A 141,720-nucleotide genomic window follows, 5' to 3' on the forward strand; every position below is an offset into this window, starting at 1 on the left:
TGAGACTTTTTCCAATTTTTTGGCGCCAAAAACAGTAAATTGTGCTGAATTGAACCGCCCTTCGTAATAATGGTAGTTTTAGATCATTTTCGGCATTTTCTGTCGCCCAAAATTAAAAAAAAAATGATAAAATCACCTATTTTTCATTAATAATCGCAAAATCTGAGACTTTTTCCAATTTTTTGGCGCCAAAAACAGTAAATTGTGCTGAATTGAACCGCCCATCGTAATAATGGTAGTTTTAGATCATTTTCGGCATTTTCTGTCGCCCAAAATTAAAAAAAAATGATGAAATCACCTATTTTTCACTAATAATCGCAAAATCTGAGACTTTTTCCAATTTTTTGGCGCCCAAAAGTTGTAAATTGACCCAAAAATAATCGTATTCAACAATACCCACCACCCCCTATAAAAAAAATACGTTTTTAATAAAAAGATATTTAATAATAATAATACTCGATACATTTTTAACATAAAAATTAATTTTAATATACGGGGTGATCCGAATGCGACTAAACTAATTGTCAATTTTTTTTTATTTACCTCGCACTCGGAACGCCCTGTATACGCACATTAAAAACTGTTGGAACGAAACTAAGAAAAGTCTTTAAATAATGTCGATAATAAAAAACGTCGGGCATAAGAAAAAAATTGAGAAAAGAAAAGTTTTTAGTGCAAAACTTTTTTTTCCTAAACAAATTTGAGCTGTATACATATTTTACCAAATTTTTACTTATTTATCTTTTCTTTGCACCCTCTTTTCCAATTCGTCAGTCCCTATCTCTAGTCTCATCCTCCCCACAAGGTTCATTTCCAATCGAACCCCATTTACTCCTCCATCTAATTACCAATTTTTCCAATCATTCTTCTATTTTGTTAATTTCTGCCTTTTACTCCCTTCCTTCTGTCATTCTCCCTTTTTGCCCTCTTCTTCCTGCCTTTTACCCTCTTTCTTCCGTCATTCTCCCTTTTCGCCCCCTTCTTTCTGTCTTTTACTCCCTTCCTTCTGTCACTCCCCCCTTTTTTGCCCTCCTCTCTCTTCCTTTTACTCTCATTCTTCACTTTGCCCTCTTTTTTTCTGCCTTTTATCTCTTTCTTCTGTCATTCTATCTTTTGTCCCTTTCTTTCTGGCGTTCTTCTTTTCTTTTTCTTCCACTTTAAACTCATTCCAACTTTTCACTCACCCCCACTCACCCCTCGTTGTCTCGATTTCGTTTTTTCGCTTTGAATATCCACCGAATCTTTTCGTTTATCAATCACCCCCCGTATTTTCAATTTCCAACACTTCTACTCCCCTCTGACCACCAAACTTCATCAAACGATCATTTTCTGTTACTTTTTCACGACAATTTTCCTCTTTCTTCACCTTTCCACCATTTTTTTTCTATTTTGAACTCATTCCAACTTTTCACTCACCCCTCGTTGTCTCGATTTCGTTTTTTCGCTTTGAATATCCACCGAATCTTTTTGTTTATCAATCACCCCCCGTATTTTCAATTTCCAACACTTCTACTCCCCTCTGACCATTAAACTTCATCAAACGATCATTTTCTTTTACTTTTCCATGACAATTTTCCTTTTTCTTCACCTTTCCACCATTTTTTTTCTATTTTGAACTCATTCCAACTTTTCACTCACCCCTCGTTGTCTCGATTTCGTTTTTTCGCTTTGAATATCCACCGAATCTTCTTGTTTATCAATCACCCCCCGTATTTTCAATTTCCAACACTTCTACTCCCCTCTGACCATTAAACTTCATCAAACGATCATTTTCTTTTACTTTTCCATGACAATTTTCCTTTTTCTTCACCTTTCCACCATTTTTTTTCTATTTTGAACTCATTCCAACTTTTCACTCACCCCTCGTTGTCTCGATTTCGTTTTTTCGCTTTGAATATCCACCGAATCTTTTCGTTTATCAATCACCCCCCGTATTTTCAATTTCCAATACTTCTACTCCCCTCTGACCACCAAACTTCATCAAACGATCATTTTCTTTTACTTTTCCATGACAATTTTCCTTTTTCTTCACCTTTCCACCATTTTTTTTCTATTTTGAACTCATTCCAACTTTTCACTCACCCCTCGTTGTCTCGATTTCGTTTTTTCGCTTTGAATATCCACCGAATCTTCTTGTTTATCAATCACCCCCCGTATTTTCAATTTCCAACACTTCTACTCCCCTCTGACCATTAAACTTCATCAAACGATCATTTTCTTTTACTTTTCCATGACAATTTTCCTTTTTCTTCACCTTTCCACCATTTTTTTTCTATTTTGAACTCATTCCAACTTTTCACTCACCCCTCGTTGTCTCGATTTCGTTTTTTCGCTTTTAATATCCATCGAATCTTTTTGTTTATCAATCACCCCCCGTATTTTCAATTTCCAACACTTCTACTCCCCTCTAACTATATTTTCCATTTCCTTCCAGTAGTTTTCATTAAATTTTGTGTTCCCCCTGTATATAACCATCTTTTATCTCTCTTTATACCGTTTAGAATCGAGGAAACGACGAAATGAATAAAAGGAATTCAAAAAAGAGATTTTTTTATCGATATTTTTTTCCCAAAATTATTATATAAGATAAAAACGAAAAAAATCTACAAAATCGCTTTGAAATTATCTAAAATGACCATTTAGAATTAAAAATAAAAACATTGATACAATCACCACGAACTTAATAGAAAAATAATCAACAACATTCGACATCACCCTCGTATCATCTTTTTCGCGCCATTTACCCCAAACACCGCCATATTGAATATCGTAAATCTCGTTTGACTGCAGACTTTTCTCGTTTTTATTTTTAAATACAAGTTTTATCTTATCACACTAGTTTACGCGTTATTATTTTTTTTTGTTTGATTATTTCTTTTTTGTCATCATTTTAAAGCCCTAAAAGATACTGCGTATTTAAATTTCCTATATCAGTGACAATGTTCCGTTACATCGACGACGACCGATTTCTTCCAACCGAACAGAAAATAGCCGACGCCCGCACCGAATACCACCGATATGCACAACCACGTGTTGTACGTCATGAATATCAGCATCAGAAAATAAGATATGACCATTTGGACCATGTGCAGGAACGTCTGCAGGAAATGCATCTTGCTCAACATCGAAGGACTGTAAATTATAAATAAATAAATGAATAAACAATTTTTTTTTCAAATATTATTTAATTATAATACGAAATAATAATCGTTTAGATAAGTCCGTGGAATAAACATCGATTATATTAGTTACGATAGTTTTAAATATTTTAATCGTACTTAATAATACTTTTTAAAATATTAATGGTTTCTAAGAAGATATTAAAATACCTACAACATAATGGCAAAAAAAATAGCTAAACATTTATCATGAATTAACGATTTTCGTTTTTTTCTAATCAATATTATGGTGCAAATGACATAAAAATATTTCACTTATAAATATTAATAGTTTCGTAATAAATACTTCAAATTTTTTTACTTTTTAGACTTTTTTATGTTTTTCGTAATTTAGATACGTGCAATATAAATATACAGGATGTACCGCAAAAAAACCGACAAATAACGGATGCGTATAGGGGCGCGAATTACAGTTATAGGATCAAAAATTTCGAAAAAAAAAATAAGTACTGGTAAGTTATATCATTCAAGTAGGGGTGGGGGGTTAATTAAGTGTAACTTAACTTTAAAATTTCAGATTTTGATTTTAAAAGTCACAGAATAAACGTGATTGAAGTGATTGTAAATAGTGAAACATCAGATTAAGTAAGTATAATAACGTCAAACCATTTTCGTTCTTTTGGAATCATTATTATGGTACAAACGACATAAAAATAACACGTAATAATGTTAAAAACTTTTCTGTTTTTTTAAATAGTTATAATGGTGCAAATGACATAAAAATAACACGTAAAAAAAGTGAAGATCTAAATTATTTTTCAACAAGTCTACGATTCCACGGTCATTACGAAGGTTATTTTCAAAGTTTGAAGTTTCTTTTTATATTTTTTTTGTAAATATTAATTTCCAAAATTGCTTTTTCGCTGTGAAACACCAAAAAAATTTCATTCTATTCTAACAATTGATTCAGAGACGACAAATTTCAATATCATTTAATTTAATCAAATACAGTCACAATATCGTTGGTGTTTCAACTGGCGCGTTGTAATAAACATCAGACAATCGCGACGTTGCCAGATAATGTATCCGTATATAAGAGCTATAAAACACAATCTATTATGAAAATATTTTTTGTTTAGAGTTTATAATTCGAGGAAAACATTATTTTTATCATATAGACGGTTATTGATATACGTTATTACTGATTATTAAGTATATCAACACTCAATATAGATAAATAAATATTGATAAACAAACTTTTTTTTTTAAATACTTACTGCACTATTTGGGGTTCTTCGTGTGATTGGTTCTTTTCTGGAATCGCAACCGCTCTATATTGTAACGAATTGTACGTTTTCCAAAATAGATATTCTCTACAATGTGAGAAAAAAAATCTTTTTGAAAAACGTTATTTCGACGATTAAAAATAAATATACCAAGATGAAGAGTCGTATTTATGAGATACAGAACAACAAAATTGAAATATAAAATTTTGAAGACGTGAAAATTAATTTACGTTTTATACGTCATACATTTTTTTTTACCTAAAATATTTGAGTCCCTCGTATAAAGCCGCCATTATAAATATTCCTATCATAGACCCAATCAGACCTCCGGTCGTAGTAAATTTCCAATCGGAAAATAGTACGGTGGCAGACGAAGAAAAATAAAACTGTAAGGAAAATACGTAAAATACAATTTACATCCTCATATGCAGGTGCTACGTTGCCAGATTCATTACCACAAATAATTTTGTACATCGAACAAAAAAATGTTGTACTTGGCTTCTACTAAACGAATCATCCTCGTATAAAATTTAAATAGCATTCACTTGCAACAATTTAAACGATAAAAACATCTTGATATAGATCTGACCTCGTTTAATATACTTTCGATATTTAAACTCATTAAATAATATTTTTTGTTGTAGTATCCAGGGATCCACATTATTCAAATTAATTCTAATTTTCTCAGGATGTCAGTAAAATTAGAACGACTCTCTTATACGTTTTGTTATAACGATATATATACAAGGTACGTTTCATAATTAATATAAAGAAATGTAGAACTTCTAGAAATGATTTAATTTTTGGAACTATTGTAGTTTTACTAATAAATTTCGTATACGAGGGGAATATACGAGGTGGGTTCCATAATTTATATAACGAAATTAAAAAATTATTTTTCAAAAAATTGTTATTTCAAATATATCAAAATCTCGAAAACAAATTCATTTTTCGAAATATTGTTTACTAGAATTTTGGCAAAACTGGAACAAATCTCGTATACGAGGCGGGTTCGATAATTAATATAAAGAAATATTTTTAAAAACTCGAAAGAAATATTAATTTTTCAAAATTTTGTAACTTTGTGAGGATTTCGATGAAATTTGATATAAATTTCGTATACGTGGGATATATACGAAGTAAGTTTGATAATTAGTATATCGAAATTTTTAAAAACTCAAAAAACAAATTAATTGTTTGAAAAATTATAGTTTCGATAGGATTTTGAAAAAATTTCGTATACGAGGGATATATACGAGGTGGGTTCGATAATTCATATCACGAAATTTATTATAAAACTCGAAAGAAGTATTAATTTTTCAAAATTTTGTGATTTTGTGAGGATTTCGATCAAATTTGGTACAAATTTTTTATACGAGGCATATATACGAGGTTGGTTCGATAATTTATGTAACAAAAATATTTAAAACTCGAAAAAAAAATCAATTTTTCGAAATATTGTAGTTTTGCTAAGAAATTTCGTTTACGAGGGATATATACGAGGTTGGTTCGATAATTTATGTAACAAAAAATATTGAAAACTCGAAAACAAAAATCAATTTTTCGAAATATTGTAGTTTTGCTAAGACATTTCGTTTACGAGGGATATATACGAGGTTGGTTCGATAATTTATGTAACAAAAAATATTGAAAACTCGAAAAAAAAAATCAATTTTTCGAAATATTGTAGTTTTGCTAAAAAATTCCGTTTACGAATGATATATACGAGGTTGGTTCGATAATTGATGTAACAATAAATAGTGAAAACTCGAAAAAAAAAATCAATTTTTCGAAATATTGTAGTTTTGCTAAGAAATTTCGTTTACGAGGGATATATACGAGGTTGGTTTGATAATTTATGTAACAAAAATATTTAAAACTCGAAAAAAAAATCAATTTTTCGAAATATTGTAGTTTTGCTAAGAAATTTCGTTTACGAGGTAAATATACGAGGTTGGTTCGATAATTTATGTAACAAAAAATATTGAAAACTCGAAAAAAAAAATCAATTTTTCGAAATATTGTAGTTTTGCTAAAAAATTCCGTTTACGAAGGATATATACGAGGTTGGTTCGATAATTAATGTAACAATAAATAGTGAAAACTCGAAAAAAAAAATCAATTTCTCGAAATATTGTAGTTTTGCTAAGAAATTTCGTTTACGAGGGATATATACGAGGTTGGTTTGATAATTTATGTAACAAAAATATTGAAAACTCGAAAAAAAAATCAATTTTTCGAAATATTGTAGTTTTGCTAAGAAATTTCGTTTACGAGGGATATATACGAGGTTGGTTTGATAATTTATGTAAAAAAATATTGAAATCTCGAAAAAAAAATCAATTTTTCGAAATATTGTAGTTTTGCTAAGACATTTCGTTTACGAGGGATATATACGAGGTTGGTTTGATAATTGATGTAACAAAAATATTTAAAACTCGAAAAAAAAATCAATTTTTCGAAATATTGTAGTTTTGCTAAGAAATTTCGTTTACGAGGTAAATATACGAGGTTGGTTCGATAATTTATGTAACAAAAAATATTGAAAACTCGAAAACAAAAATCAATTTTTCGAAATATTGTGGTTTTGCTAAGACATTTCGTTTACGAGGGATATATACGAGGTTGGTTCGATAATTTATGTAACAAAAAATATTGAAAACTCGAAAAAAAAAATCAATTTTTCTAAATATTGTAGTTTTGCTAAGAAATTTCGTTTACGAGGGATATATACGAGGTTGGTTTGATAATTTATGTAACAAAAATATTGAAAACTCGAAAAAAAAAATCAATTTTTCGAAATATTGTAGTTTTGCTAAGAAATTTCGTTTACGAGGGATATATACGAGGTTGGTTCGATAATTTATGTAACAAAAAATATTGAAAACTCGAAAAAAAAAATCAATTTTTCGAAATATTGTAGTTTTGCTAAGAAATTTCGTTTACGAGGGATATATACGAGGTTGGTTTGATAATTTATGTAACAAAAATATTGAAAACTCGAAAAAAAAAATCAATTTTTCTAAATATTGTAGTTTTGCTAAGAAATTTCGTTTACGAGGGATATATACGAGGTTGGTTTGATAATTTATGTAACAAAAATATTGAAAACTCGAAAAAAAAAATCAATTTTTCGAAATATTGTAGTTTTGCTAAGAAATTTCGTTTACGAGGGATATATACGAGGTTGGTTCGATAATTTATGTAACAAAAAATATTGAAAACTCGAAAACAAAAATCAATTTTTCGAAATATTGTAGTTTTGCTAAGAAATTTCGTTTACGAGGGATATATACGAGGTTGGTTTGATAATTTATGTAACAAAAATATTTAAAACTCGAAAAAAAAATCAATTTTTCGAAATATTGTAGTTTTGCTAAGAAATTTCGTTTACGAGGTAAATATACGAGGTTGGTTCGATAATTTATGTAACAAAAAATATTGAAAACTCGAAAAAAAAAATCAATTTTTCGAAATATTGTAGTTTTGCTAAAAAATTCCGTTTACGAAGGATATATACGAGGTTGGTTCGATAATTAATGTAACAATAAATAGTGAAAACTCGAAAAAAAAAATCAATTTCTCGAAATATTGTAGTTTTGCTAAGAAATTTCGTTTACGAGGGATATATACGAGGTTGGTTTGATAATTTATGTAACAAAAATATTGAAAACTCGAAAAAAAAATCAATTTTTCGAAATATTGTAGTTTTGCTAAGAAATTTCGTTTACGAGGGATATATACGAGGTTGGTTTGATAATTTATGTAAAAAAATATTGAAATCTCGAAAAAAAAATCAATTTTTCGAAATATTGTAGTTTTGCTAAGACATTTCGTTTACGAGGGATATATACGAGGTTGGTTTGATAATTGATGTAACAAAAATATTTAAAACTCGAAAAAAAAATCAATTTTTCGAAATATTGTAGTTTTGCTAAGAAATTTCGTTTACGAGGTAAATATACGAGGTTGGTTCGATAATTTATGTAACAAAAAATATTGAAAACTCGAAAACAAAAATCAATTTTTCGAAATATTGTGGTTTTGCTAAGACATTTCGTTTACGAGGGATATATACGAGGTTGGTTCGATAATTTATGTAACAAAAAATATTGAAAACTCGAAAAAAAAAATCAATTTTTCTAAATATTGTAGTTTTGCTAAGAAATTTCGTTTACGAGGGATATATACGAGGTTGGTTTGATAATTTATGTAACAAAAATATTGAAAACTCGAAAAAAAAAATCAATTTTTCGAAATATTGTAGTTTTGCTAAGAAATTTCGTTTACGAGGGATATATACGAGGTTGGTTCGATAATTTATGTAACAAAAAATATTGAAAACTCGAAAAAAAAAATCAATTTTTCGAAATATTGTAGTTTTGCTAAGAAATTTCGTTTACGAGGGATATATACGAGGTTGGTTTGATAATTTATGTAACAAAAATATTGAAAACTCGAAAAAAAAAATCAATTTTTCGAAATATTGTAGTTTTGCTAAGAAATTTCGTTTACGAGGGATATATACGAGGTTGGTTTGATAATTTATGTAACAAAAATATTGAAAACTCGAAAAAAAAATCAATTTTTCGAAATATTGTAGTTTTGCTAAGAAATTTCGTTTACGAGGTAAATATACGAGGTTGGTTCGATAATTTATGTAACAAAAATATTTAAAACTCGAAAAAAAAATCAATTTTTCGAAATATTGTAGTTTTGCTAAGAAATTTCGTTTACGAGGGATATATACGAGGTTGGTTCGATAATTTATGTAACAAAAAATATTGAAAACTCGAAAACAAAAATCAATTTTTCGAAATATTGTAGTTTTGCTAAGACATTTCGTTTACGAGGGATATATACGAGGTTGGTTTGATAATTTATGTAACAAAAATATTGAAAACTCGAAAAAAAAAATCAATTTTTCGAAATATTGTAGTTTTGCTAAAAAATTCCGTTTACGAAGGATATATACGAGGTTGGTTCGATAATTGATGTAACAATAAATAGTGAAAACTCGAAAAAAAAAAATCAATTTCTCGAAATATTGTAGTTTTGCTAAGAAATTTCGTTTACGAGGGATATATACGAGGTTGGTTTGATAATTTATGTAACAAAAATATTGAAAACTCGAAAAAAAAAATCAATTTTTCGAAATATTGTAGTTTCGTTTACGAGGGATATATACGAGGTGGGTTCGATAATTGAAATAACGAAATACATTAAAAAATTGCTGTTTCGGTAAGATTTTTAGTAAAATTAGAACGTAGATCGTATACGAGGGATATTTACGAGGTAAGTTCGATAATTATTATAACGAAACAAATTTATAAAAAAAAATGGATTTACTTACATACATCTGCATCATACTATGTCCGACGTCGCCGTGCATATGTTTCGTATGGTCCATATGCATATGGTCGTGATTCATGGTTTCATGACCTTCGTGTAAAGTATGTTGTGAATGGTCCATTATTCTAAAAAGTTATACACGGATTTCAACCACGAACATTTTTTTTACAAAATAAATCAAACTTTTACGAAAAAATCTGAATAGAGGAAACATACACTCAACGCCAAAAAAAATTAGGACACGGTAGCTACGAAAGGAGGCAGTAGACGATATTTAAAGGCTCCTGAGGGTCGGGAAAGACTTGAAGTGGCTCGAAATACACGTGTAAATGGAGACCCGCGACAGGGCCCCAAATCCTGGAAAGGAATCGAACAGATAGGCGATTATTTACCGATCATTGGATTCTGGAGCAACGGGGAACTGTTTTATTAATGAATTAGTCGCCTTTTGATAGGAGATCAGTTATGATTTGGGGTAGAATCAATTTCCAAGCTCCAAATGACCAAAAATGACTTTCAAACGGCCCCGAATCAAGTCGTTAAACGAAATCTAAAATTTTTAAGTGATAAATCGAAATATCTGGCACGTTTTCTTTCGATTTTAGTGGAATTTAAAAAATAAAAGCGATTACAAGATTCCAAAGCTCATATGCGTGAATAACAGATACGTAACGTGGTTAAAATGTCTTTGTTTTTGTAAACACGTGTGGCAAAGTCACGCTAGAAATACCTAAATTAATTTTTTATCAGCAGTTTTGAACAAACAAAAAATTCTTTTTTATAAAATAAAACTTTGACAAAAATTCGCCGTTATAACGAAATATAGCAGATGTTTACGTCGATATGTGACACTTGGACACGTGTAAATAAAAAAATCAGTCATTCGAATGAAGTAAACCGAAAAATTTTACTTTTTGATTGCACACGGTATATTTTTGTATTGAAAAAACACGAAAAACAACATCAAATTGCTTTTCTACACAACATATACTCCAGATTCGAACCACAAAGATTAGTAATGTGAAAGTCATTACGAAATTTATAGTTTTCTGTTTACTTCTAATACACTTTGATTAGATTTGTCCATGGTGAAATAAAGATTTACTGATAACCCATTATCAATACTAAACCGAGGGTTTTTATCAAACACCAACACCCAAATTTTGAATTCTTTAATTATTAAGACATTTCCGTACATAAAACATTCAATTAAATTAGAATTTGTTATACAACATCGTCGTTTTGTCTTTAGTATGAAGATATTAAAAAAAATTGAGGTAAAAATGAAACTGAAATCGTATTTTTTAAAAATAATGATAAATAACAATATTTTGATGGTAAATAAAAAAAAATACATGTATTTAAATAAACAATTCTTGGAAGGAGAGGTTATTTCAAAATAAAAAAAAATAAACAAAACGATTCTTTATAATTTCTCAACAAACTGGTTTAAAAGGTACTTTTGTAGAATGGAATTTCCAAATTAATTTCTACATCACATTTATAATACGAATTATGTTCGACTTGAAACTTAATTTCACAAGAAAGCGTTTCATTCTTCAAAATTATGTAATAGACCTCGTAATACTATCTTTTAGCATATGGAAATAGTTAAAAAATGAATTAAATTAATTGAATTACATATTAAAAACAAAACAAAAATTCTTCATAATAATTGTTAAAATCAATAAGGGATTTTGTAAAAAGTAATTAAATGTTTTAACTTTGTTTATTACATTTAAAATTTTCGTTAATGATTCAAATATATTTAAAACTTTCGAAATTATATTAAAGCAGCCATTTCATATTCTGTTTTGGTTATTCTTAAGGTTATGTTTCAGTTATTTCACAAATAATTTATATCAGATAAAGAATTATCAAGTGAGAATATATTTAAATATTACCTTTGAATATTTATTCACTTTTTAAAAAAATGCACAACCACTCACCAAACTGACATTTTTCATACTAACACATTTTTGAAGTAGATCGCGACTGTCACCTTCCATTTCAAAATGTCAATAGCTTATGTCACATTTTATTCAAGGTCATTATGTAAAAGAGAGTTATAATAGAATAATTATTTAAATTTTATTATTTGATTTAATTTTTATTTAAAAAAAAACTATTTTGTGTTACAAAATATTTCTTATAATCGATTAAGCTCACATTTTTTTAAATTGGTCTCGTGCTGCGCGATTCACAGCTACTTATTTTTAACATTGTTATATCAAGTAAATAAAAACAGAAGAATTAAATATTACGTCGATGTTTTGTTACATGTTTTGGTACGATTTTTCGTTTTTGTAAATAAAATGGCTAAAAGAAATTACGATAACGCTTTTATGGAAACTAAAATTAAAGCAAATGATACCGGGCGTCAAACTAATAAAAAACACACGTTAGATAGCGATGAAGAAGACGATGAAATCGATGAAGACAACGTTTTACAAGCTGATGACATTGAAGGTAATAAATTATCAAAATTTCGTTTTAAATATGTTATTAATTGTATTTATTTTTTTGTTTTAGGTGAAGAAGAAGGTATAGCAAGATTAGATGGAGAACAAAAACTAACCGCATTCAATATGAATGAAGAAATGGAAGAAGGACATTTCGATAGAGACGGTCACTTTATTTGGAACAACGAAAAAGAAATAAGAGATAGTTGGTTGGACAATATAGATTGGGAAAAAATAAAAGCTAATGCTGGTAGTGATAAAAAATATAACCTCTACGAAAAAGGTTTAGGTTCGGAAAGTGATACGGAAAGCGAAGACGACCAATTCGACGAAATAAAAGCATACAAAAAAATGTTGAAATACATGAAACCAAAAGAAACCGTGAATAAATCTCTAAAAAGATTAGGAGGTGCCGATATGAAATTATCGAGCGTGGAAAGGCTGAAACGTAAAAAAGCGGGTACTTTAATCGATTCCAAAGACGTGACTGATTTAACAGAAATAGCAAACGAAATATTGACGAAACAAGGTAACATGGACGTGTACCAAGAAACCTACGAGCAGATCCACTCCAAAATCGCTCGAAGCGAAAAGAAACCCACCAAAGAACCAGAATTGGACATGTATGCGGACGATTTCGACGAAAAAGAAAAAGCGAAAATAGAGGAGGAAACTACGAGTAGTAAAAGTAACGAATTGACGTGGGAGTTTAAATGGAAAATAGAAGACGAAGAAACCCACGGTCCGTTTACCACTTCGCAAATGGTAAAATGGAACCAAGAAAATTATTTTAAAAGCGGGGTGATGGTTAGAAAGTGCGGGGAAAACACTAATTTTTATTCATTAGAAAGAATAGATTTCGAATTGTATGAATAATTTTGTTATTATTTGATAAATTTGAAAATTTATTTAATTGGATTTCAATTTTCATTATAACAATTGTTTTGTAATATATTTTACTTTTTGCGGTGTCTTAAAATCTTATTTTTCATAATTACTGACGTTCTCTACAAGAAATATATAATACAGGGTGACACAATTACATGGCTAACCTAAAAGAAATTGTACAAGTTTTCTTTGTGTAAATTGCAATAAAATGTATTACCAATAACTGTAAACGATCAATTTTTAATCTCAAATTAGGAAAATCGAAAAATATCTAAATATTTCACTTAAACTTTCCTAAAATTATAGCATGAGAAAATTTTTTTTAGTATAACGAGCTTGTTCCACAGATCACCTATATTTAGATCATTCATAACACGTCATTTGTTCTAACAAAATTAGCGCTTTCTAAAGGATTAAATATGAACTACTAATTAGACATACCGATACTTTATTATTTGAAAACGAGCTAGAGTTCATATTTTTTTATAGAATCACAGATTAATTATATTAAGATTGTTGGCGATTAGTTTGAAATTATCTAAGGTCGAAACTACCAATTTTGATATACCTCACGGAATCCTTAAGTACGTTCGCGAAGCAATGCCTTGAGTGTAATAATTATAAATCGGTGGATATTGAGCGTTCACGAAACTTTACCCGTTCACAAACGCGTCACTAGCGTAGTTCTATGGTTTAGAGTTAGTTATTAATGTAAAATAATAAACAGAATTTCAATGACGATCATTAAATTTTGACAACGTAGAATTATAAATCGCTATATCCTCTTTGGTATTAGAGAAGAATACTGATAAGGATATTACAGGGTGATGTAATTACGGTACAAAATTGTAAAAAAAAGTATTATATTCATACATTTTCAAACACTATTTATTTGATCTAATTTAACTTGTATCTTTTCCAAATTATTATATAATTGTAGAAGTTCGGTTCGATCGAATTCCATTACGATTCTTTCTTTTTTCTCGTTATCCGATTTTGTTAATTGCAATTGAACTCTGGCAATCGGTACACTTTGTTTATTGTTAATTTGATCCGCACCCTGTATATTTATTTCCCATGATAAATTTTCGAGTTTCATTTTATTGTTAAAGTTATCGAAATCTTCGTTTGTTTGTTTACACCATATCCTCACGAATTCTTCAGATTTCTCCTCGGTTATATTGAGTTGTTCAGTTAATTGTTTGTATAAAGATGTTGGTTTTAATATTACTTTGGTAGATTGACGGAATATGTGAGAAATGCATTGAATAAGAAGCTGAAGAGAATCGTCATCTAATTTTAGGGATTCTTTCAATTTCTTTAATTCATCCTCTGTAAAGATAGCCTCACTTTTGGCACTCACTATATGAATAAGCAACAATTTGAATTTTTTTGTAGATACAGAATTTATTAGTTCTATTCCTTTTATTAATCTAAAATTAGTTTTTTTTAATAAATATAACAGTATTTAATAGATATTACCTTTCATTTACATGAATCCACTTTAAACTCATATTTATATTTCGACAAGGTAAACAAGGAAAATGTCACCTCCCTCTTCTTATTTTATAAATTTATAGGCTTAACCGGTTTATATATCCATTCAATTTTTTGTTTATTTTCGCAAAAAGGTACGTTTTAACAATGTTGAACACATTGAAACAAAAGTTTAGCAAGTTTAATTAATAAACGAAATCAATTTCCAAAATAATAGTTTTTGTTGGTTGGTTTACTTATTTTTCGTTGTCAAATGAACGAAGGTTAATAAAATAGAAGATATTTGTAGGTTAAGTTAATCAAAACACATTTCTCTTATTAATGTCATGTTAAGTACTAAAGATGCCTGCATTTAAGAAATTGAACACTAAAATTTATCAAAAAAGTGGACCGTTAATCACACCAGATTACATCTATTGGAAAAAGTCAGGTGTAAGTTATTCAAACTATTTAAAAACATTGTTTTATAGTTAAAAAATGTCGTAGGTACCCGTATTAGTGAAAGAATTTGGCCCCATAGATTACATAGATTTTTCACCAATTGAACCGCACTATTTCGCCGTTACTTGTTCCGTTCGAGTTCAAGTTTATAACCCAGTAACTAAATTAGTTGTAAAAAATATATCTAGGTTTAGAGAAAATGCTTACGGAGCGGTATTTCGTTCAGACGGTAAACTTCTTCTTGCAGGAGGCGAAGAAACGAACGTAAAACTATTCGATGTTTCCTCAAAAAGTTTATTGAGGTATTTATATAATAAATTTGTAATTACTGATTGTGCTTATCAATTTTTTTAGGTTATTCAAAGGGCATACAGCGCCTGTACACAGAACACATTTTTTACATAACGCAGCTCAAATAAGCACATTCTCAGACGATAAAACTGTTAAAATATGGGACATTCCAACAGAAAAAAATCTGTTAACTTTCACGGGTCATAATGATTACATCAGAGCAGGTACGACTTGTCCGGCTGTACCAGACGTGGTACTATCCGGTAGCTACGATCATAAAGTTAAAATGTTTGATATTAGAACAGAAAATGAAGTTTTAACAGTCGACCATGGTAGTCCAGTGGAATCTTTACTTTTTCTACCAGCCGGAGGTATATTTTTATCAGCTGGAGGTACGGAAATAAAAATATGGGACAGTTTAGCTGGTGGTAGATTAATTGGAAGTATATCTCAGCATCATAAAACAATAACTTGTCTCCGACTGGCTTCTGATAATAAAAGATTGTTATCAGGAAGTCTCGATAGGCACGTGAAGATATACGATATTTCTACTTTTAAAACTGTACACACTCTAGATTTTCCTAACGCCATTTTAAGTTTGGGGGTTTCTAAAAATGACGATACTCTAGTAGCTGGACTAGTAGACGGATTGGTGTCTATAAGTAGAAGAGAAGAGGATAAAGAAGAGAAGAAATTGGATAAAAAATTATCATCTTATCAATTTATCAGTAGCACTCATCAAGTATCCGTAGATACTGTAGTTCCTGTACTTACTCACGAGAAAGAAACCAAACACGATCGTCATTTGAGAAAATTTGAATATTCTAAAGCTTTGGACAGCGTTCTACTACCATACGTCGCTAATAAAAACCCTCAAGTTACCGTTTCATTGATACAGGAATTAATTCGTCGTAAGGCTTTGGGTAAAGCACTAAAAGCGAAAGATAAGAAATCATTACTGCAAATTTTGAGATTTCTTATAAGAAACATAACAGATTGTCGTTTTACTAGAATTCTCATTGACGCGGCGAATATTTTCTTGGATACTTACGAAGATAGTGTGTCATCTTTACCTCCTGAAGTTGGTAAATTGTTTATCGAATTAACGAATGTGCTGAAAAGGGAGAGCGAATTGTCGAATAATTTGGCGGTTTTACAAGGTATGATGAGTATGTTGCTCGCTAGCCAAGTGACGAATGCTGCGGAAACTAATTTGAGTGATAGGAAAGGACATAATTTAGTACCCAGCAATGATGCACAAAAAAATTTTGTTCTTACTGTAACGTGATGATTATGACAATAATTATAAATAAAATTTGTTTTTATTACAAAATGTTTTTTCTTACCTTAAAAACTACAAATAGAATTATTCGTGTAAAATTTTAATACATATCTATATGTTCACATTGTTGAATCAAATTGAAAATAAAACAGGAAACTACTGTTTATATGAACTACTATTTCTATATATAAATTTTGGAGCTAAGATTTATATGAACTACTATTGGCATGAAATCAATATAATAGATAATCATTTTTAAAGAATTATTTAAGTGCAGGTAAAAATATGAGTAATTCATTTACACGTGCTCTAGTGAGAGAAAATTTTTGTTATACTTAATGAAAAATTTCGATTTAGAAAATTAGAACAATAGTGCCAACTTTATTAGGTCTCTTATGATCAATAATATATTTTTCAGTAATATTCTTAACTTTAGAAGATATATCAGACATAGTAATTAGTAGATTTAGAAATGTTTTGTTTCATAATCCGATAATTATATTAAGGCTCTTTATTTAAATCTCACAAAATAATTAATTTATCATAAACGAATTTTCGTTGTTGTTGTTGAACCTGTTATTGACAGATGACATTTGATTGTCAGTTCTACATTGTCATATTTGTTGATATTGTAAGTAAAGTCAACAATATCATTCATGGACGATGAAAAGACACGCAAAGGATGACTAGGAAAAAATAGGATAAAGTGCATAAATTATTTAAAAATGTCTAGAACGCATATGCGTCCTGTGTTCGGACGTGCCCCGTCTTGTTCTCTGGAACAAAGATTAGAAGAGAGAAGAGCCAGATTGAAGGCTTTAAAGTTAGAACAGAGTAGAAAATCTGAGAAACCCGAAGATTTTATTACTTACGAAGATAGTGATAGCGACGAGGAACCACTATCGGTGCAGAAAGATATATTGAATACGTCTTTCAATTTCGTCGACTATGTTAGAAATAGAGAAATGCAGTGCACCAAATCGAGTTCTGTAACGCCGGATTACGGCAGTAGGCATATGTTAACTCACGAAATGTTTAAAGAGACTCCAATAAATTTAGGTAATATGAATAAAGTGTTTTGTTCGCAGTGGTTAAGTGATAGACAAGTTGTTTTCGGGACGAAGTGTAATAAGGTAAGAATTCGTTAATTTATAAAAATATTTGAGTCGTTTTATATCATTTTTTTGGTAGTTAATGGTATATGATGTTGTGACGCATAAAATAGACCAAATACCATCATTGTTAAGTAAAAGGGATCTCCTTGGTACTGAACAACAGCAAAGTGGTATTCATTCAGTACAAATTAACCCCTCAAAAACCCTTCTGGCGACGGGAGCTAGAAATACTTGTGATATCGCGATTTATAGATTGCCTACTTTAGATCCAGTTTGTGTGGGAGAAAATGCCCATAAAGATTGGGTAAGTTATTTATATTAAATGCTAAAACACCCATCAATTTCGCACAAACCCATTTAAGGTATTTGATATGTGTTGGTTGGACGATGAGTTTTTAGTCTCCGGTTCGAGGGATACGAAAATGGCTTTGTGGAGAATTACCCCGGAATTATTGGAAAGTACTGAAGAAATACCGAGGCATCGACATATCCAAGCCATATCCGTGAAAGATTGTAGGGGGGCTCAAAAGGTAATCACCAAACCAAGTATTTGATATTAAAAACTGTCATTTTGTTATCAACAGCTCTAGTTTTTTCTTGAAAAAGTGCATATGAACTAATATTAATATCTGTGTGCAATGGTAAACTACTCTTCATATGAACTACTAATATGTGTTTTCAAAAGACTTAAGTTTTTAATAAATTATTTATCATTCAAATGAACTACTGTTGTGATTTTAGTATAGGAACATTAAAAAAAAACTGAAAAATGTTCATATGAACCACTTTTATTGGTTTTTTAGATGCTACAAAGGGAACATTAAAAATAATTAACGTTCATTTGAACAACTTTAGGAGTTTATTGCATTATGGATAGAAAAACAAACAAAAAAAATGTTTATATTATCTAATTTTGTGGTTATTTAAAGTTATGAAGAGAACAAAGGGTTCATTTGAACTATTACTACGATTTTTATTGGGCAAACAATAAAAAAAAGAATTAACATTCATTCGAACTACTTTTTGGGTTTATTGTGTTACAGACAGATCAAAACATTCATTTGAACTAGTTTTGTGGTTATTTAAAGATCTAAAGATAATAAAACGTTCATATGAACTACTATGATTTTTATTAGACAAATAAAAAAAATAACGTTCATATGAACTACTGATACGTTATTATCTATTAAAGTGACGAAACAAATCGATTATTACTCAAATAATAATTGTTCTTTTCCATGATTAGGTTCGCGCTTTGACTTTCAATAAGAAATACGACGAAATAGCAGCTCTAAGTTTAAACGGATACATACACATTTGGAACGCGGAAAATTTCAAACAGAAATTATCTAGAAAATTACCATCTGCTCAAGAAAACGTCTGTCTAGCTGTACAAGACACCGGACTGTACGCAATAGGTTGTAGATCTTATACGTTGCTGTTGGATTGTCGAACGTTGCAGGTATTTTCGTGTTGTCGATGCTCTTTCTCATTACAGGGTGAACCTTATTGAAAATTGACAATTTTCAGGCTGTTAAAAAGGTGAATTCAAGATATTCAGGTTGCGGTATCAGATCTGCTAGTTTCCAAGGGAATGTACTCACAGTTGGGACCGGTTTGGGTATGCTCATGTTCTATGATCTCAAAGCTGGTAAATACCTCGATTCTAGTATCAATTCTTCTCGAACGGTCGTACTCAAAGCCAGCAAAGGTTACGTGGTGAGTAATGAAAATTTAATTTGTTTTCGCAATTTTTTTTCTGCAAAATTTGATTTTGAAAACTGTCATTTTGTTACCAGAAACTCTCATTTTTTTTATGAAAAGGTGCATATGAACTATTTGTTATGTTCTGTGTGAAATGATGAACTACTGTTCATATGAACTACTACTAGCCTTTTTTTTTCAAAAAAACTAAGGTGCAAAGGAATTATTTACCCTTCAAATGAACTACTATCGTGATTTCATATTAAAACATTGCTGAATTGAAAAAAAAGGTCTTCTGAACTACAATTATGGTTATTTTTCAAACAATCAATCTTCCAAAGAAATGATTCACCATTCATATGAACTACTATTGTGATTTCAATTTATAAGCATCAATAGACTGAAAAAATGTTTATTTGGACTACTACTGGCTTATTTCTTCAAAAAACTAAAGTGTAAAGAAATTATTTCTCGTTCGAATGAACTATGAACATTAAAAAAAACTAAAAAAATGTGCGTCTCAGGATAAGAACATGCAACATACAGTATTATCGTTCATATGAACTACTTTAGCGGTTTTTTTGGATTACAAACATAACGAAACGTTCATATGAACTACTAACACATTTTTTAAAGTACAAACATTAAAAAATAACAAAATTGAGATTTATTTGAATTATTTTTATGATTTTCTGGTTATAAACAAAACAAACCGTTCATTTGAACTACTACTACGATTTTTATGACATAAAATTGATAGAAAAAATATATATGAATATTGGTTCATTTGAACTACTTTTGTGGGTTACAAACAGAACAAAATGACATGTTCATATGAACTACTTAAGCGGTTTTTCGAGTTAGGAACAGAACGAAACGTTCGTTCGAACTACTGTTATTTTATTATCTATTCCACGTACTGAATAATTGATTTTTTTTTTCTATTGTTTTACAGTTTCCCGACGACGAATTCATCGATAACATACAAAACGTCAAATACGTACCAGCCATCTATACGCATTGCTACGATACCACCGGTACGAGATTATTTACGGCGGGCGGTCCGTTACCGGCCACCTTAACCGGAAATTACGCCGGCCTGTGGCAATAAACGTAAAATATTTATTCGAATGATCAGAATTTCTATCACAAAAACAAAATACATTTAAACGTCCCCTCGTTTATATACGTATTCACTTATATTTGCGACTTTACCTCGTATACTGTATCTATTATAGTGAACGAGGCGTTATGACAGTTGACAGATAACTTCACATAACCTAAAATTTCAGTTGACAGATAACTTCATATAACGTATAATTGACATAACTTTATATAACCTATAATTATGGTTGACAGATTGAGTGACAGTTGACAGATAACTTCACATAACCTAAAATTTCAGTTGACAGATAACTTCATATAACGTATAATTGACATAACTTTATATAACCTATAATTATGGTTGACAGATTGAGTGACAGTTGACAGATAACTTCACATAACCTAAAATTTCAGTTGACAGATAACTTCATATAACGTATATTTGACAGATAACTTTATATAACCTATAATTATGGTTGACAGATTCAGTGACAGTTGACAGATATAAATTTTTGTGATTAGTGTTCTGTTATTTTAAGTGAAGAATTATTATTTTTTGTTTCTGAAGTATATATAGGGTGATTTATTTTTTCAAGAAAATAGTTGTTTTAAATTTGGATATAATTTTTTTTATACATATTAAATGGATCACACTGTATAAAGATAGAAAAATTGTTTTATTTTCTTGTATATAAACTAGTCGAGGTTATTTATTTTATATTTTAGCTCATTTTTTTTTATAGGAATGACTCTTTATGAATTTGGTGATGTACGAGGTGTAATTAAAAAATACCATGATTTATTTTATGAATAGATTTTTATGTATTCCAACGTTTCTGGATTTTTAGGAAAATTTAAATGTGATGGAAATTGACAGATTTTTATTGACAATAAGGGGGGGCATTTTTAAATTTTTTTTATTCGTACATCATTTCCAATATCTCCTCGTAGTTCACAATGGAATTTTTTAGGTTTTTCCGTATAAATAGACAAATTTTGAAATATTTTGTTCTCATTTTTCCTTTTGCCATTTCTATAGCACCGTTTTTGAAAATACTAATTCATTTTACTTTTTAAACGTACCTCGTAACTTTTTTAGCATTTAATTGAAGGAAAAAAATATTTTCGTACAATATGATGAAGTTAAAAAAAATTTTCGTTTACAAATTACGAATTTTAATTCTATATTTTGTTTACCAGGGGCGGATGATATTTAGGTTATGCAGTTTCGAAATCAAATTAATAGAAATTATCTTTTTTTGTGATTTATTTTGTTTTGAGGGCGGCACTACTTGTATACAGCATGGAAATTTTTACAATAAACTACTGCCAAATTTTTTTTATGGAATTTTTCTCCCATCCACCGTTTCGATTAAAAAAAAGTAAAAAATTATAAAGGAATTGAGGTTAAAACGAAATAAATTCAAAAATCGAATAAATAATATATAATGAAGCTATTTTTTTTTCAATTATAATATACAATTCCATAATTATTATTTACAAAACAATTTAAACGGACTAGCAATTTTATAAACACTATATATAAATATATAGGACATGCTAAAAAATTTAAATCAATAATAAGGTCGACGTGGATTATTCTGGAACAAAAAATAACCAACGATTAAAAAAAACCTATATACGAGGTTCGTACTAAAAGTATTTTCGCCTTAACAAGTTATTCCGGAAGAATTTTCAATCCGGTTAACAGGAAATTAGGTCAGAATTATGAGAAAACCGTTACGTCATCATCCTGATTAAAAAAACCAATCACCAAGTAACATTATGAGATTGTTTTGACTTATTGTTAACGTTTATGTCACATAGAGTTCGTTCGAAAGTTTTGGAACGGATATATCAAGGTAGATACGATATTTTTCGGACGAACCTCGTATTATAATGATTGCGGATTCAAATGTACACATTCAAATTTTCAAATGTCGATGAAGACGTCATTTTTTGGGTTTTTGTACTATAAATTTAATTCGAAATAATATCAAAACAAAAAACAATGAAAATGTCAATTAAAGCTTATTTTTTGCCAAAATGGTAGTTGGAAAAACAAAAAGTTAAGCAAAATCTAAAGCGCATTTCAAAAAACAAAAAATTATTAGCAACAAAAATGAAACAAACGAATGAAATAAAAAATTGACAGTCACAAACGAAAGCAAAAATAATAAAACAAATGAACGAAACAAAAAATTAACAACGAATAAACAAACAGAAATTTAAAACAAAATAAATAAAAATAGAAATAATTATATTGGTTTTGGTGGAACAGGAAATCAATCAATTTCCTTCAAAAATTGAAACATAAACAACAAAAATAAAAAAAAATGCAAAAAAAAACCAAAATATAAAAAATAAATAGCCAACAAACAAAAGCAAAAGTAATAAAAACAAAATAAAGCAAAAGAAAAACAAAATCAAAATATATAAATTTGCAACTCCATTTTGTCTTCTATTGTAAGCAAAAGGTGGCCATATTGTTGCCAAAAAAACAAAAAAATTCGTAAAAAATAAAATAAATACAAAATTAAAAAAAAAATTTGAATTTCTATTTTTTTTCTATTTTCTAACAAAATACTGAACAAAACAATAAAAAAAATGAATCAAAAATATATTTAAATTTGGAAATTATGTTTTTTTTCTATTGGAAACGAAAATTGACCATGTTTTTGTATAAAAAAATATATTTTAAAAAAACAAACAAAAAATTCGTAAAAAATAAAATAAATACAAAATTAAACAAAAAAATTTGAATTTCTATATTTTTTCTATTGTAAGCGAAATTTTGATGGATTATATAAAAAATTCAAAATTAATTAAAAAAAAACAAAAAACTGAACAAAACCACTAAAAAAATTAAACAAAAATATATTTAAATTTGGAAATTTGTTTTTTTTTTCTATTGGAAACGAAAATTGACCATGTTTTTGTATAAAAAAATATATTTTAAAAAAACAAACAAAAAATTCGTAAAAAATAAAATAAAAACAAAATTAAACAAAAAAATTTGAATTTCTATATTTTTTCTATTGTAAGCGAAATTTTGATGGATTATATAAAAAATTCAAAATTAATTAAAAAAAACAAAAAACTGAACAAAACAACCAAAAAAATTAAACAAAAATATATTTAAATTTGGAAATTTGTTTTTTTTTCTATTGGAAACGAAAATTGACCATGTTTTTGTATAAAAAATATATTTTAAAAAAACAAACAAAAAATTCGTAAAAAATAAAATAAATACAAAATTAAACAAAAAAATTTGGTAAAAAAATTTGAATTTCTATATTTTTTCTATTGTAAGCGAAATTTTGATGGATTATATAAAAAATTCAAAATTAATTAAAAAAAAAACAAAAAACTGAACAAAACAACCAAAAAAAATTAAACAAAAATATATTTAAATTTGGAAATTTGTTTTTTTTTCTATTGGGAACAGAAATTGGCCATATTGTTTAAAAAATAAACAAAAAAAATATTCAAAACAAAATAAATAAAAATTAGAAAAATATTTATATAAACATTAAATCGAAATATTTTTTAATAATAAAAAAAAAGCAAACGACTTACCAAAGGATTCGGTCTGAACCTATAAGCCAACATCATCCTTTTCCTGTACGATTGATATTCGTCCTCATCTTCTTCGGATTCGTTCAAACCCAAACCTTGGGTATGCTCCCTAGGCGGCCCCCTACGAAACAAAAAAAAATTACAAAAAACAACAACAACAACAACAATTCAAACGAATTACTTATTAATCGGCTCGACGATACCCATTCCGCTGGATCCCAAACCTTCCCCTTCCGACCACCCCAATTTCTGCAACATCTTAAACCCGATATTATCCTCCCTAATTTGGAATTCCTTGTAATCGGAAACGTGCGTTTCCTTCGCCGATTTCTCCATGAATTTCTTCAATTCCTCCGCCGGTAAAAAATCACCGATGTGGTGTTTACCTTCGGCCTGTTTGGTCAATTCGTTAGCCCACAATTGGGTATTCATCATTTCCTTTTCTCTGGCTTTGTGTTCCCAAGTACCGCCCTCGGTGTCCTCGTCCGAATCGTACTCGTATTTATTTTTACCGGCCAATTTCAATCGTTCCGCCTCTTCTTTTTTCTTCACCATATCCAGATACAACAGGTTCACCTTGTAATTGTCTTCCGCTTTCTTCCAATCTTCCTCGGATAGGTTGGAGGTGCCGTAGGTGTTGATGGCGTATTGGATCAGTCCGGGATCGTTGCGGGTTATTTTCGATAGTACCACCGGATCTGCAAGGGGGGGAAATTTGTTTGAAAAAAAAAAAAAAAAAAGAAAAATTATCGTTTGGAAATCGACTTACTCGATTGGGGGGGTTGTATCGGCATCATTGGTAGGGTGGCGATCGGGGGTGTGTACGCGACTGCGGGCGGGGGTACGTTAGGATCTTTATTGCCCCATCTGCTTTTTCGCTTTCGTTTCCTTTCGGAATTTTCGTCGCTCTGAAAATGGAGATTTTTCTAGGAAATATAGTGTGTAACCTAACCTCAATTTTTTCAAGAATATCAAAATAACTATTTTTTATATTTTCCGAAATTCTCGTTAGTTTTTCAAAAAATGAAAAATATTTTAAAAATTGTAAATTTTTTTGTAAAATTCGAAAATAATTCGTATATGACTTTTTTCAATTATTTATGAATTTATGAAGATTTTTTTTTAAAATCGAAAAAAAAATTTATAAATTTAAATAATTTTCTACGTTTTTTCCAAACATCTTTTGATTGGATTTAAATGAAAAAATAATAATAAAATTAGTTCTAAAGGAAATTGTCGTTTTTTATGAAAAAATCGCATATTTTAAAATTTTTTTTAAATACGAAATATTATAAACTAGAAATTTATTTATAGGTAACAAAATAACGAAAAATTTGAATAATAACAAAAAATAATAAAAAACCAAGAACATTATTATCGCGTTACCCCCCTTACCTTAATACGTTCTTTTCCAAAAAAAAAAAAAATTACATTTGAACCGATTTTCAAAAATATCGAAACTTTTCAAAATGCTGAAAAATAAAATTTGCGTTTTTTTATTTTCAAAAATGTTAATTTTTCAAAAAATTATCAAAATCAAAATTTGGATAAATATACTACCAATTTTTAATAAAAAATCTCCAAAATTAAAAACCTACTCTTTTGAAAAAATCAAAATTGTTTTTTGCAGTTTTTTCCAGAAAATAGCAATTTTTTGAAAATCGAAAAATTTACAGCATTTTTGAAAAACTAAAAAAAAATGGAAAGATTATAAAAAAGGTCTTAATTTAGAAAAAATCAGTGTTTTAACCTTTTTTTTTTTTGAAATTTGAGGATTTTCAGTGACAAAAGTTTTTTTTCACGAAAAAAATAATTCTCTGAATATGGTCGAAAAATACACGTTTTAATGAATTTTTGATAAAATTATTATAAAATAACACAAAAATTTGGGCATTTATTTATAAATAAAAATTTATTAAAAAAAAATTAAAAAACAAAAAAAATTAAACAAAAATTTTGAAAAAAATTGAAAAAAAAAGCAAAAAAATTGAAGAAAAGAAAAAAATTAAGAAAAAAGTTGAAAAAAAAGAATAAAATGCAAAAAAACTGAAAAAAAAAAGAAAAAAAGAAAAAAATGCAAAAAAATTGAAAAAAAATTAAGAAAAAATTTAAAAAAAGAAAAAAATGCAAAAAAATTGAAAAAAAAATTAAAAAAAAGAAAAAATGCAAAAAAAAGAAAAAAAGAAAAAATGCAAAAAAAATAAAAAAAAAATTGAAAAAAAAGAATTAAGGAAAAAATACAAAAAAATTGAAAAAAAATCAAAAAATTGAAAAAAAAAAATTAAAAAAAAGAAAAAATGCAAAAAAAATAAAAAAAAATTGAAAAAAAAAGAATTAAGGAAAAAATACATAAAAAATGCAAAAAAATGAAAAAAAAATTAAGAAAAAAATGGAAAAAAATTAAGAAAAAAAATTCGCCCCCCTTAGACACATTTCCCAATAAAAAATCACCGCACAATTCCACACTAACCTGATCCCCCGAACTTTTATTCTGCTCCTCTTTACTATTCTCGATATCTTCCAATACCATTTCCGGTTCGTATTTATCTTCCGGTTTGACTGTTTCCGATTCCTTCGTCGTCCTTTTAACCCGATCTACGAACTCCCTGTACTGCTTGTAAGCCTCCGAATCCTTATCAAACAAGAACCTATAAACATTCCAAAAAACAAAAAAAAAAAATTTCCATAGATAAAATTCAACCGTAAACGACAACGCGATGGATCAAGCCCGATTATTAATTATTATTAAATAAAAAAAAATCGTCGTAAACCGAAAACCAAAAATCCGTATTAATCGCACTAAAATTACAATAAACAAAAATTGTAATAATCGAACTCGAACCACCAAGATCTAATTTTTTTTTTTTTTATTTTTATTATTATTTTGTGTAGTTCTGCCACGCATACCACAATCTGGGATCTTGTTCTTTTCGTTGTCTGACGACGTCCTCGAACGTGTCTCCGCATTCGGCCACCATGCGCCCCAGAGACGCCATCGCCTCGTATTCCGGCGTACCTGAGGGGAAAACTTCACAACACGTCACTAAAAATCGCCCCGACAAAGATACAGGGATGACTTCGACATTTAATCAACACCGAAAGAAAAATAATGATAAATTTTCGCATCGACCCCGTATAATTTCGACAAAAACCTCGAAAATATAAAAACAAAACAGTTCGCATTAACGATTCACCCCGTATTATAAGAATTGGATTCGACAGAATTTTCTAAAAAAAAAAGAAAAAACCAATAAAATGTATTTAATTTATCGATTCACCCTGTATATTACCGATTCGCGGATCCGTTTATTTATTAACCGATGGATCTAAATGTCGACCGACTAATCCATTTATCGTCCATTCTTCTATTCGACCGTGGATCCATCAAATTCATCATTACATCCAATAATTTATCAAAAGATCCATCAAATTAATTAATTATCGAAAGATCCATCAGTTAATTAGTTATTCTATTAACTGATCCAGCCATTAGTTATTTTTGATACATTCGACACAAGATCCATATAATGGTAGATGGAATCGTTTATTAATTATTAAATAATTGGATCCGTTAATTTATAATTAAAAAAAAAAATCCATTAATTTTTTGAAAAAATAATAATTTCTAATCCATCGATCCATCAATTTATACGATTAACAAAAAATCCAACGTTTTAACGATATTTTAATTTATATAACACGTGATCCAACCATCTATTTATCTAGTTAACCATCGATCCATTTTACCAACAAAATTATTTCTTAATCAATTATTTACCTACTGATCCATAAATTTATACAATTAACAAAAACTCCAACGTTTTATCAATACTTCAATAGGTTTAACACAAGATCCGTCAATTATTTGTGTAATGATCCATTAATTTATCCAATTGACACAAAACCCAACGGTTCATTAGTATTTTAATTGATTTAACACGAGATCCAACCATCCATTCATCTAGTTAACCATCGATCCAACCATTCATCATTAAATCCGTCAAATTTACCGACAAAATTAATTCTTAATCAATTTCAAATCGATTTATCAATAAACCGATACGTTTACCAAAAGATGCATCGATTAATCAATTATTTGTCAATTGATCCATTGAATTAACGAAAGATCCAATGACTTGTCAATATTTCAATGGATTTAATACGAGATCCAACCATCTATTTAACTAGTTATCCATCGATCCATCCATTTATCAATCATTTTATAAGATTAATCAAAGATCCAACGAGTTATCAATTTATTAATGGATTTAACGCACGATCCATCAATTCAATGATCTAAAGATCTATCAAACCATCGAATTTGCACAAAAATAAATAATAAATAAATAAATGTATCACAACAACCATCCATTTATAGATAGATCCAATTATTCATCACCAAATCCGTTAATTTAACAACACATCCAACCATTCACCATTAAATCCATTAATTTAACAACAGATCCAATTATTTATCGTTGAATCCATTAATTTAACAGCAGATCCAACCATTCGCCATTAAATCCATTAATTTAACAACAGATCCAATTATTTATCGTTGATTTCATTAATTTAACAACAGATCCAATTATTTATCGTTGAATCCATTAAATCATTATTAGATCCGATACATTTTCGACAATACACTCATTCCCGGTTCAATTAATGAGTAAAAGAATTTTTTTTTCCAAATTTTCCCGGTATTAATTATTTTTTATGGATAATTTTAAGTCATCCCTGTTTAAAAAAAGACTATTACAGAATAATCGGGCGTCTAATCGTACTTTGAGCAATTTTGAGCTGCAAAATCCAAATATTTTAAAAAAATGATCAATTGGTGTCGGATCCGGCGACTTGGATGGCAGGAAAACCATAAAATCGAGAAAAAAAATTGATAAAAAAGTCAAAATGGCCCAAAGACAATCAAACGCCACAAGTACCACGTTCAAGTGTGAATAAAGAGGAAAATATCGAAAAAAACCTTGAAATTTACATATAAAAAACAAAATTTCCAAAAAAAAAATTACCTGTATTCACATCATTCGACTCTGGCGCCTGTGCCGGTGGAGGAAACCCAACAGGTGGCGGTCGATTGACGAAATTCTGTAGAGACAAAGGCGGCGGGCAACTGACGTTAACATTAACAATCCCCGGAGGCGGTAGAATTGGTTGAGCCATTAGAGACGGTATATTATTAGTAACCTGTCCCACGACCACCGGTAAAGCGACCGTCACCGACGAAAAACCTGTCGGTACCGTATCAGTGGAAGGTATACCGTGAATCAGAACGTTCTGGGTAGATGGTACCGTAATGGTTTGAGATTGCGGTAACAGAATTCGATTTTCTTGTATCAACGACGGAGGCGGTATAGTTTTATTAGGAGGCGGTATATTCCTAATGAAATCCGTATTGGATAAACCGTCTTCGCATGGAGTCGGTATAGATAACAAATCCAACGGTTTGGGGGTTGGTATTTTGCTTAATTGAATGGTAGTCGGGGTCGGGATGTTGTGGACTTGTAAAGGAGCCGGTTGGGGTATATTTAGGGTATTTAGAGGTTCCGGTTGGGGGATGTTGTGGATTTGTATGGGATTCGGCGGCGGTATACTAGATAATTCGACTGTAGATAAACAAGGAGGTGGTACAGGTGCTATATTACTCGGTAAATTAACCGTGGTTATAATGGGATTGGAAACCTGACTGAGAACCAATTGAGGAGGCGGTACGTTTAAAAGTACCGGAGATGCAGTTATAACGGTTTCCGGAATGGGTGGATCTGGTATATTTTGAAATGTTACTGTTTGTTGTGGCAGTACGTTCTTTAATAAAGGTGGACCCGTTACGTTTTGGGTGTTTATATTAACGGATTGTATTTGGGGGGGTTCGGGAGGCGGTTGTGATTGAGTTTGTATCAAAGATGAACTGAACGAAGTGTTTATCGTTATTTTGGGTTCAAAATTTGTTGTTTTGTCGAAACGAGTCGATCTTTTTGGTTGTTGACGGTCTTTAGGCGAAAGGGAACGCTGTCGAGTTGGCCTTCTATCCAACTTGTGTCTATCATCACTAAAATAACAGTAAATACTTGATAGAAACGATACTGAAACTTATAAATACGAAAAATTCATTTAACTAGGTCTAAAAGACTGAAATTGATCTTCTATCAACTAAATTTGAAGTTAAAAGTCATATAAATAGAGAAAATTGCAAATAAATGAGAAATTTGGTATAAAATCGTCAAAAAATTGAATCAAATAGATCTGAAAGACTGAAATTGAGCGTGTATCAACCAAATTTGCAGCTAAAAGTGATAAAAATAGCAAATAAATTAGGTAAAAACTCGAAAATACAACGTTACATCAATAAATTATAATTTAAAGTGCAGTTCAATATTGTTTAAATACTTTTTGAAGCTTCCCAAATTCGTACAATATCAAAAATAAAAGAAATATATTTCTATTAGATAGGAATTCATATAAATCCATTATTCATCTTTTATTACAAACAAATCATAAAATACTATAGAAGAAATTGTCCAAAAGGTTATTACATGAACTAATTTTACGTAATTAAAAATTTATTTAGAAAAAAAATTAATTCACTTACCTTGAGAGTTTATCATGTCTTCCTTTGGATCTATTAAATCCTTTAAATTTCGAATCTAGTTTTTTGGTTTCTTTTAACTGTTTGAATTGATTAAGGAACGATCCGTCATTAGAAAATATATTTTTAACTTCTTTATTGCCACAATTTGATTCGGAATTACTAAATTAATAATATGTTAATACCTTTAGTTTGTAAAATATCTCATGTTACCTTTTGTTGATTTGTTTGTTGGTATTTTCGGCGTTTGGTTTATCAACTTTATTACTTTTTTCTTTGGCGTCGAGCTTCGCTAGTATTTCCCTTTTCTTTTGTTCGATTAATTTTTCCTGTTGAGACATTTGCGCGAAACGATCGTTTCTACTTATCTTCGATTGAAAATTGACGTCGACTTTTTTAGCCATTTTCAAATTATATATTTAATTTAATCACAACATAACGTTTAATTATTTACTGCAACCATGTAATAACACATTACATGAAAACTTTATTGAAAGAAACTTCATTTGTCATATGTCAATTAGAACACGAATCACAAACGTTCAACATTTGTATCGTGTAATCAAAGCAATCACGTCCGGATTGAATATAATCAGTTGTCAAAAGCGGGGTGCGGGAAATTCAAATGAAAAGTCTCTAAATTATATTTTCTATTCACCATTTACGTATTTATAAAAAACTAGTTTATTTAGTTCGTATATGAATAAGATAATAAAATAAATTATGTCTTATTTTGTTAGATACAACATATTTACAATTTAATAAATATGTTTAAAGTACAAGTTATGAAAAATTTTGAAATAAAAATATATTTCAAGTCCTTTTATTTTTATTGATACAATTTATATAGGAAAAGAATAGAAGAACAATTATAAAAATACAGTCAATTGACAACAAAAAGCTTTTTTTCAATCTCTATGACGTACAGGGTGATATTAGTATTATAAGAAAAGTGCGATAGATACTTTTAACTATACCCTGTACACATAATTAAACTAAATCGTATAAAAGCCCTGTATATATTGAGTGCACTTATAAAAAGTTATTTTTTGAACACGTGATGGAAAAATCTAACGAATTTTCATTCAAATATACAGGGATAGAAAATACTTCCGAAATAAGTATATTTGATACACACCTCGTAGATATGAATGAACTTTTGAATTTTAGATAAATTTCGACATTTTTTTAATATAAATTACATATTTTATGCAGATTTCGACATTTTTTGAATCAATGATGGAAAACACGTACCTATACAGGGTGATTTCACTACAATAAGATAAAAAATGGTTTTGAAAAAAGTATATTTGATATACACCTCGTAGATATGGACGCAATTTTTGATTTTAGATAAATTTCGATATATTTTAAATCAATGATGGAAAACTGATAATCATACAGGGTGATTTCACTAAAATAAAATAGAAAATACTCTCGAAACAAGTATATTTCATATTTTTAATCACACCCCGTAGCTATGATGCAATTTTGGATATATTTCGACATTTTTCGTTTGCAAATTACACATTTTAAGCAGATTTCGACATTTTTTGAATCAATGATGGAAAACACGTACCTATACAGGGTGATTTCACTACAATAAGATAGAAAATGGTTTTGAAAAAACTATATTTGATATCCACCTCGTAGATATGGATGCAATTTTGGATTTCAGATAAATTTCGATATATTTTGAATCAATGATCGAAAACAGATAATCATACAGGGTGATTTCACTAAAATAAGATAGAAAATACTATCGAAATAAATATATTTGATACACACCTCGTAGATATAAATGCTATTTTGGATTTTAGATAGATTACGACATTTTTTTTAATAAATGATGGAAAACACGTACTCATACAGGGTGATTTCGCTAAAAAAAGATAGAAAATACTCTCGAAATAATTTTATTTCATATACACCTCGTAGATATGAATGCAATTTTGGATTTTAGATAAATTTTGACATTTCTTTAATGTAAATTACATATTTTATGCAGATTTCGACATTTTTTGAATCAATGATGGAAAACACGTACCTATACAGGGCGATTTCACTAAAATAAGATAGAAAATGGTTTTCGAAAAGAATAGATTTCATCCACACCCCGTACATACGAACGTAACCTACGAATTTCATACGGATTTCGATATTTTTGCGTCCAAATGACACGTACATCTACTACGGGGTAATCATCGCGAAAGAAAAAAACAAAACAACCCCCCCGTCGAAACACTATACCGGACACATATAAAGATTGTCCCCGAACTTAGACAACCTTATAACGCGCTTTATTGAAAGTATGATGGCCGGCGGTTTGTAATTTAAGCAATTCCTCTTTAATCAGCCTCGTTATTTCCGCTTTAGCCTTCGATACCGCCATATCCGACGTACTCTCGATGGCCAAATACAATTTCCTTTCCCCTTCCGGCGGACTCTTCCCCGTCGGTACGTACGTACCCCTGACGGTGATGCCCGCCTCGGAATATTCGGAAATTTGCGCCAACGCCTCCTTGGAAGTCACCCTCCATCTGGCCTGTTGCGGGAAATCGTTTATTTCCAATTCTTCTTCGTATTTCCGGAAAGTTTGTTCGTCGTCGGTGTTTCTGTCGTCGTCGTCGTCGTCGTCTTTCGGCTGGTAATTTAATTTCGTATTCAATTTGGCCGCCAATTGTTCCGCTACGGTTTTGGCGGTTATCGCCGGTTGGGGACCGCTGCCTTTCAATATCGATTCGGCGGCTTGCCGCGTCGCGAATTTCGTATCCAAACTCGCATTCTTCGATAAATTTATCTTGGACGCCAACTTTTTGGCCAATTCCAATTTATCCACCGCCGTCGTTAGGGTGGCGTTCAACGCCGCCTGATTTATGATACCCAAAGGGGCTTTGATCTCTTTGACCGTCCTTTTCGTAGCGAACATACTTTCGATCTGTTGATCGATGTCCTGTTCCAAATCCTCGTCGTCGCTGTCCGCCAATCCCAAAGCGGCTTTTTGGAATTTCTTTTTTTCGTTAACGGCCGCCGCTTCGGATTCGTCGAATTTGAAACCTTTACCGCTAAAACCGCCTCCGGTGTGTACTTTCTTCCCTTCGGCTTCTTGTTTATTCTTGTAGCTCTCCCACAGATTCCTCAACGGTTCCGGTACTTGCACCGCGGCTAATTCGTAAGCTTTGATCAAATCGCCGGCGTATTTGCCTTGATCGGGCGTTATGAACGTATAAGCGAATCCTTTATTGCCCGCTCGGCCCGTTCTACCGCACCTGTGGACGTAATCTTCGTAATGGTTCGGGCAATCGTAATTGACGACCAATATTAATTGTTTGACGTCCAAACCGCGCGCCGCCACCGACGTAGCTATCAACAATTTAACTTTGCCGTTTTTGAAATCGACTATGGTCGAATCGCGATCGAATTGATCGATGCCGCCGTGCAAACTCATGCAATTGTAAGCGGCCCTCATCAATTCCTTCAATAATATATCGGCGTTTTCCTGTTTATCCACGAAAACTATTATGCTGCCCGATTCCTGATACACACCCAACAATTCCAACAATTTCAAAAATTTCTGATCCTCCTCCAATATGACGACGTGCTGTTCGACGTCCTTGCACACGACCGATCTACCGCCGACTTGAACCTCGATCGGTTTCTGCAATATCCTCCTGGCGAGAGCTTCCATTTGTCGGGGAAAGGTGGCGCTGAACATGACGGTTTGTCGATCGGGTCGGACGTTGTCGATGATACGCATAACTTGCGGTTCGAATCCCATATCGAACATCCTATCGGCCTCGTCGAGAACTATATAAGTGACTCGCCGTAGGTTGGTGACTTTGCCGCTGTTCGCGGCGAGCATATCGATCATTCTACCGGGGGTGCACACTATTATTTCGGCGCCGCGTTTCAATTCGGCTATTTGTTCGGATATGCCGGTGCCGCCGTAGACGCACGCCGCGTGCAAATTTAAACTTTTCGTGAATTTTTTTATGTCTTTGCCGATTTGCATGCACAATTCGCGAGTGGGGGTCATTATGATGGCGATGGGGCCGTCGGTGTCTTCTAACGGCGGTTGGTCCAATATGTGTCGGAACATCGGTAGGAGGAACGCCAAAGTTTTGCCGCTGCCGGTTTTCGCGATACCGATCAAATCTCTGCCGGACATTATGGCCGGCACGGCTTGGGCTTGTATCGGAGTCGGTTTGTCGAAATTTAATTTTTTTAATATGTTTAATTCTTTGGTGGAAACGCCGCATTGCGCCCAGGTTTTTATCGGTTTCGGACAGCCTTTGCCTTTGACTCGGATGCCTTCTAATTCTTCTTTGTAGGCGTCGACTTCGTCGTTTTTCATTTTCGCTATTTCCGGTACTTCGACGTAGAAATTCTTCCTGAACGGTATGTAAACGATGTTGTTGTGATCTATGCGGGCCAATTCCTTTTTTTGTTTGTTGGCTATATTGGCGGCGGTGTCTTTCAGATCTTCTTGTTCTTCTTCGGAAGAATATTCCAAACCGTCTTGATTCTGTTCGATCAATTCGCCTTTTTTCACGTTGCTCTTAGATTTGGCAACGCCGGTTACTATTACCAGCGAACCTTTTTTTTGTACGGCGTCGCCGGGTTTTTTCGTCACTTCGAATTTGTTGATTTTTCTAACTTCCGCTTGGACGCCTTTCATGTATTCGTCTAGCGGATCAACGTCTTCCTCTTCTTCTTTTTCTTTTTCTTCTTCTTCTTCTTCTTCTTCTTCTTCTTCTTTGGTTTCGGTTTTTATGGGGGATTTTTCTTTTAAAGTTTCCGCTAAAGTGATGGCGACTTGTTTGGCTTCTTCGGAAACGTCTTTTCGTTCCTCTTTAACGTCGAGCTAACAAAAATTTATAAAACGCAATCATTTTCTTGTTAATCTATACGGAAAAACGAACATTTTCAAAAAAAAAAAATTACCTAAAAATGTTCGTTTTTACAAATTTTTTAAAACTTTCTCAATTTTTGGTGGAATTTCGCTAAAATAATAATTTAAATTATCATTTAGTTCCCAATTTTTGGTGGAATGTCACTGAAATTACGAAAATTAATTGAATATTTCATTATTTTACGATTTTTTTTGGAAAATTTCATTTTAATAACAATTTGAATTATGCTTTGCTCCTAAATTTTTGGTGGAATATCACAAAAACGATAAAAATGAATTTAATTTTCAATAATTTATCAATTTTCGGTGGAATTTCACTATAAAAAGAATAAGATAATTTAAATTATTATTTACTACTTAAGTTTTGGTGGAATGTCACTGAAATTACGAAAATTAATTGAATATTTCATTATTTTACGATTTTTTTTGGAAAATTTCATTTTAATAACAATTTGAATTATGCTTTGCTCCTAAATTTTTGGTGGAATATCACAAAAACGATAAAAATGAATTTAATTTTCAATAATTTATCAATTTTCGGTGGAATTTCACTATAAAAAGAATAAGATAATTTAAATTATTATTTACTACTTAAGTTTTGGTGGAATGTCACTGAAATTACGAAAATTAATTGAATATTTCATTATTTTACGATTTTTTTTGGAAAATTTCATTTTAATAACAATTTGAATTATGCTTTGTTTCTAAATTTTTGGTGGAATATCACAAAAAACTATAAAAATGAATTTTTTTTCCTTAATTTTCCAATTTTCGGTGGAATTTCACTTGATTTTTGATGAAACGTCACTAAAACTACGATATTAAGTTGAATATTTTTTAAATTTTTCAATTTTTCATAGAATTTCCCTCCAATAACAATAAAGACAATTTGAATTATCGTTTACTTCTCAATTTTTGGTGGAATGTTATTAAAACGACGAATTTTTTCCTAAATTTTCAATTTTTGGTAGCATTTAACCATAAAAAAAATAAGATAATTAAAATTATTATTTACTACTTAAGTTTTGGTGGAATGTCACTGAAATTACGAAAATTAATTGAATATTTCATTATTTTACGATTTTTTTGGAAATTTCATTTTAATAACAATTTTAATTATGCTTTGCTTCTAAATTTTTGGTGGAATATCACAAAAAACTATAAAAATGAATTTAATTTTCAATAATTTTTCAATTTTCAATGGAATTTCACTTAATTTTTGGTGAAACATCACTAAAACTATGAAAATAAGTTAAATATTTTTATCATTTTCCAATTTTTGGTGGAACTTAACTTTAATAACAAAAAAATTTGAATTATAACTTTACTACTTAAGTTTTGGTGGAATATCATTAAAACTACTAAAATAAGTTGAATTTTTAATAGTTTTTCGACTTTTAGCGAAATATTAAAATCTCACGAACAAGATTTAAAAAAATTAATTGAAATAGGATGGTTTTTGATTTCCTAAAACCAAAACAACGAGGTTAAGGCAATATTTATAAAATTACCCAATATACAACAATCCACCATCATTGTTTAAAGACAGAGAATTATTGAATTACGCCACACCACACCTTTTCATAGTTTTTATATAAACAGATGCTGTGACATATGAAACATTTTGGCGCGAATTTAGAATACACCATAGATTTTAAAAATCATTGCTATAACATGATTCATCCTCTATAAAATCACTTATTGTGTTTCAACATTAAATTTTATATATAATAATTTATTTACCTTTTCGTTCTTATCTTCATCTTCAGAATCATCCTCAAGCGACCATTTCTTTGCGGTAAGTTCAGTAGCAGGCTCAGTTTTGACTTTACTCACGTCTTTCTTCAAAGCCTCTTGTTCTTTCTTTTTTCTCTCTGCTCTCCATCTCTCGATCCTCTCCCTTCTTTTCATCATTTCCATTTCGAGTTTTTTCTGTTCTTCCTCTTTATCGAGATTAGCCGGATCGAACGACAACCCACTATCGTCTATTTTAGTTTTTTCTTTTGATCTGGATCTAGTTCTTCTACGGGATGATTTGCTATTTTCGTTTCTACGGTCTTTGTCTCTGTGATCTCTGTCACGATCTCTTTCCCTACTATACGACCTTCGTTCCCTATTTCTATCTCTACGTTCTTTAGAACGTGATCTACTTCGTCGTCTGGAATCTTTAGATTCCCTTGATCTACTTCTTCTGTATCTGGAAGATTTTGATCTCTCTTTGCTTTTTGAACGAGATCGTCTACGTTTTCTTTCTGGTGTCCTACTTCGATCTCTACTACGTCTAACCATTTTCTTGGAAATTAACTCACGTTTTTCGTTTATAAACGTTCAATTCACTTAACCTTAAAATTTTAACATCAACAATCTTTCAAATTGATATTGACATGATATAAAAATGGTTGCCACTATAAGGTTTTAAAAGTTACTAACGATATTTATATAAATAGTTTTTTTATTTATTAGGTTTTAATTGACAATATTTTGGATTATTAAGCGTTTTTTTCGTTATTTAACGGTTTATTAAGGATTGGAATAGTTTTTTTTCATGGATGGATATGCGCTTATATCAAGTATATTAAAGAATAGAACTAGAAGAAGAAGTGGGTATTTAGGATATCACATTTTCGTTGTAAGTGTAAACATGTCTGTTTGGAAAAAAGCAGCGAAAGCTCACCAAAAAACCCACAAAGAACGGCATCAGCCAGAAGATCGCGCTCATTTAGGACTACTTGAGAAAAAAAAAGACTATGTGTTACGCGCGAAAGATTTCAACGAAAAAAAGAATACGTTAAAGATACTCCGCAAGAGAGCCTTGAACAAAAATCCAGATGAATTTTATCACCACATGATTAATGCTAAAACCGAAGACGGAGCACATTATGAAAAGGAAAAAAACGACGATTGTACGCCACAACAATTATTGTTGATGAGAACACAAGATTTGAAATATATAACCACGAAAAAAACTCAAGAACTCAAAAAAATAGAAAAAATACAATCACTACTTCATTTATCGAGTTTAGAACTTCCAAAACGCAATACACATATATACTTCGACAAAGAAAAGAAAAAAGAAGCGAAAGAAAGAACACTGAAGATGTTGATGGAAAAAGAATTACCGGACGTGAGTGAAAAAGATTTAATGAAATCGGCGAGATCTAGACAGAATTTATACAAAGAATTAGCCAAGAGAATTGAAAGAGAACGAGAATTAGCAGTTGTACAACAAAAGATAGAAGTTAAACGAAGTTTGGAAAATAAAAAAACCGTTTTACCTCCGAAAAAAGTGAAGAAAGGATCTAAAGATAGCGCTCCTGTGTACGTATGGAAATATGAAAGGAAGAAATAGTATTTAATAAAGAAACACGTTGATTTTGGTACGTTTTTATTTTATTTCACTCTAAATGATTAAACAATATCGATTCGTCTTCTAAAACGTCGATTAACAATTTTTTCCCGATAATTTTCGCCATTTCTGCGCCGTCTATACCTTTAGGTTCGGCTACTTTGACGTTTATGTCTCCGTTTTCGAGCTTATGACCACTTTTTAACCGTTTTGTGTAAACTAAAGTTTTTCCTAATTTTTCGTAACAAGGTTTTTCCGAAATTTGAAACTCCTTAATTGGCCTACCCATTGCTGCTTCCACGTTTCTAATATTTGTAACTAAACTTCGAAATTCAACAGGATCTAGAGAACAAGCATGATCAGATCCTTTTTGATTTTTATTTAAAGTTAAATGTCTTTCAATAACCTGAAATTAACGTATTCGAATTCTTTATAAACGAATTGTTACAAATAGGGAAAAAAGGGAGTTTAGGCTGAAAATAACATTGAATGCTTTTTCTAAGTGGATAAATTGTTTATAAAGCAAGTATTACAAATAGTGAAAAATGGGGGGTTAAGACTGAAACAGATTGAAAAAATTTGATGAATCAATTTGTGAGGAGGGGCTTTGAATGGAAAATGGTGAGTAAATTAGTTTTAGAACGAGAAAATTAAATGTAGAAAAAATGTGTGAATTGGATATTTTTCATATCACTGAACTGTTGAAAATAAATAAAATTTTGATTAAATTTGGTGGAATTTCACTAAAATCATTATAGACACAATTTAAAGTATCATTTACTTCTCAAGTTTTGGTGAAACGTCTCGAAAATAATGAAAATGATTTTAATTTGTGATAATTTCTCAGGTTTTGGTGGAATTTCACTAAAATGAATTGAATTTTTAATATATCTTCAATTTTTGGCGGAATTTCACTATAATAATAATTAATACAATTTGAATGTGCATTTAATACCCAGGTAGATGAAAAAAATCACATAAATCAAATTGCGGAGGGGTTTTGGGTGGTAAAAATATATAAAAACTGGTAAATAAATCGGTTTTCGGACGTAATTACGTATTTTCCTACCTTTGCACCTAAAGCTACAGCCGCCACACTGATATGAGTACCCAATTCATGCCCAGAATACCCTATCAATATATCTGGAAATGTTGACTTGAACAAATTTATAACATTTAAATTGATATCTTCTATTGGTGTCGGATAAGCGGAAACGCAATGTAAAAAAACGAAATTTTTATGGTATTTTGACACCAAATGATAAACTTGTTTCACCGTTACAAAATTTTGCATTCCTAAAAATCACACCTCCCGAATCGGTTCCAAGCCTTAATCTATATTCAACTACTTGACCTTACCTGTAGATATAACTAAGGGAATGGCAGTTTTCGCAGCTTTTTCAATCAAAATAAAATTATTAGCGTCTCCGGAACCAATTTTTATAAAAGGTACTTCGAGATCAATTAAAAATTCCAGCGATTTTACATCCATCGCTGAAGCTGTGACCAATATCCCGACTTTATTTGCGAAATATTTTAATTCTCTATAATCATCTTTACTGAACTCTAAAAATTGTTTATGTTCTCCGTAAGTTTTTCCGAAAGAATGAGGTGAATTGTATGGTCTAAGTAAGGCTTTGTTGTTAAATTTTTCCTTCAGATCAGTTTTTTGAAATTTAACACAATCAGCTCCGCAATCCTGTAATTGTTTTTCAATATTTTCGGAATATCAAATTAATGTTACTTACCTTTGCTATTTTTATTAATTTTTTCGCTATTTCTATATTACCTTGATGATTCTGACCGATTTCGGCTATAATAAAAGTATTTTTCGACGTCTTTAAACAATTAATAAAATCCATAATGGACTGATATTTAAACAAACTATTCTAATTGATATAACCTTCATATTAATTTTATTGTTTTTAAATATCCGATATTCGTAAAATAGACACTACTTTTAACAAAAGTCAAATTAAACGAACTCTATGGTTTCTGAATAGAAATAAACATAATTTTAAATTTCTATACATCCTTTTTAATAACGCGCTTTTGCTTATGTTCCGAAAGTTACACCAGTAACATGGAGGATACTCAACGTTTACACGCCACTGCACCAACACTCAGAACTACATGACGAGCGTTTCGATAACCAATTATCATCCTCAGATACTTAAGGTGAATTAAGTGTTGGTCTAGTGGGAGTGTAGATAAAATGCTCAGTATGACAAATTCCAAATAAGCATGATGTCAAATTATGTATGGTCGAACAGTTCTTTTAGACAAAAAAAAATAACACGATTGTCACTTGTCATATTTCTAATCATTTGGAATCGATTTATAGTTTTTAACGGTCCTTTGAAACTAATTTTCTATCAAAAGAGATCTAAAAACAAGACGATTTATCAAGAATAGCATAAAAAGATGAATGTGATTAGTTCCTATTTTAATTAATCGGAATTAACTCCGTGAACAAAGCTATGGCCTTTTGCTAGTTACAGCCAGTTAATGTGTATACACTTCTTCTCGTAAAAATGTACATTTGAACTATTCCGTTTTTTATACATATTGGATTCCCTCGTCTTGTTAGGAATTTTGGGGCTGTCAAATATAAGGTGATTTTGAAATAATTTTTTATATTTTTCGGTTTTATGTTAGTATTTTTTGTGAACTAAAAAAGTGCTAATTAAAATTCATTAAAAGGATGTGAATTTATTAATAAAATAAAACACATCTTTTTTTTATTTGTCTGTGGATTACTTTCGTAATTTTTTCACGATAAAAAAACCGACTTGTTGAAGCTTTTTTTTCTTTCGAAAATGGAGTTGGAACCTCAAGTTATGACAAATAATAATTTAGATATGTTAACAGAGACAATGTTTTATGATATTCTCACACATACTTCGTATCCAGTAAATAATTATAAGAATACCGAAAAAGATGAATTCGAAAATTTGACGAATAAAGGTAAGCCTTGATTTTTATTATTACTAATGTATTATTCTAAGAATTATTTATTAGAAACAAAAATGTTGAAACAAAACGTGACGCTGGTAGGTTTTCCAGTAAGTGTAATGCCACCGCCACCTCACAAAATAGTTAATTACGCAAATAGTAAAGTAAAAAGGTATCACCCTAGAGATTCGTCGAGACAGAGGGATACTTACCGACCCATATCGCCTAAAGGGTACGATAGCGACGAGAGTTGTACATCATATTCTTCAAGAGAAACCCCACCGCATAACAGTAAGTACATTATTTATTATATTTTCGAGGATTTTAGCTAGTTTCTTCACGTTCCTTCTTTTCTTTTTCAAGGAAATAAATATAACAACTCGAGATTGGAAGATAATAATGTAGTTTTCGACAAATATAATCAAAATTCTAATATTTACCACAATTCTCACGTTCAATATCATTCTAATATTCAACAAAATTATAATACCAATACAAACGGGTATTTCAACAAATATAGGTAACATTTAATTTTAGGTGATATATCCAATGATTTAGTTGAGAATTTTAGTCAAGGAATGTTTTAAAATTAATTTTTATTAGATTCCTGTTTCCTTAACTACTATTTTAACTCTTTAGTTCATTATTTCAATGTAACTAGTGTTTTATGTCGATTTCTGGTGATTTTTCTAAAACGGTACAAAGTAAAATATTTAAATCACGCATTGTAGATGTATTTTTCCGAAAGAACAACATTTTTTTATAATAAATGAAAATATATCCAACAATTTTGTTCACTAATACATTATTAGGTAATTGAAGCTATGTATACCCTCCTATTATATTAAAAGACAAAGTTATTTTCATTATTTAGCAGCTCTGGAGCCTCTGGTACATTTGAACTATTTTCTAATAAAATTGTGAAGCGTTATTAGTTTTTTTATTATAATTTATCAAAAATTGCAGTTATTTTCAAGTATCACTGATTCTTATAGATAAACGTTTGAAAATTTATATAAAATTAATTAAAATAATTCAACAATAAATGTCTTTCAATGATACAGTAATTATAGTCCTCTATAAATTACAGTTCAGATTGTACCTACAAATAAATGAAGCAACAATCAATCTGATCCTTCAAATCTTCTATAAATCGTTTATACCCGGCTCGAAGAACCAGATAGTGTAATTATTAATTCAAACTGCCTGTTCTGGATGATTTATATGGAATTTCGGTATAATACCATTAAAATGCAGTAGTTTTAGGGCAAAATTAGAGTCAAATTATGATAGCTGATTGTAAATCTGTAAATTTATGGTTAAAAATTTGTTTTTCTACAAAACCATTTGAGATCACTGCAGATTTAGTTTGATGCAAATAATTTTATTAAAAGTATGCTTTTTAACTAAATCATTGGGTATTTATTATGTGTTTGGTTTTTATTTTTGCATGTAAAAAGCTGAAATTGAGGATGTATTTTTTATTTTGTGGTCGTTTTTTTTTTATTTTTGCATGTATTTTGTGATCTAATTCGTCCTGAGGCAAATATTAATCAAATTAATTGTATAGAAAATCTGAAATACTTTAAAAAAACAAATATTCAAATGAAATATTACGCAATCAGCCAAGTACCATAAGTTTAAGACATCTTTTTGTATTGCCCATAATTTTGTTATTTTTAGCCCCCTTTTAAGCAGAACTTTCTAGTTGAGTGGTTTCTTTAATAGTTTCACTCATCATTTTCTATTTTACATATTTTTGCACCATAAAATGTTTATTTCTACACATATTTCCCATAATTTTGTTACTTCTAGCTCCTTTTTATGTAGAATTTCCTATTCAAGCGTTTTCTTCAATTAGTTTCACTACTACACTCTATCAAAGTTTTTGAAATCGTTTTGATCGAAATTTTCTAAATATTTAATAAAAATCCTTTAAAACACATATTTTTAACAATCTTCTGCATTTTATTGAATGTATAAATCAAATTTTGCTTATAAAACGATAATAAATTATAATAATACAATAATTTAGAAAAAAATTTACATTTTACAATTCTTTTTCGACATCTGCTAACTTGGATTGATGTTCGGTAATTTCTAAAGCTTCCCATTCGGCTTTAAAAGGTACTTTTGGATCTGCGGGCATTCCAGATGCGGCTCCGGTCATCTGCATCTGTTCTTGCATCTGTTTACTTTGATCTGCGGCGTTATTTTCCCCTAATACTAATGTATAAATACTTCTCAAACCGAAAACATTTAGGAAATACCAAGAAGCCGACGATACCCAACTGGCGTCTAAATGTGACAGTTCTATTCCTCTTTGTAACATCGATTTGAATCTCAGAGTTAAAGGAAACGGTACTTTAGTTGTTATAAAACCAGAAAACATCCAATTTATCCAACCTCCTATCACTATCATGGGTAAAACGTTGGTTAAATTACCTTTTAACATGTCAGTCATCATAGAAGGATCCGTCATCATGTTTTGATTAACCGCTGGTCGTTTTTGCATGAGATAACCATCTTCTTTGTTAAAAGCTTGTTTTCTAATCAGGAACGAATTTTTCGGGATGTATCCGCAATTTTCTCGTAACGCTCTGGCTCTAAGCAATAATTGAGAATCGGCTAATTGCTGTAATTCTATTTTCTTCTGACTCGATAATAAGATCGATGCGTAATGTCTTAATATCCCCGTTAAAAAAGTAATAACCACAATCGGTAAAAAAACCCAGAAACGAATTTGGGGGTCTACTATTAAATCTGCACTCATTTTTATTTAATTTGACTTAAAAAAAATTGTTTAACCTCGAAAATAAGATCGATATCAAATGTCAAATCTTCTTTAACGTAATAACATATAGACTTGAACGCTTTGGGTATATAGTTATTTTAAATTAGCCTCTTATTTGGGTACGTTTTCAGATATACAAACAATAATAATAATAATAACAATAATGGGAATAATACAAATGGTCGTCAAAAACATGGTAATTATAAACATAGTATGGATAATATGATAAAAAGGGCGCACGGCTTAGTGGAAAGGTTTAAATCGAGATCGAACGTAATGAAAATAGAACCGAACCCTCCTACATTATCCACGGGAACAATGTGGGACCAACTTAACCAAGAAATATGGAACGTTTTCAGTAGTAGGGCTCAAAAAGAGAAAACTTACGATAGCAAAATCGATTTATGGAAAAATCTATTTTTATATATAAGGGTTAGTAACGAAAAAGGGTTTTTTTAAATCTAATATATTCATTCGTAGAAATGTTTAAATAGTTACGGTTTATTTATGGTCGGTTCAACGATGTCTGGTTTCGGTTTGGAAAGTAGTGACATCGACATGTGTCTATTGACTAAACCGGTTTCTAGTGATCCTCGAGCCGATTCCCTACACCATTTAAATGCCATCAAGCATTTATTGGCGAAACACGGTGGGTATTTGGTTAAATTGTATCTACGGCATCGATAGAATTTTTGTTTTTTTAAAGATTCCGCCGGGGATGCCGAATTGATATTGGCCAAAGTGCCGATTTTGAAATTCAAAGATAAAGAAACCGGTTTCGAAATTGATCTGAATTGCAATAATTCCGTCGGTATAAGAAATACGCACTTATTGTACAGTTACGCCCGATTGGATTGGAGAGTTCGCCCTTTGGTGATCGTGGTGAAGATTTGGGCGCAAGCGAATTGTATAAATGACGCTAAAAATATGACAGTTTCCAGTTATTCGTGGGCGTTGATGGTCATCCATTATTTACAATGTAAGTAATTGATTTTAATAATTTATCTAGCACAGTGGCGTCCGTAAATCTATTTTTTTTTATTAGAAAAAATTTAAATATTCGTTGTTTTATTAAGAGGATTCGTTATGGAAATTTATCACTTTTTGAAAATTTATTTAATTCACAGTAATTTTTGAAATTATCGGAACAGTGACGTGCTCATCTATTCTTCTAAGGGGTACTTTTTTATAACGGTTATTTTTAAGAGGATTCGTAAAAAAATTATTCTTTCTGAAAAATTTTCAATATTTTTTAAATTATATGAACAGTGGCGTGCGTGTATCTTTTTCTGTGGGGGTTTGTTAGTAAATTTTCATTGTTTAAGAGGATTCGTCAAGAATTGATCGACTTTTTGAAAAAAATATTACGAATAGTGAGAAACATAAAAGGAATCTTGATAATTATACGAACAATGGCGTGCTTTTTTATTTTTCTAAGGGGTACGGTTTTTTATTTTAGTAATTATGAAAAATTCTCGGTATTTTGAGTAGTTTTAAGAGGATTCGTTTTAAAAAATTCAGTCTTCCAGAAATTATATCAATATTTGAAAATTTCGCGGGCATTTTTGTCAATAATATGAACAGTGGCGTGCGCAAATCTTTTTCTTTGGGGGTTTGTTAGTAAATTTTCATTGTTTAAGAGGATTCGTCAAGAATTGATCGACTTTTTGAAAAAATATTACGAATAGTGAGAAACATAAAAGGAATCTTGATAATTATACGAACAATGGCGTGCTTTTTTATTTTTCTAGGGGGTGCTGTTTTTTTATTTTAGTAATTATGAAAAATTCTCGGTATTTTGAGTAGTTTTAAGAGGATTCGTTTTAAAAAATGCAGTCTTCCAGAAATTATATCAATATTTGAAAATTTCGCGGGCATTTTTGTCAATAATATGAACAGTGGCGTGCGCAAATCTTTTTCTTTGGGGGTTTGTTAGTAAATTTTCATTGTTTAAGAGGATTCGTCAAGAATTGATCGACTTTTTGAAAAAAATATTACGAATAGTGAGAAACATAAAAGGAATCTTGATAATTATACGAACAATGGCGTGCTTTTTTATTTTTCTAAGGGGTACTGTTTTTTATTTTAGTAATTATGAAAAATTCTCGGTATTTTGAGTAGTTTTAAGAGGATTCGTTAAAAAAATTCAGTCTTCCAGAAATTATATCAATATTTGAAAATTTCGCGGGCACTTTTAGCAATTTTATGAACAGTGGCGTGCGCAAATCTTTTTCTTTGGGGGTTTGTTAGTAAATTTTCATTGTTTAAGAGGATTCGTCAAGAATTGATCGACTTTTTGAAAAAATATTACGAATAGTGAGAAACATAAAAGGAATCTTGATAATTATACGAACAATGGCGTGCTTTTTTATTTTTCTAAGGGGTACTGTTTTTTATTTTAGTAATTATGAAAAATTCTCGGTATTTTGAGTAGTTTTAAGAGGATTCGTTTTAAAAAATGCAGTCTTCCAGAAATTATATCAATATTTGAAAATTTCGCGGGCATTTTTGTCAATAATATGAACAGTGGCGTGCGCAAATCTTTTTCTTTGAGGGTTTGTTAGTAAATTTTCATTGTTTAAGAGGATTCGTCAAGAATTGATCGACTTTTTGAAAAAATATTACGAATAGTGAGAAACATAAAAGGAATCTTGATAATTATACGAACAATGGCGTGCTTTTTTATTTTTCTAGGGGGTGCTGTTTTTTTATTTTAGTAATTATGAAAAATTCTCGGTATTTTGAGTAGTTTTAAGAGGATTCGTTTTAAAAAATGCAGTCTTCCAGAAATTATATCAATATTTGAAAATTTCGCGGGCATTTTTGTCAATAATATGAACAGTGGCGTGCGCAAATCTTTTTCTTTGAGGGTTTGTTAGTAAATTTTCATTGTTTAAGAGGATTCGTCAAGAATTGATCGACTTTTTGAAAAAATATTACGAATAGTGAGAAACATAAAAGGAATCTTGATAATTATACGAACAATGGCGTGCTTTTTTATTTTTCTAGGGGGTGCTGTTTTTTTATTTTAGTAATTATGAAAAATTCTCGGTATTTTGAGTAGTTTTAAGAGGATTCGTTAAAAAAATGCAGTCTTCCAGAAATTATATCAATATTTGAAAATTTCGCGGGCACTTTTATCAATAATATGAACAGTGGCGTGCGTGTATCTTTTTCTCTGTGGGTTTGTTAGTAAATTTTCAGCTTTTATCTTATTTAAGAGGATTCGTTGAAGAAATTTACTTATTCTCTTCAAAATAATCAATTTCAAATATATTTGCAGGAATTTTTAGAAATTATATCGTCAGTGGCGTGCGTATATATTTTTCTATGGGGTTTTGTTTGGAATTTTTCAAATTTTCATTACGTTTAAGAAGATTAATAACAAAATTCACTCCAAATTGTTAAAAAATTATTTATATCAACAAATTTTTCGGAATTTTTAATTTTATGATCAGTGGCGTGCGCTTATTTGTCCCCGAAGGTGATTCGTCAAAAGATTTTCATTAATTAAGAAGATTCGTTAAAACATTTATCTATTTTTTCAAAAATTTTGAATGTCAAAAAAGTTTTCAAAATTTTTTAACAATTACATGACGTGTGTATAGTAGTTTTTGTAGGGGTTTATTTGAAAATTTTCACTCTTTTAGAGGATTGGTTGATAAATTTACTTACCTAAATACGTAAAAGCATTAGAATTGAACATTTGAAACACAACCGTCCAAAATTTACGTTATACGACCGTCTAACTTCATTACCATCTTACATAACCTCCAAATCCTAAAAATTTGACATTCCACATAACCTAAAACGAAATGCAGTATGGCGTCGTGCGTTTCCGTCAATTTACGCGCGATAATTCTAAAATACAAACTTCAGAATAAGTTTCTTCTTTTTTATTTTTTTTTTATTTTCGTTAAAGCGTAAAACGGAAACGTGCGTAAATTTAAATATGAAAAAAATCATCAATTTTTGTACGAACGCCTCTTTTATATTGATAAATTGGGAGATTTCGATTATGAATATTTCAGGTGGGGTGGTACCGCCGGTGTTGCCGTGTCTCCACGGCCTCCTACCGGAAAAATTCAATCACCTCAACGAAAATCACACGATGGACGTCCAAGAAGACCTGCCGACGATAAAAGATTTCCGTTCGGATAATTTGTTGGGTCTTTCTCAACTTTTGATCGGTTTTTTTCAATATTACGCCAATTACGATTTCAATAATTACGCCATATCGGTTAGAGCGGGTTCCAGTTTACCTATAGACGAATGTCGATTCGCGAAAGCGCCCAAAAACGATCCGCATCAATGGAAATTTATGTGTATAGAGGAGCCGTTCGATTATACGAATACCGCTCGGTCGGTATTCGATTTGGAATCGTTCAAACATATCAAAAATATAATAACGGCTTCCTACGAGGTACTCTCGACGACTAAATCGTTGAATAGTATATTGCCATTGAATTCCAAGTACGAAATAAGATGATGCTGATCGTATAACGAACCTAAATAATATTGAAAATCTATTCGGTTTTGCGTGGATCTATTTTTTTGTTTTTTTTTATTTGTAGAAAGAATCTTTAGGTCGTCATCGATAGTTTTGGTTAATTTGTGGTATTTATACATCGTTTGATGATTTTTAGTTGCGTTCGGGAATTTCTGTTGAACTTTCGATAGTTTTTGTTCTATTTCTCACAGTTTTTCAACAATTTCTATTAATTTTCAAACAGTTTTTGTCAATTTCCCACCTTTATACATTATTTAACGATTTTTAGTAACTATTGTTAAACTTTTAACAATTTTTGTTGCAATTAAACAGTTTTTGTTCTATTTCTCACAGTTTTTCAACAGTTTCTATTAATTTTCAAACAGTTTTTGTCAATTTCCCACCTTTATACATCATTTAACGATTTTTAGTAACTATTGTTAAACTTTAACAATTTTTGTTGCAATTAAACAGTTTTTGTTCTATTTCTCACAGTTTTTCAACAGTTTCTATTAATTTTCAAACAGTTTTTGTCAATTTCCCACCTTTATACATCATTTAACGATTTTTAGTAACTATTGTTAAACTTTTAACAATTTTTGTTGCAATTAAACAGTTTTTGTTCTATTTCTCACAGTTTTTCAACAGTTTCTATTAATTTTCAAACAGTTTTTGTCAATTTCCCACCTTTATACAGCATTTAACGATTTTTAGTAACTTTTGTTGAACTTTCAACAATTTTTGTTGACATTAATCAGTTTTTGATAAATTTTTAACAGTTTTTGAACAGTTTCGATTAACTTTCAAACGGTTTTTGTTAGGTTATATTAAGCGTTAAAATTTTCGATTAAATTTCAACTTTTTCAGACCACTTTTTGCCTGAGTAACTAGTTAGGCTAGTTTCCCACAGTGTTGATCCATTATCAATAATTTTGATTAATATTTCTCTATTTTACAACAGTTTTTGTTCAACTCCCTACAGTTTTCACCGTCACCAATAATTTTTGATCAATTCCCTACAATGTTTTCCAGATTTCAACACTTTTTGATCAATTTCCCACATTTTTTTCTATTTTCTAACAGTTTTTATCTATTAACCACAGTTTTTGATCATGCCCTACAGTTTTCACCGCCACCAACAATTTTTTATCAATACCCCACAATTTTTTTCAGTTTCGAACACTTTTTGATCAGTTTCCTACAGTTCTTTCTATTTTCCAACAGTTTTTGTATATTAACCACAGTTTTTGATCAATCTCTACGCATTTTAATCAATTTTCTACAGTTTATGCCTGATAATTACAATTTTTGACCAATTTCCTGCAGTTTTTTCTATGTCCCAACAGTTTTTGCCCGATTTTCAACAGTTTCGTATAATAACCAACAGTTTTGATCAACATTCAAGAGTGTACATCCAATTATCAACATATTCCGACCATTTTTCAACAGTCTTTGATTACTTTCCAAAAATATTTCTTGAAATTTCAATTTTAACCACCGTCGGTGATTTTCCGTTCAATTTTCTTATCTCTATGGTTTTTTTTTTACTTTCAAATGCGCCTATCGGTTTAATTTTCTAGTAAAAGTTCGAAAACAGCTTGAAAAAATTGTATTTTCCCGGAAAACCGAGTACGTTTTCATATATACCGCTTGAAACATTCCAAGATGTATTTTACCGAAAACGTGAGAATGAGGTTATGTACGTATGTATGTATGTGTGTGTGTGTGCGTGTCAATGTAATTGTTCGTTATTCTTTTCCTTTGTTTTTTGTTATTGAATTGACCATGTTCTAAAAAATCCGCAAATTTGGTGATTTTTACAAGACGTGGCAACGCGTCAATCTCGAAAATTCTTCTTTTTTACACTCACTTTCAATTGAACCTGGTCAATATTTTCGTGTTGTAATAAATATTAAGTAAAATTTAAAAAAATCAAATAAAACAAAATGCTCGTCGTGAAATTTTTCAAATCCGTGGCGAGTCAAAAAAAAACACGTGAATGTTTTTAGTTTAAAAAAAAATATCTATACGCTTAGATTTTGCGCGCCAAAAAGGTCGCAAAACGCTGTAAATGATACATATCAAACAACGGGTGCATTTATAACACACCCTAGCTGCCACCCTTAATATAAAAAAACAGAAAAAAATAAGCAAACTTATATATAATATACACCTACGTTTTTTTAGTAGTTTTTTTCTGGGTGTACATTGAAATTTTTTGTTTTCAGATGTTTATACATAGGTGTAAATTTACTTATTAAAAAAATATTAAAAACCTCGACTATTTTGTTATACTTGACAACAACGCCTTATATATTCGAAATTCACTAGATTTTTTTCACATTTTCTCGTTTTAATCATTCCCGAAATCAAATTTCCCGCTTTTTAATCTAATTCATAATTTACACTTATCGATTCGTTCCGTCTAATTCTTCTTTTTCTTGATATTTTCACGATATTAAATTCGTGTTTATGTAGCTGCGTAAACTAATGAAAAAAGTCCGGTGATTAGAGAAGTAGTTGATGCGTCGTTGTCAAGTTTCGGTTTGTTTAATAGAATTTTATGATCGAGGTGAATAAAAAAAAATAAAAAAAGTTTAACTAAAAAAAAAAAATTAAATATTTGTGATTGAACCTATTTTGATCTCTGAAATGGTGATTTAGGTATTAAGTATATTCGTTTAAATGAAAAATGTTGTACATCTTCTGGAATTTAAAAGATCTGGCAACGACTTAATAAATACGAAAAAGAATCCTAATTAGTACATTCAATTTTAAATTTCAGAATATTCAACTACGTAAATTTAAAGCAAAAAGTTGTTACATGAAAATAAAAATAGTCACTACGTGCCAAATGCGTATAATACGAAGGAAATAAAACTAATAGTGTGGAAATTTCAATTTGTGGTAAAATCAAATTTCGAGGTTAATAATTTGACTACAAATTGATGTTTCCTGAATACGAGGTGCGTTTGTAAAATATTTTTTTTATACCACTTTTACTTTCGAAAAACAGTGATACCAAATCGGACGATAATTTTCCAGATTGTGTTAGATCAGGTAAATAAAAAGTAAGTTCTTTCAGCATGTTAATTAATCCGGCGAAAAAACAATCTGATGTGTGAATTTAAGGTGGTGACATTGGTTTTTTGTTCATTTTGATGCTAAACTGACGTAAATTCGTATAATATGTCACACGGTGCTAAATCCGGCGATTAAAATGGATACTATTCTGAAATTATGTCCAGGAAATGAATTTTTCATAATTTTTTCTAGTGTTTCCATTTATTTTGACGTTTAATGTACGCCGAATAGTGTATTATGTCACACGGTGCTAAATCTGGCGATTAAAATGGATACTATCGTGAATTTTCGTTTGGAAAGGAATTTTTCATGATTTTTTTAACGTTTCCATTTATTATAACGTCAAATGTACGCCGATACGTTCATTATGTCACACGGTGCTAAATCCGGCGATTGAAATGGATACTATTCTGAAATTATGTCCAGGGAAGAAATTTTTCATAATTTTTTTTATTGCTTCCACTTATTTTGACGTCAAATGTACGCCGAAACGTTTATTATGTCACACGGTTCCAAATCTGGCGATTAAAATGGATACTATCGTGAATTTTCGTTCTAAAAGGAATTTTTTATGATTTTTTTCAACGTTTCCATTTATTATGACGTCAAATGTTCGCCGATACGTTCATTATGTCACACGGTGCTAAATCCGGTGATTGAAATGGATTCTATTCTGAAATTATGTCCAGGGAAGAAATTTTTGATGATTTTTTTCCAATATTTCGATTCATTTTGAAATCGAATGTACACCGGTATGTTTATTATGTCACACGGTGCTAAATCCGGCGATTAAAATGGATACTATCGTGAATTTACGCCCCTAAAGGATTTTTTACTAATTTTTCCATTTTTTGACACGGTTATGATTATATCTGATTATTTCGTCGCGCGGTGCTAGATCGGGTGAAAAAGGCGGTCGGTTTAATATATATTTGGTAATTATCTATTGAACGCCCCTCGTATTTTTTCACTTTCCGATTTCTGGTGTTTAGAATAAAATTTATTAGACAATATGTAAATGTCGAATACAATAATTGATAAACAATAAATTTGTAGAACAAAAAAAAATATATATTGTCATTTTTCTTCTTCTTGTCGCGTTTTTTTTTGGATTACGAAAAAATCTTTTCGATTATTGCGTCTTGTAGGACGCGTTAGTTGGAAATATTCAATTTTTTCACGTAGGAAAATATTATTATCAAATTTGAATTGTAAAGCTCGACAAGTTTTATTTTTTTCATATAATCTTGTCGGGCTATTTTTTTTCGAACATTCTGTATGGTTTATTCAAATAAAGTCTAATAAAAAATTGCATTTTTTCTTAAATTGCCTTTAATTTCAACCCCCTCCCCCCAAAAATCAACGATTAGTGTCTACAATTAATTGAATCGACTTGTATACTCAAAACTACTGGTAGTATTTGAGAAAAAAATTGATATTCGTCAATTTTCTGATGAAATTGTTTCATTTCAAATATATTTAGTTACCTACTACCCCCGATTATACCAGAAAATCAGAAAGTTACAGAAGTCGTAGCTAGGCTCGCTTTGTAATCAAAATAAAAAGCTATAGCTGTCAAATTTTCAAAAAAAGCGAAATAACTGCAAAATTCAACCCCTTTAGACATATGATGGTCTGAATTGAAGTTTTATTGGGATTCATGGTAGCTTTCCAAGTATTTAATAAAAAAGTTTGTATCACTTCCGGTATAACCGGAAGTCCAAGAAACCTGAAAATATTTTAAATGCATTTATCTCAACTGGAAAGTCACTTTAATAAATTATCAAAAAAATATCATCAATAGTTTAGGATATACATGTCTGGTTCGTTTTTTTTTAACGAAATGTTGTTTTAGTTGATTGTAGTCATCCGAAAACTATTTTGAATGGCACAAAAGTATAATTTCAAATTTCCACTTGATTGTAGCCTTTCAAATACGGAATTTCTCCTTCCAATTACATCGAAAGTCTATTGTAGCCGTTCAAATATCAACTCAACCCACTTCTTACTTGATAGTAACCTTCCAACACCCATTTCCCCTAATCTATACTTTTTTAAATGCATTATTGATTCAATTGATTGTATGTAGCCATTCAACAGTTGTAACCCATCATTTTTTTTCAAGCTATTGTAGTTTTTCATCCATTATTTCAACCTTCCAAAAACAAATCATTATAACCGTAGCCGTTCAAATATGAATGCTTTAATCGATTGTAGCCATTCGAAAAATGTTTTAAATTTTCAAGGAATAATGGTAGGGGGTAGTTTCGAAAACGGGTGTCAAATAAATGGTAGGGTGTCAAATAAAAACACAAATTACAATAGTAACAATTTTTTTTTTGTTATTTTAGTTCGTTCGAAAAAGTTACGATTCACAAGTAAAGTTCTCGTTTCGATTGTGATTTTTTATCAAAATTCAAGCAGGAAAAAGTAAAAGCGACAGATGTATTTTCTTTTTTTTATTATTATTATTTTTTGGAAAGATAAAGACGGCCTACTACTCCTTTAACTGAACGAAACAATTTAAATGATAAAAAAATTCTATCACCATCAAAAATTAAACCGATCAACCCCCTGGAATTAAAATAATAGTTAATGCTACACAAAATATTATTTATTCATCTTTTATGGGGCTTTTACGACAAAAAATCATCCCCCCTTGTTTTTTATTTTGGTAAAAAATTGTAAAATTTCCAAATTTAATATAAAGATTCAACAATTATATCTCGAAAATAGATGTGATCTAATTGAGTCACTCTATATATGTATCTTGACGGAAGTATTCAATAATCGTCCTTTTCCATTGATTTTCTCATCTTTCTGTCAAATACCGAAGCTTTCAAGTTCTAGAAACTGTCAAAATAAGTAAACAAACTGACAGAAGCTGTCAAAATGATTCAAGAACAGACGGAAGTTCTGAAAATGAGTAAAGAACAGACATAACAACTTGGTTCTGATTGAAAACTGTCAATAAATGGTTGAAATCAATAAGAAACTGTCAATAGAGGGTTTAAGCCAGTCAAAAATGACACAAAACGGTTGAAATCTATCGGAAACTGAAAGGTAATGGTTAAACTAGTATATGTTAGACAACTACCAGGAATTGGTTGAAATATTCTGATTTTTGACAATGACAGAAACTGTCAGGTGGATTAAACCATTTTCGATTACAAAACTGCAGGTAAATTGTAGAAATCAATAAGAAACTGTCAATAAATGGTTCGAATCTATTAGAAATTGTCATATTTGACATAAATACATAAACGAGGTTCTGATAGAAAATTGTCAATAGATGGTTTAAGCCAGTCAAAAATGACGGAAAACGATTTAAATCTATCGGAAACTGAAAGAAAGTGGTTTAAACCAGTATATGTTGGAAAACTACCACGAATTTGTTGAGATTTTCTGATTTTTGACAGGAAACTGTCAAAAAATGATTGAAATCTATTTTCGATTAAAAAACGACCAGAAATTATTAGAAAAATGGTCGATATTGGCCAAAATTTTTCATTATTTGATATAAAATATTATTTTCAATCCCATTATACCGGATGCCGAATTAAAAGGACGATTCCTTAGAAATCTTACAATCATTCACCGTTATCAACCCCAAATCATAAAAACTACCCCAGATGAAAGCAAAAAAAATTTAAATAGAAAATGAACTTAACCATAAATTACTTATTAAATGGTAATCTAATAGAGTCACAGCGGTGCCAAAACGTCACCTACGTAAAGAAGAGTTTTTTTTTCTATTTTATATATTTTTTTTTCTCAATTTTTAAATCTAACCGCCCCTTCGAACCGTTCTATCGGGGGCGGCGAAATATACAAGAAGAAGAAGGATAAAAGCGCGGCTCTAGCTCGCTCGCTCCTCTCTATCTCCCATCTCTCTCTATCTCTCTGTTGATAATTTGATTTTGTTTCTCTCTTCGTGTCGATTTTTTTTTTCGTCTTTTGTATCGTTTGTGTGTGTGTGACTTTTGTTTTGTTGCTTTTTACCGACTGACAATTTGACGTTCTTCACATGATCTCGCGTTTTTTGTTTGTTTGTTTTTTTTTTTAAATAATTTTCACTTGCAATTTTCAGTGTTTTGACCGCTCCCGCGATTCTATTGTCATTCTTTGGCCGGATGAATCGATCAATAGGGCTGGGAGAATTGGGCGCTGGGCTGGTAGAAGGCAGACCTGAAAATAAGATGATTTTTGTTACCACACTGTATATGTGAAAAAAAATGATAGAAAATGATCCGGAATTGCATATAACTGAATAAAACTGTGGGGTTTTAATTGAAAACTGTTGAAAATGTCATTGAAGATGGAAAAATTGTCAAAAACTGTTGTAAGATACTCAAAATATGTATGAAAATCAAGAATTTTAATTATAATTGAATATATTGATAAAAATGGTGAAATTCTGATAAAAAAGTATTCAAAAACTGTTCATTTTACAAATTTTTCAAAAACTGTGGTGAAAATTGTCAAAACTTGTTGAAAAATGTCATAAATTTGATATAAAATTGCCAAACATAATCTAAATAGGGGCAGTTTTAAAAAACTATAGAATTTTGACTAAAAACCACCACAGACAGTTGAAAATGGGAAAATTGTCAAAAACTGTGGTGAAAATAGTCAAAAGCTTTTGAAAAATTAAACCAAAAGTTATGGACAAAATAGATAAAATTCTGATAGAAAAATTATGGAAAAATCAACAAAAAACTGTTCATTTTGCAAAAATTTTCAAAAACCGTTGAAAAATGTCCCAAATTTGATATAAAATTGTCAAACATAGCATAAAATGGGGTAATTTTAAAAAACTGTGGAATTTTGACTGAAAACCAGATAAAACAGTTGAAAATGCAATTGAAAAAATGCCAAAAACTGTTGTAATATACTCAAAAAATGTACGAAAATCAAGAAATTTAATTCAACTTAAAAATATGGACAAAAACGGTGAAATTCTGATAAAAATCACTGAATTATCATCCAAAAATTTTTTATTTTGCAAATTCTGTCAAAAACTGTTGAAAAATGAGACCAAAAGTCCTAAATTTGATATATAATTGTTAAACGCAGCTCAAAATAGGATAATTATCAAAGGCTGTGAGACCGTTCAATATGAAAATTGTCAAAAACTGTGGAATTGCTACCAAACATGTTCAAATTAGTAGAAATGTGGCAAAATCTCAATATTTGTCGAAATTTGTCAAAAAGTGAGGATTGATGCCAAAAACTGTTTAAAAATCATCAAAACTGTTAAAAATGCCAAAAAACTTATGAAAATGATTCAGAATTTCTATAAGGTGATTCAGAACTAAAACCGAATTTCAAAATTGGAGTGAAACTTATAAAAAACTGTGGAGTTGCTGCCAAAAATTGTTGAAAATGCCAAAATCACCAGTAAAATTGTCAAAAATTCGTGGAAATTATCAAAAATTGATTCAGAAATGTAACACAATCTCAAAATTGTAGTGAAACATTTCAAAAACTGTTGAAATGACTGCAAATTTGGAAAAATTGTTAAAAACTGTGGAGTTGCTGCCAAAAACTGTTGAAAATGCCAAAATCACCAGTAAAATTGTCAAAAATTCGTGGAAATTATTAAAAATTGATTCAGAAATGTAACACAATCTCAAAATACGAGTGAAACATGTCAAAAACTGTTGAAATGACTGAAAATTTGGAAAAATTGTTAAAAACTTGTGGAAATTATTCAAAAAGCTCAAAATCGGAGTGGAACTGTTAAGTTGCTGCAAAAAACAGTTGAAAATACCATAAAAAAATAATAAAAGTATTCCCTACATCGATAAAGCATCCAATGCCTGTAAAAAACTGTAAGGAAACTATGAAGACCTCAACGTATTCTCCAAAATAGTTAAAAACAGTCACGAATTAGTTAAAATCATTCAAAATTTACCGAAAAATGATGGATATTGAACCAATGGGATGATGGGATGGGATGGGATATTATACATGATGTTCAATTTACCGATCTCCCTGGTAAGTAGAATCTTGCGATAACAATCCATCCATCTGCGATTGATATTCTGCCATGTAAGGATCTTGACTGAGTTCGGCCTGCGACAAACCCGGTTGACTCAAACTGAAACCGGCTTGAGATAAACCCGGTTGCGACATACCTTGCGTCAATTGCAAACTTTGACTGAACGGTTGCGTGTGATCTTGACTCAAATTGCCGCCTTTACCTTTCTGTCTCTGCGGCGGTTTTCTGTTGCGATGGTTTTGTTGTTGTTGACGGGCCTAAAACGACACACAGTTGAATAACGTAGTAAAGAAATTGCATAAAGTAGTAAACAGTTGAATCGTGTAGTAAAACAGTTGAATAATGTAGTAAAACAGTTGATTAATGTGGTAAAACTATTGAATAATGTAGTAAAACAGTTGAATAATGTGGTAAAACAGTCGAATCATGTAGTTAACAGTTGAATAATGTAGTAAAACATTTGATTAATGTGGTAAAACAGTCGAATCATGTAGTTAACAGTTGAATAATGTAGTAAAACAGTCGAATCATGTAGTTAACAGTTGAATAATGTAGTAAAACAGTTGATTAATGTGGTAAAACTATTGAATAATGTAGTAAAACAGTTGAATCTTGTGGTAAAACAGTCGAATCATGTAGTTAACAGTTGAATAATGTAGTAAAACAGTTGATTAATGTGGTAAAACTATTGAATAATGTAGTAAAACAGTTGAATCTTGTGGTAAAACAGTCGAATCATGTAGTTAACAGTTGAATAATGTAGTAAAACATTTGATTAATGTGGTAAAACAGTCGAATCATGTAGTTAACAGTTGAATAATGTAGTAAAACAGTCGAATCATGTAGTTAACAGTTGAATAATGTAGTAAAACAGTTGATTAATGTGGTAAAACTATTGAATAATGTAGTAAAACAGTTGATTAATGTGGTAAAACTATTGAATAATGTAGTAAAACAGTTGAATAATGTGGTAAAACAGTCGAATCATGTAGTTAACAGTTGAATAATGTAGTAAAACAGTTGATTAATGTGGTAAAACTATTGAATAATGTAGTAAAACAGTTGAATAATGTGGTAAAACAGTCGAATCATGTAGTTAACAGTTGAATAATGTAGTAAAACATTTGATTAATGTGGTAAAACAGTTGAATAATGTTGTAAAATGGTGAAATTTCATAAAGCAGTCAAAAATCACCAAAAACTGAATTCGAATCGATTTTAAAAAACAAAAAAATTTCAAATAAATTCACCTGCAAAGCTTGTTGATGTTGATTGTAAAATCTGGGCGGTATGTGGGCCATATTCATAAACATACCGACCGGCACCGGCAAATTCATCCCAGCTTGTGCCCTTTCGGGTGATATGTAACTGATTGGATCGTGAGTTCTGCCGAAAACGTCCAATGGCACACCCCTGTGACTGGGGTAATTGAATTGTCCGTTAATCGCCTAAAACAAACCCAAAAACTCCCTCAACAAAATAAATTCCGTCGCGCCCTTCGGTCAAAAAATAAAATTACTTCCAAAGTTATTTAGTTAACCAAAGTTGAGTTATTTCAGGTTAAGTTTAGTTAAAATTAAGTCAAGTCACAATTAAGTCAAATTTGAGTTGAATTAGTTAAAAATTAAATCAAGTTACGTTAGATTGAAGTTGAGTTTAGTTAGGATTAGTTACTGTTAACTCGAGTCAAGTAAAAATTGAGTTAAATTGGGATTAAGTTGGATTGGCTCAAGTATTAACTAATTTAGTTCCACATAGTTCATTTGGTCAAAAAGTTAGAACAAGAAAGAAAGTTAAATTAGGTCAGGCTTGAATTTAGTTAAGTTAAATTAAAGTTTAGTTAAGTAAGAGAAGCTGAAAATCAAGTTAAGTTAGGATTAAGTTAATTTAGGTGAAAATCGAGTTAATTTAGATTGAGATAAAGTTAAATTAAAGCGGGGGTTAAGTTTAGTTAAGTTAGACAAGCTTTAAATCAAGTTAAACTAGGATCAAGTTGGGTTAGGTGAAAATCGGATGAAGATTAACTTAAATTTGACAAGAATTGATATTAGTTATCGTATATTAAAGTTTAGTTAATTTTAGACAAACTTAAGACCGAGTTAAGTTGGGATTAAGTTAGTTTAAGTTAAATTTTAGTGACTTTAGGTTAAGATTCGAGTTGACTAAATGTCACGGTTGTGTTTATTCAAGTTAAATTAAAGTTTAGTTAAGTTAGACAAGCTTTAAATCAAGTTAAGTTAGGATTAAGTTGAGTTAGGTGAAAATCGAGTTAATTTAGATTGAGATAAAGTTAAATTAAAGCGGGGGTTAAGTTTAGTTAAGTTAGACAAGCTTTTAAATCAAGTTAAGTTGGGATCAAGTTGAGTTAGGTGAAAATCGGATTGATATTAACTTAAATTTCACAAGAATTGATATTTGTTATCGTATATTAAAATTTAGTTAAGTCTAGACAAACTTAAACCGAGTTAAGTTGGGATTAAGTTAGTTTAAGTTAAATTTGAGTGACTTTAGGTTAAGATTCGAGTTTACTAAAAGTCACGGTTGTGTTTAGTCAAGTTAAATTAAAGTTTAGTTAAGTTAGACAAGCTTTAAATCAAGTTAAGTTGGGATTAAGTTGAGTTAGGAGAAAATCGGATTAAGATTAACTTAAATTTGACAAGAATTGATATTAGTTATCGTATATTAAAGTTTAGTTAATTTTAGACAATCCTAAGACCGAGTTAAGTTGGGATTAAGTTAGTTTAAGTTAAGTTTGAGTAACTATAGGTTAAGATCGAGTTGACTAAAGATCACGGTTGAGTTTAGTCGAGTTGGATTAAAGTTTAGTTAAGTAAGACAAGCTTTAAATCAAGTTAACTTGGGATTAAGTTAGTTTAAGTTAAGTTTGAGTGACTTTAGGTTAAGATCGAGTTGACTAAAGGTCACGGTTGAGTTTAGTCGAGTTGGATTAAAGTTTAGTTAAGTAAGACAAGCTTTAAATCAAGTTAACTTGGGATTAAGTTAGTTTAAGTTAAGTTTGAGTGACTTTAGGTTAAGATCGAGTTGACTAAAGATCACGGTTGAGTTTAGTCGAGTTGGATTAAAGTTTAGTTAAGAAAGACAAGCTTTAAATCAAGTTAAGTTGGGATTAAGTTAGTTTAAGTTAAATTTGAGTGACTTTAGGTTAAGATTTGTTCGATTAGATTAGAAAAAAAATCGATTTCGGTCGTTATTTACCTGATTGGCGCTGCGATCGTAGACGCTACCCGGCACCATGGCTTCCCTGGCGTCGAACATCGACGTGGTCATAAAATGCGAACCGGGATTTTCGGAATTGATCAATTTTTTCGGTTTGGCGAATTGTATGAGGGATTCCTTTAGATTAGTCAAAGGACCTTCGACCAAAACTTTTTGTTCCTTGTAAAAGGACAACAGGTGATTCCAAAGCGGTTGTTTGGATAAGACTTTCGGATTACCGACTATTATTATACCGTATTTGGCTCTGGTTAAAGCGACGTTCAATCTACGGGGATCGTTCAAGAAACCGATACCCTGATGTTCGTTGGAACGGACGCACGACATTATAATTATGTCCTTTTCGCGTCCTTGGAAAGCGTCCACGCTGGCTATTTCGATTTCCTGATAGAGTTTACTGTGCAGGGACCCTTGGTATTGCATATATTGTACCAGATACGCCCTCTGTCCTTCGTAGGGCGTAATGACGCCGATCTGTTCCGGTTTAACGCCGGATCTCAAGAATCTCGTCGCTATTTTTTCCACGTTCGATGCCTCGGTTCTGTTTAAATAACTGGTACCGGATCCGGCGATTTCTTCTTGCCCTTGCGTCACCAAAAAGAACATCGGTCTGTCTTGTATGGGCCAAGGGAAATCGATTTTGGCCAATTTGCGTTCTTCGGCGCTGACGCCGTTCTGCAAACTACCCTCGTAGAAGAAATTCGAAGGGAAACGCGACAATTCGGGGTGCATCCGATATTGCACCTCCAATCTGAACGGTCTTATACCGAGCACGACGAGACGTTCGAATAAACTTTGGGACAGTCCGGCCCTGGCGGCTTTCTTACACATCACCACCGGACCCAATTGACAATGATCGCCGACCAAAATTAGTTGTTTCACGCCCAAAACAACAGGTACCATACATTCCGGTTCGGTAGCCTGGAAGAAAAGTTTTAAGTTCGCCTAAAAACCTCCTCGTACATAACGAATAAATTTCGTATGTGAAAAGAAAAGTTCGAAATATCCTCGTATATGTGAAATAGAGAGAGAAAAAAACTAAATTTTAAACAGATCGTCCTCGTATATTGAATAATATCTTCTAACTTCCCTCGTATATATGGTATATGAAGGAAATGTCGAATGATCCTCGCATATTTGAAAAATGTCAAATTTTAAACAAATAATCCTCGTATATTTTTGAAATATTAATTTTTAAGCAGACGATCCTCGTATATATGAAAAATGTCAATTTTCAAGTGAATGAACCTCGTATAACTAAAAGAAAATTTTCAACTAGCCTCGTATATGAAATATTAAGGGAAAATGGTTAATTTTAAGCAGACGATCCTCGTATATATGAAAAATGTCAATTTTCAAGTGAATGAACCTCGTATAACTAAAAGAAAATTTTCAACTAGCCTCGTATATGAAATATTAAGGGAAAATGGTTAATTTTAAACAGATCGTCCTCGTATATTGAATAATATGAATAATCAATTAAACTGTCCCCGTATACAAGAAGAACAAGTTCTAACTTCCCTCGTATATATGATATATGAAGGAAATGTCGAATGATCCTCGCATATTTGAAAAATGTCAAATTTTAAACAAATAATCCTCGTATATTTTGGAAATATTAATTTTTAAACAGACTATCCTCGTATATGTAAAATTTAAGGAAAATAATCAATTTTAAACAGACGATTCTCGTATATATGAAAAATGTCAATTTTCAAGTGAATGAACCTCGTATAACTAAAAGAAAATTTTCAACTAGCCTCGTATATGTAATATTTAGGGAAAATGGTGAATTTTAAGCAGACGATCCTCGTATATATGAAAAATGTCAATTTTCAAATAAATTAACCTTGTATATGAGAAGAAAATTTTCAACTAGCCTCGTATATGAAAAATATCAATTTTCAAGTGAATTAACCTCGTATAAAAGATGAAAATTTTCAACTAGCCTCGTATATGTAAAACTTAAGGAAAATAATGAATTTTAAACAGACAATCCTCGTATATATGAAAAATGTCAATTATCAAGTGAATGAACCTCGTATATGAGAAGAAAATTTTCAACTAGCCTTGTATATGTAATATTTAGGGAAAATGGTGAATTTTAAACAGACGATCCTCGTACATATGAAAAATGTCAAAGTTAAAGCATCATATATTACAAAAAGATTTCTCGAATTTACCTCGTATATAAAAATTATAGTGAATTGTCAAATTTTAAACAAATGATCCTCGTATATTCAAAAAAAAACAATTTTTAAGTAAAAATCTCTCGTATTTTTATAAAAAATGAAATCACCAATCAAATAATGTCAATGATCCCTCGTATTTATTCAAAAAATTAGAAATTTTATCAAATATCCCTCGTATTTTTATGAAAAATGGAAATTTTATCAAATATCCCTACCAAATAAGTATTTATTGCAAAAATTATAAGATTTATCAAAGATCCCTCGTAATTATTCGAAAAATTAGAAGTTTTATTAAAGATCCCTCGTATTTTCATGAAAAATAAAAATGTTATCAAAGATCCATCGTATTTTTATGGAAAATGGAAATTTTATCAAATATCCCACGTATTTATTCCAATAATATCAAATTTATCAAAGATCCCTCGTATATAATTAAAAATCTTCCTCGTGTTTACATTAAAAAATCGTAGTTCTATCAAATCTCCCTCGTACACATACGAATATTTAATTTACAACAAACTTTTTTCCATCCAATTTTTACTCAATCTCCCTCGTAAATATTCGCAATGATCTAATTCCCACCAAACCTCCCTCGTATTTATTCAAAAACAATAAAAACAAGAATTGCAATCAAATCATCCTCGTACATTTTAAAAAAATCGCATTGTCATCGCGATTACCTCGTACATCATTAACCTATTTAAAAAAGAAAAAAAAAACACGCGTGTCCAAATCTGGAAAATGAAAAAAAATTTACCTGCATACTTTCATCGATCAAAATCGAATGGAACTTCAATCTGACCAATCTCGGATCACCGGCACCGACGCACGTACAACAAATAACGTCGGCGGCTTCCAACAGTTCTTTTTCCGCCATCTTCTTCAACATCCTATAACGTTTCTCATCTACCGAACTCAATTCGCCTGTCTCGTCTTTGAGCTGCTGCAACTTCTGCAACTCAGTATTACCTTCCATCTTCCTTATTTGATTGTGCAACGCCAAAAAACTGACGGGCGAATCGATGGCTTCCCTCGATTTGGCGCACAATCTGACAACCTTCAAATTGGTCTTGTGGATTTTTTCCGTTAACTGATCCACCGCGGTATTACTGGGAGCACAAACAAGCACCTGGAATCAATAAACTAAATAGAAAAAAAAATAATAATTAAAACACGACCCCCTTACCGGTCCCCCGTTCTGCTTCACCAATTGGTAAACTATGGTGGCGGAAGTAACGGTTTTTCCTGTACCGGGAGGACCTTGTATCAAGGATAAAGGTCTTTGGAGAGCGTGTTTGACGGCGTAAACTTGAGACCTATTCAAATCTGGTAAATTGGGAGCAGAAAAATGTTTCGGTAAATGACACCGGAATAGAACCTCTTCAACTTCGTGCCCCAATAAACGATGGTAGATGTAAGCGGAAACCGAAGCGTCGTCTACTGCGAATTTACGTAGCGCCAATTGCATCCTAAGCAACAAAAAAATTTTCGTCCCAAAAACGTTTTTTACCAACGTACATACCGAAACTTGTGCTTGTAAAAACGAAATTTTATCAAAGATCCCTCGTATCTATTATAGAATAGAAATTTTATCAAATATCCCTGGTATTTATTTAAAAAATATTAATTTTATCAGATATTCCTGGTATATTTATGAAAAATGGAAATGTTTTCAAATATCCCTGGTATTTTTATGCAAAATAGAAATTTTATCGAAGATCCCTCGTATTTAATCAAAAAGTAGGAATTTTATCAATGATCCCTGGTATTTTTTTGAAAATTAGAAAATTCATCTACAGCCAATTGCATCTTAAGAAAAAAAATATTTTGTTTCCGGAAAACCTTTTTTACAAACATTAAACGTACCTATCGAAACTGGTGCTTTTCCAAATGAAATCTACTACGAAATTGCTTCCGCATTCCACAGGCGCTCCCGATCCATTTTTCAATTCGATACCGATATCTTCCCCATAATTATCCGGTACTTTAATGACGTGTCCAACTCCAGCCCAAGTTTTATGCATCTCCCCCACGTATCTCAACCGTAATTCATCCCCGTGCATCAATTTCATATCTCCATCGGTTTTAGCTAGAGTAAAATAAGCGATGGTCTTTTTATTCAGTCCCACATCCCACCTAACTTCGATATTTTCCTGCGTTTGCGATTCTTTCAAACGTTTGTCATAATCCGCTTCGAGTTTCACCAAAGGACCGAATATATTCTGATATTGGTAACCGTCTTCGTAACGTAAAAGAACTTGTTGCGGTTCCTCGTCAACGCCCGGCTTTTCCAAATCCTGAAAAGTAGCGTCGACGTTTTCCTTCCACAATTCCTCCAATTTGTTGATCTGTTGCGCGGAAATTTGTCTGGCGCGCAATTGTTCCTGTTCAGAAGGTATTTTAACCAACCAAGTTAGGAAACAGCGGTCAGCTATTAAAGGTTTCCATTGATCTTGATCCCAGTTCATGTCTTTCAAGGAATTTTGAGCCGCGCAAGGTTGTCTGCACAATAACACGACAACCGAATCTGCTTTGGCAGGAATAAATCCCAAAACAAACACATTCCTCACACCGCAACTGTAACATTCTAAGATGGTCTCTCCTAAAGGACCGTCTTTGTGGAGGGTAACTTCTTTATGTTTAGCTCTTACCTGAAATGATAAATACCTCGAACCAACTCTTCGAAAGAGAAGAAACAAATAGAAGCAAAATAAAATCCTCTGCGCCTTTTTGCCCAAAAAAAATTTTTTTCAAAGTCGTTTAGTTAACTAAAGTTCAGTTATTTTAGGTTAAGTTTAGTTAGAATTAAGTTAAGTTACGATTACGTAAGGTTAAGTTACATTAAATTTGATTTAAGTTAGATTAAGGAACATCAAGTCAAATTATTTAAACTTTAAGTTAATTTAGGTCAAATTGATTTCAATATTGAGTTAAGTTATATAAAAATTTAGTTATTTACACCTGGAAATAATAAAATCAAATAGAATCAAAATAGTTTTCACCACGCCTTTTTGCCAAAAAAAAAATACTTCAAGAGTTGTTTGGTTAACTAAAGTTGAGTTATTTTAGGTTAAGTTTAGTTAGAATTAAGTTAAGTTACATTTAAGTAAGGTTAAGTTACATTGAATTTGATTCAATTTAGATTAAGGTAACATCAAGTCAAATTATTCAAAGTTTAAGTTAATTTAGGTCAATATGAGTTAAGTTATAATTTAGCTATTTACACCTGGAAATAGTAAAAACAAATAGATTCAAAATAGATTCCACTACACCTTTTTGCCAAAAAAAACTTCCAAAATTGTTTAGTTAACTTATCTTGAGTAATTTTAGGTTAAGTTTAGTTAGAATTAAGTTAAGATTAAGTAAGGTTAAGTTACATTGAATTTGAGTTAAATTAACATGGAGTAAAGTTGGTTAAGTTAATTTGGATTGAAATCAGTTTAATATGAGTTAAGTTATATAAAAATCTGGTTATTTACAACTCGAAATTGAAAAAATTGATAAAATAGATGCGAACGACATATATATGCAAAAACTTACCAAGTGGTTGATAATATGACTTCCCGAAGTGTTACCTCTACCGTTACAAAACCACTTTTTACACAAGTTACACATAACGACACAATTCGGTTCGTGGATGCCGCAATATTTGCAAGCGTAATCAGGAAGTTCCTTCGCATTAAAATACCCTTCCTCATCGTCTTCCTCAAATTGTAATTCTCCTAAAGCTGTTGTAGTAGCAGATATTTTATTCACAATATTATTAACCTACAATTTCGATATTTAAGTGCCATTTCAACTTGAAAATCACGTGATTAAATAATGTATATATTCGATTTAAACTGGCGACAGTGCAGTGTCCCTTAATTTGACCTTGGTATTGTACTAACCTGTATCCCAGACACTTTAGGACCAGAGTGATCGTGTTGAGATGCTTGTGTTTGAGACGGTATTGTAAAATCGGTAAAATCACATTCGGACCCTTGTGTATCGGCTCCTATTAAATCAGCATCTTCCGTATCCAAAAACGTGAGCGTTTGGGAACTTGGTCCGTACGCATCGACGCTCATTTTATCATGAAATCGTTAATTCCTTCTCGTATCGATAATTTTTTTTGTAATTACTTGCCGTTTCCTTAAAATTGAGCACAATTATATGAATAAGTTGCAAATTTTTAAGTTTTAGTTGAAAATAATCACTTACGACAGCAAGCACCATTTCCCATTACTCATTTGTTTTTTGATAGGAAGTTAGGTGTGTTCGATAACAGTTTATATGTCATTTAGATTGATGATTATTGGGTAGTATAAACCCGAGCTAGGATCTGATTGGTCAATCCTAGTTAAAAGCGACTCGGAGAATGCTTGTGAAACTACTTTCACAGTGAGCGTGTTGAGAGTTTCCTGTTTCGATAGGCGGTAATTTTAAATGAATATAATAATAAATTCATCTTTCTCATAAAGAAAAATTAATAAACCGTTAACATGAGCGATTAATGATACTTTTTGACGACAAATTCCCCTTATTTTCATAGATAACAAAATAATCACAAAACTACATCAATACATAGATGTTCTAAGTAGTGAAGTGTTTATACATATGAACCATCGAATTTTGAACTACAAAATAATTTTTACATGAAGACAAATAATCAATATAAATAATGAGTAAAATACATATAACGACATATTTTTTTAGATCATTGAGTCAATATTAAAGATAGAGACAGCAAGATAGGGGAATTTGTTCAACTAGGTCCGAAGTTCTCATAGAAAGAATATCGAGATTCCACTCTCTAATGTATCCCGATTGGATAATCATCGATTCGATTTGACCAAGGAAACGGCAAAGAAATTAGAACGAGGCTGTTTCTCTCTTTTCTAATAGTACAATTCCATTTACATGACGTTCTTTCTATTTTTGATATTACATCTATGGTTTAGATGCGTTTGATTTTTCACATCGGCTTAGAAATGTACGGCAGAGCGCTCTTTATATCCACCAAAGAACGAGCCCCCGTCGTATGTTTTACGAATTAATACAAAGTGAAATACTATACATGGTGTCCCAGATATTTTTTGAATTTTTTACTATTTATAGATAATAATAGAAATGTTTTTAAGTGTACAGGGTGGTGATAAATAAAAAAAAATAATTTAAAAATCACAATTTATTTATATTATTTTTACGTTACGGATTTTTGTAAAAGTTGTAATTTGATAAATTTTTGGTAATCGTGTTTTTGTGCAGCTGCTGCGGGTAAATAATGGCCTCCAGGATGTTTAACTATCACAGGATCTTCGAAACAATTACTCAAAGCTTCGCTCATCTCTAAAAAAATAAAAAAGAATGTTAAAAAATGTGAAATTTTCTAATAAAAATTTCGTTTGTGTACCTGTGGGTATTATTTGATCATTTTCGCCGAAAATGTGAAGAGTCGGTATCGTTATTCTATCGATATAATATTTTAAATGGGGTAAACTGCCAGATTTAAAACCCGAAGCTAAAACCGCAAAGCTGAAAGTGAATTTCGTAACTGAAAAGTAAATAAATTAGTTTTCTTAAACGTATTACGATTTTAAACTTACGTCCTCTTTGTTGTAAATCGCAGAGAAGCCCCGCGAAACATGCACCTTGCGAAAAACCTAAGATACCATCAAATGGCCCTTCCTTTTCGAATACATCTTCTATGAATTTGACACTTTCTTCGAATCCAATAGCCGGTCCACCTTTTCTTATACCCCTAAACGTTAAATCGTCTCTATTAAAAAACCAACCGTATTGTTCTGAAACAACCCAAGTATAACAAATACTTAATAAAATCATTCATTTTTCCACACCTTCATCTTTACTTTGTCCAATGTCTTGATTATTTTTATCCAAATCGTTTGGATCGTCTACCAAAATCACTTTATGTGGGGCTGTTATATACGTAAATTCAGCCCATTTGTGTACTATTTTACGAAACGATCCTGTTTTCGCTTTAAAAGTTTCGGCGTTCTGTCTGTAACCGTGTATAGCGAGAATTTTCAATTTCATTTTATCATTGGGACAACACTTTACAGGCGGTTGATTCATATTTTTAATTACTTATATATTAAAATATCTTCCAAATAAATGACTACTTGAAATTATAACCTATAAAAGTTATGTCATTTCATTCTACCGGAGCGTTTTGCTGTATAATTTATTCTGTCACGTTTATTTATATGGATGTACAACTACATTTACGAGCTTACCTTACCGTAATATTATATTACGGTATATTATATTAAGCTTCACCTCAACAAAAAATTTTATAAATTCATAATGATAAGAAACATAGAATTATCATTTATTTATTAAAAAATTAAGAATATTATCATAGATCTAAAAGCAGACCGAAATACTTATTGGAACTTTAGAGCGATCCCGGATCATTTTCGATTTCTTTCGAATTATTTGTGAAACACAAAATCGATTGTCAATTTCGCTTTTATTTATATTTATACAGAAAATGATGTTTAGCTATCGACTATTTACTACCGCTCAATACTGTTAAATAATAAGAGGTGAATAATTTTAGTTCTGATTACATGGTCTGATCTGAATGTTCGTGTCATAGAGCTAAATAAACCCGGGTGATAGTTTCCGAAAGTTTATGATTCACTTACACCGAAATGCGTTCAATTTCTGAACCGATTTGTAATTATAGATATGCGAACAAAGCATCATGACACTATTAGTATTAATTCTATGGTACATGATCACATATTCATTTGTCCAATGATGTGATTGGTACATTTTAAACTTTCATTTATCAGTGAGTCTGAGCATGATGCCATATTTGAAAATTTTAATTTTATTATTAATCTCGTTAATTATATAGTTTTACTTAGATATTTAGTTAATGTTAAACTGTTTGTTAATGCAATTATCATAGATTGTGGCTTATATTAAACGAGTTTATATAAATCATCAATTGACTTGAAATAAGTGATTTTAAAGCAAATGCTTAAGTGATTTAAGTTGGAAAATATCAACGATGAATTTTAAGGTAGGGAAATTCGTATTATGTATTTAAATTAATTTTATCTAGTGTTATAATATTAGTTTTAATCAAATTCGATGAAATATTTTTGAAAAAGTATTATTATGAAATTTATTGATTTTAAAAACCATAGGCGTCCATATTTCAAATGTTAAGTAAAATATTTGATATTTGTGATGTGATGATTATTGACTTATAGTTTACGTATTGGTTCTCGTTTATACTTTTTCAGTAAATAATGAAACAAATTTACCGATTGATTCAAATTTTTTCAACTGCTTCACTATTTATCGTTCAACCCTGGTATTTGAGGTGCTTCTGTAATACATAGTCGAATTAAAACATGTCAATTACTTAAAAGATCTTTAATTAAGAACAAAAATTACAACTTTTCGTAAATATTATAAATAATTTAATAAAAATTTAAATAATGAAATTTTATTCTTTTTTTTCCGGGGATTTAGACCAAGATCTACCTTTTGCTTCACCTTCCCTCATCAAAGACCACGATTTCGATCTCTCTCTTCTCCTTTGAAGCTGTCTAGGTGTCATAAAACTAGAACTATCCACGGATTTTTCCCTAGATTTCGATTTTCTATCATCAACGTTAGTTTCAGTTTTATTTTCCCTATTTCCGCTTCTCCCTCTTGATTTACTCCTCGATCTATTCCTATTTCTAGATCTACTCCTGGTTAAACGTTTATCTTTAGATCTAGATCTAGTTCTCGATCTAGTATACGACCTAGATCTCGATCTATAACTATAAGATCTAGATCTCCGAGATCTGGATCGTCTTTTTCTCGATCTACTCCTCGAATGGCTGTAGGATCTCCTCGAACGTGATCTAGATCTTGTACGTCTTCTAGATCGCCTACTCGGAGAGTAAGATTTACGTTTCCTGTCTTCGTGCTCGTTTAGGAATTTCAGAAACTCTTCTTCCAAATCCGGCGGGTAGTTTTTGAAATTACCTCCGCCTCTGTTTGTACCCCTAAATCTGTAACCGGATCTACGTCGACCATATCCTCCTGAAATACGAGTGAACAGTAGTAACATCCACCATATAGTTCTGATTTGTATAAATTTGTTTTTATTTAATAAAGTGAACGTTTTGGCGTAATTTTTAATCGTATTATTAAAAAAAAATGATTATAATGAAGATTTCTTGAGTTTATAATAATCTTTTGTCATAATTGCAACTAGATATGATACAGGGTATTACATAAAGTTTGTATATAATATTTTTTCCAAAATTGAAAAGTTTCTGCTGATTTTTTGTTTTTATTTCCATATTCTGATTCCAATTAACAAAAAAATTATTGTACTCAATATTTTTCACGTCAACAACAAGATACGATACAGGGTGTTGCGTAAAATTGATAAATAATGTTTTCCCGAAATTAAAAATTTACTAATGAATTTTTTTTTCCAAATTCTGTGCATCATTTTGACTCGTATGAAGAAACAAATTATTATAATTAGCATTTCTCATGTATATATTCATCATCACAATGAAATATTATACAGGGTGTTGTATATAAAATTGGAAAATAATTCGTTTACCTAAATTAAAAATTTTATGCTAAATTTTCAAATTTTTTCTTGAATTAACAAAAAAAAATCATTGTACTGAACATTTTTCATGATACAGGGTGGGTAAAGTTGGCAAATAACATTTTTTTTAAATCAAAATTTTCTATTTTGAATTTTCATTAATATCAAAATGAGTTATAAAAAAATGTTTGTTATTGGCATCAAATACGGTTTAGATTACGATATATGAATACAGGGTGTTTCAAAATTCAATACCATTTTATTTAACAACATTATAATGTTTTTGTTAAAATTTTGATACGTTTATACATTTTTTTTTTAATTAAGTCAACAAAATTGTCTTTTACTAATATACAGGGAACATATAATATTCCTCCTAGTTGTATACAGGGGAGAGTAAAAATTATAGTTCGTTTTAAATATTATTACAATAATAAAAATTACAGTATGTATACAGAGTGGTAAAATAAACTCTTACCTCTAGATGGACCCGGAATATTGGGCAGTCTCGGGAAACTTCTGCCTCTAGGTAAGAAACTGCCTATCGGATAAGTTTCAGGAAACATCGGTCCTGGAGGGATGTATGAAGGATAACCTACCCAACCCGGATCGTACATCAATTCGGGATATTTTTGAATCACCGGACTGGTTGGTCGACGTTCTACAAAAATTTATATACAGGGAGATGCATCGCCACAATATTCACTTACTTGTAGCCGGTATTTCAAGATCGAGCGATAAATCGGAATCCGTACTATCGGAACGTGATCTCTTAATTTTTTTACCGCCCGCGAGGATTGTTTTGAGCATAACTCTTCCTTTGAGCGCGTTATGCAATTTCTGTTTTTGATTGAGCACCTCTAATTCGCTGGAGTTTTTGAAACGAGTTAATTCGTCGTGGGACTGATTCGTCAACCCCTCGTAGATGGGGACGTTCTCAGGATTCTTCTCCTACAATAATTTCGGGATCATTTTCGCGAAATCCCAAGGAGTACGATAATTACCTGTATCCTTCTGAATAATTCTTCCAAAAGCCTTATGGCTTCTAATTTTCTTTGTACTTTGAGTAATTTTTTTTCTTCGTTAGCGATCTTTTCGTTGATTTCATCGCTACCGGAAATCTCGAGCTTTTCCAATATTTTCGCTTTCCTTTTTTCTTCGCGCAATTTTCTCCTCAATTTCTTCTGTTCTTTCAGATCTATTTCTTTTTGCCTGAAAATTGTTACTAAAACACCTAACGACGTACTGGAATGACAAAAATACTCATCATAAAATATACAGGGAGGAAAAGTAAAACACCGAAACCTCTAAAAATAAAAGTATACACTTTGTATAATGTTTTTCTGACCAAATTGCATTTATGAAGTGCAAAGTCATCGATTCCGAATAAAACTTCCAAATTTGTCAATCAACGACCTAGATAATGAACGCCATCTCCGTGGCTTCTGATGAAATTCAATTTCAAATTAAAAGAGACTTCCAAAGCGAGTCTTTTTTGAGTCGCCGATTACAAATCTGGTACCGACAACCACCCTCAGGTACCTGAAGCAGTTGAACCTGGACGTCGTCTCCGGGAGTTTTCCTACAAAATTTGTGGTATCGAACCGAAAATCATATCACAAGAATTTTTCGGGTCGTTCTAATCAAATCTGGCAACAACGACCGTTCCTCGATACCTAGTGTACCAGAATCTGGACGTCATCTCCTGAAGTTTTTTGCAAAATACGCTCAAAACAACTGAAAGTCGAATTCAACATCAGCGACATCTCAGTCTGGGTATAAGGTGCACCAGAACATGGACATCATCTCCAGGAGTTTTTCTGCAAAATTCGCGCTATCGAACCGAAAATTATATCACAACAATTTTTCGGGTCTAGAACTAGAACCTGGATTTTCTTATACATTTCGCGCAAACAAAACGAAAATTTTTTAATTTGGTTTCGGCGATCCGAATCGAGTGTATGGTGCACCAGAAACTGAACTTCATCTCCTGAGGTTTTTTACAAAATACGCCCAAAAGAACTGAAAGTCGAATTTAACATAAGCTACATCTCAGCCTGAGTATATGGTGCACCAGTTATCGAGGAAATTCGTTGGTATAATTTTCACGAATCGACCAGGAAAATTCTTGAAGAAGGCTTCGAGGTTCCAGTATATTTGGCACCCAAAAGTGGTTGCTAGTGCCAAAATCGAGAAGAGTGGTCGGAAAAATCCACCAGTTATGATTTTCGATTCGTTTTTACGAATTTTGCAGGAAAATTCTCGGAGAAGACGTCCAAGTTCCGGTACATCAGTTACCCGAGAGTGGTTGCTGGTGTCGAAATTGAAAAAAAGTACAAAAAAAAACTCGTCTGATATTATTTTCGTTCCGTTTCATAAATTATGCCGGAAAATTCTTGGAGAAGACGTCCAAGTTCCGGTACATCAGTTACCTGAGAGTGGTCACCAGTGTCGAAATTGAGAAAAAATACAAAAAAACTCGTCTGATATTATTTTCGTTTCGTTTCACAAATTATACCGGAAAATTCTCGGAGAAGACGTCCAAGTTCCGATGTTTCAGTTACCTGAAAGTGGTTGCTGGTGTCAAAATTGAAAGTAGTGATCGATAAAATTTTTCTGCTATGATTTTCAATCCGTTTTCACAGATTTTTCTCAAGAAAACTCTGGATATGACGTCCAGGTTCAGGTGAACCAGGTGCCCAGGGGTAGTCATTGATGCCCGATTTGGTATTGGCTACTTAAAAATGCCCCCATGACAAGTTATTTTCTAATTAGAGAAAGAATTTCAAGAAAATCACTGGAGATGATGTTCATCATAAATTAAAAATTGTAAATTACTAGCCAAATTTTAATTTGGAGCCATCCTACCCTATATATTGATATTTGCACTAATCTTTAATAGTACATGAAAAAAAACGCCCTGTATATTTATTTTTAAACTGTAATGTTATTTGATAAAAATTTCATTAAAATGTGGCTGCAAAAAATATAGGTTTGAATTTGGTAAAAAATTCTCTATATATAATTTGTTTAAGTGACAGATAATGAAAATTTTATAAATTTCCATTTATTCTTGGTACGAAATTGTATATTTTAAATAAATAAATAAACAAACAAACAACCTTTCCAGTTCTTCTTTCTTTTTAATTTCTTCCAATTTTGCTTTATCCTTCTCCTCTTGTTCCCTGGCTTTCCTGACCAATCTATCTCGAACTATTTCCCTTCTTCTAATAGAAGCTTCACTTAAATGTTTACTTTTATCGAAATCCACTTTAATATCAACTTCTAACATCGAATCCTCATCTTTATGAACTAATTTCATGTTTTTCAAAGCATCCATAGCTTTGGTAAACCCTATATAGTCTTTATACTGTACATAACCCTCAAAGAATTGAGTATTATCAAAGGAGGAAGTCTTTAATCCCGATATATTTGCGTTCATTTTTTTTCTATAAGGATCACATATGGGTATATCTATTGATCTAATTTGACCGAATTTTTCGAATATTCTGTAGAATATCTTTTCGGAAGGGGTTACTTCTTCCTCACCTAAATATATATAATAAATAAATCCCTTTGAGGTTATTTTCAGTATTAAAAATAAAACTAACCTGAGAGATGATATGGTACAAACCATTTTGACGGTAAATGCGAAATGTGCACGGTATCAGGTCGTTGTCCTGGTTTCATCTCGTCCATATCGCGTGAATTTTGGAAAAAATCATCCCATGCTCGTCTAGTAGGAAAATCAGACTTCCATTCGGCTGCTTTTAATCTCATTAACTCCCCGAAATCCTTTAGTTTTATCATCTTGTTATGTATCTTGGGTAAAATACGATCAATTTTGTCTTTGGAATCAAGTTCACCTTCTAATCTAACAAATTCCACTGTGGTTTTTGTAACTTTTAACGTTGTAAATTCTTCAGGTTTTATTAGAGTTCTTATTTGATCCATTATATCCCAATGCGAAACACTTTTTCCTATTTTCTTTATATTTGGAAGTTGTAAAGATATATTTATTCTCGCTATCGGTTTTAAATAAAGTTGTTGGGGTAAATACAACGGTGTTAGATCGGTAGTATTGTGACATATCTGAAAAGTATTCATAATTAGAGTGTTTCTCTTTGATTTTTACTAAAATCAAAAATAGAGAAATGCTCTAATTATTTTATACTTTTGAACAAAAACTGTCTATTATAAACCATAAAATTGATTAAACTTTTCTAATCAATCTGACAAGCTGTCATTAATGTCAACTGCTACTTGTCATTCAATAGCTTGACCTCTTCTGAAACACAATTAAATCCAAACTTACATCGATATTCATAGTGTTAAAAGAATAAGAAAAAGTTGAAGATGTGAATATATTTAGAGAATCTTTTAAATATCATAAATCAAAAGATCTATTGATGTGACATATTATCATTACAAACAACTGTTAGTTGTCATTTAATGGCTTTGCCTTTTCCGAAATACAGTCAAGCTTATAAGAAAACTTCTATTAAGATAAAGAAGAAGAAATAGTTTAAAATGTAAATATGTTTAGAGAATCTTTTAAATATTATAAATCAAAAGATCCATTACCAACATTTGAAGACGTTTTAAATATACATAAACCTAAATTATTATTAAATAACGGTATTATAACTAAACTTGCTATTAATAAATCTAGTCCGCAATATGGTTTAAGAAGTACGGAAGATTGGGAAGTGTATGTAATAAATTCCCGTAATGGTTTGATTTTTATAAAAAATCCTTTTACCCCTCACGGACAAAGGTATTGGATCACGCGTTGTTTGAAAGATTATTCTAAAAAACCACACAAACTAAATATAGATAATACAAATATTTTAAAAAGTGATGAAAATTGGTGGGAAGAAGGACGAAAAAATAAAAAGATAATCGATAGTTTGAGATGGTCTACGTTTGGTTATCACCACGATTGGGACACTAAAATATATTCGGAAGAAAATAAATGTCCTTTTCCGGAAGATATTAAAAATATGACTAAATATGTAGCGGAACAGTTTGGTTTTGACGATTTCACAGCCGAGGCCGCTATAATTAATTACTATCATCTGGATTCGACACTTTCCGGTCATACTGATCATTCAGAACAAAATTTGGAAGCGCCCTTATTTTCTTTTAGTTTCGGACAAAGTGCTATTTTTTTAATAGGGGGTGAAACAATTGATGAGAAGCCTTTAGCAATTTATATACACAGTGGTGATATTTTAATTATGAGTAAAGAATCGAGACTGTGTTACCATGCGGTGCCTAGAATAATTAAGACTAATTATGAGGTGTGGAATGACGAATATCAAATGGAAAATTCAGATTTCAAACATTGGGAACCTTTTAATAATTATTTAAGTTATTCCAGAATAAATATTAATGTTAGGCAGGTTTTAAATAAAGGACAATTAAAATTATAACAAAAAGTAACGTGTTTTTTTTCTTTCATTAAAAATAACCATATCCTCATCCCTAACATTAAACACAAGCCAGTGACCACAAAAAAATATCAACATCCTGTACATATCCATATATTCATTCTTGTTTTCTTTTGCATCCATTAATTTTCCTCTACCCCCTGTAACTCCGTATATTTTAACATCAATTAGTTTTTTTTATCCCTGTAACTTTTTTTGCTTTTCCAATCTCTTAATATTACTCTACGCCCTGTGAATCGATTTTGTTTTTCCAATCTGCTCATTTTCTTCCAACCCCTGTAAGTCGATTTTGTTTTTTCAGTATATAAATTTTCTTCTGACCCCTGTAATTCGATTTTTTTTCAATTCCAATTTTGGAATTCCGATTTTGTTTTTTCAGTTTTCTTCTGACCTCTAACCTCTACAAATCACGTGATTAAATATGGCGTTCATAGACAAATTAATTAATATTGAGGGCGTCTAAACAATCATTGTTGCACTTTCAATAAAAATCGTTTCCAATATTGGAATGAGATACAAAGAAAGTTACGGTAGAGTTATCTCTGTCTAGTGTTCCTTCTCCTTCCACCGGTACATTTCCCTACTTCCTCATTTCTCTTCACAGTGAAGCAAAATTATTTCAGAGGTTGTTTCTTTCTACAAGCTTTCTACAATTGGCACAACTTTTTAATGTAGAAAAAATATATAATCAGGTGTTTAGAATTACTACGTCTATGTAAATAATCTTAAAAATTCACAAATTCGTATTTATTAAAAAATTAGTATACTACAAAATGTATCTAGTTATATAAATACAATCAATTATAACGTTGCAGAACGAACCTAATTAGACAAATGACATAAAAGTGTCAAACAAAATAAAATCGTTTCTGCGTTTATTAGTGTTCTGTGATAAATAAAGTATGGTGGTCGATTTCCTTTCTCAGACAGTATATTCATAAGTTTATTATTTAAATTGTTAGTAGATAGTTTCAAATTAATTTCATGATGGCAGAGGCCGCCGTGGAAGATAGACCGCCCCAGAAGTTTTATTGTCACATGTGTAACATTCAATTTCAAAACGCATCAGCGGTAAAAATTAACTCCAAACGAAAGTGGTATCGACAATATTTTTATGCGCTTCTTTTCAGGATTTCACATGTCCTCATTGCTCCGATGGTTTTATAGAAGAATTACAAGATACTCCTGAAAGTAATGACGACATAATGGACGTTGAGGATTGGGAAGATGCAGAAGTTGTGAGTAATTTTTTCAAATTTATATTCGTAGCTGATTTTATTAATTGTTCTAATTTGTTGATTTTTCTTTTCTTAAAGGTGGATAATTTGATGAATACATTGCCGTTAAATTTAACTGAGGATCGTAGGACTAGGACGCGATCGGAAGGGATTAATCGCCCTGGAAGAAGGTACGCAAATCGTGCCAGGATTGTTAGACCCAGGTCTGAAAGAGTTACATTTTTACTATTTCAGGCTGTTTTATTTTATTTCTATCGATTTTTTTATTGTTTTCACTGGTTTTTCTTGTCTGTCTTCTTTTTGTGGGTTTTCCTTGTTATATGGATATTTTTGGTGGTTTACAGAACTCTTACTAGAATAGCATCGTCGAATTTGAGGCAGCACGTCCCGTTCGAGAATCTACTGCAAGATTTCATTGTAAATTTGGGCGTAGGCGTGAATTTTGGTACGGCACAAGGAAATATGCAGCTGTTTTTAGGGAACCCGGGCGATTATGCTTGGGGGCGTGAAGGATTAGACGCCATAGTAACCCAACTTCTCAATCAAATGGATAGCACTGGTAAATATTGGTCTAGTGCCTCATTTCAGGGTGTATTTCAGGTAACTGTCTTTGTAGGTCCACCGCCGGTTTCTAAAGAAGTTATAGATGGTTTACCCATAGTGGAAGTAACTGAAGAACAAGTTACCGCCAAATTACAATGTTCAGTTTGTTGGGAGGATTTTCAATTGTGCGAGAATGTGCGTCAGTTACCTTGTTTGCATATTTATCATGAACCGTGTATAAGACCGTGGTTGGAATTGCACGGTACTTGCCCCATTTGTAGACAAAACTTAATCAATGATCAAAGTAGCAGCGACAATAATCAGGATCCGGGTGGTAGTAGTTCAAATAATGGCGGTGAGTTTTAAATTTTTAAATTTTCACTTGGATTTTTTTAACTTCCATTAATGACTGAGTTTATGGGTATTTTATAAATTGAAAACTTTTTGAATCATTTTTTTAATTAGATTTAGTGATTATCTAGTTTTTTAATGATTTTTGATATATATTTTAAAAAAATAATACAAATTTGACACAATTACAACAGTTTTTTCTACTAATCTAAATATCTATCAAATTTCTTTGAAAATAAAAGATTTTTTTATTATTTGTAGTAATTCTACTTTTGGATATTTTTTATTTAACGGTTATTCTGATTCCTGTAGCTTCCAAACTGTGTCCTGAATGCTTCTAATTACATTTTCACCATAATTTATCAGTTTTGCTTAATTTTTTACATTTTTCAACATATTTTTCACAATAATTCAAAATTTTAATAATTTTTGACCCTTAACTACCTTTTGAACAAGTACTAGTTACTGTTTCAATTATTTTTCCCCATAGTTTGACCATTTTAACAATTATTTACCAGTTTTGGTCAATGATGTACAGTTTTTGACTGTTAACTGCCTTTTGTATAGTTTTTTCTAATATTTTGAAAATTTTAACAATAATTATGTATCAGTTTGAATGAATTTTGAATAGTTTGTGACCCTTAAAAACCTTTTGATCAATGATTTTCTTATTATTTCAGTATTTTTATGATTTTAGTTAATTCTGTATTTCAATATCATTTAGTTTTGGCCAATTTGTCACTTTTAATATCATGAGAACAGTTTTTGACTGTTTGTTTATTGCTTAATGGCAGTCTGTATTTGATTTAAATGTTTTTCTCCTTCTTTATTACCAATGTTCTAAAAACTCATTCATTTGAACACGTTTTCCACCATTTTTAGTTTGGAATGTACAGTTTTTGGCTATTTTTTATTGTTTTTTGACAGTCTCTCTATATTTTTTCTCTATTTGAATAGTTTCTCAACCTTCTCAGTTCAACCTGTACCAGTTTGAATAGTTTTTTACCATTTTTAGTTTGGAATATACGGTTCTTGGTCATTTTTCATTGTTTTACAACAGTCTGTACTCAATTTAGTTTTAACTTTAACAGTTTTTTAAATTATTCCATCAAACAGTTTCCTATCTTTTCATTTGTACAATTTCTGGTATCAATTGAACATATTCATATACAATAATACAGTTTTCGACGTATGTACTTTTAATAAATAATATTATTGAAAATTTTTAGCTAATAATACATTTAACGTCCTGCGCAGTCTGTTCAATTCTCAATCCAGTAGTTCGTCGAGTAATTCGACGTCCCATGAAAATACAGGAGCTAGGACACGATCGAGATCACAAAATGACTCCACCATGTAAGCGAATTATCAAGAAAAAACTAAAAAAACGATGATTAATCACATTTAAACGAAAAAAAAAAACCAAAAAAAATGAAATCCTGTAATCTAGAAATATGCTTGCTTTTAAAAAAAATTGTTTTTATTATTGTACGATTGGTGAAATGGGATTCGATTAAAAAAAAAAAACTTTGATGTTAATTTTGGATTTTTTTTAAACGAGTTTGTTGAGTTTTCCACGAATAAAAAATTAATTTTCAATTTAATCGAATTGGCGAGTATTTTGGATTATTGTACATAAATTTCGTTTTATTTTAAATTATTAACAATAAAAATCCAACTTTTAGTGATGAAGGTTGTTGTTGTTTTTTTTTTCTTCAGTTATTGAGACGTTTGTTTATAATTTTCTGACGTTTTTCAATTTTTTTCTTTACGATTTTCATTGTTTCCTCATCGTTATTCATTCCCCAGGTTTCGTTATTTATTTCTTTTGGTTAATTGAACCATTTTTCAAGATTTTATCACTTGTTGGGCTGCGTAATGTCAATTTTTTGAAACTATCAATCATTTTCTACAGTTTCCGGCAGTTTTTTTCATAATTTATCATATTTTTGGGTAAACGATTTTCTTCGGTAAACTAAAATTTTCAAGAGTTTCCATATTTTCACAATTTCAGAATATTTTTTACATTTTCCATATATTTTCCACAATATCAGATCGTTTTCTACAGTTTCCCGTGTTTTTCTTGTATTTCCCACAATATCGAACCATTATCTACGGTTTCCACCAGTTTTCATTTCTTTTTCATCCATTTTCTACCATATCAGAATATTTTTTCAAAATTTTCAACAATTTTCTATAGTTTCCAATAGCTTTTCACCTTTTTTAATATTATTTCTCATCTTTTCAACATTTTTTTAATAACTCAACAATTGTATATATTTTTATAGATTGTAGATTGTTTTAAACAGTTTTCCATATTTCCTACTATTATTTTCCATATTTCCAACAATTTTCTGTAAATTTCAACAGTTTCATTTGATTTTCCACAGTTTTAGATACTTTCCAACGCTTTTCAAGTACTTTTCTATAAATTTCTTCGGTTTTATTTGATTTTCCACATTTTTCCATGGTTCCTATCGCCTTTCCAACAGTTTCATTTGATTTTCCACAGTTTTAGATACTTTCCAACGCTTTTCAAGTACTTTTCTATAAATTTCTTCGGTTTTATTTGATTTTCCACATTTTTCCATGGTTCCTATCGCCTTTCCAACAGTTTCATTTGATTTTCCACAGTTTTAGATACTTTCCAACGCTTTTCAAGTACTTTTCTATAAATTTCTTCGGTTTTATTTGATTTTCCACATTTTTCCATGGTTCCTATCGCCTTTCCAACAGTTTCATTTGATTTTCCACAGTTTTAGATACTTTCCAACGCTTTTCAAGTACTTTTCTATAAATTTCTTCGGTTTTATTTGATTTTCCACATTTTTCCATGGTTCCTATCGCCTTTCCAACAGTTTCATTTGATTTTCCACAGTTTTAGATACTTTCCAACGCTTTTCAAGTACTTTTCTATAAATTTCTTCGGTTTTATTTGATTTTCCACATTTTTCCATGGTTCCTATCGCCTTTCCAACAGTTTCATTTGATTTTCCACAGTTTTAGATACTTTCCAACGCTTTTCAAGTACTTTTCTATAAATTTCTTCGGTTTTATTTGATTTTCCACATTTTTCCATGGTTCCTATCGCCTTTCCAACAGTTTCATTTGATTTTCCACAGTTTTAGATACTTTCCAACGCTTTTCAAGTACTTTTCTATAAATTTCTTCGGTTTTATTTGATTTTCCACATTTTTCCATGGTTCCTATCGCCTTTCCAACAGTTTCATTTGATTTTCCACAGTTTTAGATACTTTCCAACGCTTTTCAAGTACTTTTCTATAAATTTCTTCGGTTTTATTTGATTTTCCACATTTTTCCATGGTTCCTATCGCCTTTCCAACAGTTTCATTTGATTTTCCACAGTTTTAGATACTTTCCAACGCTTTTCAAGTACTTTTCTATAAATTTCTTCGGTTTTATTTGATTTTCCACATTTTTCCATGGTTCCTATCGCCTTTCCAACAGTTTCATTTGATTTTCCACAGTTTTAGATACTTTCCAACGCTTTTCAAGTACTTTTCTATAAATTTCTTCGGTTTTATTTGATTTTCCACATTTTTCCATGGTTCCTATCGCCTTTCCAACAGTTTCATTTGATTTTCCACAGTTTTAGATACTTTCCAACGCTTTTCAAGTACTTTTCTATAAATTTCTTCGGTTTTATTTGATTTTCCACATTTTTCCATGGTTCCTATCGCCTTTCCAACAGTTTCATTTGATTTTCCACAGTTTTAGATACTTTCCAACGCTTTTCAAGTACTTTTCTATAAATTTCTTCGGTTTTATTTGATTTACCAACGATTTTCAATGAATTTCACACACTTTCCACTGAATTCCCACAGTTTTCAATCATTTTCACAATTTCTTTTTTCTAGCAGTTTTATTTTTTTAATAAAAAGAATGTCGCCGAACAATCGCCAAAATTTTTCGACCACGGAAAAAAATTGTGATATTAAAAAGAGATAACGTCGAGTGGAAACCTTGAAGGTTTTTTTCTTCTTCTATTTTTTCCAATATTTATGTTTTGACGCGTCGATGTTTGTTTTGTTTTAATTAGTTTTCGTCGAGTTTCCAACAATTCCGCACCGGATGAAATTTTCTTTCACTGTGTGACGCAACTTTTACACTCAAAATCACAAAAAGATAGAAAATTATATGTCGCGCGTGCGTTTTAAAAAATGTTCGCGCCGTTTTATCATTTGGGACAGTTTTTCTTCGTTTTCTAGTCAAAAAAATTGTGCAAATTTGTTCTATCTTTCGACAGTTTACACAATAGTCCCAAAATACGTTTAGTTTGTTGATAATAAAGATCTCAACTTTTAACTTTATTCCCACCCTGTATATGATGTTAGTGAAAAACTCAACTTCAAACTTTGTTTTCACCCTGTATATGAATGTATACAAGTTTTGGTACTGTATAAAGTTTTTAACACTCTTCAATCAAATCAACAGTTTTTGGTTTATAAACAACAGTCTTTGACTGTTTATTACAATTTCCTCGGGTTTTTCTCGATTTTTTATTATTTTGTAGCCTTCCACAGTTTTTTCAATATATTTCTTATATTTCCGATGAGTATCTTTTATCTTTTGTCTTTCCTTCAATTTCTTTCTTTTATTATAAGTTTTCAACAGTTTTTGAAATATTTTTACATCAGTTTTTTAGTATTTTCAATTATTTTCCCATTTTCACTTTGGTTTCATAGTTCCTCGAAGTTATTATCAAATTATCTCAGTACTGGTTTAATTTTCTCAAGTTTCCAACAGTTTTTGACTGTTAATAATAGTTTTTGTTACAAAGTCCACGGGTTCTGTTGCTACAATTTCTAAATTTAATCTCTCTCCAAATGTATTTTTCGAATTTTCATTATTTTGTAGCCTTCCATAGTTTCTATCTCGTTCCCAACAGTTTTCTAACAATTTTTTCATAATTTTCAACAGTTTTCGATTTTTTTCTCGATAATTTCTTATATTTCCGATGAGTATATCTTGTGTTTTAAGGTTTCCTTCAACTTCTTTTTGTTTATTTTGGTTCTCGGTCATTTTGAACAGTTTTTGAATTATTTTCGCAGTTTTTTAAAATGTGCAATTATTTTTGTGCAAATGTTTTGCGTTTTTCTTAACTTTTTTTCAACTTCTAGTAGGTGTTCTTTGATTTTCATCAATTTCCAACAGTTTTCTAACAGTTTTTCAAATATAATATCAACAGTTTTGAAGTTTTCAAAAACTTTCCAATATATTTATAAAAATAACCTCGCACGATATGATGTCTCTTCACTTCTAGATATTGTAGTTTGGTTTTACCCAATTTCCAACAGTTTTTCATTGATTTTCAATATTTTGTCATATTTTTAATTCACTAATAATTCTTTTGTGCTTTTATCACTTTTAGATCGTAGCCTCCCTAAAATTGTTTTTATTTTTCCCTTGTATTACAACAGTTTTTGAGTTTATGATTATTTCCATACGTTTTTCCACATTGTAGCATATGTGATTTTGTTTTTCTTGATCCCCAACAGTTTTTCAAAAATTTTCCTTCATTTTTAAAAACATTTTCCACAGTTTTCTTCGACTTCTGTCAGCGATTCAATTTTTTTTCGATTCCCAACAGTTTTCAAACTGTTTCCGTTTATTTTGCGAGTTTTTCACAGTTTCCCCACAAACTACGTAAATATTCAAACGTTTCAATACAATCTCGCTATAATATATACAGGGTAGGTGAAAAAATAAAATAATACTTAAATTTTATTTCTTTTACTTGTCTTTTTGTGATTCTTTTGGTGAAATAATAAACTTATCATTGTTATTATGTATATAATAAAATAATTGTATAGACTGGATGAATAAAGAAGGTTCGTTAACCTCAGCGATACAATTTTTTTTTTTTTTTACTTGTCCATCCACTCTCTCCCATATCCATTCCTTTGTTTCCCTATCGCCCCTACCGTTGACGTCGTAATACAAAACTAGAAGCTACCGGCAAGTTTTTTATTCGATTTTCGACCTTATCACAATCGATTCATTTCACTATCAACGTCAATCGAAACAGGAAAAAAATTTATTTTTTTCTGTAAAAAAAAATTTCGAATTTGAAAAAATTTAGTTTCGAAAATCACCGGGAATTTCACGTGTTCACACCCGAATTTGCGCTTATTTAGTCCACCATTTTTTGCTAGTTTAGAAGGTTACAGATGTCGACGCCATCTTTGGACTATATCCAGAAGTAATTTTCGACGAGACCGACACTTGTTATTTGACGAAAAATAATTTCGTCGTTACTGCGCGATTTATTTTTCCCTTGTATATCTAGAATTTTGTGATGGATGGAGGACCTGAAAAAAATTATCACTCTGTAAAGTCAATTATGGAATTTGCATCGTTCCTTTTGGAAAAAAAATATATGGACGGTATTCACAGGTAAGGTCGGGTAGGTGAAATGGACGGTGTTTGCGAGCAAAGCAATTGGATGGCAGTTTAGCACAATTTCGATAAAATGGACGGTGTTTAACTGAAAGGGTTTTCATTTAGATTCTTTATAAATTATCAAAAAATGGACGGCGTTTGCAATTGAAGGGATTAGATAAAGTCGAACGCGTTTTGGATGAAATGGACGGTGTTTAACTGAAAGGAATTCTCTATCGAAGACAATAAAAACGGACGGTGTTCACTAGCAACGGAAAAATTACGTTTTTCCGATACCAGATTCGTTAAGGACGGTGTTCACAAGCAAGGAAATCGATTGGACATTCGATCGACGTTAATTTTTGTCAAATTAATATCCGTTTGAAAAAAATTGGACGGTGTTTACTGATAAGGAGATTAAATGAAAGTTGTACGACGTTTTAAATGCGATGGACGGTGTTTAACTGAAAGGAATTCGCTATTGAAGACAATAAAAACGGACGGTGTTCACTAGCAACGGAAAAATTACGTTTTTCCGATACCAGATTCGTTAAGGACGGTGTTCACAAGCAAGGAAATCGATTGGACATTCGATCGACGTTAGTTTTTGTCAAATTAATGTCCGTTTAAAAAAAATTGGACGGTGTTTAACTGTGAGGAATTCGCTATTGAAGACAATAAAAACGGACGGTGTTCACTAGCAACGGAAAAATCACGATTTTCCAATACCACATTCATTATGGACGGTGTTCACAAGCAAGGAAATCGATTGGACATTCGATCGACGTTAGTTTTTGTCAAATTAATATCCGTTTGAAAAAAATTGGACGGTGTTTACTGATAAGGAGATTAAATGAAAGTTGTACGACGTTTTAAATGCGATGGACGGTGTTTAACTGTGAGGAATTCGCTATCGAAGACAATAAAAACGGACGGTGTTCACTAGCAACGGAAAAATTACGTTTTTCCGATACCAGATTCGTTAAGAACGGTGTTCACAAGCAAGGAAATCGATAGGACAGTCGATCGACGTTAGTTTTTGTCAAATTAATGTCCGTTTAAAAAAAATTGGACGGTGTTTACTAATAAGGAGATTAAATGAAAGTTGTACGACGTTTTAAATGCGATGGACGGTGTTTAACTGAAAGGAATTCGCTATCGAAGACAATAAAAACGGACGGTGTTCACTAGCAACGGAAAAATTACGTTTTTCCGATACCAGATTTATTACGGACGGTGTTCACAAGCAAGGAAATCGATAGGACAGTCGGTCGACGTTAGTTTTTGTCAAATTAATGTCCGTTTGAAAAAAATTGGACGGTGTTTACTGATAAGGAGATTAAATGAAAGTTGTACGACGTTTTAAATGCGATGGACGGTGTTTAACTGAAAGGAATTCTCTATTGAAGACAATAAAAACGGACGGTGTTCAGTAGCAACGGAAAAATTACGTTTTTCCGATACCAGATTCGTTAAGAACGGTGTTCACAAGCAAGGAAATCGATAGGACAGTCGATCGACGTTAGTTTTTGTCAAATTAATGTCCGTTTAAAAAAAATTGGACGGTGTTTACTAATAAGGAGATTAAATGAAAGTTGTACGACGTTTTAAATGCGATGGACGGTGTTTAACTGAAAGGAATTCGCTATTGAAGACAATAAAAACGGACGGTGTTCACTAGCAACGGAAAAATTACGTTTTTCCGATACCAGATTTATTACGGACGGTGTTCACAAGCAAGGAAATCGATAGGACAGTCGGTCGACGTTAGTTTTTGTCAAATTAATGTCCGTTTGAAAAAAATTGGACGGTGTTTACTGATAAGGAGATTAAATGAAAGTTGTACGACGTTTTAAATGCGATGGACGGTGTTTAACTGAAAGGAATTCTCTATTGAAGACAATAAAAACGGACGGTGTTCAGTAGCAACGGAAAAATTACGTTTTTCCGATACCAGATTCGTTAAGAACGGTGTTCACAAGCAAGGAAATCGATAGGACAGTCGATCGACGTTAGTTTTTGTCAAATTAATGTCCGTTTAAAAAAAATTGGACGGTGTTTACTAATAAGGAGATTAAATGAAAGTTGTACGACGTTTTAAATGCGATGGACGGTGTTTAACTGAAAGGAATTCGCTATCGAAGACAATAAAAACGGACGGTGTTCAGTAGCAACGGAAAAATTACGTTTTTCCGATACCAGATTCGTTAAGGACGGTGTTCGCAAGCAAGGAAATCGAATATCAAAAAATTCATTCGTATATTAACGTCTAAGGGATAAGGAAAAGTTCGATAAGATAGCTCACCCTGTATTTCCTCGTAAATATTAATTAAAGTTCTATTAGGAACTATCGGCGCTTGTAGGGCGGTCGCCAACCGCCGAAATGCCTTTCCACCTCCTCGGCGACGGCCAGCGTCAATCTATCGCAATACGGCGCCGCCACCACCTGCAACGAAATGGAAATTCGTGAAAATATACGAAAAATAAAATGAAAAACTCACTTGAATACCGATCGGTAGGCCGTTTTTGGTGAATTTGACCGGACAGTTGGTGACCGGTAACCCCAAAGCGTTAAATATCATCAGATACGTCGAATCGAATATTTTCCTGTATATATCGCCGTGGTAATGGGCTTCGGCCGTAAAAGATGGTATCAAAAAAACGCCGTTCTTCCCCAACAATTTGACGAATTCGTTTCGAAGTTGGTCCAATTTTTTCGTACAATAATCCGTCGTCGATCTCGGCAGATGGGTGGATAATTTTCTCAACACGCCGTATAATATGGCCGTCAATACCGATTTCGATCTGAACGTCATGTATCTGAACAATTCCAATATGGAACCGTCTCCTCTTCCTTTGAATAAATTGTCGACGTCGTCGATATCCAATAGGGTTAGAGCCGATAATTCCGGAGCGTGTTTCATCAATGGTAAATCTATCTAGAAGAAATGTTGATGAAACTTTAATTAACACTTGATATTTATTCGCATTTTTATAAGTGAAAATAATATTAAATGGCAATTTTTCGCACTTTTATAAGTGAAAAGAAGAATAAATGGCAATTTTACGCAATATTTATAAGTGAAAAGTACAATAAATGGCAGCTTTTCGCATTTTTATAAGTGAAAAGAAGAATAAATGGCCTTTTTTTCGCATTTTTATAAGTGAAAAAAACAATAAAAGGCAATTTTACGCAATTCTTATAAGTGAAAATAACAATAAATGCCAATTTTACTCATTTTTATAAGTGAAAAGAACAGTAAATGGCCTTTTTTCGCATTTTTATAAGTAAAAACCACAATTATTAATGGCAATTTTCGCAATATTATAAATGAAATCAACAATACATGGCAACCTTTCGCATTATTATAAGTGAAAAGAACAATAAATGACAATTTTACGAATCATTATAAGTAAAATCAACAGTATATGGCACCTTATCGCATTATTATGAGTGAAAAAACCGATAAATGGTAAATTTTCGCATTTTTCAAAATGAAAATAACAATCGAAGGACATTTTTTGCATTTTTATAAGTGAAATTCAAAATAATTTACTTTTAAACACATTTTTGGGTCATAATGACATTTGTTCGTATTTTTATAAGTGAAAAGCACAATAAATGAAATTTGTTTGCACTTTTATGAGTAAAATTGACGATAAATAACATTTGTTCATATTTTTATAAGTAGAAAGAACAATAAATGACATTTGCTCGTATTTTTATAATGAAAAGCACAATAAAAGACATTTGAATGGGTTTTTATAAGTGAAATTGACGATGAATGACATTTGCCCATATTTCCATAAGTGAAAAGAACAATAAATGACATTTGATCGTATTTTTATAAGTGAAAACCACAATAAAAGACATTTGAATGGGTTTTTATAAGTGAAATTGACGATGAATGACATTTGTTCACATTTTCATAAGTGAAAAGAACAATAAATGACATTTGATCGTATTTTTATAAGTGAAAACCACAATAAAAGACATTTGAATGGGTTTTTATAAGTGAAATTGACGATGAATGACATTTGTTCACATTTTCATAAGTGAAAAGAACAATAAATGACATTTGATCGTATTTTTATAAGTGAAAACCACAATAAAAGACATTTGAATGGGTTTTTATAAGTGAAATTGACGATGAATGACATTTGTTCACATTTTCATAAGTGAAAGGATCAATAAATGACATTTGATCGTATTTTTATAAGTGAAAACCACAATAAAAGACATTTGAATGGGTTTTTATAAGTGAAATTGACGATGAATGACATTTGTTCACATTTTCATAAGTGAAAAGAACAATAAATGACATTTGATCGTATTTTTATAAGTGAAAACCACAATAAAAGACATTTGAATGGGTTTTTATAAGTGAAATTGACGATGAATGACATTTGTTCACATTTTCATAAGTGAAAGGATCAATAAATGACATTTGATCGTATTTTTATAAGTGAAAACCACAATAAAAGACATTTGAATGGGTTTTTATAAGTGAAATTGACGATGAATGACATTTGTTCACATTTTCATAAGTGAAAAGAACAATAAATGACATTTGATCGTATTTTTATAAGTGAAAACCACAATAAAAGACATTTGAATGGGTTTTTATAAGTGAAATTGACGATGAATGACATTTGTTCACATTTTCATAAGTGAAAGGATCAATAAATGACATTTGATCCTATTTTTATAAGTGAAAACCACAATAAATGAGTTTTATAAGTGAAAAGAACAATGAATCAATAAAATAATAGAAAAAAATGATATTCGCGCACGTTTGACGACTTTAACCATCATTTTAGTCCAAACAAGACATTTGATTGAAAATTTGATATACGAGGCGGCCTAAAAAGAACATAATACAACGTTCATACTACTATTTATTAGAGAAATGGACATTTTTGGTCGAAAAAGACACTTTGTTATATTTTAAATTGAAAAAAAAAGTTTTAGTCAAAATTCAAAGCAAATTTCGACTTGAAAAGTTATGCGAAAGCAATTTTCTCGACGCCAAGGACGGTGTTCACTTGAAAGGAAAAAAATCAACAAATCACTTACTTTTTCGACGTCATAGCGGCAAATATCATCGAAATAATCGACTACCATACGAAGTGCGTCCAAACACTCCTCGTTCACATTGGCAGTAAGCGCCGATTGGATGTCCTCCATATAAAATATCCTCAACTCTTTAACGTCGACCTGTATATGTATATAAAATCTCGTCAGAAACGTTTAAATCATTTCCGAAATTTCATCTCACCGGTTCGTACAGTCTCAATTCGTCTTTAAAATTCGGTTCGATGATGACTCGCAGCAACAGTTTCAAATCTACGGCGTACCTCGCCATCGGACCCAAAGTGAAAGTCGCCTTCCAAATATCCTCGTGTTTACAACTGGGATAGTGTCCGACGCTGGAAACCGTACCCGGCGTCGGTTTGTGACCCCACACGCCGCAGAAATGCGCCGGCAAACGTAGAGAACCGGCTATATCCGATCCGATGCCTATCAACGACCCCGCCGTGGCTAACAGACTCGCCTACAACACCAAACGAGACAAAACCGTTTATAATCGATTATTAATCGATTCGTTATCGATTTATTTAGCGTACCTCGCCGCCCGATGATCCCCCGCAGGTCCTGGAGGTGTCGTATGGGTTTTTCGTCGTACCGACGAGTTTATTGGTCGATTCCCAATTCATGCAAAGTTCCGGTATGTTGGACGTGATTAGCGGTATGGCTCCGGCTTCTCGGACGTTTTTGACAGAAACGGCGTCTTGTTCCGCTATTATGTTCGCTCTCGTCACCATTCCCGAGGTACTTTTCATTTTGGCTACCTCGATACTACCTTTTATCGAAATCGGAACTCCTGGAAATTCGATACGTTTTTTTTTTACGAAAAAACTTTCTTTGAACTGGTTTGGTCGGTCGGAAAAAACGAATTTTTCCCATTAGAAATGAGTTTAATATAAGGAGTTATCGTAAAACTCCCTTCGACGAAAAAACTTCCCACAAAATGGTCGATTTTTCGAAATTCTGGTTTCAAAAAATGGACGGCGTTTGCAATTAAGGGAATTAAATGAAGTTGAACGAGTCTTGGTTAAAATGGACGGTGTTTGGTGAAACAGAAAAGGAAATTTTATAAAATGGACGGTGTTCACATAAACGGAAAAATTACGTTTTTCCGATACCAGAATCATTAAGGACGGTGTTCACAAGCAAGGAAATCGATTGGACAGTCGATCGACGTTAGTTTTTGTCAGATTAACATCCGTTTGAAAAAAATTGGACGGTGTTTACTGATAAGGAGATTAAATGAAAGTTGTACGACGTTTTAAATGCGATGGACGGTGTTTAACTGAAAGGAATTCGCTATTGAAGACAATAAAAACGGACGGTGTTCACTAGCAACGGAAAAATCACGATTTTCCGATACCACATTCATTATGGACGGTGTTCACAAGCAAGGAAATCGAATGACGTTAGTTTTTGTCAAATTAATATCCGTTTGAAAAAAATTGGACGGTGTTTACTGATAAGGAGATTAAATGAAAGTTGTACGACGTTTTAAATGCGATGGACGGTGTTTAACTGAAAGGAATTCTCTATCGAAGACAATAAAAACGGACGGTGTTCACTAGCAACGGAAAAATTACGTTTTTCCGATACCAGATTCGTTAAGGACGGTGTTCACAAGCAAGGAAATCGATTGGACATTCGATCGACGTTAATTTTTGTCAGATTAATATCCGTTTGAAAAAAATTGGACGGTGTTTACTAATAAGGAGATTAAATGAAAGTTGTACGACGTTTTAAATGCGATGGACGGTGTTTAACTGAAAGGAATTCGCTATTGAAGACAATAAAAACGGACGGTGTTCAGTAGCAACGGAAAAATTACGTTTTTCCGATACCAGATTTATTACGGACGGTGTTCACAAGCAAGGAAATCGATTGGACAGTCGGTCGACGTTAATTTTTGTCAGATTAATATCCGTTTAAAAAAAATTGGACGGTGTTTACTGATAAGGAGATTAAATGAAAGTTGTACGACGTTTTAAATGCGATGGACGGTGTTTAACTGAAAGGAATTCTCTATCGAAGACAATAAAAACGGACGGTGTTCACTAGCAACGGAAAAATTACGTTTTTCCGATACCAGATTCGTTAAGGACGGTGTTCACAAGCAAGGAAATCGATTGGACATTCGATCGACGTTAATTTTTGTCAGATTAATATCCGTTTGAAAAAAATTGGACGGTGTTTACTAATAAGGAGATTAAATGAAAGTTGTACGACGTTTTAAATGCGATGGACGGTGTTTAACTGAAAGGAATTCGCTATTGAAGACAATAAAAACGGACGGTGTTCAGTAGCAACGGAAAAATTACGTTTTTCCGATACCAGATTTATTACGGACGGTGTTCACAAGCAAGGAAATCGATTGGACAGTCGGTCGACGTTAATTTTTGTCAGATTAATATCCGTTTAAAAAAAATTGGACGGTGTTTACTGATAAGGAGATTAAATGAAAGTTGTACGACGTTTTAAATGCGATGGACGGTGTTTAACTGAAAGGAATTCGCTATCGAAGACAATAAAAACGGACGGTGTTCAGTAGCAACGGAAAAATTACGTTTTTCCGATACCACATTCATTATGGACGGTGTTCACAAGCAAGGAAATCGAATGACGTTAGTTTTTGTCAAATTAATATCCGTTTAAAAAAAATTGGACGGTGTTTACTGATAAGGAGATTAAATGAAAGTTGTACGACGTTTTAAATGCGATGGACGGTGTTTAACTGAAAGGAATTCGCTATTGAAGACAATAAAAACGGACGGTGTTCACTAGCAACGGAAAAATCACGATTTTCCGATACCACATTCATTATGGACGGTGTTCACAAGCAAGGAAATCGAATGACGTTAGTTTTTGTCAAATTAATATCCGTTTAAAAAAAATTGGACGGTGTTTACTGATAAGGAGATTAAATGAAAGTTGTACGACGTTTTAAATGCGATGGACGGTGTTTAACTGAAAGGAATTCGCTATCGAAGACAATAAAAACGGACGGTGTTCACTAGCAACGGAAAAATTACGTTTTTCCGATACCACATTCATTATGGACGGTGTTCACAAGCAAGGAAATCGAATGACGTTAGTTTTTGTCAAATTAATATCCGTTTAAAAAAAATTGGACGGTGTTTACTGATAAGGAGATTAAATGAAAGTTGTACGACGTTTTAAATGCGATGGACGGTGTTTAACTGAAAGGAATTCGCTATCGAAGACAATAAAAACGGACGGTGTTCAGTAGCAACGGAAAAATTACGTTTTTCCGATACCACATTCATTATGGACGGTGTTCACAAGCAAGGAAATCGAATGACGTTAGTTTTTGTCAAATTAATATCCGTTTGAAAAAAATTGGACGGTGTTTGCTGATAAGGAGATTAAATGAAAGTTGTACGACGTTTTAAATGCGATGGACGGTGTTTAACTGAAAAACGAATTTTTCCTATTAAAAATAAGTTTTATAGAAGGAGTTATCATAAAACTCCCTTCAATCGATAAACTTGATGAAAAAACTTCCTAAAAACGGTCGATTTTTCAAAATTCCAAGAACTTTTCATGACTTGTGAACTTTCCGGGTAGAATTTCCATAAATCTCCAATCATTCCACCGGAAAATTCTCCCTCAAACAAATCAATATTTGAATTTATGAAATATCGGAATAAAATTGATTTTTTTTATCGAAAATGAAATTTCCAGAAGGAAGTTTCACAAAACTTCAACGGGAAACTTCCCTTCGACTAAGCAGCACCTAAAACAACTTTCCAAAAGTGGAAAACATACTTACCAAGTAAAGGTTGATTCTCTTCGATTTCCTTCACATCCATTTGGCTGCTCGCCAAAAACTGATCCACTCTTTTAGCATCCTCCAAAGCGGCTTGAAATCTATCCTCTATAACGGCGTTAATTACGGGATTCACCTGCTGTATCCTGTTTATGTACGCCCTTACGACGCTTTCGCAGGATACCTTCAATAACCACAATCAAAATTCGAAAACAAAAAGTCGCCGCCAAAAAACTTACGTTTCGATTACGTATTTTTTCGGCCAGTTCCGTGGCTGATAAAAGAAGAATTTCGTTTGAGACCGGAGGACAAGTTTTATTTTTCCGAAAAACCCTTTTTATTATTACTGGTATATACAGCACGTTTATAGATTTTATGGCCATCCAAAACAGTACTCGGATCGCTATTATTCCGGGAGGCATGGTCTGGAACGAAATTTGAAAAAAAAAAGTCGAAAATCAATCGAAATTAATATAATAAAGATTTGAAACGTGCATGGACTGCTATTCCGTTCGTTATTCCGGATAAAAAGGGAAATAGCTTCGAAAATACTACGAAATATGAAAATATTAATCAAAAAACTGATATTTTTGACAGATAATTTTGTGTTTATTAATTTTTTGTTCACCACTGTATATTAAAAACTAATTACGGTGTATGAAAAATCAAAAAAACCGACTACAATTTCGAAAATAAAAATGGTAATTTTTATCTCTGATTTTTAACGTGCATGGGCTGCTATTCCATATATTATCCCGGATAAAAAGGGAAATAGCTTTAAAAAAAACACGAAATATGAAAATATTAATAAAAAAACTGATATTTTTGACAGATTTATGTGTTATGTATCAAAAATAATCGTTAAATAAACATTTAATACAAAACAATAATTGACATGGTACATCACGTGTTAATCGTAATAAATAGTTTTCTGTTACTAGTAAAAACGTGGATAATTTTGTGTTTATTAATTTTTTGTTCACCACTGTATATAAAAAACTAATTACGGTGTATGAAAAATCAAAAAAAAAACGACTACAATTTCGAAAATAAAAATGGTAATTTTTGTCTCTGGTTTGTAACGTGTATGGGCTGCTATTCCATATATTATCCCGGATAAAAAGGGAAATAGCTTTAAAAAAAACACGAAATATGAAAATATTAATCAAAAAACTGATATTTTTGACAGATTTATGTGTGAAGTATTAAAAATTATCGTTAAATAAACATTTAATACAAAATAATAATTGACATGGTACATCACGTGTTAATCGTAATAAATAGTTTTCTGTTACTAGTAAAAACGTGGATAATTTTGTGTTTATTAATTTTTTGTTCACCACTGTATATAAAAAACTAATTACGGTGTATGAAAAATCAAAAAAACCGACTACAATTTCGAAAATAAAAATGGTAATTTTTGTCTCTGATTTGTAACGTGTATGGACTGCTATTCCATATACTATCCCGGATAAAAAGGGAAATAGCTTTAAAAAAAACACGAAATATGAAAATATTAATCAAAAAACTGATATTTTTGACAGATTTATGTGTGAAGTATCAAAAATTATCGTTAAATAAACATTTAATACAAAATAATAATTGACATGGTATATCACGTGTTAATCGTAATAAATAGTTTTCTGTTAACATTAAAAACGTGGATAATTTTGTGTTTATTAATTTTTTGTTCACCACTGTATATAAAAAGCTAATTACGGTGTATGAAAAATTAAAAAAAACCGACTACAATTTCGAAAATAAAAATGGTAATTTTTGTCTCTGGTTTGTAACGTGTATGGTCTGCTATTCCGTTCATTATCCCGGACAAGGAAAACGCGTAATATTGAATTAATTCCTATATTGTTTTTTCTTTATGTTGAGTGGGATTTTTAGAACAAATTAAAAATTTTATCAATTAAAATTGTCATGTCATGTTGAATAAACATTTTATATGACAAATCACGCGTCGTAAATAACGATAATAAAAACAAATTGTTGTTTTTTCTACATTTTTTTAATGTCAGGTGTTTGATTCGTTAAAATTTTTTTGACCTAAACTATTTTGTTTTTAAGACACGTTCTGTTTCTTTTTTATTTTTTCATCTTGTAAGTTCAAGGACTTCTCAATGCGGAAGGTATATATATATACAGGGTGAGTTCTTAATGTGACAAAAGTTGATTACTAGAAAATATGGCAACAATGCAAACCAATTTTGACATTTTTTTTGGTTCCTATAGTTTGTAACTACCTACTAAATATTTATCATCATTTTACTTGATTTTTAACAGTTTTTCACAACTTTTTTCCAATATTTTGATCATTTTTATAATCATTTATTAGTTTTAGTCAATTTTGAACAGTTTTTGATTATTAATTGCCCTCTGAACAGTTTTTTATTACTGTTTAAACAACTTTTGTCCAATAATTTGTCTATTTTAACAATTATTTATCACTTTTAGTCAATTTTGAACAGTTTTTGACAATCAATTGCCCTCTGAACAGTTTTTTATTACTGTTTAAACAACTATTGTCCGACAATTTGTCTATTCTAACAATTATTTATCACTTTTAGTCAATTTTGAACAGTTTTTGACTATTAATTGCCCTCTGAACAGTATTTTATTACTGTTTAAACAACTTTTGCCCAACAATTTGACTATTTTAACGATTATTTATCACTTTTAGTCAATTTTGAACAGTTTTTGACAATCAATTGCCCTCTGAACAGTTTTTTATTACTGTTTAAACAACTTTTGTCCAACAATTTGACTATTTTAACAATTATTTATCACTTTTAGTCAATTTTGAACAGTTTTTGACAATTAATTGCCCTCTGAACAGTTTTTTATTACTGTTTAAACAACTTTTGTCCGACAATTTGACTATTTTAACAATTATTTATAACTTTTAATCAATTTTGAACAGTTTTTGCCAATTAATTGCCCTCTGAACAGTTTTTTATTACTGTTTAAACAACTTTTGTCCAATAATTTGTCTATTTTAACAATTATTTATAACTTTTAATCAATTTTGAACAGTTTTTGACAATTAATTGCCCTCTGAACAGTTTTTATTACTGTTTAAACAACTTTTGTCCGACAATTTGACTATTTTAACAATTATTTATCACTTTTAGTCAATTTTGAACAGTTTTTGACAATTAATTGCCCTCTAAACAGTTTTTTATTAGTTTAAACAACTTTTGTCCAATAATTTGTCTATTCTAACAATTATTTATAACTTTTAGTCAATTTTGAACAGTTTTTGACTATTAATTGCCCCCTGAACAGTTTTTTATTACTGTTTAAACAACTTTTGTCCGACAATTTGACTATTTTAACAATTATTTATAACTTTTAATCAATTTTGAACAGTTTTTGACAATTAATTGCCCTCTGAACAGTTTTTTATTACTGTTTAAACAACTTTTGTCCGACAATTTGACTATTTTAACAATTATTTATAACTTTTAATCAATTTTGAACAGTTTTTGCCAATTAATTGTCCTCTGAACAGTTTTTTATTACTGTTTAAACAACTTTTGTCCAATAATTTGTCTATTTTAACAATTATTTATAACTTTTAATCAATTTTGAACAGTTTTTGACAATTAATTGCCCTCTGAACAGTTTTTTATTACTGTTTAAACAACTTTTGTCCAATAATTTGTCTATTTTAACAATTATTTATAACTTTTAATCAATTTTGAACAGTTTTTGACAATTAATTGCCCTCTGAACAGTTTTTATTACTGTTTAAACAACTTTTGTCCGACAATTTGACTATTTTAACAATTATTTATCACTTTTAGTCAATTTTGAACAGTTTTTGACTATTAATTGCCCTCTGAACAGTTTTTTATTACTGTTTAAACAACTTTTGTCCAATAATTTGTCTATTTTAACAATTATTTATAACTTTTAGTCAATTTTGAACAGTTTTTGACTATTAATTGCCCCCTGAACAGTTTTTTATTACTGTTTAAACAACTTTTGTCCAATAATTTGACAATTTTGACTGTGTTTGTGGTTAATCGCTTGAGTTAGAAAATTGAAGCTTGATTTTTGGTATTTAACACAGAACAACGAACAGCGAGCGGTAGATCGGGTTTAGAAAATGTGACCGAACTAAAAACTCACCCAGTACATATATAGAAAATCTATGAAAGTGCATAATCGTTGCTAACCCACAAAGAAATGGTAGAGAAAACATAAACCCGAACAATTATGTACAGTGAAAATAATTATTTAACCTCGAGAGATTTCACTTGTTCCAAATTACATTCTATTTGAGTTTACGAGGTGTATACGGTTTGTTTCATTAGAAAAGTGCGTATTTAGGAAAATTTAAATGTATATTACCAATTAACAAACTCACTATTCATGTTTTTGTTGTTTAACGTCGTATATATTAGAAACCGTCAAGATTTCCAATATTTTTTTTAAAAACATCGAGTTGTTTGAAGTTATGGGGGACCAGGACCCGTATCAGGGGTCACTGAATCCGTTGGACCCTCATGATAAGAGAGATTGAAGATTCAAATTATCATTTGACAGAAGATCTGTGATTTTTTGGGGGAGAACCAATAAATCTAAAGTTTGATTTCAAAAACGTTGTATAACTGTGTAAAAATGCATCAAACAACAAAAATAACAAAGTGATTGTTTCGTCTTGTGACATACTGTATATAGAAAAAATAATTATTTTAAAAAAATGCGGTACCTTTGCACGACTATATTGTAAATGAAATTATATTTGAAAAAAACGTTCATCACCCTGTATAACTGTGTAAAAATGCATCAAACAACAAAAATAACAAAGTGATTGTTTCGTCTTGTGACATACTGTATATATAAAAAATATTTATTCTTAAAAAATGCGGTACCTTTGCACGACTGTATTGTAAATGAAATTATATTTGAAAAAAAAACATTCATCACCCTGTATAACTGTGTTAAAATGCATCAAACAACAAAAATAATAAAGTGATTGTTTCGTCTTGTATATATAAAAAATAATTATTTTTAAAAAATGCGGTACCTTTGGACGACCGTATTATAAATGAAATTATATTTGAAAAAAAACATTCATCACCCTGTATAACTGTGTTAAAATGTATCAAATATCAAAAATAACAAAGTGATTTCGTCTTCTGACATACTGTATATATAAAAAATATTTATTTTTAAAAAATGCGGTACCTTTGCACGACTGTATTATAAACGAAATTATATTTGAAAAAAACGTTCATCACCCTGTATAACTGTGTTAAAATGCATCAAACAACAAAAATAATAAAGTGATTGTTTCGTCTTGTATATATAAAAAATAATTATTTTTAAAAAATGCGGTACCTTTGGACGACCGTATTATAAATGAAATTATATTTGAAAAAAAAACATTCATCACCCTGTATAACTGTGTTAAAATGCATCAAACAACAAAAATAATAAAGTGATTGTTTCGTCTTGTATATATAAAAAATAATTATTTTTAAAAAATGCGGTACCTTTGGACGACCGTATTATAAATGAAATTATATTTGAAAAAAAAACATTCATCACCCTGTATAACTGTGTTAAAATGCATCAAACAACAAAAATAATAAAGTGATTGTTTCGTCTTGTATATATAAAAAATAATTATTTTTAAAAAATGCGGTACCTTTGGACGACCGTATTATAAATGAAATTATATTTGAAAAAAAACATTCATCACCCTGTATAACTGTGTTAAAATGTATCAAATATCAAAAATAACAAAGTGATTTCGTCTTCTGATATATAAAAAATATTTATTCCTAGTTTTTATCTTTCAAAAATGCGGTACCCTTTTCGATTATACTAGAAATAAAATAATATTTGAAGAAAAACGTTGATCACTCCCCGTATAACAAAAAATATATATTTTTAGTTCTGTCAATAAAAAGAGCGGTACTTTTACACGATTATATTATAAATAAAATGAAATTTAAGAAAATAAAAATAGCGTAAAGTCATCTACCTCTTGAATCGATTTCCTTCGATTTAAAATTCTTTCACCCATAGATAAAGTAAAAGTAACACAATTTCACAACGTTGAAATACCTACATTTCCTCTTGTAGACTCACCATTTAATAAATTCCAACTGTTCACTAGATAAAACGACAAAACTGAGCCGAAAAAAATTTTCACTTCATCATTAAAATAGAAGAAAATAAAATGAAAATAAAAAATAATTGTTTTTTATTTAAAACAATACGTGTTCTACGCGAGAATCCATCTACTGAACTACACGAGTTTTGCACACTTTGTCACGGAGAGTGGAGATTTTCACTTTTTTGGTAGGAGACCTTGACTTGGGTGAACCCAACAAGAGACTACGATGGTCAATTCAAATACAAAATTTATTTATTTAAAAAGTTTGTTTTTAAAAGTATACAAGTCATTTAATTGATTCTAGAAGCGAATTTCCGCTTTAATTATACTTAGGTTATAATTAGTAAATGGATGAATTAGAAGGAGTTTCGTCATCATATTTTGGTATTTCCCATATTAATTCACTTGTATGTGGAAGTTTTTTATGGCGATTAGGTTGAAAACAAAATAAATAATTTGGTTTTTTTTAGATAATATTATGATTTTTTTTCGAAGCGCCCAAAAAAGTCATTTTGTTGTTTTATGACGTCAATGGAAATAATTATGAATGGAGGCCAATTAAAGATTCGATTATCTTCTAGATTCAACCATAATTATAATTCCGTTTAAGGGAAATTTTTAAAATCAATTAATAAATAGTCGTTTCGGAATAAATTGGGATAGAAGAGTTTGTTGATAGAATTATATGTTGGGATATTTGTTAAAAAAATATCAATTGTCGTCCTCACTCTATACTTTCAATAATGAGGGACTACAAATACACAAATAGTATGAAATTTGTATGTATAATTTCCTATTAAATGGTAGGTAATTTATTTATAAAAAAAAGTAATTACCGTTAACGTTTAATTACTTTAATTCTTAGAATAATCTGACAGTTCTAACCTTTAATATAGTTAAAATTTGTTTCCGTAAAATTACATTTGTTTTAGTCTTCAATTAAACAAATTGTTTTATAATGGTTTTTATATAAATATATATATATAGTGTGTCCCATCTAATTTTTTTAAACGCAGTTTATCCTAGAACTAGTTTTTCATATATATAGTTTGTCCTATTTTTTTCATACTTTATGTATACAGTAGAACATGTTTCGGAGTTTCTGATATATTTTCATATATACAGTGTGTCCTAGATTGAATTTTTACTTAAAACCTAAAAGATTTGTCTCAAGTAACATACATATTTATAAAGTGTGGCCTAATTTTTTGCACTACATAGAGTTAAAATGTTTTTTTTATACAGTTTGTCCCACATAGTTTTTTGAACCTTGGAACGTTTTTCGTATTTAAATCTGACCTTAAATATTTTTACATTATACATTGTAAGTATAAAATTGTATACAGTGTGTCCTATAACGTTTTTTATGCATACAATCTATTCTAAAATATTTTTATATACAGCTTGTCCTCTAATTTATTCCAAATAAATTACACTGGAACGTTTTTTTTTTGTACATACAGTTCGTCCTAGAAAATTTCCTTACCGGCAATATCTATAGTGTGTCCTAGATTTTTTTTCAAAATTCATTTTTTCCTAGAATACCTTAAGTATATACAGAATGTCCTGAGATATTTTTATACATACAGTGTGAGTAAATTTTTTTTAATTAGTATCACGGAAAGTTTTTTAATATACAGTGTGTCCTCGAACGTGTTTTATATATGGATTGAGTTCTAAAATTTTTATATACAGCTTGTCCTATAATTTCAAATTTTTAAAAATAAATTACCCTGCCACGTTTGTTTATATACAGTTTGTCCTTGAAAATTTTCATACCTGAAGGGCATTTTTTATATCAACAGTGTGTCATAGATAATTTGTTATACATACAGGGTATCCAAGAATGTTTTTATATACAGCTTGTCCAAGAATTTATTCAAAAGAAATTACACTGGAACGTTTATTTTGTATATACAGTTTGTCCTAGAAAATTTTCATACCTGCAATGCGTTTTTAATATCTACAGTGTGACCATGATTTTTTTCAAAATCCACTTTTTCCTAGAAAGCCTTTCGTATATACAGAATGTCCCGAAATATTTTTATGTATGAAGAATTTTTTCAATTAGTGTCACAAATTTTGTTAATATACAGTGTGTCCTCGAAAGTTTTTTATATAGGCAATACGTTCTAAAGTTTTTATATACAGCTTGTCTCAGAATCTCAATTATTTTGAAAATTAATTGCAATGGAACGTTTTTTTTGTATATACAGCTTGTCCTAGAAAATTTTCGTACCTGCAATGCGTTTTTTAAATCTACAGTGTGTCTTTGATTTTTTTCAAAATCCACTTTTTCCTAGAAAACCTTTCGTATATACAGAATGTCCCGAAATATTTTTATGTATGAAGAATTTTTTCAATTAGTGTCACAAATTTTGTTAATATACAGTGTGTCCTCGAAAGTTTTTTATATAGGCAATACGTTCTAAAGTTTTTATATACAGCTTGTCTCAGAATCTCAATTATTTTGAAAATTAATTGCAATCGAACGTTTTTTTTGTATATACAGTTTGTCCTAGAAAATTTTCATACCTGCAATGCGTTTTTAATATCTACAGTGTGTCTTTGATTTTTTTCAAAATCCACTTTTTCCTAGAAAACCTTTCGTATATACAGAATGTCCCGAAATATTGTTATGTATGAAGAATTTTTTCAATTAGTGTCACAAATTTTGTTAATATACAGTGTGTCCTCGAAAGTTTTTTATATAGGCAATACGTTCTAAAGTTTTTATATACAGCTTGTCTCAGAATCTCAATTATTTTGAAAATTAATTGCAATGGAACGTTTTTTTTGTATATACAGCTTGTCCTAGAAAATTTTCGTACCTGCAATGCGTTTTTTAAATCTACAGTGTGTCTTTGATTTTTTTCAAAATCCACTTTTTCCTAGAAAACCTTTCGTATATACAGAATGTCCCGAAATATTTTTATGTATGAAGAATTTTTTCAATTAGTGTCACAAATTTTGTTAATATACAGTGTGTCCTCGAAAGTTTTTTATATAGGCAATGCGTTCTAAAGTTTTTATATACAGCTTGTCTCAGAATCTCAATTATTTTGAAAATTAATTGCAATGGAACGTTTTTTTTGTATATACAGCTTGTCCTAGAAAATTTTCATACCTGCAATGCGTTTTTAATATCTACAGTGTGTCCATGATTTTTTTCAAAATCCACTTTTTCCTAGAAAACCTTTCGTATATACAGAATGTCCCGAAATATTTTTATGTATGAAGAATTTTTTCAATTAGTGTCACAAATTTTGTTAATATACAGTGTGTCCTCAAAAGTTTTTATATACAGCTTGTCTCAGAATCTCAATTATTTTGAAAATTAATTGCAATGGAAATACTTTTAATATATACAGTGTGTAGCTAAAATCGATAGGTACTTACCTCTTCACGTCTCGCTAGTGCCGAATTTATCATCGGCTTATTTTCGGATTTGATCGAACGCCTTTTTTTGTTTCGGGGCATTTCAAGTATATTTTCAAAATTTTTGAAAAAAAAATGATGTTTCTTATGAAAAAACTACTATTATCACTTCTAAGTATTTCAAAACAACACAAAGTGCGACATAAAATTGAACTTTGTATCAAAAAATTTAAGATACGAATATTTCAAGGCAAACCAAAATGCAAATTTGGGTGACGTTAATTTTTTTATCCATATCATTATATGCTAATTATAATATTATTATTGATTTGTCTTTACAATTCTAGACCTTCACTTTCTTACGATAACAACAACTTTCGAAATAATTAATTTCGATAATAAGTCATATTGCAACAATCATCAACAGTTTCTGCAACCCTCCATACATATCTATTTTTCTGTGCATAGTTCTATCCATATAAAATCATTTTTGTCGACTACAGCTTATGCAACCCTTTATACATATCCGTTTTTGTGAAAATCGCATCGTTATATAAGTCGACTACAACTTATGCAACATTTTATACATATCTGCTTCAATAGTGCATCGTAATACTCGTATTAGAGTTTATGTAACCCTCTATACATAACTGTATATCTTAAAGTACGTCGTGAAGTTGGTTTAAATCCATTTTAGTGGACTACAGCTGATGCAACCTTATTTACATATTTTTTTTTTAGAAGCACACGCGGCAATTCTTATTTTTTGATTACAAATTTATGCAACCTCGTTTACATATTTGTATAATTATGTCAAAGGTCACTTTTAAGTGTTTAGAACTGTTTCAGTTCGATGTGGACTCAAGGAAAGTATTTAATCTAATATAGAGATTGATGATAATGCATTTTGAAAATCAAGTTTTTTTTTTTTATACTAACATCTGTTGAAATTAATAATTGTTTAATATTAATATTTATCGATTAGATATTTAAAAAACACGAGAGATACTTTAAGATGAAAATGCTTGAAATTTATCCAAAAATACTTACAGAGACGGCTCAAGAAGATATTAATTAATTTAGTGTACAGTGTCAACTGTCAGAACGTATTTGTTTCAATATAATATACAGGGTCAACTATAAGAATGTATAGAGTCATTAGAATATACAGGGTCAACTATATGAACGTATTTGTTTCAATATAATGTACAGGGTCAACTATATGAACGTATTTGTTTCAATATAATATACAGGGTCAACTATAAGAATGTATAGAGTCATTAGAATATACAGGGTCAACTATATGAACGTATTTGTTTCAATATAATGTACAGGGTCAACTATATGAACGTATTTGTTTCAATATAATGTACAGGGTCAACTATAAGAATGTATAGAGTCATTAGAATATACGGGGTCAACTATATGAACGTATTTTTTTTATTATAATGTACAGGGTGAACTATCAGAATGTATTTCTTTCAATGTAACGTACAGGGTCAACTATAAGATTGTAATTGTTTTAATATAATGTACAGGGTCAGTTTACATAACGTATTGTGTCATAATAATGTACAGGGTTAATTATAAGAATGTATAGAGTCATTAGAATATACGGGGTCAACTATATGAACGTATTTTTTTATTATAATGTACAGGGTCGACTTATACAACGTATTGTGTCATTATAATGTACAGGGTGAATAATTATGTATATATTTAGTTGTTTCAAAACATAAGACTTATTATATTATTATTGCTGAGTTCAAATTGAAATTTACGTGAAAATTAAAGTCGATTCCGAATATTTTAATTAATAAAATTGATATTCAAGGCAATTTTGATACGAAATCTATTTTATCTCGAGTGTTTTGTTTATAATAATATTATTTTTGAACGGCGTGTTGGCGGACGTCTTCATTCTTCTTCTTTCAAAACTGAGTAATTTTTAGGACTGTTTATCTCTTATTGGGGAGCGTTTTTAGAACCTATTCGTGACAGATGACAGTCGATCTGGCGTCTAATGTTCAATTTAAAATAAAATAAATACAAATACTAGATGAGTGGAGTGTCTGAGTTAACCTTCCACGTTTCCCTAGCGATAAACTCCAGCTTTTTTATAATTTTATTTATCTAATGAAAAAAATCTAAGACTCGAGATGGATTTCATTATCTCAACAAGATTGGAACACTTGAAATTTGACTTATTTATAGGAACGTGCCAGTCAAAGATAAATATATTATTTTGAAAATGCAGTTAATACCATTACTGCTGGTTGTTGTTTGTTGTGGCAGTATTCCTACTGCCCTAGGTCAGAAGGATAATCATTTCGCTTCTGGTAGGAACACAATCGTTCATCTGTTCGAATGGCATTGGGATGCGATCGCTGCCGAATGCGAGAATTTCCTGGGGCCCAATGGATTTGCTGGAGTACAGGTATTTTTTTTTTTGCTCATTTTTGAGACTCAAATTATCACATTCCATAGTTTGCTCGGTATCGAATAGATTTTCGGTCGATATTTTACGCAATAACCCCTTTTTGGGGGGTAACGGTGTTCTAAAATGTTCATGGTTTTCAAATAAAGATCGTTTTTTACATGATATCCGTATTTCCAACGAAATTCGTGTTAAGAGGATGTTATTTTTCAGAGGTAACTTGATTTTTGGGGGGTAACTATTTTTTATTTCAATTCTACCTAATTACCCCTTCTCATTGGTTAACATATAACCCATTTTCTAATGAAATTTCTTTTAATAGGATATTATTTATCGGAGGTAACTTGGTTTTTGCGGGGTAACTGTTTTTTATTATCAATTTTAGTCAGTTAGGCTCACGAGGTCGTTTCCAAAAGTATGTCTCTTAATAAATCAATCTTCTTATTTTTAGGAGATTTTTACTTAAATTTTACTAAATTACCTCTTTTCATTGGGGTAACAATTTTCTAAAGCATTCAAACTATTCAAAATATGACATTTTTTTTTTAAAAATGGCCATTTTTCGATAGAAATTTCTGTTAATGGAATCTTATTTTTAAGAGGTAACTCGATTTTTGCGGGGTAACTATTTTTTATTTCAATTCTACCAAATTACCCCTTCTCATTGGTTAACATATAACCCATTTTCTAATGAAATTTCTTTTAATGGGATATTATTTATCGGAGGTAACTTGGTTTTTGCGGGGTAACTGTTTTTTATTATCAATTTTAGTCAGTTAGGCTCACGAGGTCGTTTCCAAAAGTATGTCTCTTAATAAATCAATCTTCCTATTTTTAGGAGATTTTTACTTAAATTTTACTAAATTACCTCTTTTCATTGGGGTAACAATTTTCTAAAGCATTCAAAGTATTCAAAATATGACATTTTTTTTTTAAAATGGCCATTTTTCGATAGAAATTTCTGTTAATGGAATCTTATTTTTAAGAGGTAACTCGATTTTTGCGGGGTATCTCTTTTTTATAATTAATTTCAGTCAGTGGTGCTGACGATATCGTTTCCAAAAGTGGCCTGTATCTTAATAATCGATCGCTTAATTCAATCGACCTTAAAAGAGATATTTTAATTCCAATTTTACGCAATAACCCTTTTTTGGGGGGTAACGGTGTTCTAAAATGTTAATGGTTTTCAAATAAAGATCGTTTTTTACATGATATCCATATTTCCAACGAAATTCGTGTTAAGAGGATGTTATTTTTCAGAGGTAACTTGTTTTTTGCGGGGTAACTGTTTTTTATTATCTATTTCAGTCATTTAGGCTCACGAGGTCGTTTCCAAAAGTGGCCTGTCTCTTAATAATCGATCGCTTAAATCAATCATCCTATTTTTTGGAGACTTTCGCTTCAATTTTACTAAATTACCTCTTTTCAAGGGGTAACAATTTTCTAAAGCATTCAAAACATGACATTTTTTAGAAAAATAACCAATTTTCTAATGAAATTTCTGTTAAAAGGATAATTATTTTAAAGAGGTAACTTGGTTTTTGTGGGGTAACTAGTTTTTTATTATTAATTTCAATCACTTAGGCTCACGAGGTCGTTTCCAAAAGTATGCCTCTTAATAATTGATCGCTCAAATCAATCTTCCTCTTTTTAGGAGACTTTTACTTAAATTTTACTAAATTACCTCTTTTCATTGGGGTAACAATTTTCTAAAGCATTCAAAGTATTCAAAATATGACATTTTTTTTTTAAAATGGCCATTTTTCGATAGAAATTTCTGTTAATGGAATCTTATTTTTAAGAGGTAACTTGATTTGTGCGGGGTAACTCTTTTTTATTATTAATTTCAGTCAGTGGTGCTGACGATAAAGTTTCCAAAAGTGGCCTGTCTCTTAATAATCGATCGCTTAATTCAATCGACCTTAAAAAAGATATTTTAATTCCAATTTTACGAAATATACCTCTTTTTGCGGGGTAATATTTTTTAAGAAGTTATTGAAAAATAACTTTTTAAAAAATTCGAATTAAATTTTATTTAACGGAAGATCGTTTTCAACAGGCAACCCCTTTTTTGTGAGGTAACTACTATTTTATCATTGAGGTCGTTTTGATAAATTGAATGCTTTTAAAGAGATTTCTATTTCTTACAAGCATAGTAACAGAAAATTTTACGAAATAACCCCTTTTTGCGGGGTAATATATTTTTGAAAACGTTCAGTTACAAAAAATGAATCGAATTTTTACCAACAGAGGTTAGAAATAACCCCATTTTGCGGGGTTATTTCTTGCGATCGATTTGAGATTTGAATATGTTGAAAAAAAAAACAAAACAACCCCTTTTTGCGGGGTAATATTCTTTCGAAACGTTCATAGGTATTATAATACAAAAAATTAGACGAATAACCGTTTTTACGAGGTAATTTGCGGGGTAACTACCAATACCAACTACCAATCGCTTGTAAAACTTAATATTTGAGAGGTACCAACGCTAATAATGGTCGTTTGTCACAAAGAGGTAATGATGTATAATGAATTGTTGTATAGGTATCACCACCGAATGAAAACTCCGTTATAGGAGATCGACCATGGTGGGAGAGGTACCAACCGGTGAGTTACGCTATAAACACCCGATCCGGAGACGAATCCTCATTCGCCAATATGGTGCAACGTTGCAATAACGCCGGAGTGAGGTGAGGTAAGGAAAACGCGAGGATTTCGTAGTTGGATCAATTTTTTATTTACAGAATCTACGTAGACGCTGTATTCAATCACATGTCGGCGACATCCGGTACAGGTACGGCGGGAAATACGTGCGATATAGGATCGTTGTCTTATCCTGCGGTGCCGTTCGGTTCGGGCGATTTCCATTCGAGTTGCGACGTAAATAATTATCAAGACGCCAACAATATCAGAAACTGTTGGTTGAGCGGTCTACCGGATTTGGATCAAGTACGTGTTACTACTAACTTTAGTCGCTTGGCGTTAATCGGCGTTTTAAAATTTTAGAGCAAAGATTACGTCCGTCAGAAGATCGTGGAATTTTTGAATCATTGTGTGGATTTGGGGGTGACGGGATTCAGAGTCGACGCGGCTAAGCATATGTGGCCGGCGGATTTACAAGCCATCTACGGTAGCGTCAAAGATCTAACGGGAGGTGGAAGACCTTTCTTTTACCAAGAGGTCATCGATATGGGTGGCGAGGCCGTTTCCAGAGACGAATATACTGGATTCGGGGACGTGTTGGAATTTAGGTTCGGTAACGAGTTGGGAAGGGCTTTTCAAGGTCAAAATCCGTTGCATTATTTGGAAACTTGGGGGGCGACGTGGGGATTGTTGGACGGATCCGAGGCGGTCGTTTTTATAGATAATCACGATACGCAAAGGGGCGATAACGGTAATATTTTAACGTATAAAAATTCTAAACCGTACAAGATGGCGATCGCTTTCATGTTGGCGCATCCTTATGGGGTGACTACTAGGATTATGTCGAGTTATTACTTCGACGGTCATGATCAGGGTAAATATATTAATTTTTCTTTATCATATCCAAAAAAATTGTTTTGTTTTTGTGATATATATTTGTAGGTCCTCCGGGTGAACAGCCTGGTTTCAACGATGACGGTAGTTGTACCAATGGTTGGGTTTGTGAACATCGCTGGAGGCAAATATACAATATGGTGGCGTTTAGGAACGTCGTTGAGGGGACGAGTTTGACCAATTGGTGGAGCGATCAAAATCAACAGATAGCTTTCGGTAGGGGGGACAAAGGTTTCGTTGTTTTTACCTTACAGGGGGATATCAATCAAAGTTTGCAAACTTCCTTACCGGCTGGTACTTATTGTGACGTTATTACCGGTAATTTGGAAAACGGTTCTTGTACAGGGAAGAGTGTTAGTGTCGACGGAAGCGGTATGGCTTCCATTTCTTTGTCTTCGAACGATGACGATGGGGTTTTGGCTATACACGTAAACGCCAAAATTTAATTAGAAAAATAATATACATATATAAATAATTTTCGTTGTTTTAATATGCTAAAATCCCCAACTACCCATTTTATAACGAAATGATTTGATTCTAAACACCAATGAATTTTTTATACAATTTTAGTGTGTGGTCTGCTTTAAATCGGCTTTGTCTGCCTGGTGTTATACAGGTCCCCACTCAGGTTTAATCGAAATAATTCCGGAAAAAACAAACAAAGTTTTGTTTGCTTTTTGGGGTTTTAGGAAGGATTAGAGCATTTCGGGTTAAAAATTTTGGAAATAAAATAAAAAAATATGGATCCCCAAATTAATTTGATATATACTTCAATCCCAATTAATACCATCAAGCGTAATTACAATTTTTTTCACAATTTTAGTGTGTGGTCACCTTAAATTAATATTTGCTTGTACAATTTGATGTTAAACAGGTCCGTATTCAGAATAAATTGAAACGATTCCGAAAAAAATCAAATTTTTATTTATATTTTGGAGTTTTGGAAAGTTGGATCAAAGATTGGAACAAAAAATTTTGGAAATAAAATAAAAAAATATGGATCCCCAAATTAATTTCATGTATACTTCAATCCCAATTAATACCATCAAGCGTAATTACAATTTTTTTCACAATTTTAGTGTGTGGTCACCTTAAATTAATATTTGCTTGTACAATTTGATGTTAAACAGGTCCGTATTCAGAATAAATTGAAACGATTCCGAAAAAAATCAAATTTTTATTTATATTTTGGAGTTTTGGAAAGTTGGATCAAAGATTGGAACAAAAAATTTTGGAAATAAAATAAAAAAATATGGATCCCCAAATTAATTTCATGTATACTTCAATCCCAATTAATACCATCAAGCGTAATTACAATTTTTTTCACAATTTTAGTGTGTGGTCACCTTAAATTAATATTTGCTTGTACAATTTGATGTTAAACAGGTCCGTATTCAGAATAAATTGAAACGATTCCGAAAAAAATCAAATTTTTATTTATATTTTGGAGTTTTGGAAAGTTGGATCAAAGATTGGAACAAAAAATTTTGGAAATAAAATAAAAAAATATGGATCCCCAAATTAATTTCATGTATACTTCAATCCCAATTAATACCATCAAGCGTAATTACAATTTTTTTCACAATTTTAGTGTGTGGTCACCTTAAATTAATATTTGCTTGTACAATTTGATGTTAAACAGGTCCGTATTCAGAATAAATTGAAACGATTCCGAAAAAAATCAAATTTTTATTTATATTTTGGAGTTTTGGAAAGTTGGATCAAAGATTGGAACAAAAAATTTTGGAAATAAAATAAAAAAATATGGATCCCCAAATTAATTTCATGTATACTTCAATCCCAATTAATACCATCAAGCGTAATTACAATTTTTTTCACAATTTTAGTGTGTGGTCACCTTAAATTAATATTTGCTTGTACAATTTGATGTTAAACAGGTCCGTATTCAGAATAAATTGAAACGATTCCGAAAAAAATCAAATTTTTATTTATATTTTGGAGTTTTGGAAAGTTGGATCAAAGATTGGAACAAAAAATTTTGGAAATAAAATAAAAAAATATGGATCCCCAAATTAATTTCATGTATACTTCAATCCCAATTAATACCATCAAGCGTAATTACAATTTTTTTCACAATTTTAGTGTGTGGTCACCTTAAATTAATATTTGCTTGTACAATTTGATGTTAAACAGGTCCGTATTCAGAATAAATTGAAACGATTCCGAAAAAAATCAAATTTTTATTTATATTTTGGAGTTTTGGAAAGTTGGATCAAAGATTGGAACAAAAAATTTTGGAAATAAAATAAAAAAATATGGATCCCCAAATTAATTTGATATATACTTCAATCCCAATTAATACCATCAAGCGTAATTACAATTTTTTTCACAATTTTAGTGTGTGGTCACCTTAAATTAATATTTGCTTGTACAATTTGATGTTAAACAGGTCCGTATTCAGGATCAATTGAGATAATTCCGGAAAAAATCAAATTTTTGTTTGTTTTTTGGAATTTTAGAAAATTGAATCAAAGAGTGGAAAATTTTGGATAGAAAATTTTGGAAATAAAATAAAAAAAAATATGAATCCACAAATTAATTTGATATATACGTCAATCCTAATTACCAACAAGTGTAATTGCACATTTTTTTACAAATTTAGTGTGTGGTCTCCTTAAGTTTTGCTTGTACCCGTTGATAAACAGGTCTGCATTCAGGGTTAGTTAACTAAATTGAAAAAAAAAGTTTTTGATATAATTCCAAGAAAAAACAAACAATGTGTCTGATTTTTTGTATTATGAGAAGTTAGATCAGAAATTGAGTTATTTTGACTTAAAAATAAGTAAATGGAATAAAAAATTATGTATATATATGAATATATATCAGTTTTGATGAAAAATTATAATAAACAGCAAAACTTTCAGGAGCAGTTGAAAACATTTAGTGTCTGGGCTCCTATAAGTAGCGAGTGTATGATAGACAGGTCCGCATTCAGGATAAGTCGAAATAATTTTACATTAATATAAATATTTCCATAATTTTAGTGTGTATGGACTCCTTTAAATAGCTTTATCCACACGAATAGAAGTTAGACAGGTCCGCATTCAGGAACAAACGAAAGAATTTAAATTGATGTAAATCTTTCCATAATTTTAGTATGTGGTCTCTTTTAAATAACTTCGATCGTACTAGTGGATGTTAGACAGGTCCGCATTCAGGATAAATCGATATAATTTTAATTAATATAAATATTTCTTCAATTTTACCGTGTGGTATAATCTAAATATCTTTAATCGTTTATAAATAAAGAATCTCGAAATAACTATGTAATTTTTATGGTAATTATAAAAAATAATTGGTATTTGTAAACAAAAACTGTGCAATTGCCCTTGATAAATGACTCACGCAGATTTTCTTCGAAATATATTATCCTTTTCGTCCTTTTTAAAGATACGCACTTGACTATCTCGATCATTATCCCGCCTCCCTACTTTTTTTTTCGTACTTTTTGCCGCCGCTCGCCTAGACTGCTTTCTATTTAAGCGAATATTCAAACCGATCTTTTTTTGCATCGGGGCATTTCAAAGTTAAAAGTGTTTGAATTTCGGATATTATAGAAAAAGAAGAAGAATCCTACAGCTTCTAAATTGAATTCTACGGCGACTAGAAGCTATAAACCTCGAAGAGTATTGAAAATTTTGAATAGATCTGATGTTTTTATTGAGAAGAAAATCGAGTTTATTATCATACGTACAAAACCGGTCGGTATCCGGCAAAAAAACCGGTCGGTACGTGTACAACTGCTCTTAAAATGCATCTATTACGTCATTAGAGGAGATCCATTGAAAATAACCAAATTTAAGTGGGATAATGGTAGCAGACGGTTTTTTTTTATTTAATTTTATGTGAAAGTCGAAAAAATATTGGTGGTTTCATGTTTTTTTTTGTTATTTTTTATATAATTTTCCTTTTAATGACGTAACTTAAAAAAAAATCACTTAGATACGTCTAATAAAAATCCCCCAGCCCGCTGTATCACTTAGTCCCGTTAATCTTCGGCTCCTTTGTTCTGTGACCTTTGCTAATGACCTTCCTGACGGCCGTAATACGTCACTCTCGTGGTCATCAAGTAGCGAAGAGTTGGCGGGAAAGAGGAAAGCGAAATACAAGGAAAAAAAAAAGTAGAAAGATATAACTAAACAACAAAAGGCCGGTTAAGTGGCAGCTTTGTGGAGTCGCTAGTAGGGAATCTTAATTTTTTTATAATAATCGCGAAAAAGGTAACGCCAAATATCGATTATCTGAATATCAAAAATTAAAAACTTGTTTCACAAGTCAAATTATATAAATCATTCTTTTTTCAATTTAAATTTATTATCTTTATATAGAAAATGATCTATTATACACGGCGGATGATATAAACTGCAAACGATAAACATTAATAAATAAAACGCGCTACCTTTTAAGCCTCCAACTGAATAGATTAGTTAACCGTTACTTTGTGGGTTGTTCTATCGACCGAAGTGTGTGAAATGAGTATTCTAGAGGAGCGCGAAGGTAACGCGGGGATAAGAAGGAGGTAGAAAGGTCGATGAGAAGGTGGAGGGTGGAAAGGGGAGCGAGAGATATAGAGAGAGAACGAGAGGTTAAGGGGTGGCGGAGACGCCTTCGAATTGACCGCCCACAGCGTCTCGTCGCCTCGACTTGTTGGATTCCGACATACTTCTCATATCGTCTCAACTGATTATTGCAATTTCACGATGATGATAAGTCCGGGGGTAAATCGCTAATTACTACCCCTTAAAAGAACGCCAAGACATTTTTTTTCCTTACGGTAAAAATTTGTACGAACAACCGTCACCAGATGGTGTATATAAAGTTCTGAAATTTCTGGATTTCCACTGAGAGGGTGCAACTTTTGCGTGATACATCATACTTTCCCCTTTCGTCTCACCCCGGCAACAAAACTTCAGATCTTCCTTTCGGCAGTGGCGGATGATATTCTTAGAAAAACTAGCGCTCAAATTTTTTCACGAATTTAATTATTTAAGCACCCTATATATATTTTGAAACATCACGAATTTTAATAAGTTTCGACTGTACCCTGTAAGTTTTAAGAATAGTAATAACCACCAAATAATTAGCACGGAAGTTTTTGATCAACTGTATAATAATGTTTTGAACAAATTTAAAAACAAAAAAGAACATATATCAATAAATAAATATTGTATTTAGAATATTAACAAAAATTTTTAATTTTCGTAATCTGGAAAATGAATGTTTATATTCATATAGTACTTTTAAAATTGGAAGTCTTATCAGGGGGTGTAACTCAGTGGTAGAGTGTCTGCTTCGCATGCTGAAAGTCCTGGGTTCAAATCCCAGCTCCTCCAAAATTTTTTTTTTCATTTTTTTATATCGTACAATTATTAAAGTTGAAAATTGAACTCAACATGATATTTTTTTTTTATAAAAACGAATATATCATATAAAATAACATATATAAAAAAAATTATTTTGAGTGTAAAATTGGTTATATTATTTAATATTATTTTCGTGATTAAGATATAAAACAGTAAAATAATAATAACAATAATAATTTCCCAACAATCTCAAATATTTACTAGGAGAATTGACATTTGTCCTTGTTCCGTAAGGGTGTCACGTTCGTCGTGACATACGCGATTGTCCCTAAACTGATGCGATATCGTCGTAACGACATTACACGAACATACCCGAGCTTCGTATTGATTCACACCGAGTTAACAAATGAAGAAGTGTTGCCGTATAGAGGTGGGGATATAGGGCAACAATGATGCCACGGTTCCTTACAACGTGCGGAATTATGAAGAGAGAGAGACGACGAATGTAAACAGAACCGGACTCACAACTCAAAATTATTTATAACATAAATATACATTATTATGAATATTTCTTAATAATTTTTTTTAAAAACAAATTCTTTCATTACTAACCGTTTTTTTACGACTTATCTACAGTGTGAAACGAAAATAAGTCGTATTAATTGTGTTATGTTTGATATAAATTTGTCGATGTTTGGGTGAGTGGGGATCTGGTTCGGGCGGTAAAAGACAATCTGTAAAGCAAAAGGGGATTTGTTTGAAGTGGGGTAACGAAATGAGAGAAGTAAGGGGAAAGTTACGCTTATTTAGGAATATTAATTTGTAATGGATTGATATAACACCTCTGGTATATGATGAGATTTTGATAAATAATTAAATCCATTAGCAATATTATGATTATGAGACATATTTTGCGGGAAATACGTAATGTAAATTACAGATTTTTAATTACAAACTGAAAATTTTCGTGAAACTGGAATTATATTAATAAAATTTTATTGAGGTTATGTATTTATAGAAAACCGTTATGTAATCGGTATAAAAAATGGGGGGAGGGGGGAATATAGGAAGCATAGAAAGTGTACTGGCAGTTCCAAAATACATTCTTTATATAAAGATCTATTTCTATCTCTATGTATATACACATATTATGACGAGTTTATTTTTGAAAATATTTTTGTTTTATACATCAAAATCTAAATATAATTTTAAGGTATTTAGTTTATCGGTATTAGACTAGATCTAAATTTCATTAACACGTTTATGAAACGTTGCCAAATCTAGTAAAATATCTTGAATCTAGTAGATTTTATTGACATTTAGGTAACGGGCCTACTACACACTACTATTCTATAGGATTTAGATCAGGACTGTAAGTTGGCTACGACGATTGTTTTCGATATACCGAAAAAAAAAATTTTTTTGTCTATTTTTACTTTTCGTGTCACGTTTCGATATTTTAATTGTGTTATCTTTGAGGACTAACGGGGCGACCACCCTCTCCCGTCGTTAATTAACGAAGGCTAATGGTTTATATCGTTTTTATTAAACAAAAAAAAAACCAGTCGACGATTTTCTACTATTAAAAATAGCTCCCACTACGTTTAGAGTTCCAGACAAAGAATACTAAAAATAAATAATTATTTATAGGAGGTTAAACGCGTCACTTCATTTATTAACGTATCTACAACGTGAATCGACTAAATTTTTTAGGTTAGGTTTAAGTTTAAATATCAAATAACCCTCGTATGTTGTTAGTACGTTTGGACGTTTGTTGTTTGGACGTTTTTATAGTGAAATCAAATTAGATGGATCATTTTCTATATGACGCCACCGTACGTTAAAAACCTTGGGGGGTGGTTACCACCCCATCTCGGGGGTGGATTTTTTTTTACATTCTGACTACGGGAATCGATGGAAAAAGTAATTAGAAGAAAAAAATGCTCTATACGTTTTATTCGAGAAACTAATATTTTTAAAGTTATTTGCGGTTGAAAGTTTTGGAACGTTTTTTGCGAATAACTCGAAAAATTTGATTTTTATCGAAAAAAATTTGAGGAGCAAAATTGTAGTTTGGAAAAAAACAAACAAAATTGTTTTTTTAATATTTTTCTACGACCAACGCTCACCGAGATACGGCGTGTTAATGTTTGGGTTTTTTCATTAAATGCATAATTTTTAATAATTAAAGCCAAAATTTTTCGAATTTCTACAAAAATTCATAGAATATTTTTAAAAATGTATAATTAGAGATTCAAAATAATAAAAAAAAAGTTTCTAGCATCAAAATTGAACGACTTACGATCAATATAAAGTCGGTTTTAACTAATCGCCAAAAAATCAGTGAAAAACCACCCCCTAAATACCCTCCTGGGAAAAATAGATACATATATATGTATTATCGATACACTAAAGTAGTTTAACCAATTTAAAATGCGTAATTTTAGAAAAATTGTAGTTTAAACATCAAATTTTTTGCGATTTCGTATTTTTCACCCTTTACCGCAAAATATCTCCGAAAATACTGGAGATACGAAAAAAATGATATAACACTAAATTGTAGCTTTTTCAATGACTGAAATTTTTCTGTTTGTAGATTTTGTACACGGTGAATATTTAGCGAGATATAACCTATATTAACTAGCGAACACCACCTTATCCGAACCCTTTAAACTCACCCCATTTCAAAATTAAAGAATATTAGGAAATTTAATTAACATAGTCTTGTAGCTTTTGGAAAACCCCACAAAATCATGTTTGAATAAATTTTCTATCGCCAAAAATGGAGGAGATATGTTTATAAAACGAAATTTTTTTTTTCGAAAAATTCGAATAGCCCGCTTCGAAACGTACTAATCGACATAACCGGTATATTTGGCGTAAATATATTTTTTTCTATTGAATTATACCTTTTTTTTTCCTATTTAAGTCAATTAAATTATATTATATTTGTACAGGGTGCAGGACGAAAAAATTTACGAGATTTTCCCTTTTTTTAGCTTTATCTCCCGGACTAAATTAATGTGAAAATAAATTTTTCCATTTATGAACCCTAATAATCACACAGGACACAAAATTTTATTAGAAACTTCGAATTTTGATACGGCATATTTAGATTTAGTTTAGTACCCATGTGAAAAAAAAATTTTTTTTTGTAAATTTTCAACACTTCTGTGCCTTTTTGCAACTAAATTATCAACGCATTTTGGATTTCCATATTTGGTTCACCTTAATCAACGTAACGTTAAAAAATAACGAAGTAGTAAAGCCCATCTCTATATTAAATGATACGAAAACTCCTACAGATAATCCCAAGCAATTTTCATATATAACTTGGTAGCAAGAAAGTCTTTGTTGGACTCGAGAACTCATTCTCTAAACTCAAAGTTATTTTAGTAATGCACACCCTCGTAACTCGTTGAGCCCTGTGGGGCCGTTTTCGGGTCGACGGCAGTACGTTTCGTCCCTTCTGTTCGTTTAGGTGACGGGGGCGGGTCTTAACTTACTTGATTACATGATACGGTGCTTTTAAAGCAGACAGTCACCGGTTAATTACAATTACTTATCATATTTACGGGGGGACGTCGAAAATATTCGTTGTAAATTAAATAAAAGCTAGTACGTACTAGCAAATATACTATAGTAGGATAATACAATCAAAAAAAAAAAAACAAAAACCGGTCCTGCTTTACAAAACCCCAAAAAATTTAATTACAAAAAAATTATTTCTTTACAATATAAGTTAAATTAAACACGCTGGCAACGTTGCATCTAAACCTCAATCGTTAAGAACAAATTTAAATCGTTTGGAAACGAAATCTTCAAATTAACTAGGTAAATAATAGACAAATAAATTAGTTGTGAAAATTTTTTTATAAAACTACCCGAACATATAGTGTTAGAAGATTGAATAAAAAAAAGTTTTTTTATATAAATAAGTTATTTAGTACGTTCCATTTCAAGTGTGGGTTCCCACCTCTATACCAACAACTTACCGACTTATTGAATGTATCCCGTCCATTCTGCGCAGATGCCGGGAAACATCCGCACTGTTTTCATCCTAATTTGGTCAAACAACTGAATTACTATTATTTTCACGTGGGGGTAGCGGGAGATAGTCGATAGAACGGGGGGGATTTAGATAGAGAAAGAAGAAGGTTTTCGCGAGATTGCTTCGAGATAATACCAACCGAAAAGGACGACACTAGTTGATAGTATTCGTCTCCCTGATACAAATGAATAAAATCACTGTCGTAACGAAAAATTATTCGAAAAGGATTTGATAAACAATTACGTTTAAATAATGGATTTATTTCGATATAGTTTTGACGGTTGTAAAACGAGGTTAACGTATCGTAATTATGACTATGGTTTAATAGAATAAACGTCAAATAATTCTGATTACAGTGGTATATGAGCTTTTTCGTCTCTTATATTTCTACCACCTTGTAGAAACAAAAAGATAACGGCGTCATCATATATATATAACATTTGAATGGTAATTGAAAGAGAGGTACGCTTGCGCACAGATGTACACAGTCGTAATTTACAAATATAAGGTATAGTCAACTACAGTCATCAATAAAACGACGTTGCCGGTTTTCAAAATATTCTTGGCGTGCAAAAATGATTTAGAAAATTAACTCATAGGATGAGTGAGAAGAAATTTAAAAATTAATATCATTTTTTTTGGAAATTAGATAAAGAAAAACGTAAATTTCGCGATATGTACTTTTTTTCGAAAAATTATTTTTTTTTCGGAAAGTACCTACAAAAAAGAGCAATTTAAAAAAAACATAATTTAACCTAAAAATTAAAAAGATTAAAAATAATCTATTGATTTTGTTCGAATCGTGATTTTTTGTATGGACTTTTTGAAAAAAACTAGGAACAAAAAATTCAATCTCAGTTTTGGGAGAAAAAAATATTATAGAATATAATGAAAATATAAATTTTTTATAACCAAATATAGAGTGAACCCCACTTCCAAATAATAACCTCAAAAATGTTTATTAAATGATTGCATTCATTTATTTTTATATTAAAAATTAAAAATATTAACCAGAAATAATACCAAAAAATCTTGTTTTTACATCAAACTACCATTTCCACTTCTTTTTTCTACAATCACGTAATTATTATAAGAAATACAACAACAAAAATTAGTTACCAACATTGATTGAAAAAATTTACTGATTATTATGAAACCTGGCAACGTCTGAAGAAATATTTATGACCGGCGAGGTCTAGAGATGACTCTGCAATATTGGCAATAGCTACTCGATTGCATAAAAGCCAAATTGATTTATCTAGAGAATATTTTGAAACTGCTTGTCATTGTTTATACTTTATAGAGTAGTATATAAAGTAGATTTTTGAACAAAACCGACGCGATTATAATTTTTTTTTGAGAAAGTAATTTCAAGTGAGTACTAATAATGATCATAACCTCACTTTATTCCCGCGAGTCATCAAGTTCAAGTCAGACATAACCGATAAAAAAAAATTAAAAGTTGTAGAAGAAAATGGTGAACGTCACCTCACGCCTCCCACGTATTTTTCATTTCATTCCATTCCGAGAAACTAGTTACTACGCTACTTTTGAAAAATATCTTTGAATGGTGTTGTTGATCTTTCGTATTTTATTAGTACAGTCAAATTCTATCTTACATTGGAAAAAATATATTTGTTACAAATATCTATTTAATATTTTTTATTTTACAAATATTTCGATTTCTAAGGCTTTTTTTTTATTAATGCTTATTATTAATATTGTGGAGAATAAAATTTTCGACAACTTTTGTGTGAAAATTTTGCTCATACATCAAACCGTTTTTGAGATACAGAATGTTTAAGTTGATATAAATTTACGTATCACTTTATACGAGGGTAAGTTCGATTTTTGTAAAAAAATTGTTCAGAATCGATTAAATCTAATTTGCCGTTACTATAAATTCTCGCTCAGAACTACTTAGTTAGAGTTGAATATCTATGGGCGCCGGGTACTCGTGGTAGACACCATAATGTATGTAACTAACCATGAATATACGAGGGTCGTCGATTACAGAAGAAAATAAATACCAAAAGAAAGATGATTTCGAAAAAAAAGTGTAATAAATTGAAAAAAATGAATTAGAGTTTAAAAAATCATTTTTATTCTACAACTTAGTTCAAAAAAATCCTATGAAATCGTCGTCCAGCGCCATTAATGAAAATAAAGTTATTTGGCCTCAAAAAACTCAATTTTTGAAAACTTGAACTCAGAAAAACCAATATTGGATTTGATTGAACTCAGAAAAATTATTTTTTACCAAATTTCATTCAGAGAAAGCCGAGTTTTGGTTAAATTGAACTAAAAATCTAAATTTTTGAGCGAAATAAATTCAGAAAACTCCATTTTTGACGAAAAAGAACTCAGAAAAGTCTCGCCTAGCTCAGGAAATTTACAGTTTTGTTTAATTTGGACACAAAACGTTAAATTAGGTACAAATTGATATTCTATGGCTAAATTGACCTCAGAAAACTTCATTTTTGACGAAATAGAACTCAGAAAAGTCCCGTTTAGCTCAGGAAATTTACAGTTCTGTTTAATTTGGACACAAAACGTTAAATTAGGTACAAATTGATATTCTATGGCTAAATTGAGCTCAGAAACTTCCATTTTAGACGAAATCGAACTCAGAAAAGTCCCGTTTAGCTCAGGAAATTTACAGTTTTGTTTAATTTGGACACAAAACGTTAAATTAGGTACAAATTGATATTCTTTGGCTAAATTGACCTCAGAAACTTTAATTTTTGACGAAATCGAACTCAGAAAAGTCCCGTTCAGCTCAGGAAATTTACAGTTTTGTTTAATTTGGACACAAAACGTTAAATTAGGTACAAATTGATATTCTATGGCTAAATTGACCTCAGAAAACTCCATTTTCGACGAAATCGAACTCAGAAAAGTCCCGTTTAGCTCAGGAAAGTCACAATTTTGTTCAATTTGGACACAAAACGTTAAATTAGGTACAAATTGATATTCTATGGCTAAATTGACCTCAGAAAACTCCATTTTCGACGAAATCGAACTCAGAAAAGTCCCGTTTAGCTCAGGAAAGTCACAATTTTGTTCAATTTGGACACAAAACGTTAAATTAGGTACAAATTGATATTCTATGGCTAAATTGACCTCAGAAACTTTAATTTTCGACGAAATCGAACTCAGAAAAGTCCCGTTTAGCTCAGGAAAGTCACAATTTTGTTCAATTTGGACACAAAACGTTAAATTAGGTACAAATTGATATTCTATGGCTAAATTGACCTCAGAAACTTCCATTTTCGACGAAATCGAACTCAGAAAAGTTCCGTTTATCTCAGGAAATTTACAGTTTTGTTCAATTTGGACACAAAACGTTAAATTAGGTACAAATTGATATTTTATGGCTAAATTGAGCTCAGAAACTTTCATTTTTGACGAAATTAAACTCAGAAAAGTCCCGTTTAGCTCAGGAAATTTACAGTTTTGTTTAATTTGGACACAAAACGTTAAATTAGGTACAAATTGATATTTTATGGCTAAATTGAGCTCAGAAACTTCTATTTTCGACGAAATCGAACTCAGAAAAGTCCCGTTTAGCTCAGGAAATTTACAGTTTTGTTTAATTTGGACACAAAACGTTAAATTAGGTACAAATTGATATTTTATGGCTAAATTGAGCTCAGAAACTTCTATTTTCGACGAAATCGAACTCAGAAAAGTCCCGTTTAGCTCAGGAAATTTACAGTTTCGTTTAATTTGGACACAAAACGTTAAATTAGGTACAAATTGATATTTTATGGCTAAATTGAGCTCAGAAACTTTAATTTTCGACGAAATCGAACTCAGAAAAGTCCCGTTTAGCTCAGGAAATTTACAGTTTCGTTTAATTTGGACACAAAACGTTAAATTAGGTACAAATTGATATTTTATGGCTAAATTGAGCTCAGAAACTTTAATTTTCGACGAAATCGAACTCAGAAAAGTCCCGTTTAGCTCAGGAAAGTCACAATTTTGTTCAATTTGGAAACAAAACGTTAAATTAGGTACAAATTGATATTCTATGGCTAAATTGACCTCAGAAACTTTAATTTTCGACGAAATCGAACTCAGAAAAGTCCCGTTTAGCTCAGGAAAGTCACAATTTTGTTCAATTTGGAAACAAAACGTTAAATTAGGTACAAATTGATATTCTATGGCTAAATTGACCTCAGAAACTTTAATTTTCGACGAAATCGAACTCAGAAAAGTCCCGTTTAGCTCAGGAAAGTCACAATTTTGTTCAATTTGGACACAAAACGTTAAATTAGGTACAAATTGATATTTTATGGCTAAATTGAGCTCAGAAACTTTAATTTTCGACGAAATCGAACTCAGAAAAGTCCCGTTTAGCTCAGGAAAGTCACAATTTTGTTTAATTTGGACACAAAACGTTAAATTAGGTACAAATTGATATTTTATGGCTAAATTGAGCTCAGAAACTTTAATTTTCGACGAAATCGAACTCAGAAAAGTCCCGTTTAGCTCAGGAAAGTCACAATTTTGTTCAATTTGGAAACAAAACGTTAAATTAGGTACAAATTGATATTCTATGGCTAAATTGACCTCAGAAACTTTAATTTTCGACGAAATCGAACTCAGAAAAGTCCCGTTTAGCTGAGGAAAGTCACAATTTTGTTCAATTTGGACACAAAACGTTAAATTAGGTACAAATTGATATTCTATGGCTAAATTGACCTCAGAAACTTCCATTTTCGACGAAATCGAACTCAGAAAAGTTCCGTTTATCTCAGGAAATTTACAGTTTTGTTCAATTTGGATTCAAAAAAGCCAAAATTCGTCTAAATTCCACTTATATATAAACAAAACCCCATTTCAGACAAAATTGAACAAGGGAAAGCCACGTTTTCCCAATTTATATTCAGAAAAACCAAGTTTTCACGAAATTAAAAGTTAAAAAGGGAATTTTCCGATCAAAACATTCCCAGAAAACTCAACGTCCGGCCAATTATAACGCAGACAAACCGATATTCGACTTAAATGACCGAGGAAAGAAACGTTCGGTCTAAACCTACAAAAGGATTTACAAAACAAATTTTTCTTCGGCTTCCATATACATACATCTAGAAGCAACAACGGAATATTCGTCGAGGTAAATCGAATCTTCGGCCGGAAAGTAACCGAAGACTTTCTTCCTCCACAGCCCCACGCACAAACGAACCCTAAATAGATATGCTCCGATGAATAGTGAGTCTTCTAATACACGTTATATTCCATGTAAATAATATGAAACACGGGGGATTGTTTTAAATGTTAACTTAACACCGTATCGCCTTGTCGAGTTTTGTCGAAGTCGCGCGAACACCAGGGCCGGACTTGAACGAACGCTCTACCGAATATGGGGTGCTACATACATCGGGAAAAAGCTTGGGACTGTTAAGAAAATTTCGTTTCACGGGATGCGCGTTCGTTTGATGTCGAAAGGCATCCGGATTTGTCGATAAGCGTGTTATTTTGTTATAGGTACGTGGAACTGGACGCACAGTCACTCGTTCGGGTCTGTTTTATGTTCCGGTGAACGATATTTGATTGTTCGAACATAGCTGAGTGATTTGGGGTTGTCGAAGGAACAGTCTCGGGGATCTGGAAAGACGAAATTAATCTGAGACTAATTTTCAACCGAATTAGTCTCAGAAAACTCCATTTTTGACTCAAGTATCTTCAGAAAACTCCATTTACAAAAAAGTATCATCAGAAAACTCCATTTTTGACTAAATTATCAACGGAAAACTCCATTTTTGACAAAACTGAACTGCGAAAAGTATATTTTACCTTGTTAGTTCCAGATAACTCCATTTTTGACCAAATTATTATCATAAAACTCCATTTTAGACAAACTTATCATCATAAAACTCCATTTTTGACAAAACTGAACTGCGAAAAGTATATTTTACCTTGTTAGTTCCAGATAACTCCATTTTTGACCAAATTATTATCATAAAACTCCATTTTTGACAAAACTGAACTGCGAAAAGTATATTTTACCTTGTTAGTTCCAGATAACTCCATTTTTGACCAAATTATTATCATAAAACTCCATTTTTGACAAAACTGAACTGCGAAAAGTATATTTGACTTTGTTAGTTTCAGAACACTCCATTTTTGACCAAATTATTATCATAAAACTCCATTTTTGACTAAATTATCATCAGAAAACTCCATTTTTGATAAAAAAGGACTGAGAAAAGTTTGAATTTGCTCATATTAGCTAAGAAAATTCCATTTTTGACTAAATTATCATCAGAAAACTCCATTTTTGACAAAAAAGGACTGAGAAAAGGTTGAATTTGCCCATATTAGCTAAGAAAACTCCATTTTAGACGAACTTATCAACAGAAAACTCCATTTTTGACAAAACTGAACTGCGAAAAGTATATTTTACCTTGTTAGTTCCAGATAACTCCATTTTTTACCAAATTATTATCATAAAACTCCATTTTTGACTAAATTATCATCAGAAAACTCCATTTTTGACAAAAAAGGACTGAGAAAAGGTTGAATTTGCCCATATTAGCTAAGAAAACTCCATTTTAGACGAACTTATCAACAGAAAACTCCATTTTTGACAAAACTGAACTGCGAAAAGTATATTTTACCTTGTTAGTTCCAGATAACTCCATTTTTTACCAAATTATTATCATAAAACTCCATTTTTGACTAAATTATCATCAGAAAACTCCATTTTTGACAAAAAAGGACTGAGAAAAGGTTGAATTTGCCCATATTAGCTAAGAAAACTCCATTTTAGACGAACTTATCAACAGAAAACTCCATTTTTGACAAAACTGAACTGCGAAAAGTATATTTTACCTTGTTAGTTCCAGATAACTCCATTTTTTACCAAATTATTATCATAAAACTCCATTTTTGACTAAATTATCATCAGAAAACTCCATTTTTGACAAAAAAGGACTGAGAAAAGGTTGAATTTGCCCATATTAGCTAAGAAAACTCCATTTTAGACGAACTTATCAACAGAAAACTCCATTTTTGGTAAAATTGAACAAAGAAAAATCTTTATTTAACCATATTAGTGTCTCAAAACTTCATTTTGGACCAAATTATTATCATAAAACTTCATTTTTGACAAAACTGAACTGCGAAAAGTATATTTTACCTTGTTAGTTCCAGATAACTCCATTTTTGACCAAATTATTATCATAAAACTCCATTTTTGACTAAATTATCATCAGAAAAATCCATTTTTGACAAAATTGAACAAAGAAAAATCTTTATTTAACCATATTAGTCTCAGAAAACTTCATTTTTGACTTAATTATCTTCGGGAACTCCATTTTTGACAAAACTGAACTGCGAAAAGTATATTTGACCTCGTTAGTTTGAATTTGCCCATATTAGCTAAGAAAACTTCATTTTAGATGAACTTATCAAAAGAAAACTCCATTTTTGGTTAGGTAAAACTTCATTTTTGACCAAATTATTACATAAAACTCCATTTTTGACAAAATTTAACTGAGAAAAGTCTAAATTTCACCATATTAGCCTCAGAAAACTCCATTTTCGACTAAATTATCTCCAGAAATCGCTATTAGCATCAAAAAACTCAATTCTTGACAAAACTAAACTGAGAAAACTCGATTTTTTACTAAATTATCATCGGAAAACTCCATTTTTGACAAAACTGAACTGAGAAAAGTATAAATTTGTCCAAATTAGCATCAGTAAACTCCATTTTGACCAAATTATCTTAAAAAGCTCCATTTTTGACAAAAATGAACAAGTAAAAGTCTATATTTGAACATACCACCCTCTGAAAACTACTTTTTTGACAATTTGAACTCAGAATCACCATTATTCGACCTAATTGATCTCAGAAAATTCATTCCACTAGCAAAACGATATTATTGCCGAAAATAAAATCGAATAAATCCAATTGTGTCCAATTTTGACTCGAAACAATCAAGGTACGCCCAAATGGCGACAATTTCCTACCAAATTATCCTCGGAAAACTCCATGAAACGAAAGATATTTGTGAAAATATACGCCTGTGTTGATTACTGCTACTTAATGTAAACATTTACTATTTGATTTCAAATAATCGAATAATTTTTTTTAAATAGGACATCCCGTATAATTCGACATAATTCTTTTTTACGAAATATTCAAAAATACACGCTCTCGATCCGTATAAAACAACATCCCACGTCACTGTTAAATTAGAGGGTGATTTTTCTATTGACCGAGGAGGTAAATATTGAATAGACATATGGGACCATCTGTACACCGAATATGTCGAAGGACACGTGTTCGTTTCGATATGACGTCATTTCCCCTCTATATATATATGACAAACTCGCATTAAGCAAAGTGTCTAATCAATTCCGAGTCGCCGTATCTATTTTCATTGCAATTCGAAAAAAAAATTATTATATTTATTATATAGTAATTAAAAATGATTATACGGGGTCCGTAAGTTGGTTATATCGAAATAATTCCATTCGAAATAACGATTTAGTTCGTTTTCGATAAAAAAATTTTCATGATTAGACTATGACAACAAAAATTATAGATGGGAAAGAAGGTCCATTGAATTTGGCATACCATCCGACTAAACCCCCACCCCCCGTCCCGTCCCACGGGATCTTTATATTCCTCCCCCAACGCCTTACTTCAAGCCGCAATACAACCCCGAAAACTTGCGGGAGTTGTTGGAAGTAGGAAGTTTTTCTTCCCACCTCGTTCCGCACCAACCGAGAAATTGGATTTTCGCGGACGACTGCACCAACGACATAAAAAATAATCTTACACAAATATACTTCGACCAACGATTCGAGTCCTCGGGGACAATCATATTTCCCAACTAATATTTAAATTGAAGTAGGAAATTTCCCTGTATTATTAAAAAAAAAAACGAAAAATAATTGTTAACAATTTTTTTATTTTTAAATTGAGTGCAATTGGTCCGTTCCCGGAATCAAGCACCAGCATCTCCGATCGCGTGAGCTGCAGCGACAACGGATCGATCACTAAAAGGGCTTCCATGTAAAAGGGCCGTGGCGTGACCCGCAGCCCTTTACCCTCCCCTTATGCTCCGTTTCATCTGGGATGGAGTATTATACGATTAAGGGTCACGTGACGCTTTATCGGTAAATGTTAGGTAGCGGTTTTGCGTTTATTGAACTGGTTACTGTTATATAACTACAACGGTCACTAATCATCAAACGATTTTATGTATTCAGTAACGTATTTGTTCAAAAAAAAATAATTATAAGAAATTAGTATTATTACAAATACGGTCCTGTTCAAATTCCAAATATATATATATTTATAAATACTAGAGCAATTAACACACGTCCGCGCTTTCAAACAATTACTATAAGTTAATACAAATATTCGTCAGTGTTGCCAACATATACTTTATACTATTTATTTATGATCAAAGCGTATATTCGTAGCATTTCCCATCTCTATTTTCATTATTCTAAAAAGTTTTTGCTGCGAATCGTTTACAGGTGTACGAAAAGACAAAGCGCGTTTGCTCGCGAAGGAATGAACAGAAGAATCGGTATACTTTTAAAAAGGACGAGTTAAACGGCTTGTCAAGACTCTTTCAATATCAAATTGTAGTTATATATCTTTTTTTTTTTCGTATTTATAAAGATGCATACGGATTCCTTTTTATATGGATATGAAAACGGCATTTTTTTGTGAAATATGATTAAAGTAATAAATGAATACGAAGCAATCGGTGTTTCATTTGTTTAATCAAGTTATCACCCTATTTCGAGACACAATTATCAACCCCATCGTAACAAATAGTCAAAGAGTCAGTGTTCCCACCACACTGTCATAATTGAAACTCCAATGCCCTACAGGGTTTGTTCACCTCAAATTTAAAGAAAAACGTTGGTACTACTGAGTGCTGGGTGATTTAGAATTATTATAGAAGTCACTTTAAAGATATTTAAAACAATAAAAAAAGGAAAGTAAAAATAATATACACTAAACTGATTTAAACATCGTGAACAAAATCATGAAAATAGTATGAAATATATCAAAAAAACATCAAGTACTGTGTATTGCTATGAATTATTTAAGCTATTGAATTTAAATTAACAAATACTCACGTTTTATAATGCGTATACACCAAATTAACAAATATAATCGTTCACAAACACAAAAATTCACAACGTTTATTTTAGTACACGCCATCTTTATTAGACTAAACGTCTATTCCACTAAGATCAATTGTTGTATTGGCGCGTAAGAATCGAGACGTCTAAAAACGTCAATACAAATAATCGATAATTTATTGATGATTAAAAAATTACTTTTAAACAAATTAAGATATGTTAGAAACATTTTTTTTTAATAAAAATGATTATTATTTATGTTTTGAACAACGTTCTATTATTAACAATTAAATATTAATAATTCGTTAAAAATTCCGAATTATCATTCGAGTTATTTGCGTATATAATTATTAGGTAATAGGTTAAGTTACAGGATCGTTCTTGAAATAAATCGAAAAGGTAACGTAAATTTCAAAATACTAAATGTACTAAAAAAGATGGATTAACGTGAAATTTTTGATATGATTATATACTATAAAGAAAAAAATATACAGATTAACATCTGTGACGTGAAAACACTCATTATGTATGTTTTGGACAATGTTCTCTAATAACAATTAAATATTAATAAATCGTTAAAAATTCCGAATTATCATTCGATTTATTTGCGTACATATAACTAATATGAAAGTTACATAATCGTTCTTGAAATAAATCGAAAGGGTAACGTAAATTTCAAAATACTGAATGTGCTAAAAAAAACGGATTAAGTGAAATTTTTGATATGCCCATATACTATAAAGACAAAAATATGCAGATTAACATCTGTGACGTGAAAACACTTGCAGCTGCTCCCTCGTTGTGTCCTTAATCGTTCTCTAATATTGCTTTTACCTCTCTTTAGTTTCCTATAAACCGATTTCATTAAAATTGCAAATTTTGATTGGAAAATAGAAAATGACTTCTGGGCATCACCTCGTTTTCGTATAATGAATCTTTTTTGTACATCACGAAACCTTAAAAAGGTTTGGATAATAAAATATCAAGTGAATAGCTAAACTTATATTGAACGACTGATAAACTGATATGTAAACAAAGCACGTATTTAAATTTCGATTCCTCTTAAAAAAATTTTTTGATGAATTTGTTGAAAAATAATTGAAAATAATTCATTTCGAGTCGATTTTCAATACCCCAAATGAAAGTTGATGGTGAATATTAACAATAGTCGATTATATTTAATCCGTCTTTGTATCCCTTTCATTAGATGCGAATATCAAAGCGAGGGGGTGGTATGAGCGAAGGGTAAGAGGACACGTGTACGACTTATGACGCATTTTCGTCCTTAATACGAAAACCCTGGGAAAAAAACTCTCCCGTGGAGACATTACGAATATATAATTTATAAATGTATGGTTTTTATAGAAATTGAACTAAAATGTTAGGTTAGGATAATCCTTTTGTTTACACAATTGGTTTTCAAACTTTTTTGTTTCATAGATTCAAAATTTCGCTGGATTTATTCTATAAAAAGCGTGTGGACAGGTCGCAAATTTCATATACTTATTAATTTCCACGTCTGTATTTAAATTTACTCTGAAATTAATAAAATTGTTTCACGAAATAACTATCGGTAACCGTTACATCCGTTAGTGACCATCTCTAGTTCGTTTTTCCCTCTATAAAATTAATCAGTGAGGGTTAGGGTGTTCTCGTTGACTAAATCAAATTTGGGGATAATATTTCTATGATGGTCGTGTTAGAATTATGATTTACACTGTAGTATTATAAAAAAAGATACAAAATAATTCGTTCTATTGATAATAAATATCATAATGATGTAATATCGTGAATAAAACTTATTTCTGGTTTAAAATAATAGTGAATGTTATTGAATTATTTAAAATAACATATTCCGTTGTTTGAAATTAGTAAAAAACAATTTTTCTCATAATAAAAACGATATCGGTAATATTATTTAGTAATCATAACGATAGAGGTGGCAACCATGACAGACAGGTTAGGTTAGTTTCTTAATAGTAGTAGTTCGAAACGAAAGGTAACGCAAAAATTTTGAACAAATACTAAATAATAATAAATAGATGTTTTTTCATAATATCAAAGTGATATTCATGTAAAAATAAACGAATTAAAAATTAATTAATATAAGTGCGTATTACAAAGAAAGATTTTTTTAACAATAATTAATATACGAGGTATGACTAAAAAAAACTAATCAATTTCATCCCCTTTAGGGTAAAGTTTTTATTTGTAGTAAATATGATTGTATTTAGGAGTTATTTGAAGATTTCGAGTAAAGAAATTCGTATAGGTGGCAGCGCTAGGAGGCGCCAGCACGGTCGTCGCGACGCAGTAGTGCGCCGGCTGTTATTGGCGTCGTCACTACCACTACCGTTACTCTGTATCCGATGTTGAGGAGGTGGAGTTGTTACTATAACATCTACATCGAAAAACGAGATGATTTTTGTTGAAAACCGATTTGGTTTTCGAGATATACGAGGGAGTATTCGAAAAAAACTCAATTCCAAAATCAACATAAAAAAGGAAAGAAAAAACAATGAAAAATGAGTGGAAATGTTTGAAAAACGTTAGAAAACGGTTACAAATTTAATAAAGTATTACAAAAAACGACTTTTGTTGAGTAAAAATCGAAGGAAATCACCTAAAATGTAAAAATACGAGAAAGAATCAATGTAATCAATTTTTTAGCACTAAAATTGCTTTCATTTTATGAAAATCAAAAGAAATCTCTTCTTTTAGCCCCATAGAGTTTTCCCAGCGACGTTCAATAAGTTCGATACCCGTCAAGGTCCTTAAAACAGCCATTTCCTGCAGATGGAACGGTTTTTGCCTTCTTTACAACCGATTCGCCCTCTTCAGCACATTGTTTTGATTGTTCTTTCGTATATGATGGACCCACGTTTCATACAAGGTTATGAAACGCTGGTTTTGTGCCAGAAATCCAGACGAAGGAATCAAGATCAAAATCGAAAGGCATTTGTCAAGTTTACGAACAGAAATCTAAACCTTCACGTCAAAATAGAATTCATGGAATGTTATGTGTGGTCAGTACTGTTGTAAAAAGTGGAAATTTGGACTTTGAAAGCTAAAATAATCAAAAAACTTGAAATTTGGCTCAAGATACCCCCCTGGGATGACAGAATAGAGAAAAAACATCAGAGAATGGACAAGAAGAAGAAGTGCTTTCACCTAATTTGTAGCTTCACCCTCGTATAATCCTCTAACTTTAGTTATTGGATTTAAAATTTAAATTTTTGTTGTAGCTAAAAAAACTTTTCTAAAACCCTCGTATAAATTATATGTTATTCTAAATATACAACGTAAAAGGAAACGCGTTACTATAAATGATACACCCAGTCAGTCTTGTCGGTATATTTTTAGATTTTATTTATTAGTTTATTACCGTCTCTTTACCGAGAAAACGTTTTTAGAAATATTCTTCCAATAAATCTTTTGCGGACACAAAGAAATTTACTTCAAATTTTAAAATAATTTCTCTCCATAAAATCTACGAAATAATGTTTTTTTTTCGTGCTATTCCGTAAAAATCTACAAAAAAATTGATTTAAAAAAAAACTAAATATAAATACGTTCAATTAAAACGTATATTTTAAAATTTTAATTTATAGTTTCTAATGGAGTCCGTCCCTGTCCGACTTCTCGCTGTCTGCGTATTCTACGTACGAACTAAAACGGATTTAAACGGTCTTTGTTTCATTAACGGATAGCACGCGATTCAAGGCACTCGTTTTTTAAAGATACATAATTTTTTTCTTATAACTGGTTTTCGATACGTTTCATTATACATATATATATATCCGTGGTTACGATTTTGTAGTATTTCAGTCGTTTGATATTATTTCAAATATCTGTTTGTCTAAGAACGAAATCGAGATGGTTGACGTGTCAGAATCCCGCCATTTAAGTGATTCCGTAACGTCGTCGTCATGGCAACTTCATCGAAATACTCAACATCGCTTCAGGATCAAACAATCCTTTCGGAGATGTCGTCATTTGGAAGTTGTTTTACAGAAAAACAAACGTTTATCTTCCAAAATTATTAACAATTGAGTTTTAACAAAAAAATATTTTTATAAACATCCCGAAATCTTCGTCATATTTATAATGAAATTTATATTTAAAAAAAATATTTTTCTTGTTATATATCGTTAGATTTTCAATAGAAATATTTAATTTTTATCTTTATTGACTTCTAACTATCAGATTTTTCATTTCCCCCCTTGAAATACACGCGTTTTATAACGTGTATTTAATTTGTTGTTTGGTTCATAATTCCTGTTATAACCCTCTAATATTCGATGTATATATTGTTGGCATGGTATTTTGTAGGGGTAGAAAAAGGGTGTATAATCAAATAAATAAGAAATTGAAAATTTTATAGTTAGTTTTTATATATATTAGCTACAACTCGTATATGTAGTTTAGAATTGCCTTATTTAAGAGTTATTACTTAATACTCTGAGGTTTTTAAAGTAATAAATCATATTCTGTGGTTTGGTTCATGAGTGTAAATTTTTATTTTTAAACGTTTTAAATTGACAAAAATATTTAAAAGACACAAATTGTCCATTTGGTCTATAATTATTACAAACTTCACTTGATTCGCAATACATTTGTTGTTTGGTTCATAAGGATTAATGAAAAATGATAATTTCAGGGTTTATGACTGTAATTTTTTAACAACAAACTTTACTTGAATCGTATTATATTTGCCGTTTGGTCCATGAGTGTTGTTTGAAAATATCAAAAACTGACAATTTTAATGTTTATCGACTTTAATTTTCTATATTTCCATTTATAAATTGAAAATTCAACAAATTTTTTGATTTGTAATTTAAGATTTTTAAAAAAAAAGTGTCTAAAGCTACTCATTTTTGATTTTGAAACATTCTAAAAAATAAATTAAGAAAATAAAACGGAAATTGTAAATAGTAGGAGTCGTTTGGTCCATAATTGTTACAAAATTTCCTTGAATCGTACTAAATCTGCTGTTTGGTTCATGAGTGTTAATTGAAAATATCAAAAATTGATGATTTTAATGTTTATCGACTTTAATTTTCTATATTTTCAATTACAAATTGAAAATTCAACAAATTTTTTGATTTGTAATTTAAGATTTTAAAAAAAAAGTGTCTAAAGCTACTCATTTTTGATTTTGAAACATTCTAAAAAATAAATTAAGAAAATAAAACGGAAATTGTAAATAGTAGGAGTCGTTTGGTCCATAATTGTTACAAAATTTCCTTGAATCGTACTAAATCTGCTGTTTGGTTCATGAGTGTTGATTGAAAATATCAAAAATTGATGATTTTAATGTTTATCGACTTTAATTTTTTATATTTCCAATTACAAATTGAAAATTCAACAAATTTTTTATTTGTAATTTAAGATTTTTAAAAAAAAAGTGTCTAAAGCTACTCATTTTTGATTTTGAAACATTCTAAAAAATAAATTAAGAAAATAAAACGGAAATTGTAAATAGTAGGAGTCGTTTGGTCCATAATTGTTACAAAATTTCATGAATCGTATTAAATCTGCTGTTTGGTTCATGAGTGTTAATTGAAAATATCAAAAATTGATGATTTTAATGTTTATCGACTTGAATTTTCTATATTTTCAATTACAAATTGAAAATTCAACAAATTTTTTGATTTGTAATTTAAGATTTTAAAAAAAAAAGTGTCTAAAGCTACTCATTTTTGATTTTGAAACATTCTAAAAAATAAATTAAGAAAATAAAACGGAAATTGTAAATAGTAGGAGTCGTTTGGTCCATAATTGTTACAAAATTTCATGAATCGTATTAAATCTGCTGTTTGGTTCATGAGTGTTGATTGAAAATATCAAAAATTAATGATTTTAATGTTTATCGACTTGAATTTTCTATATTTTCAATTACAAATTGAAAATTCAACAAATTTTTTGATTTGTAATTTAAGATTTTTAAAAAAAAAGTATCTAAAGCTACTCATTTTTGATTTTGAAACATTCTAAAAAATAAATTAAGAAAATAAAACGGAAATTGTAAATAGTAGGAGTCGTTTGGTCCATAATTGTTACAAAATTTCCTTGAATCGTACTAAATCTGCTGTTTGGTTCATGAGTGTTAATTGAAAATATCAAAAATTGATGATTTTAATGTTTATCGACTTGAATTTTCTATATTTTCAATTACAAATTGAAAATTCAACAAATTTTTTGATTTGTAATTTAAGATTTTTAAAAAAAAAGTGTCTAAAGCTACTCATTTTTGATTTTGAAACATTCTAAAAAATAAATTAAGAAAATAAAACGGAAATTGTAAATAGTAGGAGTCGTTTGGTCCATAATTGTTACAAAATTTCCTTGAATCGTACTAAATCTGCTGTTTGGTTCATGAGTGTTAATTGAAAATATCAAAAATTGATGATTTTAATGTTTATCGACTTGAATTTTCTATATTTTCAATTACAAATTGAAAATTCAACAAATTTTTTGATTTGTAATTTAAGATTTTTAAAAAAAAAGTGTCTAAAGCTACTCATTTTTGATTTTGAAACATTCTAAAAAATAAATTAAGAAAATAAAACGGAAATTGTAAATAGTAGGAGTCGTTTGGTCCATAATTGTTACAAAATTTCCTTGAATCGTACTAAATCTGCTGTTTGGTTCATGAGTGTTAATTGAAAATATCAAAAATTGATGATTTTAATGTTTATCGACTTGAATTTTCTATATTTTCAATTACAAATTGAAAATTCAACAAATTTTTTGATTTGTAATTTAAGATTTTTAAAAAAAAAGTGTCTAAAGCTACTCATTTTTGATTTTGAAACATTCTAAAAAATAAATTAAGAAAATAAAACGGAAATTGTAAATAGTAGGAGTCGTTTGGTCCATAATTGTTACAAAATTTCCTTGAATCGTACTAAATCTGCTGTTTGGTTCATGAGTGTTAATTGAAAATATCAAAAATTGATGATTTTAATGTTTATCGACTTGAATTTTCTATATTTTCAATTACAAATTGAAAATTCAACAAATTTTTTGATTTGTAATTTAAGATTTTTAAAAAAAAAGTGTCTAAAGCTACTCATTTTTGATTTTGAAACATTCTAAAAAATAAATTAAGAAAATAAAACGGAAATTGTAAATAGTAGGAGTCGTTTGGTCCATAATTGTTACAAAATTTCCTTGAATCGTACTAAATCTGCTGTTTGGTTCATGAGTGTTAATTGAAAATATCAAAAATTGATGATTTTAATGTTTATCGACTTGAATTTTCTATATTTTCAATTACAAATTGAAAATTCAACAAATTTTTTGATTTGTAATTTAAGATTTTTAAAAAAAAAGTGTCTAAAGCTACTCATTTTTGATTTTGAAACATTCTAAAAAATAAATTAAGAAAATAAAACGGAAATTGTAAATAGTAGGAGTCGTTTGGTCCATAATTGTTACAAAATTTCCTTGAATCGTACTAAATCTGCTGTTTGGTTCATGAGTGTTAATTGAAAATATCAAAAATTGATGATTTTAATGTTTATCGACTTGAATTTTCTATATTTTCAATTACAAATTGAAAATTCAACAAATTTTTTGATTTGTAATTTAAGATTTTTAAAAAAAAAGTGTCTAAAGCTACTCATTTTTGATTTTGAAACATTCTAAAAAATAAATTAAGAAAATAAAACGGAAATTGTAAATAGTAGGAGTCGTTTGGTCCATAATTGTTACAAAATTTCCTTGAATCGTACTAAATCTGCTGTTTGGTTCATGAGTGTTAATTGAAAATATCAAAAATTGATGATTTTAATGTTTATCGACTTTAATTTTTTATATTTCCAATTACAAATTGAAAATTCAACAAATTTTTTATTTGTAATTTAAGATTTTTAAAAAAAAAGTGTCTAAAGCTACTCATTTTTGATTTTGAAACATTCTAAAAAATAAATTAAGAAAATAAAACGGAAATTGTAAATAGTAGGAGTCGTTTGGTCCATAATTGTTACAAAATTTCATGAATCGTATTAAATCTGCTGTTTGGTTCATGAGTGTTAATTGAAAATATCAAAAATTGATGATTTTAATGTTTATCGACTTGAATTTTCTATATTTTCAATTACAAATTGAAAATTCAACAAATTTTTTGATTTGTAATTTAAGATTTTAAAAAAAAAAGTGTCTAAAGCTACTCATTTTTGATTTTGAAACATTCTAAAAAATAAATTAAGAAAATAAAACGGAAATTGTAAATAGTAGGAGTCGTTTGGTCCATAATTGTTACAAAATTTCATGAATCGTATTAAATCTGCTGTTTGGTTCATGAGTGTTGATTGAAAATATCAAAAATTAATGATTTTAATGTTTATCGACTTGAATTTTCTATATTTTCAATTACAAATTGAAAATTCAACAAATTTTTTGATTTGTAATTTAAGATTTTTAAAAAAAAAGTGTCTAAAGCTACTCATTTTTGATTTTGAAACATTCTAAAAAATAAATTAAGAAAATAAAACGGAAATTGTAAATAGTAGGAGTCGTTTGGTCCATAATTGTTACAAAATTTCCTTGAATCGTACTAAATCTGCTGTTTGGTTCATGAGTGTTAATTGAAAATATCAAAAATTGATGATTTTAATGTTTATCGACTTTAATTTTCTATATTTTCAATTACAAATTGAAAATTCAACAAATTTTTTGATTTGTAATTTAAGATTTTTCAAAAAAAAGTGTCGAAAGCTACTCATTTTTGATTTTGAAACATTCTAAAAAATAAATTAAGAAAATAAAACGGAAATTGTAAATAGTAGGAGTCGTTTGGTCCATAATTGTTACGAACTTTACTTGAATCGTATTATATTTGTTGTTTGGTTCATGAGTGTTGTTTGAAAATATCAAAAATTGATGATTTTAATGTTTATCGACTTTAATTTTCTATATTTCCATTTTTAAATTGAAAATTCAACAAATTTTTTGATTTGTAATTTAAGATTTTTAAAAAAAAGTGTCTAAAGCTACTCATTTTTGATTTTGAAACATTCTAAAAAATAAATTAAGAAAATAAAACGGAAATTGTAAATAGTAGGAGTCGTTTGGTCCATAATTGTTACAAAATTTCATGAATCGTATTAAATCTGCTGTTTGGTTCATGAGTGTTGATTTAAAATATCAAAAATTGATGATTTTAATGTTTATCGACTTTAATTTTCTATATTTTCAATTACAAATTAAAAATTCAACAAATTTTTTGATTTGTAATTTAAGATTTTTAAAAAAAAAGTGTCTAAAGCTACTCATTTTTGATTTTGAAACATTCTAAAAAATAAATTAAGAAAATAAAACGGAAATTGTAAATAGTAGGAGTCGTTTGGTCCATAATTGTTACAAACGTTACTTGAATCGTATTATATTTGCCGTTTGGTCCATGAGTGTTGTTTGAAAATATCAAAAACTGACAATTTTAATGTTTATCGACTTTAATTTTCTATATTTCCATTTATAAATTGAAAATTCAACAAATTTTTTGATTTGTAATTTAAGATTTTTAAAAAAAAAGTGTCTAAAGCTACTCATTTTTGATTTTGAAACATTCTAAAAAATAAATTAAGAAAATAAAACGGAAATTGTAAATAGTAGGAGTCGTTTGGTCCATAATTGTTACAAAATTTCCTTGAATCGTACTAAATCTGCTGTTTGGTTCATGAGTGTTAATTGAAAATATCAAAAATTGATGATTTTAATGTTTATCGACTTTAATTTTCTATATTTTCAATTACAAATTGAAAATTCAACAAATTTTTTGATTTGTAATTTAAGATTTTTAAAAAAAAGTGTCTAAAGCTACTCATTTTTGATTTTGAAACATTCTAAAAAATAAATTAAGAAAATAAAACGTAAATTGTAAATAGTAGGAGTCGTTTGGTCCATAATTGTTACAAAATTTCATGAATCTTATTAAATCTGCTGTTTGGTTCATGAGTGTTGATTGAAAATATTAAAAATTGATGATTTTAATGTTTATCGACTTTAATTTTTTATATTTCCAATTACAAATTGAAAATTCAACAAATTTTTTATTTGTAATTTAAGATTTTTCAAAAAAAAGTGTCGAAAGCTACTCATTTTTGATTTTGAAACATTCTAAAAAATAAATTAAGAAAATAAAACGGAAATTGTAAATAGTAGGAGTCGTTTGGTCCATAATTGTTACAAAATTTCATGAATCTTATTAAATCTGCTGTTTGGTTCATGAGTGTTAATTGAAAATATTAAAAATTGATGATTTTAATGTTTATCGACTTTAATTTTTTATATTTCCAATTACAAATTGAAAATTCAACAAATTTTTTGATTTGTAATTTAAGATTTTTAAAAAAAAAGTGTCTAAAGCTACTCATTTTTGATTTTGAAACATTCTAAAAAATAAATTAAGAAAATAAAACGGAAATTGTAAATAGTAGGAGTCGTTTGGTCCATAATTGTTACAAAATTTCCTTGAATCGTACTAAATCTGCTGTTTGGTTCATGAGTGTTAATTGAAAATATCAAAAATTGATGATTTTAATGTTTATCGACTTGAATTTTCTATATTTTCAATTACAAATTGAAAATTCAACAAATTTTTTGATTTGTAATTTAAGATTTTAAAAAAAAAAGTGTCTAAAGCTACTCATTTTTGATTTTGAAACATTCTAAAAAATAAATTAAGAAAATAAAACGGAAATTGTAAATAGTAGGAGTCGTTTGGTCCATAATTGTTACAAAATTTCATGAATCTTATTAAATCTGCTGTTTGGTTCATGAGTGTTAATTGAAAATATTAAAAATTGATGATTTTAATGTTTATCGACTTTAATTTTTTATATTTCCAATTACAAATTGAAAATTCAACAAATTTTTTGATTTGTAATTTAAGATTTTTTAAAAAAAAGTGTCTAAAGCTACTCATTTTTGATTTTGAAACATTCTAAAAAATAAATTAAGAAAATAAAACGGAAATTGTAAATAGTAGGAGTCGTTTGGTCCATAATTGTTACAAACGTTACTTGAATCGTATTATACTTGCTGTTTGGTTCATAAGTGTTAATCGAAAATTTCAAAAACTGACAATTTTAATGTTTATCGACTTTAATTTCTATATTTTCAATTTTTAATGGTAGTTTTAACGATTTTTCTAGTTTGTAATTGAAGATTCGTTATAATTTCAACGAATTTTCAATTTCATAAAACAAAAAGTATTTATAACTATTTTTATAGAAAATCGATTTTGTTTGCAAATAAATAATTTAGTAGAACAACTGGTTTTTATTGCCCCAAATTTCAATACGCGTATTTTCAACCCCCTCTTCGATATGTGTGTGTGTGTGTTAATGCGACATTATACAGGCGCCGAGACGTCGATTCCGGCGTCGAGTGATGTCATTTCAAGTCCAACCACGTGTCCCATATTTCATCATCTCTTTGACTCTTAAAAAACGGCCTTCGCAGCAACGTTGCCAAATTAAAATCAATTTTCTTTACACCAAACCAAAATATCCAACCCCCCCATTCCACAAATGGCGTTGAT

General features: G+C 30.5%; 18 protein-coding genes and 1 non-coding gene across 29 annotated transcripts; 9 read left to right on the forward strand and 10 right to left on the reverse strand.

The window, feature by feature from the left end:
* Positions 1-422: 422 nt before the first annotated feature.
* LOC130895538 (high affinity copper uptake protein 1) lies at positions 423-11,780 on the reverse strand. The gene is made up of 5 exons (XM_057802890.1): positions 11,662-11,780; positions 9,759-9,882; positions 4,664-4,791; positions 4,397-4,492; positions 423-3,132 (listed from the first exon to the last, which is right to left on the reverse strand). The coding sequence occupies exons 2-5, from the start codon at positions 9,876-9,878 to the stop codon at positions 2,931-2,933; spliced, it is 546 nt and encodes a 181-aa protein (XP_057658873.1). The 5' UTR covers positions 9,879-9,882; positions 11,662-11,780; the 3' UTR covers positions 423-2,930.
* A 154-nt stretch (positions 11,781-11,934) lies between these two features.
* On the forward strand, positions 11,935-13,198 carry LOC130895539 (CD2 antigen cytoplasmic tail-binding protein 2 homolog). The gene is made up of 2 exons (XM_057802891.1): positions 11,935-12,226; positions 12,290-13,198. The coding sequence occupies exons 1-2, from the start codon at positions 12,073-12,075 to the stop codon at positions 13,093-13,095; spliced, it is 960 nt and encodes a 319-aa protein (XP_057658874.1). The 5' UTR covers positions 11,935-12,072; the 3' UTR covers positions 13,096-13,198.
* A 770-nt stretch (positions 13,199-13,968) lies between these two features.
* LOC130895541 (COMM domain-containing protein 10-like) lies at positions 13,969-14,648 on the reverse strand. The gene is made up of 2 exons (XM_057802892.1): positions 14,590-14,648; positions 13,969-14,540 (listed from the first exon to the last, which is right to left on the reverse strand). Exons 1-2 carry the CDS (start codon positions 14,619-14,621, stop codon positions 13,985-13,987), a joined length of 588 nt encoding a protein of 195 aa, XP_057658875.1. The 5' UTR covers positions 14,622-14,648; the 3' UTR covers positions 13,969-13,984.
* A 227-nt stretch (positions 14,649-14,875) lies between these two features.
* Positions 14,876-16,670, forward strand: LOC130895542 (U3 small nucleolar RNA-associated protein 15 homolog). Its single transcript, XM_057802893.1, has 3 exons — positions 14,876-15,036; positions 15,091-15,347; positions 15,400-16,670. The coding sequence occupies exons 1-3, from the start codon at positions 14,947-14,949 to the stop codon at positions 16,622-16,624; spliced, it is 1,572 nt and encodes a 523-aa protein (XP_057658876.1). The 5' UTR covers positions 14,876-14,946; the 3' UTR covers positions 16,625-16,670.
* A 549-nt stretch (positions 16,671-17,219) lies between these two features.
* On the forward strand, positions 17,220-21,867 carry LOC130895543 (DDB1- and CUL4-associated factor 12 homolog). The gene is made up of 6 exons (XM_057802894.1): positions 17,220-17,751; positions 17,810-18,037; positions 18,096-18,263; positions 18,980-19,195; positions 19,264-19,452; positions 20,393-21,867. The coding sequence occupies exons 1-6, from the start codon at positions 17,344-17,346 to the stop codon at positions 20,546-20,548; spliced, it is 1,365 nt and encodes a 454-aa protein (XP_057658877.1). The 5' UTR covers positions 17,220-17,343; the 3' UTR covers positions 20,549-21,867.
* Positions 21,868-21,971: 104 nt separating this feature from the next.
* LOC130895544 (SURP and G-patch domain-containing protein 1-like) lies at positions 21,972-31,239 on the reverse strand. Of its 2 annotated transcripts, none has more exons than XM_057802897.1 (9): positions 30,935-31,239; positions 30,725-30,883; positions 29,148-30,184; positions 27,028-27,136; positions 26,591-26,768; positions 24,890-25,028; positions 24,302-24,818; positions 24,121-24,241; positions 21,972-22,142 (listed from the first exon to the last, which is right to left on the reverse strand). In XM_057802897.1, the coding sequence occupies exons 1-9, from the start codon at positions 31,123-31,125 to the stop codon at positions 22,116-22,118; spliced, it is 2,478 nt and encodes an 825-aa protein (XP_057658880.1). In that variant the 5' UTR covers positions 31,126-31,239; the 3' UTR covers positions 21,972-22,115. The 2 variants fall into 2 exon arrangements, with proteins under 2 accessions (XP_057658880.1, XP_057658879.1); XM_057802896.1 differs by having other exon boundaries at positions 27,028-27,148; positions 30,935-31,238.
* Positions 31,240-31,532: 293 nt separating this feature from the next.
* LOC130895546 (probable ATP-dependent RNA helicase DDX46) lies at positions 31,533-38,019 on the reverse strand. Of its 2 annotated transcripts, XR_009059474.1 has the most exons (3): positions 37,377-38,019; positions 32,586-35,585; positions 31,533-31,975 (listed from the first exon to the last, which is right to left on the reverse strand). XR_009059474.1 is itself a non-coding variant. In XM_057802899.1 (2 exons), the coding sequence occupies exons 1-2, from the start codon at positions 37,920-37,922 to the stop codon at positions 33,000-33,002; spliced, it is 3,132 nt and encodes a 1,043-aa protein (XP_057658882.1). In that variant the 5' UTR covers positions 37,923-38,019; the 3' UTR covers positions 31,533-32,999. The 2 variants fall into 2 exon arrangements, 1 of the variants encoding a protein (XP_057658882.1); XM_057802899.1 differs by having other exon boundaries at positions 31,533-35,585.
* Positions 38,020-38,247: 228 nt separating this feature from the next.
* LOC130895554 (probable U3 small nucleolar RNA-associated protein 11) lies at positions 38,248-39,013 on the forward strand. The gene has a single exon (XM_057802909.1). It carries the CDS (start codon positions 38,275-38,277, stop codon positions 38,980-38,982), a length of 708 nt encoding a protein of 235 aa, XP_057658892.1. The 5' UTR covers positions 38,248-38,274; the 3' UTR covers positions 38,983-39,013.
* On the reverse strand, positions 39,002-41,034 carry LOC130895549 (sialic acid synthase). The gene is made up of 4 exons (XM_057802903.1): positions 40,728-41,034; positions 40,339-40,678; positions 40,049-40,275; positions 39,002-39,385 (listed from the first exon to the last, which is right to left on the reverse strand). The coding sequence occupies exons 1-4, from the start codon at positions 40,839-40,841 to the stop codon at positions 39,029-39,031; spliced, it is 1,038 nt and encodes a 345-aa protein (XP_057658886.1). The 5' UTR covers positions 40,842-41,034; the 3' UTR covers positions 39,002-39,028.
* Positions 41,035-41,558: 524 nt separating this feature from the next.
* LOC130895548 (poly(A) RNA polymerase gld-2 homolog A-like) lies at positions 41,559-53,627 on the forward strand. The gene is made up of 7 exons (XM_057802902.1): positions 41,559-41,946; positions 42,001-42,225; positions 42,298-42,454; positions 44,860-45,160; positions 45,209-45,377; positions 45,435-45,707; positions 48,760-53,627. Exons 1-7 carry the CDS (start codon positions 41,799-41,801, stop codon positions 49,215-49,217), a joined length of 1,731 nt encoding a protein of 576 aa, XP_057658885.1. The 5' UTR covers positions 41,559-41,798; the 3' UTR covers positions 49,218-53,627.
* Positions 43,924-44,755, reverse strand: LOC130895553 (ER membrane protein complex subunit 3). Its single transcript, XM_057802908.1, has one exon. The coding sequence runs from the start codon at positions 44,705-44,707 to the stop codon at positions 43,985-43,987; it is 723 nt and encodes a 240-aa protein (XP_057658891.1). The 5' UTR covers positions 44,708-44,755; the 3' UTR covers positions 43,924-43,984.
* Positions 53,628-54,617: 990 nt separating the features above from the next.
* LOC130895545 (regulator of nonsense transcripts 1 homolog) lies at positions 54,618-67,991 on the reverse strand. Its single transcript, XM_057802898.1, has 10 exons — positions 67,935-67,991; positions 67,622-67,865; positions 67,272-67,499; positions 65,598-66,382; positions 64,918-65,200; positions 64,489-64,860; positions 61,522-62,460; positions 59,556-59,753; positions 58,291-58,562; positions 54,618-56,489 (listed from the first exon to the last, which is right to left on the reverse strand). The coding sequence occupies exons 2-10, from the start codon at positions 67,799-67,801 to the stop codon at positions 56,444-56,446; spliced, it is 3,303 nt and encodes a 1,100-aa protein (XP_057658881.1). The 5' UTR covers positions 67,802-67,865; positions 67,935-67,991; the 3' UTR covers positions 54,618-56,443.
* An 895-nt stretch (positions 67,992-68,886) lies between these two features.
* Positions 68,887-69,913, reverse strand: LOC130895552 (esterase AGAP003155). 2 transcript variants are annotated; one of them, XM_057802906.1, is made up of 4 exons: positions 69,584-69,913; positions 69,320-69,517; positions 69,127-69,267; positions 68,887-69,062 (listed from the first exon to the last, which is right to left on the reverse strand). In XM_057802906.1, exons 1-4 carry the CDS (start codon positions 69,807-69,809, stop codon positions 68,917-68,919), a joined length of 711 nt encoding a protein of 236 aa, XP_057658889.1. In that variant the 5' UTR covers positions 69,810-69,913; the 3' UTR covers positions 68,887-68,916. The 2 variants fall into 2 exon arrangements, with proteins under 2 accessions (XP_057658889.1, XP_057658888.1); XM_057802905.1 differs by having other exon boundaries at positions 69,572-69,897.
* A 1,198-nt stretch (positions 69,914-71,111) lies between these two features.
* LOC130895547 (A-kinase anchor protein 17A) lies at positions 71,112-76,560 on the reverse strand. Of its 2 annotated transcripts, XM_057802901.1 has the most exons (7): positions 76,487-76,549; positions 75,924-76,404; positions 75,435-75,861; positions 73,317-73,524; positions 73,023-73,263; positions 72,791-72,973; positions 71,115-71,786 (listed from the first exon to the last, which is right to left on the reverse strand). In XM_057802901.1, the coding sequence occupies exons 2-7, from the start codon at positions 76,264-76,266 to the stop codon at positions 71,200-71,202; spliced, it is 1,989 nt and encodes a 662-aa protein (XP_057658884.1). In that variant the 5' UTR covers positions 76,267-76,404; positions 76,487-76,549; the 3' UTR covers positions 71,115-71,199. The 2 variants fall into 2 exon arrangements, with proteins under 2 accessions (XP_057658883.1, XP_057658884.1); XM_057802900.1 differs by having other exon boundaries at positions 71,112-71,786; positions 75,924-76,560.
* Positions 76,561-76,740: 180 nt separating this feature from the next.
* Positions 76,741-77,753, forward strand: LOC130895551 (nucleic acid dioxygenase ALKBH1). The gene has a single exon (XM_057802904.1). The coding sequence runs from the start codon at positions 76,851-76,853 to the stop codon at positions 77,745-77,747; it is 897 nt and encodes a 298-aa protein (XP_057658887.1). The 5' UTR covers positions 76,741-76,850; the 3' UTR covers positions 77,748-77,753.
* An 847-nt stretch (positions 77,754-78,600) lies between these two features.
* LOC130895557 (E3 ubiquitin-protein ligase Iruka) lies at positions 78,601-81,436 on the forward strand. 4 transcript variants are annotated; one of them, XM_057802918.1, is made up of 6 exons: positions 78,601-78,836; positions 78,896-79,003; positions 79,082-79,206; positions 79,348-79,562; positions 79,620-79,901; positions 81,127-81,436. In XM_057802918.1, exons 1-6 carry the CDS (start codon positions 78,750-78,752, stop codon positions 81,255-81,257), a joined length of 948 nt encoding a protein of 315 aa, XP_057658901.1. In that variant the 5' UTR covers positions 78,601-78,749; the 3' UTR covers positions 81,258-81,436. The 4 variants fall into 4 exon arrangements, with proteins under 4 accessions (XP_057658901.1, XP_057658902.1, XP_057658900.1 ...); XM_057802919.1 differs by having other exon boundaries at positions 79,082-79,173; XM_057802917.1 differs by having other exon boundaries at positions 79,082-81,436.
* Positions 81,437-85,640: 4,204 nt separating this feature from the next.
* On the reverse strand, positions 85,641-105,079 carry LOC130895555 (fatty-acid amide hydrolase 2). 4 transcript variants are annotated; one of them, XM_057802910.1, is made up of 9 exons: positions 104,717-105,079; positions 95,415-95,600; positions 95,179-95,359; positions 91,928-92,184; positions 91,579-91,854; positions 91,377-91,517; positions 88,801-89,238; positions 88,605-88,745; positions 85,641-86,229 (listed from the first exon to the last, which is right to left on the reverse strand). In XM_057802910.1, exons 1-8 carry the CDS (start codon positions 104,795-104,797, stop codon positions 88,647-88,649), a joined length of 1,659 nt encoding a protein of 552 aa, XP_057658893.1. In that variant the 5' UTR covers positions 104,798-105,079; the 3' UTR covers positions 85,641-86,229; positions 88,605-88,646. The 4 variants fall into 4 exon arrangements, with proteins under 4 accessions (XP_057658893.1, XP_057658895.1, XP_057658894.1 ...); XM_057802912.1 differs by lacking the exon at positions 104,717-105,079 and adding an exon at positions 101,290-101,540; XM_057802911.1 differs by lacking the exon at positions 104,717-105,079 and adding an exon at positions 101,183-101,535.
* A 1,803-nt stretch (positions 105,080-106,882) lies between these two features.
* LOC130895556 (alpha-amylase-like) lies at positions 106,883-111,144 on the forward strand. The gene is made up of 5 exons (XM_057802914.1): positions 106,883-107,132; positions 109,677-109,822; positions 109,877-110,081; positions 110,139-110,649; positions 110,718-111,144. Exons 1-5 carry the CDS (start codon positions 106,947-106,949, stop codon positions 111,113-111,115), a joined length of 1,446 nt encoding a protein of 481 aa, XP_057658897.1. The 5' UTR covers positions 106,883-106,946; the 3' UTR covers positions 111,116-111,144.
* A 4,807-nt stretch (positions 111,145-115,951) lies between these two features.
* Positions 115,952-116,023, forward strand: Trnaa-cgc (transfer RNA alanine (anticodon CGC)). The gene has a single exon. It is a non-coding gene; the product is annotated as a tRNA-Ala (tRNA).
* The last annotated feature ends 25,697 nt before the right edge of the window (positions 116,024-141,720 follow it).

The sequence above is a fragment of the Diorhabda carinulata genome, chromosome 6 (genome assembly GCF_026250575.1).
Source record: "Diorhabda carinulata isolate Delta chromosome 6, icDioCari1.1, whole genome shotgun sequence".
Classification (NCBI taxonomy): domain Eukaryota; kingdom Metazoa; phylum Arthropoda; class Insecta; order Coleoptera; family Chrysomelidae; genus Diorhabda; species Diorhabda carinulata.

Coding starts and splice junctions, on each gene's coding strand:
- LOC130895547 (XM_057802900.1), bottom strand. CDS start 76,419: ATGAATACTTTTCAGATATGTCACAATACTACCGATCTAACACCGTTG. Junction 73,525..75,434: donor AAGAAAGAAGAACTGGAAAG/GTTGTTTGTTTG, acceptor AACAATTTTCAG/GCAAAAAGAAATAGATCTGA. Junction 72,974..73,022: donor TCTTGAAATACCGGCTACAA/GTAAGTGAATAT, acceptor AAATTTTTGTAG/AACGTCGACCAACCAGTCCG.
- LOC130895543 (XM_057802894.1), top strand. CDS start 17,344: ATGTCTAGAACGCATATGCGTCCTGTGTTCGGACGTGCCCCGTCTTGT. Junction 17,752..17,809: donor TCGGGACGAAGTGTAATAAG/GTAAGAATTCGT, acceptor TTTTTTTGGTAG/TTAATGGTATATGATGTTGT. Junction 19,453..20,392: donor AAGCCAGCAAAGGTTACGTG/GTGAGTAATGAA, acceptor ATTGTTTTACAG/TTTCCCGACGACGAATTCAT.
- LOC130895545 (XM_057802898.1), bottom strand. CDS start 67,801: ATGAGCGTCGATGCGTACGGACCAAGTTCCCAAACGCTCACGTTTTTG. Junction 59,754..61,521: donor ACGATCGCAGCGCCAATCAG/GTAAATAACGAC, acceptor GGTTTGTTTTAG/GCGATTAACGGACAATTCAA. Junction 56,490..58,290: donor TCTACTTACCAGGGAGATCG/GTAAATTGAACA, acceptor TCTTATTTTCAG/GTCTGCCTTCTACCAGCCCA.
- LOC130895546 (XM_057802899.1), bottom strand. CDS start 37,922: ATGGTTAGACGTAGTAGAGATCGAAGTAGGACACCAGAAAGAAAACGT. Junction 35,586..37,376: donor ATGAAGATAAGAACGAAAAG/GTAAATAAATTA, acceptor AATTTTTGTTAG/CTCGACGTTAAAGAGGAACG.
- LOC130895556 (XM_057802914.1), top strand. CDS start 106,947: ATGCAGTTAATACCATTACTGCTGGTTGTTGTTTGTTGTGGCAGTATT. Junction 107,133..109,676: donor ATGGATTTGCTGGAGTACAG/GTATTTTTTTTT, acceptor ATTGTTGTATAG/GTATCACCACCGAATGAAAA. Junction 110,650..110,717: donor CTTCGACGGTCATGATCAGG/GTAAATATATTA, acceptor ATATATTTGTAG/GTCCTCCGGGTGAACAGCCT.
- LOC130895552 (XM_057802905.1), bottom strand. CDS start 69,809: ATGAATCAACCGCCTGTAAAGTGTTGTCCCAATGATAAAATGAAATTG. Junction 69,268..69,319: donor CGATTTACAACAAAGAGGAC/GTAAGTTTAAAA, acceptor TTTACTTTTCAG/TTACGAAATTCACTTTCAGC. Junction 69,063..69,126: donor TGATCAAATAATACCCACAG/GTACACAAACGA, acceptor TTATTTTTTTAG/AGATGAGCGAAGCTTTGAGT.
- LOC130895553 (XM_057802908.1), bottom strand. CDS start 44,707: ATGAGTGCAGATTTAATAGTAGACCCCCAAATTCGTTTCTGGGTTTTT.
- LOC130895548 (XM_057802902.1), top strand. CDS start 41,799: ATGGAGTTGGAACCTCAAGTTATGACAAATAATAATTTAGATATGTTA. Junction 41,947..42,000: donor CGAAAATTTGACGAATAAAG/GTAAGCCTTGAT, acceptor ATTATTTATTAG/AAACAAAAATGTTGAAACAA. Junction 45,378..45,434: donor GCATTTATTGGCGAAACACG/GTGGGTATTTGG, acceptor GTTTTTTTAAAG/ATTCCGCCGGGGATGCCGAA.
- LOC130895542 (XM_057802893.1), top strand. CDS start 14,947: ATGCCTGCATTTAAGAAATTGAACACTAAAATTTATCAAAAAAGTGGA. Junction 15,037..15,090: donor TCTATTGGAAAAAGTCAGGT/GTAAGTTATTCA, acceptor AAAATGTCGTAG/GTACCCGTATTAGTGAAAGA. Junction 15,348..15,399: donor TCCTCAAAAAGTTTATTGAG/GTATTTATATAA, acceptor CAATTTTTTTAG/GTTATTCAAAGGGCATACAG.
- LOC130895544 (XM_057802896.1), bottom strand. CDS start 31,125: ATGGCTAAAAAAGTCGACGTCAATTTTCAATCGAAGATAAGTAGAAAC. Junction 25,029..26,590: donor ATAAAAGTTCGGGGGATCAG/GTTAGTGTGGAA, acceptor CTCCATTTTCAG/AGCGACGAAAATTCCGAAAG. Junction 22,143..24,120: donor GGTTCAGACCGAATCCTTTG/GTAAGTCGTTTG, acceptor TTTTTGTTCCAG/AATAATCCACGTCGACCTTA.
- LOC130895551 (XM_057802904.1), top strand. CDS start 76,851: ATGTTTAGAGAATCTTTTAAATATTATAAATCAAAAGATCCATTACCA.
- LOC130895555 (XM_057802910.1), bottom strand. CDS start 104,797: ATGCCCCGAAACAAAAAAAGGCGTTCGATCAAATCCGAAAATAAGCCG. Junction 92,185..95,178: donor AGAGAATCAACCTTTACTTG/GTAAGTATGTTT, acceptor TCGAATTTCCAG/GAGTTCCGATTTCGATAAAA. Junction 91,855..91,927: donor GGGGATCATCGGGCGGCGAG/GTACGCTAAATA, acceptor TTGGTGTTGTAG/GCGAGTCTGTTAGCCACGGC.
- LOC130895539 (XM_057802891.1), top strand. CDS start 12,073: ATGGCTAAAAGAAATTACGATAACGCTTTTATGGAAACTAAAATTAAA. Junction 12,227..12,289: donor ACAAGCTGATGACATTGAAG/GTAATAAATTAT, acceptor TTTTTGTTTTAG/GTGAAGAAGAAGGTATAGCA.
- LOC130895538 (XM_057802890.1), bottom strand. CDS start 9,878: ATGGACCATTCACAACATACTTTACACGAAGGTCATGAAACCATGAAT. Junction 4,792..9,758: donor ATAGTATGATGCAGATGTAT/GTAAGTAAATCC, acceptor TTTTCCTTACAG/TTTTATTTTTCTTCGTCTGC. Junction 3,133..4,396: donor GAAGAACCCCAAATAGTGCA/GTAAGTATTTAA, acceptor TATAATTTACAG/TCCTTCGATGTTGAGCAAGA.
- LOC130895549 (XM_057802903.1), bottom strand. CDS start 40,841: ATGGATTTTATTAATTGTTTAAAGACGTCGAAAAATACTTTTATTATA. Junction 40,276..40,338: donor TCCCTTAGTTATATCTACAG/GTAAGGTCAAGT, acceptor TGTGATTTTTAG/GAATGCAAAATTTTGTAACG. Junction 39,386..40,048: donor CTGTAGCTTTAGGTGCAAAG/GTAGGAAAATAC, acceptor CGTTAATTTCAG/GTTATTGAAAGACATTTAAC.
- LOC130895541 (XM_057802892.1), bottom strand. CDS start 14,621: ATGAGTTTAAAGTGGATTCATGTAAATGAAAG. Junction 14,541..14,589: donor TGGATTCATGTAAATGAAAG/GTAATATCTATT, acceptor AACTAATTTTAG/ATTAATAAAAGGAATAGAAC.
- LOC130895557 (XM_057802915.1), top strand. CDS start 78,750: ATGATGGCAGAGGCCGCCGTGGAAGATAGACCGCCCCAGAAGTTTTAT. Junction 78,837..78,895: donor AATTTCAAAACGCATCAGCG/GTAAAAATTAAC, acceptor GCTTCTTTTCAG/GATTTCACATGTCCTCATTG.
- LOC130895554 (XM_057802909.1), top strand. CDS start 38,275: ATGTCTGTTTGGAAAAAAGCAGCGAAAGCTCACCAAAAAACCCACAAA.